Below are 138,412 nucleotides of genomic sequence, written 5' to 3' on the forward strand. Positions count from 1 at the left end.
AAAATCCTCAGAGATGAACTCAGGCAATTCAGAGACCTGTGACAAAGTGTACAAAAGCATGAGAAAGCCCCACTTGTGCAAACAGCAACATGAGGGACCTGAAGGGCCAGCTGAAACAGGGAGAGGAAGGTGTCTGAGAACTTTAACGTCAGAACCTGCTGCTGCCATAGGGCAACCCAAACAACACACCAGGTTCTGAATTAAAAAGACAATATATTTATTTAAAAAAAAATCTAAGGCCACTTTGCAAGAATGAGAACAGAGGCAGGAAAGCAGATGATGTTAAAGAGGCAGTCATGCCAACCCTTAAACTAGTACCCAAGCAAGTTAAAAAAACCTCCCAGGCAAGATCTTCTGGACCAAAAACCTTGAAAATCAACCTGAAATTGTTTGAAAGCAGTTATGGGTAATATAAAATGCTCAGAATTTTCAGGTGGTAAAATGCTTATCCTACAGGTTCATTATGCAACAGAAGAGTTTGATCACCCAACTGCACGTGGTCAGTTCATGTTTCCCAGTCCTTTGTGTTCAGTACTTTGTGTATGTATATGTCAAGTGCAGCCATTTATAATTTCATCAGGCATAAGTCTTATAAACCTTCCTCTGGTGCAGCACAGGTCAGCTCTCTGACAGAATTAGCATTAGTCCTTAAAAAAGAAAACTAGCTAATGATATACAATCTCTTTTTATCACACTGTTTTCTGACAAGTTTTCAGTTAAATTAATCTCTTGGCGAGAAATAACCATTTACTGGACAAAATTTCATGTTTTGCAAAAAGCGATTACCAGAAATCCAAATAATCTTTTTCTTTTTTTTTCCTTAAAAATCCAAACCGTTTTGGGATTATCCCTGTGGTGGGTCATGAACATTGTAGCTGTCTTCAGTCCCCTCTGTTTCCCAGATTTTCTAGCTGGACTGGATATCATATAACGAGTCCTGCAGCCAGGAACACATACAGCAGGTCAAGGGAGGAGCAGTTTGTTTAAGAAGCCCACACAGCTGAAGATTTTGGACTATGAAGCATGCAGGCTACTGCTCCCATGAGATGCTTGAGGTATCAAAACAAAACCATTTTCAATTGAAAACATGAGCTTCATTTTTCATTCTTAAGGCATAATTTTCATTAAGAAAAATAATTTCTGAGCAGCTCCAAAAACAACAGTCCAGTGGCATACACAGTTCAATGGCTTATTAAAATTGAAAAGTGGAATTTGCATGTTATGAAATTGGGGCATGGCCAGGATATTCTCGGAAAAAAAGAATTAGAGGACCTTTGCTAATCATTAACAGTCATGGATGCCAGTGGTAACACCTCGTCCAAAACCTGTTACCTCCAAAGTGCTGCACCTCCCTAGGACCCTGTAAAGGAGGTAATCAAGAAGGATTTGGGGGAAACTTAGCAACTAATAAATGCCTGTTTTTTCCAAAGCTGAGTAAAACCCCTTTCTTTTTCCAACAAGCAAATGATTCAACATGTGTACCTCTTTCTCTGTCTGTATTAAGATGGAACAGTCTCTCCTACGTTTGATTGCTGGTATTATTAGAAATACTGAATCAACAGACAAGATACATATTAGCAAGAAAAGCATCCGACTTTTTCAGCAGCTTCCATAAGTGTATGTTTGAAAACCCAACCAAGTGCAGCACAGCAACTCAAAGTACTTTAGGATTACTAAAAAGCTCTTTGTTCCCTCAACATCAGGCAGCCGGGGTTGTTTACCACTGTGGGATTTATTGGCGGCCGTGAACTTGTAAAGGCTCTCAGAAAGTGGGCACTACCTTAGGGTCATATTGCAGCATCTTAATGAAGTTTTCCCAGCAAAATATTTGCCTCCCAGTGGCTCTAACAGTTGGGACCTTTCTTTTCTCTCAATGATTTTTCAGCTCTCTCAGAGAGTACGTGAGAGGCAGGATAAAAGGAAACGGCACAGCCCTGAAGAGCATCACCAGAAGGTGGGTGACTGTCTCGAGAGGGATCTCCAGCCCCACAGGCTGGCTCCTTGCCCCAGCATTGACTTTAGTGGAAGGGTGCGAAGGACAGGTGACTGGGGCAGACAGGCGGACATGAAGCAGCCACCGAGTCTGACTGTAATTGCTACAACCATCCTAATGTTTCAGCAGCCCTGTGACAGAGAAAGGCTGACTGAGGCGCATTAAGGAAGGGTTAGATAACAAAGACGGTGGCTTGCCAAGAGTAGAAGGCCAAACTGAAGAGGAAAGCCTATAATAGCTTGTCAAATCTATATAATAGGTCAAAAATCTGCAGAGAAAATCCCCCATTAAAGGATTAGGGTTGCAGAGCTGTCTAAAAGAGGGGAATATTTGGGCCTTCCTACATTGCCATTCACTGCAAACTTCCTATTACTTTTTCTAGGCACATTCAAACTTTCAAGGCAGATTTGTTACACAAGTTCTATACTTACAAAAAACAAAAAAGCAAAAATCCAATGAGAAAACATGCAAAAAAAAAAAAAGGTTAGAATGACCAATGATCCATTTCCAAGCTGTCTAGTGTTTGCTGACTAGCATTTTTAAGCTGAATTTATAAAAAGATTAATATATTTATAGTGCATACTATTTAGCTCTGTCTTTCCATACTCATTCTGCCTTGGACATTAAAAGATCTGTTGCAATCAGACTCCTTTCCTAAAATCTTGATATCTTCACTGATTTACACTTTCAGTGTTCCCTCAGGTAAAAGCAAGTCCTAAAACACAACCCTCTCTTACACAAAAGCTACGCATCAAAGTATGTCTGCACACTATTCCCTAAATCCCACTTGTAAATGTTCAGTCCTTTGACTTAATTATTTGCTGACAGATGAGAAAAACATCAAACTGCACACTGGTTTTGAATTCATAAACTAGTGTTTGGCCTCTGCTTACGCTGAGATTAAGACAGGCTTGCAGACAGGCATGAGGACATTGAGCCTTACATCATGCTCTCCCCCCATGGATGGATGCTCTCCATACATATGCCTGCCAATTGGTTTCACTCAAAGCACTCATGCTTAGGGCAACCTACGAATAAGCTCTGGCTGTAGATTGGTCCAGGGACCCCGACCTCCCCAGTGCTCATCTGTTCAGGTCACCCAAGAGGGTGTAGGTACCAAGGCAGTGACCAGACCCAAGTTTTCCTCCCAAGTATGCACTGAATACCCACCTGAGCCCACAGCCAGTCACATACCTGCTCATAAACAACGTGAAGGCTGGGCTTGAGCAAGGGCTTGAAACTAAAATAGCAGGTTAGACACCTCAACGATGCTGCTTCTACACATGGTTGCAGCAGTGTATTGCAGGTTACTCGTCCATATCCACAGTTATTTCCTCAGGAAAGAGCAGGACTCGGTAAAATTCACTTTATTTGCAAATTTATACAAAGATCAGTCAGACACAGCAGAGAAAAGTATTACTTGGATGCAAACTGTACTGCTTGTATCTGCCTATGACAACAATAAAAAATAAAACACTTAGGTGAAATTGCTGACTCTCTGGTCTTTTGGCTTTAAAATATAATATTGATATTGACTTTAGATCTTGCCTGATTCACTTTAATTTGAGCCAGGCCTCTACAGAAACCTGTTGCCTAGGTAACAAATGCCGTGCACCATAATAAGGCAAATTGCTGTTGAAATAAATAGTAATTATGGCCCTGGTTTCAAAAGTATTATCTTTCTCTTTATTTTAAACTATCCTCGGGTAAGGCTGTAAGCTCTGTTCGTTCACATGGTCTCATTGCGTGGCAGCTGGGGGAAGGGAGAGCACACACTCACCTCCCCATCCTCCCTCTGCTCCCCTCACAGCCCTAAGCGTGTACGTATAGATATCTCCAAATGGTATTTAATTCCTCAAGGGTGCATCAATACAAAGTGTAAAATTCCCGTCAGGAAAGTGCAGGGGCTGACATTATTCCTGTTCAGCATCTCTTACAAGAATTGCTTACGGATGAGCGCCGTAAGCGAGCCTGGGCTTACCCGAGGTCTCACAGTCTTTTCCACGCAGCCTGCAGAGTCCTGCCCTGGCCTGGGGCTGTGCGTAGCCCTTCGCATCCATCAGGCGCAGGATTTTTTCAGCGTATGTGACTCTCCAGCTCATCATTTGGTGATTCACAGGCAAGTATGAGCTCGAAGGAGTGAATACCAACGTCATGCCTAACATTCATCTAATTGTACTCATAAAGTATTTGCACTGGAAAAACAAATGTGGAAGGCAGTTTTTGTGGCTGCTTTCACTTTTTCCCCTCTTCATCAGTTTTTTGTAGGGTATGGTAGTCTTGGCTCTCATAATGTACCACAACCAGCCATAGTCCATCTTGCTGCCCGGTGGATGCCTGGGATTGGCTGTGAGGGAGCACCGACCATGGGGAATAATCGTTCACCCACCACCTAGGGCTCCTGCCACAGCCCTACCACAGCACACAGCCTAGCCAAAGTCCCACATCCCACCTTTCTTCATAGTAATCAGGCCCCAAGCAAGGAAAACTACTGCTGAGTAGATATGTGAGGAGTAAACTGCCATAAGACCACACAAGGGACTCTGTAAACCCAACACACGTAGGAAGCATCAGCCAACATATCTGTGGGAAATGGGTATACAGCATCCCTGCTTGCACCTATCACCCACACCATGGAAGAAGGACACTCAGGTTATCACTCCACATGACAGCTCCTCAGCAATCCTCAGATGGGGACTGATGCTCCCCCTGTTCTCCTCTCCCCGGAGTGGGGTGCAGAAAACTTATTAAGCTATAGAAGGTATCTGTCTGGAAAGAGTGACAGCAAGTCCATCCCTAGATACACTTGCTAGCTTCTACTGACGCCAGATTTACAGGGTTGTAATGAGCTAAAAAAGCTAACCTGGACTCTGAGGCTGGTAGACCTCTGGAGTCATGATACTGTCTTTAAAACATTCTTCATCTTAATGATTTTCTTGTGATTTCCCTGGTGTTTTTACCTCTGTCGTATGTTTGTTTCCCAGAGCTTTCAGGCATTCTGCCTAATAAACTACCATAGATCCCAATTTAATAACACTGATGTGACAGCAGCCAGGGAAGTGAGAGGATATGAATAAAAGAAATGTTCTAAATGTCACTTTGCTCAGAAAGATTTCTTCTTTCCTTTAGGAGGAGTTAAGTCCTGAGGTGAGGGCAGACTTGGCTTCTGGCAGAAGGGGTAAGGCCAGTCCTCCTCCTGGCTTCTCCTCCAGTCTCAGGAGATGCAGCCCTTGGGGACACCCCTGCATAATCACACCCTCTCATCAGGCTTTCTCCAGCATGGCTCAGATTCGGTCAAGGCTCCTTTCAAATGGGACTGGGATTACATTGGGGATATCCTTATACGCCTATTCCTGGTAAACTTTGTACACCTTTTTGGAAATTCAATAGGAGTTTGGGAAGCAAACTGAGCTGAAGCGGCAGTCGTTGTGGTGTAAGCTCTGGGACACTGCCCAGGCAATGGGTGCTTAGTCAGGCTTTAAAAGCTCCACACTGAGAGCAGAAAGATCAGCCATGGAAAGTGAATTTTCACCTACTTTAGCTACTTTTTGAAACTTCCAAAAATGTGCAGAGCATGGATTCATTGCCCCATTGAGAAAAAAATGACATTTTCTAGAGCTATAAGCCTGCCTTATTTAATCAGCCCTGAAACCACTTAAAAAGTGCGTGTGTGTGCGTGTGTGCATGTATGCACTGGAGGGCGGGGAGGCAGAGGGAATCAGAGACACTTTATCGGAAAACATGATCTGTTCTTTACGGAGTTTGACACACACAATCTTATCTAATTATTCAGAACATTTAACATCACCTAACTCCAGATAAAAATCTCATTCCTCCTCCCCTGTCCCCTCTTTGCTGAAACTTAATACACGGAGACTAATACGGCACAAAACCATCTCATTGAGCTTTAAGATGTAAGACGACAACTCGTGACCTTTGCCATTGATTGCCAGCCAAGTTACATATGTCTCAGAGTCTCAGTGGGCCACCATTTGTCACCGCGCTGACAGTGAAATACAGCTCAGCCTATTGTTCTGCAGAAGTAACCTCAGCACGGGCCAGTGGCGATGGGGGGCAGTTTGTAGGACTGCCCATCTGCTTGTAGGACGTTCCCCGGGAGACCCTGTTGTGCTGTGTACCCTGGATAATCTGTGGGGTTTGAGAGAGGCCACAGCCATCGAGGCAATGAGAGAACTATTCCTTGGAACAGCTTTGGAGACCAGGAGTGCCAGCATCGCCAGCCCAGAAAGGGTGAACGAACATCATGTTTTGGGAAAGATCATTATAGCTTGGATGAAAAAAGGCTTCCTCACCAGCACAGAGTATTTCTGCAGTAAGCTGCTGTTTGTGAATCCTGTGCTCTCCAAACTGGGGGTTGCACATTTCATCTAAGCAAAGGAAAGAAACTCTGAATCAGACTGTTTACTTGGGTGTAGCTCTTCCACTGTGCTGGCCAGATTTGCCTTGTAGGCTTAGAAATACAGCTAAAGGCCAAGCAGGCTGTCAGACAGCTATTCTTTATCACTTGGTGCCCATGACTGAACGGGTACAATTGCGAGGATGCTTTGCATTATGTGAAACAGGCGTGCACACAATCCAAGCAACCAAGTGCTTAATCTGACTTCTGCTGTGTGGGAAAGCTCTTTACCTCCAACCACTCTCTGAGGGACTGAGTTTTCCTAACTGACTCCTGAAGTCCCAAATGAACATCCTTCAAGCCTACAGGTAATACTAGAGATACACACACAAAAAACTCCTGGCTTTATACTTTTCTGCAGATGAGTATACCAGAACCACCTACATTTTGGCAACACTGAACTGTTTGAACACACATCTTTCATTTAAATCCTAGTAGCACTCCGTCACACCTAGCATCATAATATTGTGGTCCTTGCTCATCCTTTGAGAATTGACTTCGTAACTAGGAATGCATTTAATCCCATAGAAAACATGCTGTGATGAAGATGCTGGTATACCAGTTAATGTTCTGATTAAGTACTTATTTGCAATTGTTTGGGATGGCAGAGGTGCTTTCCTGTCATATGCAGCCAGATCAATGGTCCAGTGCCACCAGTATCTCTAGCAGTGACAGCCTCTGACCTTCCAACTCTTTCAACTGGACTCCTGGATCATCTAAATAAAGGCACTCTCAGTTATTCCCAACTGAGGATGCTTCTGATCACATGCATAAAATATTCAGAGGAGGTATACACTGCCTGTCCTACAGCCCATGTGAAAGCTCTAATTGCTGCTCTTACAATGCTCAATATTTATGCAACACCAAACAGAAGCAAAAGCACAAGAGAGAATGTCGAGAAACACCTCGGAAATAGGAGATCTGGATCCCATCCCACCAGGCAGTGGAAGGACTTGAGTGCTGATCCCCCTCACTTCAGATGAGTTCCCAGATGGACAAGTTACCAAACAAAAAGAGAAGGAAAGTTCTCCAGAACGGTTATAAGAAATGAGATGGGGGGACCCCAGCTCCAAACTTAGACAAGGTTTCCAGGCTCCCGGCCCACAGGGTAGTACCCTGGACATGGTACCTCCCCATCTTTTAGCATCCTAGGCTGCCAAGTTTATCTCACATGGTGATTCTATATTTAAAAATGGACAAACGCATACGCTTTGGTAAAAGAATAAAAGCCTTAATTCTAAGTGCAAATATTTGTACTTCTGCTTCTAAGCACCATGGTATCTGACACTGCTCAAATTAAAGCCCCAAATGTTAATCCGAGGCTCTAGCAGCAGCAGCATGAATACAGGCTTTCTTCTTTGTTTTCCCAGTGACCTTAACCATCTTCTCGAGAAACAGAAATTCTTCCCTATGATGCCTCCATGATTTCTGGCTCATCAAAGGAGTATTCCTGTGATAAGTCCAGTAGGAACTCTCTTGTCACATGTGAAAAGACTGACCATTTCTTTTTCTTGTGTTCAACCATATATCATTGCAGAGTAAGGGGGAAGGGAGTCCAGTGGGTTTTTTTCTTGTTTTGGTCATTGTTCTTTTACTGGGAAAAAACACCCCATAATTATTAATTATGCTGGGGTTTTTTATTCATGCTAATATTTTCAAACTCTAAGATTAGCTCATGATATTAGTCTTCCTAAGAGAGTATTCAAATAATTTAATAGTAGAGTAGCAATCAGAAGAACATAATAAAGGCTGTACCATGTCAGACGGATAGGTCCACCCAGCCCAGTATTCTACCTAACAGCAAGCTAACCTCAGAGGCCTATGAAAGAGTATTAAAACAGGGTCAGCACGCAGTAATACCCTCTCAGCCTTCAACAATTTGCAGATGTTGAGCTTCAGTTTGCATGTAATAGACTTCAGTGGGTTTTTCTTCCTTGGGTTTTTCAGGAGAGAAAAGTCATGTGTAAGACGGGAAAATACACTGAGGAAAAGAGATAAATATCAGAACTCTGCTGAAGTCAATTGATTTACATTTGAATAGAGCTGGTAGTAGAGAAAAAAAGGTACATTTAGAAATAGACTACAGACAGGCAGAAGACATTGTCTTGACTGAAATGAACAGGAATATGTCATGGCATTGTTTTATCCATCTTCAAGCCAACTCCCAGCTTCAGAATGTAAAGTCAAAGTACTCTATAGTTCTCCTACATACAGTTAAACATCTGTACTCTTCCATTTGATTTCATTTCAGCACATTTGGGGTGGTTTTATCACATAAACAGTAAGATCTACAGCAGTACAATTTGCGTTTTCATTTCTGCTTGAAATCAAGCTAATACTTCTTGGATAGAAAGCATGTCCTAAAAATAAATAAGTAAATAGATACTGCCATTCATGTGAATTTTACATAGAGGTTGTAGTGGAAAAGTCAAATCGTCTCAAAGAAGGTAGTCACTCACTTCTGCCTCCTCTATGATTGGTGGACCAGTGGTGTGCAACACCTCTACTCAGGTATGCTGGCCACTTCTGAAGAGCAGGTGCAATGGCCCTACCATCTCCACCCTCCATTCCCTGCTCCCAGAAAGTAGGGAAGCAGTGAGTGTGCGTAGCTTGTAACAAGAAGCCTGGCAGCCAGGGATGGGATAATTTGGAAAGTGGCCATACAATACTGGCTAGGTCTCTGCCAGCTCCTGTGCTAGGTGTCTCTGGAGGATTATCCATGGTCCGTCTCCTTCTAGGTTATTGTCTTACCCTTTCCCTTGAGAGCTATCCAAAGCAGAGCTATACCAGTAAGAACAAAGGATCATGTTATGATGGATATAACACAGAAATGTATATTTTCACTGTCACAGTACAAAATCAATCCTCCTAAAAATCCTTGGATTTGCATGTGATCAAGCCAAAAAAACATCCTCAGAAAGGAGCAGCTTTGAATTCTGAATGTCATGGGGACGCTATAATCACAGAATACATCTCCACTACACTCACTGTGAGTGTTTCCAAGCTAGTTTTAGCTTTGTTGTGCTACTGACAACAACAGAGCATGGACTATATAACAGGTCAAAATACTTGAGGCTCCTGGCAATTTTACAGTTCATAATGAAGCTCATTACCAGAAGGGCAGTTCCTTATTGCTGAGAAGAACACTGATCATTAAGTTGTGTTGTGTAAAACATGAAGAAGCGGTTCAATCCTGGGTATAACCATCCATCAACTTCTGCCTTCTGAAACCATTTCAAGAGTCTTAGCCCAGTTTCAAGTTAACATGTTCATACCACAGAAACACTGTCACTCCTTGTACCTTCTCACATCTCCCTTGAGCAGTTCCAGAGGAGCTCCTCTGCCTTTTGCTCTGAAAAATAGTTCCTCTGTCAGGCCACCGCTGTTCATTGGTGCAGGAGCATGAGGGAGCAATTATGTTCTTCAGAAAGAACGAAAAATTCAGACTTACAGTGACATTGCTTCAGGGAGTAAAATTTTAAACAACCGCTCCCTGTTTCAAGACTATAAATAACTCAAATCTCTAAACTTGTTATGCTATGACTGCCTGAAATAATATGTGTTCACGTCCCGTCTTTCTAAAAGTAACAAGAGCAATGCTTCTGTGAAAAGCAAGACAGGATAGCCAGTAGCAGACAAAGTCTTATCCATGAACTTAATTGCATCCTCACAGCTGAAATGTAATCAGAACTTTAGCTATACAGAAAGCCAACAAATAATAATGGCAGGGTTAGATTATATACCTATATAACATAGGAGGTTCTCTAGTCTTCACATTAAAACAAAGCCAGATTACTTAAGCAGCCACCTGCTGAATACCGTTCCCTTCATTGGGAAAAAAAAGAAGTGTGTATAAATATTTATATATTTATAAATTTTTACTAAGCATAAAGGTAACTTCAAATAAAGAGACACTGGCATGTAAATGTGCTGATGACAATCCCTCTAGTCCCAAGATGTGTCTTACAACACCCTCTATGAGCCTTTTTATGGAATACCTGTGTACAGGCCTCTTGGTGCTGTTTCAGAGGAACTTAGAAAAAAAAAGAGATTCTTTTTAAACTGAGATGTCTTTCCTGTGATAAAGATCAGATTCAGTGGTGAGTATAATGGTGGCCCTTCATCCCGGCCACCTTGAAAGAGAAGACCTACAGGTAGTTCTGTCCCTTGGCGTTGTAGATTATAGCCCACTTAAAACTTATACTGAAAAATTCTATTTTGTGTGTGTTTTCCTAAGTTTTATGGAGCACAAGTTAGAATGCATCATGGAAGGTGTCAGTTATAAATGCATAATTATTACCTAGAACTTCTTTCTAAAACAGAACATCAAGGTGGCAAGATTAGAGTTGAGATGACAGTCATTTGCTGTCTTGTCCCCTTTACAGGTAAATTTGTTTTCCATCTGAGCACCAGTCCACGATGGCTCTCAGGATGGGATTCACTTAGTATCAATGCTAACTTTCTACAGTTGTTGTCTAGGCTGCTGAGGGCATCTAAAAGTGAAGTCTGAAGTAGGCAGGATGGTCGTTCTCCAGATGGATCCATCTCTCTTCATTAACTACGGATAGGATTTGACTAGTTTACATTACATACCAGGCGTTCACACTCTCAAAATTAGGTGAGGTGAATCTCATTTTCAGCAATTACAGGAGCTTGAGCTTTATGTTTTGAATTCTGAGGTGATGAGCTCTGTGAAAAGCAGCTCATCAAATGAAATTCAGTGCCCTATGTCAGCTTAACAGCTCTGGTGGGTATCAACAGGAGGCACATCCAAGCACTTGGTTTCTTCCAAGCCCCCTGCTCTGTACAGAGGTGTTGACCAGCACCTTTTGTCTTTACTCCAGGTTTTAATCCAAGTGTGCCCTGTGCAATTTCCTCACTATAACAATTTCAACAAATGCCAAGAAGAGGAAGGCTAATAATAGCAGCGTTTTCAGAAGGTTAGTAAAAATCTTTGCCAGAATAGCCTGTGAAGACAAAGCAGTACAAACCAAAGCTCTTATTCAAATTTTAACCTTAAAGTCCACCTACACACACGATCAAAAAATTTTACCCTCCTTGGAAGTGCCTTGAGAGCAAGTAAATTATCCCACTGCAAACTACAGTTAGACCCTTTTTTTTTAACCTGGTATTTTGTAGCGAAGATGCTGACTAACTCAGTTGAAAGCTGATAGTCTGCCAGTACTTTCCCATAATTTCCCTTGAGGGATAAACAGATTCTCCCTAAATTGACTGAGAAAGCACAAGAGCTAGGAATTACACAGACAGATACATGCAATAAATTGTAAAAACAATGAAGAAACAATTGTGCACATGTGGGTGTGCAGTTCACACCCAGCTTGCATTAATTTGTCTTCTGAGACCTGAGTGATGAACTCTTGGGCTAACTTTGAATGAAAATACACTCCAAAAGAAACCTGTATCCCCTCAAAATCTGAGGCATTATATTATTACTAAGGAAAGTTTATTGGTTCAGAAAAGATTTGTTTTCATGGGCTTCTGAGACTGACTCTAAAACATGGTGGAACTAAAAATAGGTTTTGAATACAGACAAGGTTGGTGTTCAAAAAAGATGTTGAATTGATTAGGATTTGCCAGCTTGGAAAAGTGACAATGAGGGGGAAATATAAGAGGTACAAAGAAATAAAAAGAGAAAAAAAATGTAAGTATATATGACGTATATCCTTCAGTATTTCTAAAAATACAGGAGAAGAGATCTAACAAAATGACAAGGGATTAAAACATACATGAGGAAATGTTGGAGTTTTTTTCCACACCGATTCTAGTTAAACAGTAGAACTCATTGGCAGAGGACACTGAAGGCCAGAAGTATATGCAGGTACAAAACGTGATAGGAAAAATGGATGGAGGAAATGTCCATCAAGAGAAACGAAATAAAAACCTGAGGAATCAGCAGCTGGCTCAGGAAGTCCTCCAGCCACAGGCTGTTGGAAACTGGGCAGGAAAACTGGGGAAAACATCCCTGTATGTTTGCCCCGGTTTTGTGGTTCTTCCCCAAACACATGCTGTAGGTGACCATCAGAAGTTTGATGGGGTTTTTGGACCTTTCTCTGGATCCAATATAGCAATTTTTATATACTGACGTAGTCGGTGTCTCTCACTGAATCTCTCCTTCATTGTTATGGTTATAAATACTTTCTGAAGTTTCCCAACTATTCCCTTGAAGTGCATTTTGTCAAAGCTGGTGAATTTTCTAATATTTCCCAGGTCCATTCTTCTCAGGTTATCTATCAGGCCTTTGTCTCCACAAATTCACTAACTTTTGTCATACTGAGGACTCTGATCTATATTTCTTGATACAAGCCTTGGGATGTAATGAGACTTCCTCTTCACATGTGTTCTTTCTTAAACCTTATCAAAACAAAATGAATAATTTTTTGTGAGAGAAAAAAGAAAAATATATTTAGTGATATTCTTGCCAATATTAAACAATCAAACTGCAGTAATGAGTAAGCATGTTATGAATACCAAGTAAGGCAAAAGCAATGATTAAAATAAATAAACAGAAAACTCCTTTCAGCAATTTGAGGACCATATTTGATGCAATGCATTTTTTTAACTAGCCAGCAGAAGTGTGAGTATGAGTAAGATGCAAGAGCTAAAACCAAAACAATAAGCCAGTGTTCAGACTTACAGAAGAAGGAAGTATGAGCAACTTAAAATGCAACTGAGGACTGGTAAATAGAGAAAATAATAAATGCAAATAAATCACAGCTGCAGAGGGAATTACAGAAAGTTAAATGTTTGATGATGTGAAATCTAAGGAGTTTAATTTTAAGTGTTAATTATTTCAAGTGCCTTTTGCAGCATGCTGAGTCTAGTGAAACAGTATGAATCACTGTCTAGCCTTAAATAAGAACCATAATGGAGTTTTTGCCAGTGATGATGTCTGTTTTCCCATTTTTGTACTAAAGCAGTCTTCAGGTATTGTTTATTTAAAGGGTTTAACACCTTTCCCCTAGCTTCTGTTTTGTCTTTGTACAGCACAACAGCTCTTCTTTCACAAATGTCTTCATAGCTGACTTTTAAATATGCAGAAGTGCTATTTTTTATTCCTCTAAAGGGATGAACTGTCTTGATACAAATATTGATATCACTGGTTTATTGCAGCTGGCAATAGTTTGGTCTCAGAATGGATTCATGCTGCCCATCAAGCTGCAGCAATGCTTTACAAGAAGCTCTGCTTCACATATTGGCTCCCACACGAATGGGATTTGGGCATCCTGGGGCGATTCTTGGTAAACTCAAAAACTAAGGACAGCACTGAAGTTGCCATAATATGAAAAATTTTTCTCATGCCTTGATTCATTAGGCAGTCAGTGATGATATGCTGGAGTAATTATTCATATCCTTGAGAAAAAAAAGACATTCCTTTGCTTTTTTTCCCTTTTTCTTGATTCATTGGGTCCAATAGAATAGACCACTTCTCAGTCCATATTATTTATACGCCAGAATATCAGAGGTGAAAGGATTCCTCAGGTGCATATGCCCCAGACTTTTTCAGAGGGGAATTATGAAATTCAGTTTATATTACAATGAGCAATTACACATGGAGAAGTCTTTTATTCCTTCTATTGCCTTCAACAATTTTTAGAAAAATTTATTCCCAGGCACAATTAGCAAGAATCACTACATTTCAATATAGCATTAGCTGTTGTGGATGGTATAGAGGACGTGAATAAGTGGCAACTTTAGACTAATATTGCTTTTAAAGCATGGCTTATGTGAGAATATGCCTCCTGACTTTCAAACAGAAAGGAAGCGCTAAGAACTTCTCGTATGCAGTTGCTTACATAAATCATAGTATGATAATAAAGTATATAATTAGAAGCCTAAATATTTAAAATAATCTGGATGCTACATTGAAAAATGCTGTGGGTAAGAAAAGAAAAGAACTATTATTTGGCCATGAAGTGTGACACACGTTTATGCCACTATGTAAATAACAATGGTAAAATATGATCTAGATATTATCTCAGAATCCACGAGGTGGCAGTGTCATAGTTTTCTTAGTATCACACCCTGAAACATTAATTTTCTTTTAAAATATCTAAATGTCATTGTGATAATTTATCACTTCAGTTTTGAAAAATTTTGGGAAGTATTTGAAACGTGTCCTTCATTTCCAAAAGAGACAATGAAAAATTATTTTCCTAAGAAAAGGCAGAAACTGTTGTGTAAAGATGAGGATCCAGCTTCCTGCGAGGTATCTGTTATGTTCCTGGGTGTTCAGTGCTGGGGTGCCTACAGAGGCTCGTGAAGGACGCTGAGTTCAGACGCGATCATATCCTGCAGAGAAATCAGAACAACTCTCCCTGAAGTCTTCAAAACCTAATTTCATTTACAGTAGGAAAAGTAAAATAAAAAATCAATGACAATTTCTCCCTATTTCAGTTTTATTTAGAAAGCCTGATCGCTCCCCGACTTTGTTATTTTGCAAAAATACTGAATATTAGGCCTATGTTAGCTTGTATCAGATCTCTTTAATAAAAAGCTCCCTCATTAAGAAAATGGAATACAAAATATGACCCTATGTTTATGAAAAAAAATTTGCATTATATTTTTAAAAGCAGTAAGAATGCAGAACCACTAAGAATATTTAAAGGGAGAGATATCCTTGTCCTATTCCAGTCTTCCCAAGGCAACACAACACCCCATTGCAAATGAAGGAAAAGGTCATGCAGAATCTAACAAGTGGTTTCATTTTAATTCCCTGGCTGCCGTTGCCTTTGCACCCACTGTAAGGCTGCTTCCGGGCTGTTTTGCTCCATCCCGAAGGCTGGGGTTGTGGCCATCACCCTGGCTGCTGGCTCTGTGCCGAGGCAGAGCCGGGTGGCCCACGCAGAGTTGCCGTCACGTTGAGAAGATTAATGCAATTGGATAGATCGCATCCATCAGGATCTGACGGATTCCCAGGAGGGTGATTAATTAATGTAATCTTATTTAAACACAGTATATCAATTCCAAACGTTTTTATATCCAATGTCAGCTTTCCTCCCTTATTGTAGCAAGCCCTTCAATAAACGCCAAGGGTGTGAGGCCATGAATACACAAATGGAGTTGTCCTCAGCAGAGCCACCGCTGGGATTCCCTAGCCACCTCTTGGAGCAAGAACTGCACCACTGGCTGGCTCGACCTGTAACCTCCTTCCGAAATGACTAGCTAGGGTCCAAGTCCTCCTCTTGAAAACTCACATCTGTGATTGTACCTCTTTGTTCTCTCCTGACCACTCCTCAGTGTGATCTTCTCCTCTTTTCTTTTCCAGCTCTCCACATGGCTCTGCTTCTTAATCCCCTTCTCTGGTGTCTCTCCCAGAGTAATCTCGCCCACACGTAACATCTCAGCTGCATTCCCAGCTCTCTTGCTGTTCCAGGTCCTGCAGGTAGAGCTCAGCTCAGTGATGAAGGCACTCACCTGGAGGTGCCCACTTGCAGGTGTCCGCATGTGAGCTGGATGCTCAGGCCACACTGCACAGAGGTGTATTGATACCATCAGCTATTTCAGGAAACCCGCAGACATCTAAAATGAGTCTTAGCATCCGCAAGACATACTTCACCCCTCTGTCCAAGTCAGCCTTTCAGCTTCTCTGTGAACATCTCCCACCTCCAGCAGCTCAGGTCAAATCTGGTTGAGACACAGTTTTCAGCCTTCCTCAAAGCTTTGTCACCTGTGTCCTGCTGCAAGCACACTGCCACCTCAGACCTACTTCCAGATGTTCACACACAGCCTGTCTCTAAATTGCAAGATCTCTGCAGCCTTTCAAACCCACCCGTAGGTATTTAGAGCAGTGGTGCTCAGCTCTAAGACCGGGCAGGGGTATCAGAACAGGCAGAACCAGCTCTGAGTGCCTGCAAAAGGCATGGAGGCTGCTTCCCATCCAGGAAAGAGGTATGTGAGGTTTACACTCAAGCTGGTGAAAAAGGTCAAGGTTTGGTTAGGAAATCTCTTACTGGAAACATTTAAATTTAGAAATGGCGACCTGATCCATGTAAAGTAAATGTTGATCAGACTGTTGGACCTGCCAGGATATGAACAGCAGAAGAGAAACAGCATGGTCCGTGAGCCAAAATCTCTGCCGTCTCTTCGTGCCCATTTAAGAACTATCTCTAAAACTACTGTGGCAGAAGTAGATCCGTAGTCCAAGTTTACCTCATTAGCCATGCCTTTAATGAAACTTTACTGAAACTGTTAATTATCACAACTAGTGAATTTATCCCTGTGTACTTTGCTGCCTCTTTGGTCTTAAAAAAAGAGATAGAAGTCCACAGTGAGGTATAATGTTACCTTTAATAATGAGTTAAAACATCAGCAGTCTTGAGCCAAGAAGTTTAGGAGAAATCTGGGAGCTGTGTAAGTGTTGGGTTTTTATGTTTTCATCTGTGAATTTTGTCTGCTTTCTCCCACAAAACAAAGATGACCTGTTTCAAAATCCCTTATACGACACTAGAGATCACAAAACTTAGCTGGAATATTTCCTCTGAGACTTGATCTAAATTAATTGGTTTTAAAACTTCCATCTCTTGCATTTGCCTCAGTGCTTCCCTGGTAGCACGCAGGCAGAAAGGCTGGGTCCTTCTTGTCTGACTGTCCTTCTGTAACTGAGACCCAGAGAGGAAGCATTAGATATCCTGCATCTTGTACCTAGTGTATGAAGGAAAATAAAGTGATTTGTATTTTAGATGCACTGAATTAAACTCTCAGGCATTTTTCTCTGCGCTGCTATTTACTATAAGAGGAGACCAGACTGACAAGATCCCTACCTTGGCCATCTCAAAAGGCATGGGAAGTGATCTGGGTCTTGCCCAGGTGAGGGGGGGAGTGGGGAGCAGAGGCGAACCCACCCCTGACACAGAGGTCACACCACAGTGGGGTGGTGGGACTGGAGACCTTCCTTTCCTTCCTAGAAAGAAGCAGCCTTTCCTTTTTATCTCCAGCCACACCTCCACCTCAGCCACTCCCCTGGCATGTTTGGATTGAGATTAGGCCTCTTCCCTGATTAATGCCAAAAGGATGTGTGCAATGAGACACAGCGCAGCCTTCTAAGATAATGTTAACAGTTATTACATCATTATTGTCATTAAAGAGCACTAACACATACCAGCAAAACATTTGCAATACATTTTAGCTCTGAGAAAAGCAGTAAAAACTACTTCAAGAGGTAAAAGATCTGTCTAGGCTTGCACATTCAGAGGAAATTGAAAACCCCCAACGAATGGCCAATCTCCCTGTGTTGCCTTCAGCCTAACTTTTGAGAGTTTTGCAGAGCTGATCCTTTATTTCTCAGGGGACTGAGCGGACAGGCTGAAGTGACCTAGATGCTTCAAAGTGGCCAGCTGACCTCACAGGCTGACTTGACCAAGGCAACCGAGGTGACCTCCTTTGTCTGGTGACCAGGATGCTCAAGGCAGATGATCCAAACAACTCTGATTTCTTCCCTGTTTCTCAAGAAATGGCTGCAGACAAGAATTCCTGGATTTCACAAACAAGCAGTTATGTGAGCAGCTGGCTAAGCAAATAAGTTACTAATGTATAAATTAACAACACAACCTTGGCAAAAGGAATATTTTCAGAATTAGCTTCATAACTCAAGGTCTCAATTTCAAAGCTGTCTTTTTAATTTTATTTTCACATGAGGCTCACTTCCCTGACCTGTTTAGGCATCAAAAAAAATGTTTCCTTTAGGATTTTTGGGCCTTCAGAAAGATAATTCTATATTAGACCTACTTTCCTCCCTGTGCTTCTCTAGAGGTTTGCTTCCTGTCTTACCTTAGACAAGACAGTGGTTTTCTCTGTTCCTCAGTCCCTTGTCAGTAAAATGAAGGTAATAGCACTTCTCAGCAGTGGTTCTTGGGGAGAACTAAGACAGGAGGAGTTTGAGATGTTCTTCAGTATGTTAGCATGGGAGACAGCTATAAGGGGGAAGAGCACATGTAAGAAAGAAGAAAGAAAGGGTAAAATCTTTCTTGTCTCTTAGTTGGGAGTCAAACTTTGGGAGCTAACGTGGGAGTCAATCAGAGCTGGATTTGTCCTGATGGTAATTGCAGCTTTTATAGGATCATTTAAATTGTCTGTCAAATGAAAATATTTCTGTATAATGAGCATGCTATTAAAAACACCCCTACCAAACCGAGGGCAAGACACAGTCACCATATCTATGAGGGCCTGGCACAGATACGCAGCTACCACCAAGCCAGGTGAAGAGCAGTGCACGATGCCTGAGCCTCCCCTGGCCCTCCACAGCGGGCTGGGCAGGTAAGCAGGGCCAGTACCTTGATATAATTTGGAAAAAAGCATTGCCTTCCAGTTCCTCATTTCTGATGTACTCATTATACGGATAAATCTCCTGAGCTGGATGGGTTTTGTCCTGCTGGTCCCCTCTTTCCTGCTGCCCAGTTCTTGGTGGGATGCTTTTGTTCCTTCTTAGAGATAAAATTAAACCTGTGAAAGTGACCGAAATCAGGAAAGTGTTCTTACAAAGTCCACGTTTTAACTTTGAATTTTGCCTTGAGACCATGTATTAAAAAATGCTTTGATAACAGACAGAGGAAAGTGAAACATAAAATTGCAATGCTGAAGTAATCACTTCTGGTTTGGCTCAGTATTGCCTAGAAACTCCTTGTTTCATTTGATTTGAAAACGTTCCCAAACTCAAAGTTAAACTTTAAACTCACCTGTGTCCCTGCTGGTATGTTAAACACGCCTTCTCTCTGGATGTTATGCAGCAGCATTACTAGCTCCCAAAAGAGTAAAAAAGGTAATGTTTTAATAATAGTACAAGGACATTCTGATTTTTGCCTTTTTTTTTTTTTTTTTTTTTTGTGAAGAAACATGTTGCTATCAGTATAGATGTACTGTTAAGGGCACAAATATTTCCTGGCTACACATTATGGGTGTGCTCCTGCCTAATTTAAAATAATGGGATTTTAACGTTGACTTCATTCTCTATAGTATTAGATTCATAATCAGCACATGTGTCTAATTAAATTAGGAAAGTTATTGAAAGGAATAATCTCCTATCAAGATTCTTATGAGTTGGGTTGTATCCTAAACCAGCCTTATGAAATACAGCTTTTGGCAAATACCATATACTTACATCATTACAGAATCAACAATGTTATTCTAAAGTTAACTTAAAAATGAAGATTCTTTAATGATAATGAACCAAATCCAGGCCTGACTTACAATATATTGGCTTGGCCACAGAATACATTTCTTTATCTTTAAAAATGTATCAGAATAGGTATTGTACATAAAATGCAACACATTCTAAACCCCTTCTGGGAAAGAGCTCATATTTAATGACATTAAATAAAAAGCCACTACGAGTTTTTAGAACTGTGTTCTTCTTCTTCATGGCCATGTAGAAGACAAATTTGTTACAGTCATATGTGCAGAAAGGACCCGGTTTTCCAAATCAACAAACAATTCTGTGTATAAGTCCCTAGGGGTGACGAAAAGATGATGATGATGAAACCTAGACGCAGTTCTCCAAAACTAAGGAAAATTCCCACTATAAAGTACCTCTGAGGTTTTGCCAAAGACCTCCACTTTGGTAGTTATGGAGAGCTACGATGCAAGCTCCCAAGTCTGCAAACACTTATGTATGCAGCTCATTTCATTACCAAACGTGTTCTGTAATGTATCACCTTTATTTCCACTTGATGCCTGGTCAACATTACGCCAAAGAAATATAGGTCGATGTAGGATCTATTTTTTCCTGTAATTCTTGGTGTTTTGTGGAAGTTTTACAATGATAATTTCTGGGTTTAAAATGCTTTCCTCTCTCTCATATGTTGAAAAAACTATTGAGGAAAAATCTTTGAGTTAATATGATAACAGGCAAAGTGCTATAAATGCAAGGAGTAAGTAAGCAAAAGATAAAGGGATTTCTTTTTTTCTCGAATCTCTCTGTTTCACTCCTCTGAGATAGTGCTTACAGCAGCATTACCTTAGGCAGTAGCATTCTGAGATGCTTTCAGACAAAGGAGAAATCTGAAAGTGACGGTTCTCTTTCAACTTGCAGGAGCTCACCGATGGTAATACTTGTGGAAGTGGCACGCTGCCGCCTTGCATTGTAACCTACGTGTGATGAGCACAGGCCCAGAAACCAGGCTGCAAACACCCATGGCTCTCGGCATCTCCAGACTTAGGTATGCACTTAACTTTAGGCATCGGATTATCTCTAGTGAAGCTTATGTCCTGCAAAGGGAGGCTGAATCAGGACTGTTCACGCGTGCTCACACGTGTGTTAGCACAGTCACACCCTGCCCCTGCTCACCAGGTGCACACATAGCTGGAGGCAGATTCTCTCCCGTGCTTTCAAATAGGCAGATTTTCTGTTTCCAATGATCTGGCTGCTATGACCTTTATAAACACAAACAGCAAACTGAAGGGAAGGAGAAAAAAAAAAAAAAAAGGCTGCACCTGAGTCACAGGAATCAGACTGAAAAGAGAATTCTGGAAACTTTCTAGCAGTTGGTTCAAAAATAATCCTGCAAATATCACAATCAGAGTGATTTTACTGCAAGACAAATGGCAGCAGGGTTGCAGTCAAAATAAAGTGGGGAAATGCATTTAAAATGTACTGAAAATAACATCAAGAAACAGTTACACTTATCAGACCATTTCAAGGCAACTAAACGTGAACATATGAATATAATACACAGCAAATTCCTCACTTTGTAAATATCTGACTTTTGAATATCATTGGGTTCGTTTCCAGTTATACAAACAAATCTATTGTGCCAAAGTGGCATGTAAATGGTATTAGGGTTGGGTTTTGCCCCCGTGCTTTGCCTGAAGGAGTTCATGATGAGCCATGCTAGAAAAGTTCTCTGCAGCATGTTCTGGAAAGTCTGTGCTTCTGTTGTGCGAGCTCAGTGAACACACCAAGGCTTACTGTAGTTGTATCCATTTCAGGGACGTGAGCATAACATTGTAAAGACCAATCAGCTTTCCATCCCTGAAATGATTTCTTGGTTTTGTACAATCAGAGATACTCATTCGGGGATTTAATGTATTTCAACACCATTGGGAAGGGAGGCAAGGCTAAGGTGGGAAACAGCGCTGCAGTCTACACCATCTCCTCCCAGTTCCCCTGCTGCTTCCCGGAGGGTGAGGTGCCTCCTCGGTTTAAAGTAACGTAAATCTCGGCTGCCGCGAGCCCACCCTCCTCCTCGGTCTCTGACCTCGTCCTTTGGCAGGCACCAGCACTCATGTTACTGTGTAGCAGATGGATTCAAAGAGCTGATCTGTCTGTAAACTAATCTTTGTTCTTTTGAGTGATTAGTTTTTGCTGGATTCCTGAACTTGATGTACCAGCTTCCCATGTGGTCACTGAGGCACTGGGGCTGGCACAACAGGGACACAGACCCATGGCAATCCAGACTTCAGATACACCGACCCCATCTATGTTTTCCTCTGTTCTCAAGCAACCCAGTTAGTTGGTGCCTGCACCATTCAGATTTTGGAGTTGCTCAGTTGCACTGTTCAGTTACGACCAGAAAGACAAATAAGGAGAAAACCACCATCAGGTTAAACAAAGGACTTCCCTTTGCTTAGTCAATAAATAGAGAAAATAAAGCACCTGTGGTACACAGCGAAATCAGCAGAAACATTATGACCTGTGTTTCCATACAAATGGAGAGCTGCCCAGGGTAGCTTGGTGGTCAGAGATCAGGATTTCTAGCTGGGGACTTCTGTTTCTGGCTTTGCAAGGGACTTTTGCAGCCACAGGCTGAAGTTTCTGCTAGTGCCATTGTTGACTCTCTTGCAAACAAACAGAAAGGACTTATTTAGCCTGCAGAATCTATGGGGCTTAGTTAATAAATGCCTAGATAATTAATAAATAGCCATAAAGCACAGTGATGATCAAATCTTTGGAGCCTACAGTTCTGAGTAGCATTTATGATACTTAGCCTGGCATCAAGAGAGGCAGAACAACCATCATGGGTGTGCTTTCTCCAGAGCCCAATCCCCCAGTCAACACCACCTGTCCCTGCCCACCAGGTGCTTTTTGTGCCCAGGGAAGACAGAAGTGAAAGAAGGATTGTGTGGAGTGACTTCAAGGGACAGAAGAGTCACAGGGAACTGTGCCTCAGGCACAACCCGTTCCCCCAGCTGCCCCTGGCACTTGTGGCCAGGCTGCCTTCCAGTAAACAAGGGGCTACAGGAATTGCAGTTACACATTACCCCAGTAAGCTGTTGCACTGGTATTTAACATTTGGATCACTGGTCTGTAAGATGGTTGGGTTGGGTGGAGTTCATCCAAGGCTCTTTTTTTGGATAACACCCCCCAGGGAGACTCAGACTGAGCTACTGCCAGTCTGCGTTGCAGGATACCACAGCAGAAGGGTACCCGATACCCACCACTGCCAAGCTCAGGTCTAGGGAACTTCGTCTTGTATCTTCTTAAGCATTAAATTCATTCCTTTCCACTGTCTTGCTCCTTGTGAAATCATTTACTCATGAGTAAGCCCCACTAAGTCAGAAGTCTCTGGAGTTTCACAATGACATTTGCATTTTATATCCGCTCCCAAAGGTGTGAATGAGTGCAGCAGAAGACAAAGACCAAATCCCCTGATGGCACCATATAGCTGTGGTGCCATATAGTATAGCCTGGTCCTACAGAGATGCATAGTAGACCCATTTTTGATTATGCAGGTTTAAAAAAAATGTGCTTAGATCCAGATTCACAGAGATATTTAAATATCTTCACCTTATTGAAATTAAATAGGACTTGGGCACCTAGGTGAATCTGGTCTGTAGTTATGATGAAGCATTTCTTAGGCTCTGAACACAAGTCGCAGTCAAATCCATAGGACTGAACTGGGCCCCTTAGTGTGCTGGGGATGCACTACTGTCAATGCACAGAAATATAAATCACCCTGTGTTTTCTTTCCTCATCTTTACATTTGAAAGCTCAGCTTAAACATAGCCTTGCAATTCATTTTTTAACTATGTGTTTGTATTCTTGGACAAGTGATAGTGTTTGCTCATCAGCTCCCTATCTTGAAACACGTCAGGGCTGGGAAGCATGTGCCAATACTCTCCCCAGTGCGTTCCAGTTCTCTTGATGAATAGATCACCCCGACAGACTCTCCTTTACACTTTTGAATTGTTTTTTCCAGTGCCGTCAGCTTTCTAAAATGTGCCACACCATACTTATGCCAGACGCCTTAACAGAGTGTGGTGGACCAGCTCCTTTTGGACAGGAGAGAGAAGTGAGGAAAAGTTGTAAGAAAAACAGCACGATAAATAAGAAAGTCATAGTTTCATTTTCACCAGTTCCTGCACCTTAAAGGTCCTACAAGCCTCCGAGAAGCTGTTCATACTGCATACACATCATTGCAAGCACAGTGAAGGGAGTATCCGAGGATTATCAAAGCCTGGCTGCAGTGTAGTTGTCTCATACAGCTGACCTAAAATAATATGGCATCGACATGGTCAAAATGGAAAGGAAACATCTGTTTCTCCTTTTTATGTTAGTGACAATCCATTTGTTAGCTTTAGAATAGCACAGGCTGTCCCACTGATAACAGCTCGGGCGCTGGCTGTTCAGCCCAAGCAGGTGCACGGGGAACTGTGGAGCGGACTAAGAGCAGGTAACACATGGGGCAATCCTTAAGAGGATGAACACATCTTTCCCTTTATCACTTTCTTTCAAAACTTATGAGGACGATTCTTCCAAATCTGGTGCAACTTTATGGATGACCACCGATTAAATGATCACTAATTGAAGCCCTGCGAGTAGTACCATCTAACTGTAACCACGCTTTTCCCTCTAGGGGCTGGCACTGCGTGTGCTGCTTCTCAGTCTTCCTTTTCTAACAACTGATTTCCAGTGGCTTCAAACAAGTCAGACCGGGTCAGTCGGAACATCTGTATCACTGCTTAATTTTTAGCAATTTCATCTTCCAGGGAGCAGGAGAAGGGACTGGTTTTATTTTCACTTGGTGTAATTTTTAGTGTGTTGCTAACACACATGAAATGAGGAAGCAGCAAGTATAACCTCATCTGTAGCCATCCGACACTTTTCTTATTGAAAGGGGTCGTAGCTTTCTTGCTATCTGTTGTCATTAAAAGATACTGCAGAGTAAGAATTTCACAAGTTAAACACATGAAAGGTTACACGCTGCTTCCATCACACATTCGTTTTCGCAGGGAATTGGTTTATAGCTAGGTTAGATGTCTTTATCACTAGTGCCAAAAAGCCCATAGGAAAGAGGAGACAGATAAACAAATTGTGAAAGTGCTGCTGATGCAGATTAGTGGAAGGCTGGTGAACTGCTTTTTAAAAGCATTTTGTTCTGATGTACAGCTTTGTCTATATACACATCACAGTGACATCTCAGGCCTACACCAAATACATACAATACTTTATGTAATTTTCCTTTCAAAATGTTTTGATGTAAGATCTGACAGTTTTCCCATGGTTAATCATGAAACTGGGCAATGTTTCTTACAGTTCCTTGTACTTTACTCATGCAAAACATTCATCGGTTTAAACGGCATGATTAAGAGGAGCAGAGCTGGGGCCAAAAAGAGGAAGCATGCAAAAGGAAAATAGATGTCTCCAATAACTTCTATTGGAATATGGAGCCTTTCACTTAAAATCTGGTTTAAATCAGTAGCTGCTGAAACTCATTACCACAAAAGAGATGGGTCCTCTGGTGCAGACCCCAGTGTCAAGACTTGCAGTCTCTCAGCAGCTCCACAAGCGTACATGGCATTGCTCAGTGACTCAGTTTCCCAGCACCTCTGAAAGATGAACAGACCATCTACTTTGGAAACCCTGTGAGCGACAGACCCCAACCCGTGCCATTTAGTACCCTGTAGGAGGCACATATGTGGGGAGACAGCTATTTGATGGTCTGTACGAATTGAGGTTATTTACTCTGAATTACAGGTGGACAGAGACGTTCAGGGCACAGCCAGAGCTGACACCGTGACAGGGGCAATAATGAGCTGAATTTGTTCGCTGCTACACAGCCTGTGGGCCCCAGGGACAAGCCTGGGGGTGCCCAAGTCCTGCCCTCCCAGGGTAAGGCTTCAGCATCAGTCAGGCGCAGACACCTGATGGTACCCAGCGGCCGAGAGCGCAGAGGGAGGCAGTGCCTGCGCCCCACCGGAGCCCTGAAGCGCCCGGGTGCAGGACAAGGGCCACCAAGGGTCCCCGCGTAGCTTTGCCCGTCTGGGAAGCGACAGCCATCCCTCCTGTCCCCGAGCTGGGGGAGCCTGGCCAGGAGGGATGGGGGGGAAGGAGGGGACGGAGGGAGGGGAGAGGAAGGGAGGGAAGGAGGCGCCCCCTCCCTCCTTCCCCCCGCCGCGCACCCGGGCTTCGGCGATGTGGTGAGTCACCGGCAGGTCAGGACCGCGCCGGAGGGGCGGAGGGAGCCGAGGGGGACCGGCTGATTTACCGCTGGGAGCCGCCACCAGCGCGGCGGAGGCGCCGGAGGGAAGGAAGGGCGCGCAGAGCCGCCCCGCAGCCCAGGTGACGGGCGGGAGGCCCCTGCCCGCCGGGGCGCGCAGCCCCCCGCAGCCCCCAGGTAGGGACGGCGGACCGGGACGGGGGGCGGCTGAGCCCGCGGGGGCGGCGGGAAGGAAGCGGGCAGAGGGGCGCGGGGTCGCGGAGGTGCCGCCGGGCTGCGCCCCGCTCCGTTCCGCGCCCCGCTCCGCCCCTCTCCGCCCCGCCCGGGCTGGGCTGTGCCGTGCCGGCTGACTGGGCGAGGACGGCGGGAGCTAGCCCGCCGGCGTGCAGCGCTCGCCCCTCCGGCGGCGGTGCCGGCGCGCAGCCCACCCCGCTCCGGTAAGGACCGGCGACCGCGGGGAGGAGACGGGGCGAGCCGGGAGCGGGGGAAGGACGGACGGGGAGCGGCCCGAGGGTGCCGCGCCGTGCCCCGCCCGGGAACTTGGCGGGAGCCCGGAGCCGCCGCTGCCCTCCCCGGGGCAGGTGAGCCGCGGAGCGGGGCCGCCGGGACCCGCCCGCCCCGGCCCGGCCGGGATCCTCAGGGCAAGTCGCGGTGCGGGTCTCGGCGGGCAGCGCTCAGCGCAGGCTGAGAGCGCTGCCCGCCGCCCCTTCCCGCTCCGCGGGCGCGGAGCGGAGCCGAGCCGGTGGCGGCGGGGCTGTCCGCAAGCGCAACGGGGGAAGTTCCAACTCGGAAACGGTGGCCCCGAGGTGCGGGGTTGCGGTGGCCAGTCCGGTCGCCTTCCGTGAGGCTGAGGGCTCGGGGTGGGTGAGCGTGTGGGATTCCCCAGGCAAGGGATTTGTGCCGTGTGGTTGAACGGCGTTCACGGGCTTCCTTGCACTCCTATTGCACTTTCGGCTTTTTTATTATTATTATTATTTTTCTGCATTTTTAAATGCGGAGTTTGCTTAAAAATGGTAAATAATTCGCACCGTATAATGGCATTCCACCACTGTTCCCATGCTAGCATTAAATTAGGTGGTCTTTGGCTTTATAGATGCTAAGTGCACTCCTGACAAATTGGAAGTTTCACACATATATCTTAAAATAGGGATTAATAACCGAGTAACAGGGATGTTTAACAAACTGTGCGTTTGTAACCTGTAGGAGGTTATTCAAGCTGCAGTGCATGCTTTTCCCATAGAACCTATACCATGTGTGGTACTTCATTTGCTTTCATCCTACAGGTGCTTTTTGCATTGTCCACCAGCAAAAAGAGGATGGTGTCTTTTTTTTTTTTTCCTTTTTTTTTTTTTTTTAAGATCTGAGAGGTTTGGATTCATAATCAGGCAAGATAAAGTGTCTCACATGTTTCTCTAAGAGCTGGTTAAATGTTTACAGATCATACACTGGAAGAGCAAAAAGCTAGCCTTTGGCAGGAGCTGCATGTTGAAAACTAAGTTGGAGAATGACTGTATCGCTTGTTCTTTGTGTGCTCTAATCCTTCAGCACTGTATGGTTCTTTTTCTGACTGTCTTCTAATACAATCTGAATCATCTGCAAAAAGCAATATTTTGTAAAACATTCATCTCTATTTACAGAAAAGAGAGTCAGCTACTTTGCCTTTTTGGTGGGGAGGGAATGAATTGTCTTTCTTTATTATCCTATAGGGCTTTTTTTTTTTTTTTTTTTTGGCTTTGTTTTTTCCTGCAGAGGTTAACCACTGCGCTTTACTGCTAAACTAAATTGCACGTGTTGTGGCTGGAGAGTGGTTCGTGGAGGTGTCATTTGCTTAGGGGAGGTGGCAGTGCAGCCTGTAGATGGAGGGGAGCGCAGTGAGTCAGGGCAAGCCAGCCAGAAAGCCAAAACTCAGCAGAGGTTCAATGAACTCTCCATGAATGCAAAACTGAGTGGTGAATGTCGTCCTCCCAGGACTGCCTTTGCCAGCCTGATTTCCCTGCGTTTATAGTTTTCTGGTACCTTAGCTGATGACCTGTAACCTCCTCCTGCTGGTCCGATGCAATTGAAGGGGCCAACCCACCTACTCTCATTCTTCTATGATCTACAAGTGACTGCTCGGTATTTTTCAACTCCGAGGAGAAATTCAAAGCCTGTTGCCTCCCAACTCTGGCTTCCAGGACTCCAGAGAGTAACTGGCACAGCTGGCTGCAGTGCAAGAGCCTTCCCAGCCGCAAAGGGAACCTGATGCTGGCAACCTGATGCTGGGCTGGGGTAGCCGGAGAGCCTGAGCTGCAGCAGTGGGAGTCCCAGACCTCTGGATGATCTGCTTTGTGGTGGGGATGTGTCTAGACTTTATTCACTTCAGGCAGAAAGCAAGAAGAGGTTCTGCATCTCCACGTGTGTTTGTGGAATATCTAGTGTCAGGGAAATCCTGCCTGGGCTGTCTCAGCACTACAGAAACACCCATCGTTTCTTGAACGAGAAAGCGGCAGAGAAGCTGAATAGCGTTCTCTGAAACTACAGGAACATGATACCCGGGTGGGAGTTACTGGATCTGTCTGGTGCAAAAGAGAAGGAATGAGTTGCAGCGTGATACTTCAAACAAATCTTCCTAAGATTTTGGGTGGCAACCACACCTTCATGGCTGGTTCCTGTGAAACCCTTGTGCCCAGGCTTCCCACCCCCACCTCCCAGTCACTGCTTCGCTGGCTGCCCTTCAAGCCAGTGGCACAATTTCATGTTTCATTAGGCTGTTACCACCAGCCGAGCCATCGACCTGTGCATCTTGTCCGCCATGGCCACAGCCTGTTATTTTTGCCTCCCACGCAAAGTTTGTAGCCGGTAATTAAACCCGTGGTCGCGCCACAGCGGCTGCCACAGGGTCCCAAGCAGCACGTCATCACTGAGGAGGCAGGACCACGGCTCCATGGAAGACTTCACGGGTGGCACCTCTTTGCCTGTCCCTCCCCACACAGCCAAGCCAGCAAGGTTTCTGTTGTTCTCTCCTTGTAAAAAAGGTTGCGTTTTTCTTGGCAATGGTTTTAACAAATCCATATCTCATACATAGCGACTGATGCAAGCACGTTAGCAGAAGCCATTTTTAAATCAGTTTCCTTACCCAGGGGAAATGTAGTATAGACAGGGCCTTCAGGAAACGAATAATTAGGTGACCTTTTTCCCCCCAGAATATCAGGTCTGTTTTATGTAGAGCTGTTTGAAGTCACACAAATTCTCATTACTCTCCAAATCTCTAACCTTGCCTTGTTTAAGATACCTTTTAGGAAATCAAATCAGTGTTTCAATCTAATTTCCAAAGGCATTCAAACACATGGTATGTGTGCTAACTTGTTTCCTCTAGCATTAGCAAATCTAGCAAATTGCCAAGCTATTTGCCTTCAGGAAAACTATGATGTTGTACAAGAAGATAAAGTATTTTTTCCTCCAATTTTAAACATTAGAAAAATAAAGGAGAGGTAAAGTTATCAGACTACATTGGTCTAGGATATAACACCTTTGAAGGAAACAGTGTTCCCAAGTAGATTGCCTTTTTTTTGATCTGTTCTGAGACTTTTTAGTCACCCTGTGATCTTTTTCAGTCACTTGATGTGGCTGGATGGTGACCGAGTCCCCTCAGCTCAGACGGACCTTCCTTGAATTAGTTGCGATTGAGTACAACAAGTATCAGAGTGGGAAACAGAAATGGAGATAAAGAATTTGAGGGGTTTATAAACCTCAAATTTTAAGGGTTTTATAACGCTCATATGTTAGGGAGAGGCTGTGTGTGTGACCCAGGCGCAGGGTGCATGTGGTGCAATTGGGAGGTGGTGGATGCCCCCAAGCCCCTTTCCTCCACCTCTCCTCTCAACATGCCAATCTCCAGGGAAGCAAATGCCTTGGAGCATTTAATTTTTCAAGCTGGTGTCAGTAACGGAAGAGTTTCTGCAATGCTGAGGAGATTAATAAGCTCAAAATACTTAAATGGATCCCATTTTTTTGCGCATCCTACAGCTCCATGATAGTCTCTTCTGCTTGTCCCAAGAAAATGAACATGGAATCGTGCTTTTGAATGGAAGGCCGTGGAAGGGATCTCTTTGAATTCGTGATAAATTTGATTGCAAATGCATGCGAAAGGAAAATTGCTGAATGCTTTCAGAAGATTTTCATTTTGCTCAAGTGTTCACACCATGGCCATCACCATGGTATTTGATAGCTATCCATTTTGTTGTGTGCGTTGGGGCCTTAACCTCTCTTCGAAGGGTCACATTGGCATATCTTTTTTCCTGTAGTCACAGAGAAATAACAATTTCTTTGCAAGTTGCTTTCCTCTACTGTAGCTCCTTCATTTTGACGTTTATCCAACTAAGCAGTATCAGAATCTCTTTGATGTGTCCTGGTATCATTTCTGTGACGGATCACTGACCTAGCTTGATAAATTTAAAAAATCAGCAATATAACTAAATATGTGACATTTATTGAAATTCATTCTTTGCCATGGAGCTACTTTCTTTCAAAAATATTGAGAATAGTAAGGGATTGCAGCTGCAATTTGATTAAATCTACAGTTGTAACCATTTGCCTTCTGAAAATTGATTCCCTCCCCTCCCCGTCCCCCAGCTTGACATGCTTATTGATTAAAAACTCTGCGCTGGCCTAAGCCAGCATATATTTGTGAGTGTTTGTGTGCTTCCCATGCAAGTTCGGACAGGCTTTCGACCGTGGAAGCCGTCTCTACTCTGAAGCTATTGGAAATGGTAAGGTTCCTTAGCAATTGTTTTACACTATATGATGACACATCTCTGAACCCCATTGTATGAAGGAAAAATACCTTCTGACTGGAGAGAGGTTTCCTGTTTATGTGTGTGTTTGCTGGAATTAAGCCTTCCCCTGTGTGTTGGCTGAGTTTTTTTGGGGTTTTTTTTGTAATCCAAAATGGCAACATGGCAAGTCACCTCCAGAGTTTATTTTTTGGACAGGATACAGGTCTTTTATTTTCAAAATAGCATGGCTCTGGAGTGACGATGAAGCATAGGGGCCTCTCGGTTCCACTTCTACAAGCAGACTCAGTTAATTGATGTGGCACAGTTATAAAGACAGCTAGATTTAGGCAATAAATAATTAACTTTTGTTGACAATTTTATACAATGTGAGTTGTTCACTTCCCACACAGGAAGTTTTTGGCTTCGGGCAGATGTTCTTTCAGCATAAGGATATGAAATTTGCCAAATGGATAATTTATTTTATAAAATGGCTAGAATCATAGCTTTGGTTGTGACTGAAGAGAGTCCCATAAAATCTTCTGATTCCTCTTGTAGAGCGAAGAGTAGCCCAAGAAGTGGCCTCCAGGCAAGAGCCCAACTGCAGGAGGCTTGCGTGGAGGAACCTGAAGGGCTTTCAGCTGTGTAGACATAGGCAGGTGACCAAAACCCAAAGCATATATAATACTCCTGCCTCTTGGTATCTGGGGTGCCCAGGTTTGTGACCTTGTAGGGTGCCTCTGCACCCTACGTGCCATAGCTGAACCCCCTTCAGAGGGGAGAGTTGTTGTTACAAGATTCAAAAAGGCATTTTGCCTGTAACAGTAACGAGGCTGGACCACCCTGAATTTAGGCAGTAAAGTTATAGTTATTTATTAAATGCAGTGTTAAGGTTTCTGGTTTGCTTCAAATGATGCTCGTTTTAAACAACTGTCTGGGAGTGGGAGAAACCTGGACTAATGGACTGATTACGCCGAGCGTTTGTTAGGGCTGAGAGCCACATGGCCCCGGTGCAGGATGTCTGCGCCCAGCTCCAGCTGTGCCAGCTGCTGCCCCTGCCCGCATCTGGCAGAACATGGCCCTCACCTGATTTCCGGTTCCTCTCTCACCCACCACAACGGCACAGACCTACAACACGTGCAACTTTCTTTTTACACCTCCTCTTGTGGTTGTGGTACTTGCCTGGTAGGAACCGTGAGCAAAACTGTGGCCTCATGGTTGTCCCTGGGAGTTGTGCTGCTGGCTCTTCATGGGCACTGGGTTTAGCTCTGCCTGTGTGTGTGTTTGCATAGAATTGGCAAACTGGATTTCCTCTCCTTCAATAGAAGATTGAGGTATTTTTTTCCACATGAAATTTTTCTCATTAATATTTGTACAAATTGATAATTCCTGCAGGAACTATTTATTTTTGTCTAAATTTTGTGGAAACAGAAATCCTTTCCGAGCATGTCTAATGAGCAGATGAAAACAATTACCAGCTCCAGTTAGAATTCCAAACTTACTTATTTTCCCCTTACTTTAGGTCATATTATTTCTTTCATTTCTTTTTTTATTTTTTAGTTTGTTTGAGCTGGATGCTGAGCCTCACCTTTTATTTACATTGTTTTTTCCATATTGAAAATGTTCTGGCTAGCATGGTTTCAAGCTTGGTAGAGGTCTGTTGTGCTATGTGAATGACTGGAGACATACGTGGCTTTTTATTGTTTTGTCTTTAGCTTTATCATGAATAAGAATGCTTTTTGAATTGGTTGGCCCAAACTAAATCACCAGAATTTCAGAACCATTAGAGATATTTATTAAGACATTGGGGTTTCCTTCTCCCCTCCTCACACCCACCCCATGCACGATCCTATGAGGATAAAGGTAGCAGGTTTCCGAGTAACCCCAGCCTTTGAGGATATTCGCAGATCTGTGAGTTGTCCCAAATGAATGAGTAGAAAAGAACATATTTTGCTGTGTAAAACCGAAATAACTTCTCAAGCTTCATCTATCTTCAGATGTATGCTGGGGTAACTGAGGCTTGGATTTCTCTCTAAGACTGCTATACAGCCAAAATTGTGTTAGGATTTCTGTTATGGGAATTATATACCCTTTTATCTATTATTATATGTCTCCATATCTGTTATGGGTATTATTATATCATTTTCATGTGCCTTCGTGACATGTGTCTTCTCATCCAAAAATACCAGATTCTATTGTTTAGGTCTGAGGAAGCAGAGAGAGGCAGCTTTACTGAAGACAATGAAAGGTGTTGGTAGTTAAATTCATGTCAAAAGTTGATTAATTCCTCTTTTCTAATGTCATTGAAAATGTTAAATGAATTACTGGATTTATATTCAGTTTTCCTGTCTACTTCTAGAAAGTGGGTACTAATTTTAAATTTTATATATTACTATACGGCAAAACCTTTGCTTAAACTCTTTAGGTTTATTGCCTTTGCTCTTTGGATTAGAGGCTAATATTTTTCCTGGGGAAAAATGTTTCATGTTAATACTCGGTATTTTATATCATTCTTAGAAATACCCAAAGCTGCAGTAAAAAAAAAAAAATACAATCACAATATTAATAATGCTTTAAAAAGTAGGTAGAATGCAAACAGTATTGGACTCCAGTGAAGCAGTGAGCCAATGTGAAGCTCCCCGTGTGATTAAACGCTTCTGCATCAGAGAGTATAATCCAAATTTCACCCTGAAAAATATGTTTACCATCCATTCAAATCAGTGGAAAATGTTGTCCGTGTTTGAGGATGCGATTTAGCCCACAGTAGCTGATTGAAAACTTTATCTTAACTGTTGCTTAACCCTTCTGATGAAGGAAAACTTTGGCATCCACTTTGCAGTTGCCTTCCCGTACGTGTTCAAGGACAGAGTGCCGCAATGATAATGAGTTTTATCCTTGTTGTGTTTCCAGCGCTTCCAAATAGTAACTGAGGGTGTTCCTCCTGCCAGGATGTAGGTGCCTTTAGTTAAACTTGGGGTGTCTGGATACAAGTGAATTCCATGACCTGCAATGGAAACTATGCCCGTGCTGAGAACAGGTAGAGGACACTTGCACTGTGGCTTCGTTCTGTGCTTTGCTTTGTTTTCCCCATTTCGTAGTATTTAGTGTTGATTAAGTATATTGTAGTCGGGATCTGAAACTCCAAAATGTCTGTTTTTCCTGGTATTGCAAGCATAGTCCTTGCATATGAATCACTAGAGAACATGGCAGAGTGGCAACATTACACTGTGTCCTTTTGCCTTCTCAGAGGATTAAATAGCTCCTTGTCTGGAGATGTCCTCTCCTGTGACATTCTCCAGATCTTGCCAGCTCTCCACCTTGGCTCCTCAGTCCGATTTCCACAATGGGAAAATCCAGTTGAATCTACCCAACTTGGGAACCTTATTGTAAGTTTTTGAACTACCCTGTGAAATGCAATATCAATTCTGTTTGTGCTTCAGATCTGCAATATGTTAAAACTTCATTACATTTTGTCTTCCATTAAATCCCATAGAATTCGGTTACTCTTATTTATATCAAATTCCGTTGGATTTTTGTCCTTATTATCCCGTTGTTATGTATACAAAAGAGACGGATTGCAAGGCATGTCCATTTGTGAGAAAGGGCTGATTCCCTCCCTCTCCTGGTTGTATTCAGAAAGACGTGACCAACAACGGCGCTCTTTTTTTTCCTGGATAACTATGGCAGACTGCAGGAGACGATTAGCTCTGAATGCTGAGCCTGCTAGCAGAAGGTGGGAGAGATGAGAGCCACGCAGGAGGAAGGCAAAGTCAGCACAGAGTGCACGAAATCGCAAAAAATCATTAATGACCTTCTAATTGCAGAACTGAATCCCATGTTTTTCCCGCAGGGCTAAAATGAGAAAACACCGTGCATGGTCATTATCAGTCAGGAGGACTGTTTGCCAGTTCTCTGGAGTTTTCTTTCCTTCTGAAAACACATTTACAAAAATAAGTATGTGTTTGTTCTTCTTCAGATGTAAGCTGCCATGATAAAATCAGCTTGGGGAGAGCTCAGAGACATCTTTGCTGCTTCCTGAAAATTGCTGCGTGGTTTGGTTTTTTTTTTTCTGTTTGTTTTCAAATTGAGAGGTTTTCATATAACATGCTTTGAAAGAACTCCTTTTATGCAAATAATACCACGCTTCTCTCATAAACTAAACACAAGCTGGGCCAACCTCTGCCTGCAGATAAGCGCGCATGGCTTCCAAAGTTCCCCTGACTGCAGCAGGAGGGCTTCCTGCTTATCTGAGGAGGGTACGCGCCTGAAATCCCTGCAGGGCACAAAAATAAGGTAACAACCAGTGAATTGTTTTCACAGTACAAAAAGCCTTTCAGGAAGCAGCAAGGAGCAATAAGAGGTGGCTAAGGGATAAGAAAGTACCCCTTTCCCTTCTGGAAAAGGCAAATCTGAGGGTAGGTTATTTACCGAGACCCCGATTGCATGCTATTAATAGGGGTAAAAGCCCATCAGTCAAATATTTGACTAGGCATGGTTTATAGGGATTTCAAAGACATATGAAAAGATAATGCCCGTGTCCATTAGCTAGTTACTTGGAAATGCAATGTAGGTTAATTCAGTCTTTCTTTAAAGAGTAATGATTATCTTCATTAACAATATATAAGATTTTTAAAGATTTACTCTTCTGCACCTATCATCCCTGTTAAGTTATGCCTTCTACATCTTCAGTATTTACCCTATATCATCTATTGCTCATTTTAAATGAGGTAGTATCGAGATTCTGTCATGTCAACAGATCTTCTGCCTTTCAGGCTGTTTTAAGCACCCCGTTTTCTAGTCCTTAGTCAGCTCAACTATCACAGGAATCGATGAGAATATTGTTTGCGTAAAGACTATGGAGTCGAGTCTTGGAAAAGGTGGCGGCTTCACAGTAAAGGAATGTAACTTATCCTGACAAACCTTAGGTATGAAACCAGGCTTTCCTGTGAAAATCCAGGTGTGTAAGAATATAGATCTCTCCCATCATCACCTCCAACAACTGTATCTTATTCAAATTTAAATTGCTCAAGTGTGGAATTATTAATCACAAGAGTAGTCCATTTTTTTAATGAACATGACATACATGGTGCTAATAAGCAATGCAATGTAATTTGAATTTTTTAAGTAGGAGCAGGGATGTAAAAGAAAACGTTCTTGTTAAATGACAGTGACCTTTGCTCAGTGCCTGAAGTATTGAATTCAGTGCTATCAACTACTTAACTGCTCCTCATGCTCAGGAACAATTGTTGTAATATAAAGTCCTAAATTAAAAACATACATTAACTGACGTTTCCAATTTTACCACTGCCTTTTGATTTTCCTTTTGGATAAGGAGACCAAGCTTAAAATTATGGGTGAGATCCAGAGAGGCTACTTTGGCATCTAAAATGGGGTTTAGAGTGAGTTCAGGGCATAAGTCCAAGAAAGGGATCCAGAGAGCTAACGCTTGCTGGCCACAAAGCTCTCAGGTGCTTAGATTAACTGGTGCCTGCACTTCGTGCAGAATATTCCCTGGATCTCACCTGAGCTTCAGCTCTACGGGAGAAGAAATCACATGGAGCAGTAAGAGGCCAAGCTTGTTTGCAGTCCCCAGACAGGATGGAGTCAGGCACCGCAGACAGGCCCTGACGCTGACAGGCAGCCTCCAGTCCCACACTAAATCCCAGCTGTTTCTCCTGGCCCACTCAGCTCCGAGGCGTGAGGACTGCTTTGCCTGGGAGGATTCGCATCCGTGCCTTCCACTGTCTGCATCTTCCCACTGGGACAGGAGGAGGAGAGTGAGGACCAGCTGTTGGGGTGGGATGCTGGATCTCTCACGGCAGAAGGGCAGGTGGCAGAGAGGGGCAGAGCCAAGCCCTAGTCCCAGATTTAGACCTTTGGCCAACCTGTTTGTGCAGGGATGGAGACCAGGGTTTTAAACGAGCCCCTTTTTAAGTCAGGCACTGTCCTACGGCTCAGTCTTGCTGTGCTGTGCTTGTTGAAAACACCGGCACAAAGCTCTTTATATTTTGGAGGTGTTTTGTAAGAATGAGCTAATTTATCCTCACGTCACCCCAATGAGAAAGGTAAATACCGTCTGAAGTTTGGAAACATCCTCTTTGCTTATCTCACAAACTCCTTGAATCTGGCTCCAGATTTCCACAGGAGACACTCCAGAGACTGGACAAGTCCAAAACCTGGTACCAGGCCCTGTTTAAACAAGAACACTTGAGAGCAGCGGTTGCACATTTAAGCTCCCCAGGTCTCCCCAAAATAAGGGGAGGGGACAGGCTGAAAGAAATTAAATGAAAAATCCATTCAAGAAAAAAAGCAAAGACCCCATTAGCGTGAAAAAACTTGTACTGCTCAGCCATCCCCGAACACCTTCTTCAAACTGTTGAGCTTTTCAGCATCCTGTGAAGGTCAGCACAATATTTCAGCATAAAAGCTGTGGCTGACGAACCTTTGCTGAGGGAGATCTGCCAAAAAACAGGAGCTGAGGCTGCTCCATATCAGCCACTCTACTGATTGCAGCTGTGACACTGTTTCCTCTGGTGAGAGCCGGGATGTCAGATAGGCTGGTCCCAGGCCATTTCGGGATTTATGAACACCAATACCGTAAAGTCCTTGGAAGCAGATCATGAATCACAGGTTCACAGCAAGGCAGCAGTCATGCCAATGAGCCATCATTAACTCGGTTTCTAAACCGAGTGAAAGTAGGGCATCAGTTAAAGTGCATTGCAATAACATAAACTTGCAGTGACAAAAGCGAGGTCAGCATTAAAAAGAAAAGGTCGTAACCCCCCTAACCAAACACAGATGGGAAATGAACACTCTCCTTGACATTGCTCCTGTTTGATTATCAAAAAGCTGCTATGAAGCTAAGTAGACCATCAGGTTATTAACTTTGGTATCAGATAAAGGATGTTCTGCTAAGCTAAGGCATAAATATAGACTTCATTACTTTCACCAGGTGGTTTACAAACACAGCCAATTCAGTTTTCTCTGTAGCCATTCTGAGGGTCTGCACCACATTTTTTCATGGGGCAAAGACTACCGAGTTAGTTTTCCACAGAGGCAGTTTGTGTTTGGCAGGGCTAGTTATCTCAGAACATTAAACCGTTGTGGTTATGATGCTTTTGGAGCCAGCTTGGGCACGGAAGGAGTGCAGTCTCCTTTCCAGCACTAAATATAATACATGTGGACAAATCACAGTATCAGCCCAACGAGCTGCACCAGGCCAGACCAGTTCAGCAGCCTCACAAAAGCTTCTAGATGCAAGGAGGGGGTTTGGAGGCAACCTAAAGGCAGCACAGGGCCAGAAGCAGAGCTTTTTCCCAGTTTCTCTTTTGCCTGGATAAGGCATCCCCCAGCAGTTTCATTCCAGCCCTGGGGCCCAGCTCACTCTTACGGATGTGCTGATCTCGCTAGGACCTTGCACAAAGTTTGCCCGTGACACCTCAGCGTGTCAGGCTATGTATCAAGTAAGGCGTCAGCAACCTATAGGAAATCCTTGACCCTAGGTTTTGTCACTCATTTGCCTCGTGGCTCTCGGATGCGCATTGACCGAGAAGGGTGAAGTCATGGCACCCAGTGGCATGCTTTATGTGTGCCCGCCGAGCAGAAAAGCCGCTGCCTGACACCGTCCTGCCAGCTCCTCCAGAGAAAAGAACGGAGCCAGCACAATTTCTTTTGCTTGGTATCCTAGGTATTTGTACCACACCTTAGAGGAATTCAGGGACTTGATGGGTTTAAGTTGTTACTGTTATTATACTTATTATGTTTACTATGACATCAAAAGGAAACCGAATACTTTGGTGAGCATGTAGATCCTTTGGTACAGTTTTCTTATAATGTAGTTTATCATCCCTATCTATTGATGTACAGATCTTTTTCGTTTTTTTTTAAAGAGATTAACGTTTGGCTATGAAGAGTTATTGTCTCAGGGACTCCTAAGAACCATTAGCACCAAATGACAATTAAACTGCAGGAAATGCCTTGCATCAAGATCATTCATAATTGCTGTTAGAACATTTAGATCAAATCTGTATGCTGCCTTGGTTACTCATGGCTATCTGCCTTTTAATCTCTTTCATTTTATGACCCATGCCATTCCTTTAATTATCACAGTATGGAAAGCTGTTAGCTTTACAAGACAGGAAGGGCTTCCAAAATCTGCTCTGCATTTCTGTACAAGAATTCAGGTGGATAGATGTTATAGCCATAAAGCATAAAGTAGAAAATCTAAGTAAGTGGTGAGAGTAGTAAAGGGAATTGAGCTAAAGCCAGGTTTGCCAACTTGGCTCTTTACGAAAGGAGGAACTACATTCCAAGGAAATTACACTGTCCCCGTTCTGTACAGACAACCACAAAATGCTCAGACTCATGCAAAAAGTTGATCAACAAAGTCAGAAATACAAGAAAATTGTTTTCTCCTGCTGCAAGGTGTTTTTATCACACCAAAAAAGACTTGCATCTTTACCTGAGCTTGTATGACTTCCTCGGTGAACCAGGGCACACATCTGCATTTATCTCAATGGCTAGAGTCAATAAGGGTCCTTGCTTTGCATACACAGTGAAAATACATTGAGAGATTAATTAGTCTGTCCAAACATGTGAAAAATTGGGAGTGAAACCCAAATATCTCCATATTCACTCACCTGAAACAGAAGACCGACCTTAACCTGTGTTATTGGTCGTGACATACAATAATAAGCATAATATGTTATTCTGCTCCCACCCCTGCCCAGTTCCTTTTCTACTTGGACAGAACCCTTGGATTGAATAAGCTGTTGCCAGTTGTCAGCCTGAATTATTTGCTGCAGATACCAAGCTTAAGTCTGCTAGAACTACGTTTATTTTACTACGAGTGTAGTAGAGAGCCAAAATAGCATCACAGGTATTTTCTTACTGAAGCTCCGCGATTGCTGACCTGCATATCAGATGAATGTAGTGAATCAACAGTGTTGCGTTGTTCAAAATTTACTTTCTATTTTCCTGCTATCCCTAAATAATACAATAATGAGGAAAAAAAAATCCATCCTTATGCATCCAGGTGTGGTAATCTGTCCATCTGGAAATATAAACATGAACAAACAAGGAAGGACCTACCTTATTGTGGGTATTTTCTCCCAGTTTTTCAATTATTCTGTGTATATTTTGCACTTCTTTTCTGGTTCCTGTTCTTTGTGGAATCGATTCCTCAGCTCTTAGACCGAGTACCACTTCCTCACATAAGAAATTTCCCTGAATCCCAACAAATGCCTTATACCACCTTTTAAATTAGTCTTTTTGAGCAATGTCTAGCTCTTGATCGGCTTGTTTGTAATCTATCAGTGAGTGTTTGCTGAGGTTCATTACGAAAGAACCTGTAGTGCCATCGTAGCCCATCACAACAAAAAATGATTAAATAAATCCAGTTGTGCTACAGACCCAAGATATGAGTTGGCTTTAGGATGTTGAGATCTGAAGCAAGTTTCAAAGAAAACGCTCTACTCTATTGCACTGCAGGGCACCTACAAAAAAATAATGCTAAATGAGTATAAGAATAACATTTTCTCCACTGCAAAGGATAGATTAGTGTTCTTTTATTTTAATGCCTGTTAAAAATAAACCTGGCAGAGAACAAAAATGCTTCTAGTGATAGCTGCTGTGAATTACAATCCTATATTGGACCCAGTAATGGACCATGTATATTGAAGAGTATATTTTATGCTGGAAGAATTTAGATTCTTTCTTTTTTTTTTTTTATTTGAATATTTTAAGAAAAGGCTTACAGATCAGTTGAATATGCTAATGAAAGCAATTTCTTCTGACACACACGGCTGCACTGGGTATGTAGTTAATGGTAGATCCTCCAGCAATTGCCTAGGCTGTGCTCTGCCCACCAGTTCTTCACCATCAGCCATCCGCATGCACACACACCTCTTGGAGTACCATAGTAACCTCCCAGCTCTGTTATGAATGAATTTATGACCTAAATCACCACTACTGAGTCCTGTGACTCTATGCACTAGCAAAATGCATTATGTTAGCGTACCTGTCGTGCTGCAGGAAAGTTATGTTCCCATCCTAGTCAGGATGAGTAGCCTAAATTAGAGTTAAAATAGTGCTGAATATGAGGGAACATTATTTTTAACTTGGATTAGCCATTTGAATTCTACTCAGGGATCATTTGTATGTTTTTTGCTGACTTACTCTCTCAAATTTCCTTGTTCTCTCCATTATTTTAACTCAAGGTAGCTAATTCAGGTTAGCAATTCTGACTTAAGAACATTTTTAATCTGTGGACCTAGAAAATAGGTTAACCTCAATAAGTGCTTTACGTATAACCAATCTTGTCTACCGGTGCAATCGGTTAATTGAAAAGTCTGGTGAAGACATGTCTGCTGTGGGCTTAGTCTGTTGAAGCTGATGCCAGTGCTGTGACAGATTTGCAACAACAGATTAAAGTTGGATGGATGGAGCTGTTATCATCACCCCCTCTCATTTGCCCTGTCCTGTTAAATGATGCTGCTGTCTCCATGGCAAGGCATCTGATCCACAGGGAATCAGGTCCTGAGCTGGCACAGATTTCAGTCCAGGGTAGCAAAGCAAACTGAACTCTCAGGAGCAGTAATCGCTATGGTTATCCTGTATAAATTTGCCACCACAAGTCTGTCAGAGCCCACAGTAACAAGACGTACTATCCCACTGGAAAAAAATATACAACTATACTATCAAATATTTCCTTAAAGAGGGGAAAAGGCTACCGTTTGCTGGCAATAGAGTTTCTGAAATATGAATTTATGTGTCTCTGCTGTTACCTAACCTGAAATGACCTGGCTAAGGACTAAATATATTCTTGTACAAACATGCTCTACATGGGGTACGCAGGACCCTGTCATTTCCTTTTCTGTAATAAAGCAAGGAAAGATGGGATGCACCAAACAACCTACAAAATGCTTTCGTGTCAGCATATTGTCTTAGCTTGTGCAGATCCGTGGAGTGCTTTGTGATGAGTTAAATGGGGCCCAAGTTGTTGAAATGAGGGCTAGGAAAACAAGCATGACTATTTTCTGGCTTCCTTGCATATGACAGCTTGAACATTATTCCACAATAAGGCCAGGCCTGACTTGTCAGTACGGTGGCAAACAGTGTGAAGAAGAGACATGATGTTCAATGTTTACAAATTGTCACCCAGGCCATAATTAGGGAGAATGAAACTTGTAGGAAAAAGATTGCCGTTGGGAAGCCATTAATGGTACGCAAACACTCAAGACCAAGCCTGGTAGGAAGCAACAGCCATAGCACTTGAGGTTGCCAGGCACACTAATATGACACATCATTACTAGCCACTTGCAACAGTTGACCAAAATCCATTTTCTCATCAGTTATACAAGCCAGTGTCTGCTGAGGGATGGAAAAATGAGCACATCATGACACAGGCTTTGAAAATATCCTTACAAAAGAAATAATCCATCCACAGCCTTTGCTTGCTGATAGTTATCATGGGCCAAAGCTTACAAGTCTTCTGTAGACACATGAAAGACACACTGACACACAAGTCACAGGAAGGTCACAAAAGAATGAACAGCATCCATCATTCAAACCAAGTAGAGAAACAAAGGGATTACTTGTTTTCCTTTTGCAACTGATAGGCAGCAACTGGTTCTTTGACCTGTATTCAAAAAGTGCATCTATAGCCTAAGTATTTTGCTTCTAATTCAGCAAAACTCTTTTTAAGCACAAAAAAAGAAAAAAAGTGCTAAGTTCAACTGAAATTACATTTGAGTATGTGCTAAAGAGAACTGGGGCTATTGGACCTTTGAAGAGAGGTGGGACTGAACTTCTCCAAAGTTTCCCTTCTTCTTTGGGATGTATTCAAGTGAAGTGTGTTTGCAATGATCTGGTCTGGAGGTTACAAAAAAGCAGGCTGCAGCAGTGGAATAGAGAAAGACCCTGGGTCAAATGCAGACATAAAAATGCACCAAACGTCACAGGAGTCTCACTGAGGAACAGTAGAGTTTATATCACGTGAGGACTGTGAAAAAACAAATACCTAAAAGAAAGGAGTAGCACGTTATACTCTTTGCATAACTCCTGCGTCCTCCCTAAGCTATAAACATCTCACAGGAGAGCACATGCCTTCTGATTTCAGGCACCTTGAGAGAAGATTCACAGTGTGCTGGAGATGGGCACTGTGGGGAACCATCTTCCCTAGAACTGTCCATAAATCTGAGCCTGAGCTTCCCATAGGTGGGAATCAGCAGATTTCTGTCTGGGAGGGTGCTTGAAACACCTCAAAAGCACACAAAGGAAGACACAATGATGGAGCTCAAATATGAGAGCAAAGATAACTTGGTTTTCATTTATTGCTCATATTTTCCTTCCTGTAGTGATGAAACATGGTGCCTGTTATTCCTGGCATTCTTTGCATTACACTGAATCCCGCCCTTACTCTCGCCGTTAAGCTTTTTGGTTCCAATCTCACTTGCTAAAGGAGTCTGAGGAGGAATTTTCTGTTTCCAGAGCACAGATTCAAACCAGCGCTGTTTCACCAGCTGGCTGCAGGCAGAATAACCTATCTGAGGATACTGGCCTCCCATCCCAAGATGTGGTTTGAGGGGAAGAATAAGTCAGCCAGTATTTATGGCTCTGAATGCCTCTGCAGCGCACACTGGTATTTACTATTGGAGAACTAGGGATCCTCTTTTTTGGACACTGGAAGAATGGAGAGGATTGTAAGCTGAAGACTGAGGGTCATACTGGGTGGGAAATCAATTTGGGAACATAGTAGAACAAGAAGGTAGCACATGATATACTGCAACAAAGTAGGACCCTGGCTCTCAAGTAACTCTGCATCTTTTTTCCCGTCACAGTGGTCGATCATCCTCATCTAACTGCTGTCCCATGTATTGTTTTCTCTCTCCCCTGCAGTCCCACCTTTCTTATGTGGGTTTAAACTCGTTGCTGTAAACAATATACCCGCCTCTGTGTTGTGTCAGAAATAGAGCACTTTTGGAATTTTCTGCTTAATCTAGTATTTGTCAGAACATGTTGACTTGTCAGAAGTGAATCTGCAGGAATGTATCAGTTTTTAGCAGTTTCTCGGGTGGAAGTGCTGGCTGAAAGGAGGCAGAAAGTCCTCCCATTGCTGGGACCTTCACTTGGCACTGGCGAGGCAGGGACGTGGACACGGTTGTTCTTGGATTGGGTGTGACTTCTGGGTGTTTCACACAAACTGCGAAAGCTCTTAGTTTCATCCCAGCACAGAGCAGGAAAAATTCTGTAACAGCAAGAAGTTTCAGAGGATGAGAAAACTGTTTCCTGCCCTATACAGTATATAAGTGAGCACTCTGTGTACTGAGGCTATTTTCTAATTATAGCAGTAACCCTGCTTTTTTTTCTTTTAAACTTAAACCCATGTTTGGTTTGTTACCAGGGTTCTGTTATCACTAATTAATATCAGAGAATGTTGTTGATTTGAAGGAAGATCTTCATTTCTCAATACCAGAAGTGTGACTTGTTCTTACCAGCTAATACTTGCAAATAGCCGGTGTTTCTGATTTTTATCCCCAGCTCTCAATCATGATTCTTATCAGGTAACAGAGAGGAAGAACACTTCTTTGTTTCCAAAACCTATTATTTTGTGTAATTAATGAGGCAAGCCACAGAAAGAGTCCAGTGAACGCTGAAATAAAATGCCACAAGGAATGCAGGAGATTATTGATGGATTGTTTTAACCAATCTAGTGAAAACACTGAATTTATACACAGCTGAAACAGCTCTGGTCTATAGTAATCTTTTCATTTTGCTTAAAGTTTTAATGAACTAAAAAGTCAGCACAGATTCCTATTATTAGTTTGCAATTTTCAAGGTTGTCTATATTGTATCCTTTCAGTGGTCATAAGCATTTCTCTATGAGCAACAATTGCTTAACTATAGCCAAACTATAAGTATTTTCCCAAAGTATGTTATCACATTGCTCTTAGAATGCATAGTTGTTTTCTCCATGAAGAAGCTAAATTTGGCTTAACAACTGTGTCATGACATTAGCAGAAAATGTCTGGTGTGACAAGGCATGGCGTGGACCCTGCACCGAAACGCTCATAACCACAGTTCATTTAATTGATCTTCTGAGGGGGTGAAATATCACACTAGTCATCTGCCTTTGGTTTTCCAAGCCACTTCAAACAATTGTGTGGAGAAGTGAAAAAAAAAAAAGAAAAGTGCTAGGTTTTTTGATTTCATCAGTTAATGGCTGTAGGTCACTTGATACTGCTTTGTTTACAATACAGTGATCAGCCTATATCTTGTAAAGGTTCACCAGAGTGACTTACTGTTGTGGTACAAGGCCTGAAATAAAACTTGCACATGCCAGGCACCACATGATGCATAAAATATTCTAACAATATATTGCAAAACCTTGTCAACGCTGGGGGAAATGACTATTCCAAGAAGTAGAGCTGGCTGAAAAAAAACGTTCTTTTTTCCAAACCAGGCCCTTATGAAAGACACTGATTTGGGGAGCTGGGGTGGGTGGGTGTGTATCTTCCTTTGGTCTGTTGGAGAAAAGTCTCTTCATTGGTTAATCAAAAATGTCAACAGAACAAAAGAGAAGCCCACTTGCAGCTCAAATCTTCACATTATTTCATGTCTTTCCTACTGCTCATTTTTGAGCAGCTGTGCTAAGAACCAGCTCAGCCCCTTGAGGAACTTGCCAAATACTTTATATCCACACACTGAAGCGCTGCAACTGCTTCATGTGCAGTTGTGTCCTAGGTGTCCCGAGCAGATTTGCTTTCAGCTACCTGTGCACCACCTTCTTCTAAATCATATCAGGCAGCTGGTTTGATGCCCATGTGGAAGTAGTCGTCTTTCTTCTGCTGCCGTACAACACACCGAGGGGCCTTGCAAAATCCATCAGAAGAAAATCCTCTGTGAATTGTTCTAAAAGCAGTGAAACGGGTCCCCACAAAGAACAGTAACTAGCAGTTTTTAGCATGAGACTATTAATGACACTAAGCAAGATTACGACACTTCTTACACTGAAATAGTTCAGCTAATACGTGCAGCCTAGAAACGGATTTCTGTTGACTGATAAACTGATGATTTAGTGTATGAAATATAACCACTCTTCCCTTTAAATATATTTTGACAGATTAAATCTCTGACAATGAAGCCTTTTACTGCATATCCTTCTGGGTTTATTGTATTCCTGCTTGCCTTGCTGCAGAGGAGCCATGGACAATGCAAAGAAGCAGCTAAAAAATCAGAGATGAATTTGAGTGTAAAATACGATCTTCCTAACTTCATTGCAGAAACATCGATTCAGAATGTGGTTTTATACAAGCATCATGTTTATATCGGAGCAGTCAACAAGATTTATGTACTAAATGAAACTCTCCAGAACATTTCTGTGTACAAGACTGGGCCCGTTTTGGAGAACCCTGACTGTGCGCCATGCGAAGACTGCAAAGATAAAGCCAATTTATCTAACAGCGTATGGAAGGATAATGTCAACATGGCGCTGCTCTTAGAGACTTATTATGATGATCAGCTCATCAGCTGCGGCAGTGTGTCCGGAGGCATCTGCCACCGCCACATCATTCACCCTGACAACCCTGCTGACATCGAAAGCGAGGTGCACTGCATGTATTCACCCCGGGTAGACGGAGAAGCGGATAATTGTCCTGACTGTGTCGTAAGCACTTTAGGAACCAAAGTCCTGGTGACTGAAAAGGACAGGTTTGTCAACTTCTTTGTGGGAAATACTGTGACATCTACGTTTCAGCCTCCTCACGTGCTGCATTCCATATCGGTTAGAAGGTTAAAAGAAACGCAGGACGGTTTTGAATTTCTCACAGATCAGTCTTATATAGATATCCTCCCTCAGTTCCGCGACTCGTATCCCATTAGGTACATCCATGCCTTTGAAAATGATCACTTTGTCTATTTTCTGACTGTCCAGAGAGAATCTCTCGACTCCCAGGCTTTTCATACTAGAATTATCCGCTTCTGCACTTTAGACTCAGAGATGCGTTCTTACATGGAGATGCCTCTCGAGTGTATTTTTACCGAAAAGCGGAGGAAGAGGTCCATCCGCAAGGAGGTGTTCAACATTTTGCAGGCTGCCTACGTAAGCAAGCCCGGTGCGGCTCTAGCCCACGAAATGGGCCTTGGGTTGAACGATGATATTCTCTACGGCGTTTTTGCACAAAGCAAACCAGACTCTTCCGAGCCCACCAACAGATCTGCTGTCTGCGCTGTCTCCGTGCGAACCATCAACGAGTTCTTCAACAAGATTGTCGACAAGCAGAACATGAAATGTCTGCAGCACTTTTACAGGAAAGAGAGCAAATACTGCTTGAACAGGGTAAGTGACAATTAATTTGTTACATTTCGGGACGCCGGTTCTGTCTTTGCCTACTCCATTGCCAGGTAGCCGTCCCCTCAGTTTCAGTTACAAAATGTAAGTCCCTGAACATTTCAGATTATTTGGCATTGCTGATGATTCATCTCTGTAAGGATTAGTTCCTGTAAATTGACTGTGAAAATCACTGAGGTCCGTATGGTGCTAAGAAAGTATTAGTGAAACTGGGGAAAAAAGTCCTTTTTTATTTGTATTTGCAACTATTTTTCTGTGTTCTTGAGAGACTGTGATGCAGATAAATGTAACATTTAGGCAGTTACTTCTTTCAATATCTCAAAAAAGTATTCATTAACATTCAAATCCATGTGCACTGAGGAGTCCCTGAAAATATCACTCATACTTTAAACTGTGTTAATGCTGAATCACTGCCCTCTTTAGAAAAAAATGAAAGAGCTGGTTTGGAACATGCCACGAAGAGCCAGATTGTAATACCATTACTCATGCTCAATACATAAACGGTCCCACTGAAATCAGTTTTGTTAATGAAAGAAGTGTCTATGAGAAGTGTGTCTGAATGAGGATACTGGTAGCCTCGGATGGAGGAGTTGCCCCTCTCTGCACCGTGTGTTGAGGTGGTTGCTGCTCTCCAGCCATCTGAAATACTGTGAGGGAAGGAAGCACAGAAGTTATTTCTTCCCTTCTGGAGAGTGTCTGTGCCGGTGTCAGCTCTTGTAAAGGAAATACATAATCTGGGAATTGAGTGCTTTTTTAACATTTATTTGGAAACATAAAACACTAGAGCTTTGAGTTGTACCTGTTTGCGCAGCAGGGCCTTAAATGTCCTCTCTGGGGACCTTTCTTTTCTCAAATACAAGAAAACCGGAGCTCAGAGGTGGCACAGTATCCTCTCCTGGAGGGCAGGGCCAGAGCTGTTATGGTGGGCTCTGCTCAGCCTCGCGAGCCAGCATGAGGCCTGTGTCAGGACAGAACAACAGCTCAGCCTGCATTTGGGCTGGAGGGGTTCTCTCATGTCCCATTGTTGGGATGGCTCCTGGTGAGAATGGGAACCACAGGCCTTCATCACCCCGATACCACCAGAGTCTTCCTCAGCATGGCTGCCCAGCACAGGGCATCAGGACCGGGTGCTGGCGTGTTCCTAGGTTGGAGGTGAGAGCCTCTTGCATGAGAGAGAAGGGCTGCTCTTCACTGCCAGGGGTGAGACGGGGTATTCTGGGGAGAAGGATCCATTACAGAGCTGCTGTGGCTTCTCCCCAGGAGCGGGAATGTGCTCAGCAAGGGGGTCTGACCCCATCTGGGCATCATCACAACAGCCTTGGCGCTCAGGGGACAACTGCTTATGGCAGGCACCAGGTGTTAAACTCGGATGTAGGTGTTGCCGGCAAACGCTGATACAGCAACCACAACAGACCTAGCGTTTTATTCCCTTTTTTTTTTGGCAATTTTCAGGAACTAAAAAGAAGTTAGCAAACATTCAGCACAGTAACTTCTTATCTTTCTTCACTGTGCTATTGCTGTCCTAATTTTTCATTTCAGGTCTTAATATCCTTTTTTTTTTTTTTTCATTTTTCAGTTCATTTTTAACAATGAACATTGTTCTTCTCTGAAAGTACTTTTTTTTCCTTATTCCTGGGGCATTTTATTTGTGAGTGACTGTCTTTAAAGCTTGTGGCCTTTAACTTATCTCATTCTGTTCTTGCCTATACACCTGTTTCATAAGGTGATCTTTTCATAGCAAAGTATACCATTAAAATATTGACAGAATAATTTGCCACTTTTCACATGCTGGGAAGTACTTTCCTGTTTCAAAAGCTTTTCCAGAGTCTGCTGCTGCTTTGCATATCAGAACTGAATGTCTTATACTGCAGACGGTTTATTATAGTTGCCCATTTTCAAGAAATGTCATCAGAACTCTTGATTTCTGCTACATTAAATTGATAAAGGGAAAAATGTTTCTGTGATTTCTTGTGGTTCCTTTAAATGGCATAAAGGCAGTCAGAAATTTCTGTCCTGATTGTTTGCTTAACACTGAAATATCAAGACTGTCAAGCTTTGCCATTCCATTTCCTTTGCTTTATTCCAGAGGACTCATTAAGGCTCCAATGAAAAGTGTCCCTTGAGTTTTTTCAGGTTTCAATTGGCCAAAAACATTGGCAAGAATTTGCCAGGCATCCTTTATGCACTTGTTTTTCTCAGGTGTGTAAAATAGACCTGCAAGGCTGGAAGGTGAAGGAAGGGAAGGAGCAAGCAGAAGAAGGAAAGCCTATTATGCCTTATGCTTATGCTTGTGTCAGGAGTGTCAACTCTGGTCTTCCTTGATTTTGCAGGATATAAAATAATAATTAAAAAAAAAAAAAAGAATCTTAAACCCCTCAAATCTTCTTAGTCCCTTTTTTTTTGTACATCATAAAAACGTACGTAATCCATTTTTCCCCCTTTGTAAGTCACCTTCAACTTAAATGAAAGCTTTTATAAACTGTGGGAGTTTGTCACAGTTTATTTTGGCAAAATTCAAAACCTGCTTTTAGTAATGTAGCCAAGATGATCTTTCTCTTTGATGTTGAAAGAATGAAACCACAGACCACTGATGCAAGTGAAAGGCACTGACCACTGTGAGATTAAGTCATAGGACAGTGAAAACAGTACAGCAGTGAATATGGTATAACACTGACTTCAACTTTAAAAAGAAAAATGAGCCTTTAGCAATGTTTGCAAGGGAGTGCTATCTGATAATTTACAGTTAGAGTCTGATTGATGAAGGCCATTTCATGTTATCAAAAAATGTCCCACAAGACAATTGTACATAATTTTGTTGGGCTTTGGGTAGTCCATCTTTTTAAGTGGCTGTCCCTCAGGACTGTTTAGTCTGAGGCTGCTAAGGGTAGAATTAGACCAAAATAAACCAGAATAAAACATCCAAAACACTTCCTCAATCCGTTCTTCTCAGTTTTTAAGCATTTAAAAAAAATACTTCAACTCATCGTGATGTGGTTGACAAAATTTGTTAGCTTTTAGGCTTGATTCCTCAAGGAATGAAGTTTATGTGGTCATGTCCTGACAACCTCAACAATAAGAAATCTTAGAGATGTGAATCCAGGTGTGAATACAGAGACAGATCCAATATATGCTCAGGCTGTGGAAGCTGATGAAGTGTAAGGAGCCCCTTTATAAACATCAGAAGGTCTCACAGGGACCACAGCAGGTATTGCTCACCCAGGGGAAAAGTCTCAGTCAGAGCTTAGCTGGACAGCTAAGTCAACCAACCACAAGATATAAATCCAGACACAACTGTGCTTCACTTATTCCAGTGCTCATGGAAAACTTTATAAAATAAAAATAAAGCATTTCCAGTTGTGTTTAAGTGAAATACATAATAAGCAAAGCCTGGACTCACTGAAGTCAGGGTTAGGAAAAGTGAATCCGATGGCGCATCTGATTGATATCAGATGTACCTCAGCAGAGCTGTGACCGGTTAGCACTTCCTAATAATTTCCTTCAGGGAACAGCTGGCTGTCATTTCAGTGACAGCAAGAAGGAAACAGAACTGGCTTTGAATTAAAAGAAAAACTCGGAGTCGTAGTAAAGGGATTTTATTGCCCAAGTCAGGACAAGGATATCTGAGAGGTAGCTGCTGTGGAGGGTTTTGAATCACTGTTCAGGTATCTCCTCACCCACAATGAGGAGAAACTGGATGCAGGCTTTTAGCAGAGTTTATTTGTTCACAGTTAGTCACTATCAGCCTGGTGCGGTACTTCTCAAAGCAGAGGAGTACTTAGATGAGGAGACAAATGCTGCTTACTTCATTTTCAGACATGGTCCAGTAGTGTGCATTTCTATCATGGATTAAATGTGATTCTCCAAGTGAGAAAGATGGGTTGAGTTTAAGCCTTGACAGTCTCAACTATAAATTTCAATTGTCATTAGTTAGATTATGATCTTAAGGGCTTTGTTTAGCCTTTCTGCATCTCTTATGTGCTAAACATGTCAGTTCTTCTCTGATATCCAACTTCAATCACTATTGACTTCCATGGAAAAACACCTCTAAAAATGAAATCCAAATTCAGCTCTGCAAGGTTCCTGTGGTTTTGTTTCTTCTACAGGTAAGTTCAGGTGAAAACCTAAAGTACTCCATTCACCTTACAGGAAAAGAGAAACCACAGACAGGTTTTGCTACCGTGTTCCCAACAAGTGTCTGAGAGCAAGACAAACTGGTCGCCACTCCCGTCACATGAAAGGCACAAACAGTTGGAAGAACATGAAATGAAAACAGAAGATCACCAAAACAAAAGATAAAGTGACAGTAAAATAAACACATGGTGATGCTTCTTTATTACCATTACACACATGATAGATGGGTAAAATTGGGTTATGCTTATATTGTAATGGAAGAAAATAATTGCTGCCTTCTATCAGGAAACCGCAAAGGCACTTATTGATCTGTCATCCTAAGGGTACGTCTAGGAATATTTAATAAAATAATCAGAGACAAATAACTCTTTTGAGGCCCTGTAAACATAATATCCCACACCATTTGGCTTAAAAAATTTTGGCAGGTTTAATCATAACACCACATCTCTGATTAGGAAGACTTGAGGTAGCTTATTTAGATAGTCTCACAGCATGGAGGAAATACTTTTTGTATTGCAACTAGCATGTGCCTGAATATTTTCCCTAGAAGTCAGGCAGCAGAATCTGTCGGATTGGTTCAGTCATGTATTCCTCTGGAAATGCTGTATCAAATGGCGTACAGCACTCTGCCTGGCACATAACCTGCTCCCATCCATACAGGTTTTGTGTGAGCTTCTCTACGGGTTCTGACATCTCAGAAGAATAAATGAAGGGGGACTGAGTGAGGGGCAATGTGCGCTGACACCCTTTAAAACAGGCTTAAAACACAGTAGTAAGGTGACAGACTGCTTCCACGTTCCTGTTCTGCGCTCGCTGCCTGTCTGCTGGAAGCCCAGGTAGTACCCCGAGGGTCCCTGATGTCCCCTGAACAATACAGCGCAAGGCAGGGTGTGCTCACCACCCAGCTCCCACCCACCATGAGGTACATGGCCATCTCCCCACCTGGCCATGCAAGATCTGACTGGGGAAAATAGCATGGTTTAAGGGGTTGCAGGAAGAATCTGAACTACAGTTAAGCTGCATATGAGGGAAGTATGGGTATGGGTATGGGTATGGGTACGGGTATGGGTATGGTATGGGTACGGGTATGGGTATGGGTATAGATATGGGTATGAGTGCGTAGGGGGTATGGCTTGAGCATAGGTATGGGTATGGTTACCTCAGGCTGGACCAGATCCAGCAGAGGTGTAACTGTAGAGGTCAGGGCTGTTCTATTCCTGGGACTGGCCACGTGGACACTGTCACAAGGGAGTTCCCAAGAAAAGGGAAGGCAAGGAAAAGGGCAGGTCAGGGAGTTTCTTTGGAAAGTACTGCACTGCCCTCAGTGGTAGATATCTTCGCAGACTTTTCTGAGCCCCAGGAGGGATGGAGTCTGGGTGCTGATCTGTTGGTCTCTGTTTGCCTCCCAGTGCTGCTGCTTGGTGTTTTATCATCTTCTCGATGAAAGCTGGATTCCTCTGTGAAAAAGTGGTATCCGTTAAACTACCATTTTCTGCAAAGGGCACTGCTTTATCAGCCAGAGTTACTAATAATGTTCCATTTCCAGACTTTTTAATCAAATTCTTCCACTGAAGGCAAGGTTCCCTATTGGTTATTAGTGTGGAACAGTGACTTTGCTGCTTTTCTCTGGAAGTGCACAGAAATAATTTCAGGCAGAAAGTAAAATTATTCTTTTTTTAACATGGATATCTAGATCCTCTGGTCATGTGTTTTTTTATGTCTGAGTTTCAGAAGGCCCTTAAATAACACTAAAGACTAGAACTGGACACAGAATGATTTTCTTATCCTATGTAAGTTTGCAAATTTGAAACCTTTTACAGTCTTACAAGAAGAGGTGTCTAAAATGTAGACTAACAGGTATGCAGCATTAAGGACACTCATAGAGATGTGTAATATTCAGATCTAGGCCTCTTTTCCTGGGTTCAGACCAAATTCTAAGTCTCCTTTGCCCCAGATTAAGTTCCCATCTAGTCTGCTGATGGTTATCCTGCAATGGGACTGTGCCAGCCCCTTTTGAAAGAGCTGCTTGGATATCTTTATAAGCAGTTCCATGTTCCAGAGAAAGAGAAGTTGATTCTGCAGTGCACTGCATGCAGATCTAAGTCCTGGATTCATCCCACCTGGCTTTGGTAGGTAGTTGAGACATCTAAGCAAGCAATGAATTTTCCTCAGGGTCTGCTGCCAAATGATGGAGAGACACATAAATCCTGACAAAGCAGACATCTGCCTTCCAGCTCACTCAGCACCAACCTTACCTCAGCAGTTTCTCTACTTACTCTACTTGACCTGACTCAGGACCACATATTGCCGTCATTATTGCTCACTAAAGCAACAGTAGGTAATTATTATCCAGGAGACTGTTGTATTACTTGAACTTTCTAGGTGGCATGTGGGTTTCTGATCTCAGACAGCTTTTGCATCAGAGTGGAATTACTCCCTCATTTCCAAACATACAAGTAAAACCAGAGTCAAATCCCACAGTAAATTAAGAAAAAAAAAACCACTGCTAAGGAAGAAGATCCATGGCATAAATGGTTCAGAAAGCAAGTGTAGGTCACAAAGAATTATTTCTTGCACTGTGTATGGAGTGGGTGAAAACAATGACATGTTAGAGGACAAATGATCTTGGGGAACCAATAATATACAGCCTGTGGAAATTAGGGCAAATTGCATGATTTTCTCCTGCTTTCGGGACTCCTTTCTATCCCACACATCTCTTGCACCACTGTTTTGGCTAGACATGCAGTTGTTGTGCAACGTTATCTTGGAATAAGAGTCTCCACACTCAGCATTATCTTAGGATAACTGGTCTACTTGTAATTCACAGCTTTTCTATTTCATCACAGCTTCCATGTCAATAAGGACTTCTATGAAAAATGCACCTGATGTACACTACGAATGTATAGCAAAACTGCTTTTATCAACACATCTCTGATGCATTGTTTTATTTTTTCAAAATGTGTAATTAGTCAACACCTCTCCTTTGATAATCTGTATACTGAGTTAAATGTTTAATATAAGGGAAATCAGCAAAATACAAAGATTACTTAGGTCCATTTTATCTGCTGAATCAATAGGATTTACTTAGTGCTAATGCACTAACCAGATTATGAGAACTAATGCAGCACTCTTCAATGACAAAAGCAAATAACTCTTTGAATGATCTTGACAATAGAACATGTAACCATCTTAATTTGTATTAACTAATTACATTTAACATGGATGTCTTTTTACCTATTAACCTAAGTGGAGCATCAGTACAGTAACTTCAGTACTTCCTTCCCCCCTCTCATTTTAGCAGTGAAGCAGATCGAAGCAACAAGTGTTAAGAGATAGTGGGATGATACAATGTAAAATTTTACATCAATGGAGTTCTTTAAAAAATTTCTCTTTCTCTAGGTGTCATAAAAATTTGTGTAGTCTTCCCATTGACTTCAGTGAGTTCTAGGTCAAGCCTTGAAGTTGAAAGTGTAGCTTAAAGGCAATTAATCCTTCAGTAATTCCCTCTAAATTGTTCCTTATTTTGCAACAAGTAGTATTTTGAAGGGTCGGTTTCCTGTGTAACTCAGACCGTCTCCAGGCAGTAGCAGCACATAGTAGTGGCCGCTGGGTAGTTAGGATTGCTTGATTGTTTCTGTCTGAAAGGACTGTTTCCGTTGCTTTTTCTTCAAGTCTCCTACTTTGCGGTTGAGGTGTGAAAAGTTTATTCTCAGAAAGGGAATATACTTCTGTATTTTATATAAAAAAATCCTCCTTGAATTGCTTTCAAATACATGAGTAATATTGGGAAGAGGAGGAAGGAAGAAGAGGGAAACGATTCTTTTTTTAAAACAAAAAGAGGAAGAAACTCTTTTACCTTTTAGAGTAAAGCTTCAGTGCCTCAGCAGAAGTTCTTAGAAGCAAGAGAACCCTGTCCCATGCCCCAGCCGTGTTCAATTCTCTGTGAACACTGGACTGAGTTCACAGCGACTGCACCGTCGACATGTCTTTCACTGGTCAAGAGGAAACCAGAAGCACAGTGGATCTGCTTCTATAGGAATTGTTTACCACATCTGTTTGTGTCCACTGGCAAAATAGAGCTGTTCCATTTATTATTCTGTTTTTGCCTTCCTTAGGATTTCAAGAAGTGATTGGTAACAGTGTCTGGTGCTAGTGTGCAGAAATCTGTTACACAGAGCACATAGCATTTTGAATACTGTGTTTTCAAATACTTTTCTCTTGTGATGTGTCTTCTGAGTGATTTCTGTTCCACCTTCCAAGAACATGGAGTTCTTGGGAAGAATAAGTTAGTTGTTTGACAAAATAGGGCTTGAAGAAGAAAGAGAAATTCAGCATACCTAGTTCCTATCATGGCCACATTAACATGGAAATTAGCTGTCTTTCTGTGCTGTGAGAGCAGCAGATGGAGTATGCACTGCGTATCCCCAGCAGACTGCTCTAGTCTAGCTTCCCTGTAGTCTCTATGGCAAATTATAGCTGACTCATCCATTTGGGGTACCCCTTTCTGAGGACTTACTGGCCCTATCAATATGACTACGTGCAATCGTTCAACAGGAAAGACACAATCTTTTAATTGATAATATTTGATAAAGGAAGTGAAATAGGAGAATATGAATGTAATGCAATCTTGATGCCATGAAGGAAGACTATTCATGTGCCTTTGGCCTGGTATTGAGCAGTGCCTGTGACTAGCACTGATGTATGGCCAACCCTATTTAGTTACCCACAGTTGCTTCTCTTGGAAGTGCAGCAGCAAGTTTTTGGAACTCACACTGGAGTGATGCTGACCCAGCGGGTGAGGAGTCTTGCTGTGGACTTGCAATTGATCATGTTGGCAAAAGCCAACATGCTACATCCAAAGAATTTCTGTTTCTCATGTTCCTCAGTTCTGGCTGGCTTCTCTTCTGTCTGTTGTACAGCACTGGAGTTTGTTCACAAGAGATTCTTTTCTGGTCAATTACTTCCAAAAAATAAATGTGTCCATATTTTTTCCATGTATCATCATTGAATGTGCTCATAACCGTAAAGAATTCAGAGACCTTGTGACAGTTGTGTATAGTGAGAACAGTAAATGTGACTATGATTTTTTAGAATTGCTAGTAGTAAAATCTTGTCCATTTCACAAACTTTCTGTCTTGCAAATTGCAGAGGAAAAATATTTCTTTGAGATAGTGTAGTAGAAAGCTATTTATATATTCCTCCTCTCCTCTTCTCCATTACACTTTTTTCACTCTGACCAGCTATGGCATAAACCACATGGGAAAGGAGGAGGGAGATAGTCCCTTTGCCAAGGGAACTGACAGAAGAAGGCATGAAGTGAACAGAGTCTGTTAAATGTGCCAGAAGCCAGAAAGTTTGTCCTGCTTATTTTTCTCCTCTCCCCATTTTGTCAAAGAGCTGGAAGTACAGGGATCTTAGTAGTCATCTCTGAGTCCAGAATTAGAAAGACTGGTATGTGACAGCTGGGAAGATTTGTGAGGTTTATGAAATTTAAGGAGTAAATCTTTTCAAAGATAACAATGATAGACAGGCCAAATTTATTATGTCCCTCACTTTTATTTATATGAGACTGGGAAACAGACAATACAGATTCTAACTCCAGCCCCTCTAACAGACCTCCAGCATCATGCTGATCAAGTCACTCGTCTTCTTCAGGCAACACCCTGGCTGCACTGAGGTATTGGGGCCAGAATTACCCTTCTTGTATTTCACATGGAGAGAAGCAATGACCAAATGCACTTTTCACCTGAAGAGAAATTCTGCAAACTACCCAGAAAATTCAAATGTATTACAGAACAGCAAAACTGTTGGCTAAAAATACACAAGAAAGATTAGAGTGGAAAATCTGATAAGGTTCTTTTGTGTTCCTCACAGTTACTCTTCCTGTTCAGAGCCTGCTGTTCACATAAATTCTTCACCATTATGTGCTTGATTCCAGTAGGACACACTCCTGAAAACTGTAGTTTTATTATTCATCTTAATTCACCGACCTCCACAACAGAAGAGATAAGCAGCTCATACACCGTCTCCGTTTTTAATCAGCTTGGGAATCAATTTGTTATGTAGAGTCATCTATTCATTCGCTCTACAGCAGTTTCTCTGAAAAGGATTTTTGCCATTTTCAGACACCAGGATACATTTATGAGTAGCTCATTTCCCCCTGCTCCATGCTATGCCATAGAAATGCTCAAAGGAAAAACTTTTTCAGCACTTCTGGATGTCTACTTCTCTTGAGGGAGACTCCCAGGATACATAGCAGAAAACAGAAGTTGATACTTAGGAATTTGATTCCTGACAGCCATCAAGTTAAAAGTCATATAAACAAACCAGCAGGAAATAAGACTCCTGCTTATTACTACTTTCACTTGAGTTCTCCTTCATAACCATAGTATTTTACATTTGACACTAGGAAATTTTACCTAGTTACTTTCAGACCATTTCTCCAATTTGTCAAATTAAATTTTAATTTTAATGATTTCCTCCAAATCGCTCATAAGACAGTATTAGATGTTCTGCAGTTATTAAGTCATTAATTTCTAGTTTATTCAAGACATTAAACGTAGTATCAAGACATTACACATAATATCGCTTTCTAATTGAGCACTGCACTTAACTAAGAAGAACAGGTTTTGGCCAGCTCTAGAAGGACGAGCCTGGAGGAGTGTTTCTCCAAAGTGCAGTTACTGAAAATAATAGAAAAGCTCCCCAAAAGTCTTTGGTTAAAATTCTGATTTTTTTTTTTCCCCTGAGTCTAGCTATTCAGACTAGGGACTAGACTCTGTGATCACTTCTATTCTGACACTGACCGAACTGAGTATTTTTTTGAGATTGTCATTAGGGGCTTTAAAATCTCCTCCCCACTTTGCACTTCTGGCTTCAAATGTGCAACTCTGTCCGACATATTATTTTTATGCTCACTGAATATGATGTATCAATCATCAGTTCACTGCCAAACAGCGACAGCTCGTGATAGCCCAGCTCAACAATGTTTAGAAATGTTTTTGGCACGTTCGTCTTCTGTGTACCGAGTCCAGGCTAAATTCCAAAACACCACAACTTCCCCTGTGAACAAGTAAGATAGTGTTGGTTATCTGCTACCCTTCTGGACACGGCCGAAAGGCAGGACTTGCCCACACCTCATTGCATTCCAGTGGCACACCTACACCAGCTTCACAAAGCCCTCGCTATGAATCACACGCTCACAATTGGCACCTCTCGTCCTACAGGAGAAGCAATATAGCCCAACCCAAGCACTTACCCGCTCTCTAATCGTCCATTTCAATAGTTGTGTGATTTGTCACTGGAACTTGGCATAATATCCAGAGTGCATCATCTGACATCAGTTATTTTTCCACATTGACAGCCAAATGGATACTTATGAGTACACTGAGAGAGAGAGAGGGAGGGAGAGATTCAGGCTTCAAAGAGTTAATTTAAAGCAGCTTCTTTGCCGAAGTTTTCCATGTTATCAATCTTCCTTGAGTTTTCTAAGTAGCCTTTTAATCTCTGCATTTCTACTCAAAGATCAAAGCCTTCCTATTTCTTAAACAGCTAACCTTACATTATGGTTAAACCATGAAGCGCCAGGTTTTGTAAGAGAGCCATATGTGGAGCAGGCTGCAGGTTCTTGGGCAGATACCCAAAATTACGACATCCCTGAGGAAGGCTGAGCTGACTTTGTGGCTGGGCTGACTTCGGGGAAGCTAGGAAAGGTGTTGGGGCAAGCAAGGAAATCTAGCCACTTGGTATAAAGAGCTTCAACGGGGTTTTGTGAGGCATCAGGATGTTCAGATTGTGTTAAGATGACTACACAGGAGGAGGTACTTTTTAAGGTTACCACAGAAACATCCCCAAAGTCATTTGCTTATGGAAAAATAGGAGTTACAGCAAAGAGCAGAGATCCTAAGTTGGGGGAGGGTAAATTCAGAAATCTGCCTTATTTCAAAAAGCATGAAAACTGTACATCTCTCTGCACTTGAACTATTCATACTCATTGTATGAGTAATCTTTGCACAGATGTTTCAAAAATACTTTTAGAATGGGTAGGATATGAGTGTAGAAGAATAAAGCTTTTAGCTTGTTTGGTGGCCAAAGCAAAGAAGAGCTAAATTTGTCCCTTGTTGATCAGTCAGAAATGTTTAAAGTGTATACAATGAATGTTCAGTGTGCATAGTGCAAAGTATTAGTTCAGTTCCTGCTGAGCAAAACACACAATACTTTAACAGTTAATACCAAAACTAATACAGCAAACACTTTAGCATGTGGATAACCAAACTATTAAGTCACTGCTGCATCATATCTAATCTGGAAGCCTTCTTTCTGTATGATTAGGCAGTGCACAGAGCTTTCAGTTGCTCTTGTTTGGTCTTACACAGGTTTTTACCTAAATGATACAGTAAATTGACAGCGTACCCTGAGAAAAGCTGGCATCACAGCCGACTGCAACTCCTAGGGATCATAGAAAACTTCTCCCACCAACGCTGTTGCTGTGTACAATTCAGAAGTGTTACAATTCAACAGCAGAGGACTGAGCTATTAGTTTGAACGTTTTGCTAACAGTATTTTCAATGCCTTATTTTTTTCTCCGGGTTTCACCAGAGTTAAGCCAGCAAGAAGTTCTTGCTTCATTGCTTGCTTTCTCATAGTACTTTGGTTATAGGTAGTAGAAGGAAATCTGAATCAAGAACATAAGAAAATAAAATTTTATTCCTACTTGTTTTTTAAGGCTATGATCCAGATCTATTGAATTTAGTGGAAAGACTCTGACTGTCTTTAAATGGTTTCATTCAAGCTTTTTTAAAAAAAAATTAAACATAATTGTAACAACAATGGATCAATAAAAAAATTAGGAAAAATGAAGGTCTCTATTGATTTCAACAGAGGGAACAGCCATAAAATCCTTTATCATCTCCCTACATGTTTATTCATAAAGTATGTCACAGTGGGAACTTGCTAGATGACTTCCAAATTTAAACTGGTTAGAGATCCTTTAGGGGGTTCCTGGTTATTATCTGTACGATCTCACCAAAACAGATGATGTAGTATCAATAGTAATGGCATTACCAGTTAATAGATTACTATTGAATTGGCAGGACAGCAGGTTATATTCTTCTCTGGAGATAACTTAAAGTGTATTGTTCAAGAATTTTTCCAATGAAAATTAAAAACATGTTATCTCTATTCCCAAACTGAAAGAGAAAATCCTGCAAATGCAGCAACTATTATAGTACACTCAAGACATATAGAGATTGGACAAAACAGTGCATGAGCCATAGATGATCAATACAATAGTCTAAGTAATTATAAAAAGCTGGCTTCCCCATAGTTTCATTTATATATACAATCAGAAACATATTTTTCCTGGCTTATCTCCCTTTTCTCTTTTTCCATCTTTTTCTCCCCTTTTCTGTCTTATCACTGAAAAATGTGTTGAAAAGAGAATAGAAAGAGAAGAATACAGGAAATTTTTATTTTAACACCAAAAAAAAGGCTTAAAAAATTGCAACATTTTTAGACAGTCATTTTCTAGGAACCATTGTTTTACAAACAGGTGTGTTGCTGGGCAGGCTCTGCAGTCAAGGAGTTCTGAGACCCTCGGAGAAGCAGCATTACAGAAGTCACAAGGAGAAAGCATACCTTGATACATGTGTTTATACACATATTATCTGGTTAAATGAAGACCCTATGTCTTATTCCTAACAGACAGGATAAAAAAAAAAAAGTTAAAAGAAACATTCCCGTAACATTAAGAAGTCGCTGCCTTCCTCGGGGAACATCATAACTGATGAAGCAATTAAGTTTGAAACATTTTAAAATACTTTTGGTCAAATGCTTTTGTGCTAAATGACTTCACTCTGACAAAGATCTATGCCTACTCGTAAAGACAGTACTCATCTGTACTTCATTTTCTAACAGGCTTTTTCAAGAAACGCTTCATACTGCAGAGCACAAGATGATGAATATCGCTTAGAAGTCACAACTCCTTTGCAGAGGGTTGACTTGTTCATGGGCCAGTTCAACAGTGTCCTGTTGACTTCAATATCTGTCTTCACCAAAGGGAACCTCACCGTTGCTAACCTGGGAACGTCAGAGGGCCGCTTCATGCAGGTGAGTATTACTACGACACCTTCACAATAAAAAACCATACTGGAGTTTAGCAGGATGGTGAAAAGTGAGGAGCAGTGTTACCCCAGTTTAACAGGGCATTAGAAAATTGAAATTGCTGAGTAAAATAGAGCTTCTGGAGTGTAAACATAGTGCCTAATAGAGCATTTTAAGTGTTTATGTGGGCTTTGTGGTGAGGAGCAATGGTTGTGGAGTAGACTCCACCATGATCTCCACTCAGTCCAGCTGGCTCAGTTCACGGAGCAGTTTTGGTCCATACAATTTCAAAGGAAACTAAACTGAAAGCTCTGTCTTGGATGCACATCAAATATGCTCCAACCCCAGCTGGGGCAAAGAGGTCCAAAACAGTGCTTGATTCTTCAAACAGCTTCTGATATACGCTTCATATGGTCATTTGGTCTAGAAGATGAGATTAAACCTAGTTCAAAGTAAAATTCCAAGACAGCTTATAGTGTAGAAGAAGGAGCCTCAGCATTCGTTGTTTCTATATGCTGATGCACTCCTCTGGCACCAAATTACTTGCTAATGTACCCATAGCCTATGACTCACAGCTGTAGAATTGAGATTAGCTCCTCCTCCACCTACTTTCAAGTTTCTCTGAGTGCATCTTAGATTTTCAGGCTCTTGCTCATTCTCTTCTCTGTTCTTTTGGACAGCAGCTCTTCCTGTCCTAAATCAGGTTTTCCATAAGTGGTAAATCACCCTCTTGAGAAGTCTGTTTCCCTCCACTGAGTACATAACTAATCTAGACAGGTAGATTACACTACATGACTTCTTTGTGGGTGACTAACAAAATAAATCTGACCCATAGGGCCAACAATCTTTTAAAAACATGGCAGTCAGAACCAGGCATCAGAAGACAAAATACTTTGAAAGCACCAAGGGCTTCCTTTATTCACTCATCTTATTTCAGGCACTGTCATCCTGCAATGACCACCTTGCAGAGCTTGGCTTCTCCAGCTGCCACAGGGTCCAGCCTGGATGTGCATCTCAGCCTGGATCCCTCTTCCACCCAAGGCCCTGTGTCCTTTTACTCTGCCAGTATTACTTGTCCTCTAATGGGCTTCCTGAAGTATTGGCAGTCTTTGACTCTTCTTGCTGTGCAGGCTGCAGGCTCATCACAGTTAGTAGTGTTGTCCCCTGAACATCGTTAATTGAAACCTGATGAGATTTGCCATCATGAGCTGCTGTGCCCTTCCAACTTTCACATTTCCCAAAACGTTCCATTAGAAAACACTTGGGTGCTTGCACCTTTTCATAAAAATCTTTGTGTGGTGTAGGTCATCAGACAAGATTAACTAACAAGCCTTCCCTTTCTTCTCTTCCTTCTCCTCATTCTCTGTCCTTGCCACATAGGGTAAGTAGGATTACATATGGTCCCCAGTATTTGTTAACCCACTATCAGCATGCTTTTTGGACAAAGGGAATCCTATACCTCCACTTCTGTCTTCTTCACAGACTGGACACAGAACCTGCCCCACAGTGCAAAATCTGTGATGCTCCTACAGGGAGGGAGGTCAAAGCGATTTACCACAAAGGACCGATAAAAAAACTGGAGAACATCATGTTTCTCTTTCCCCTTAAAAGACAGGAATTTAACAAAATGTTCAGTGACAACGCTGCCAGTTTTACCTGAACTTCCCATGATGACCTTGGTAACTTGAAGCTGCAGTTTGTCTTCAATGCTGAGAGCTACCCACTGAGCACAGGAGCAACCTACGCTCTGCTCTTAAGTGCAGATACTGGTTCACACAGCAAACATGAGAAATTTGTTTAACCTTTCTGGAGCCATTTCCTTATCTACAAAATACAGTTAGTAACAACTACTGTCTTACTCGTGGCATTTCTTCTGGGCTGTCACAAAGCTTTTAGGGAGGTTTGGTGGAAAGCGCAAAGCAGCATTATTTTTATTTGTAACATTCTTTAAATTATTCATTCAAGTCCTGCACCACACACTTCATTCTGACATTTGCCCAACTCAAGGAACAATTAAAATATTTCCAGAATACATTTCCCATTCCAGGTTCAGTTACAGATCAAAAGCAGGGCTATTGTGTAAACTGCACATTGCCATTAGCAGAAACATTCTCATCATTGAATTAGATTGGCTTGAGCTACAGGGGGAAGTCATCATTGGGCTTATATTGTAATAAGTAGGAACTCTTTCTTTGAGGGTTTAGGGAAATCAGTAGGAGAATAAGCATACTGACTACCTTTAATGACGCTACCTCCAAATAAAAAGGTTAGTATTTGTTTTGCCTTTAAATGATCTTGAAAGTGAGACTAGGTCTGTAGGATACAGAAGACAGCTTTTTGCAGAATTTGATGATCGCTTACATTAAATCTTTTTTTTTTCAATAGCAGTTATCTAGGAAGTGCTTTCAAACATGTTCATTAGCAAATGCCCAACTAAAGCAGATTTGCAGTGTTTCTATGGAAATATAGCTATTAAATGCAATGAGATGGAGATCATTAAAAATTGAGCTATTAAACGACCATTAGTGAAGTAAAATGGGTTAAAAAAAATCAGGATAATCTAACAATGACTTAATTAATCAAAAAGATAACCCCAAACAATTGCCCACATTTTTTAGCGAAAAAATGTAATAATGTTCTTTTTTTTTTCCATTCACAAACCTACTGGAACATATTGCAAAGAATACTCGCTTTTTCACTTATTACGCACCTCACTTTTGCACTGTCATTTGCACTCATATTTTTAGCTCTTTGTACGTGCAAATATTGAATTTTCCTGTGCAATCTCCTTGTAACTAGTAGCTATTCAGGGTTGACTATATCCCTTCAGAGATACGTATGCTTTCAGAGAAAAGTAGTTGCAAAATTCTACCTGTCGGGGAACCTGTTTTAAAACTGGTTATATTGTATTAATATCTTGCAAACATATTTTCATGCCAACTATTTCAAAGCAAAAGAAAAAAACATTCATATATAGGTTTCTAAAATTAGAAAATCAGCTCAGCCCTTCCAGTGAATCCAGTTCATCTTGTATCCTCTTTGAAATACCAAACCTTACCATATTTAGGCAATTTAGTTTGTGACATAAATTTCAGCACTAGCAATCATCCATGTGATTAAAAGAAATAGTCCTACAGTACCTCTGTCTCTGACAACCGCATTCTGAAGTGCCCAAATATGAAACAGCCTGGTGGAAGTAATGAACATTTAATTTGCAGTTTTACTGTATTAATTTAGGGTTTGTTCTAATTGTTATGAAACATTTTGGGGGGGGAATATATTAAAACATAGTGATCATGTCACCTAAATTGAATTGAAGCTTCAAGCCAGCACTAGGTGCAGCAGCAAGCTACTGATGCCCAACCCAAGAGAAATTTCTTTGAAAATGTTTCTCATATTCTCCCAATTATACTTCATATCATAGAATCATAGAATACCAGGTTGGAAGGGACCTCAAGGACCACCTGGTCCAACCTGCTTGGCAAAAGCACGGTCTAGACAAGGTGGCCCAGCACCCTATCCAGCTGAATCTTAACAGTGTCCAATGATGGAGAATCCACCACTTCCCTGGGGAGATTATTCCAATGGGAAGTGGTAGATTCTGCTTACTTATACTTGCTTATACTTGATCAGCAGCCGGCCACTTAGTTCTCCTTCTTTTCCTTGTTTACTTTTTCTTGCAGTCTTTCTATCTCCTTTTGCACTTTATTCTGCTTATCACTCTCTGCCTTCCTACTGACCCTTCATTTCTGACTCTGTGTCCATCTCCATCCATTTTTCTCTCTTTACGACACAACTACAACACAGCACTGCTGCAAAAGTCAACAGAAGGTTTAACATGTAGTTTTTCCTTCTGTAGATGATGGCTGCCTGACTCTGGGGGTTTGGTGTGTTTAAAACTGTATCACAATTAATAGTTCCTATCTTTGCAAGTGATTCCACTGAAGCTTATAGCATTACCCATCAAAACTGTGCTAATGACCCAACTCAGAATATAGCCTGTATTTTGCTTATTTTAAAAAAGTCATCTGAGGAACCAGTAATATTCAGAATGCCAAAGAAGGTGTGTTTTATCCAACCAAGGAATAGTCACCTGTTGTTTTCTGCTTATGCCTTTAGTTTGATTCAATAGAATTATTCACTTAAACAGCTCTGGAGAGCACTAATACTGGAAAGGAAATACAACCTCCTTCACTAAATGTTTATTTTTTTCAGCCAAAAACTAAAACTAAAATCAAATCAATCTGGATGGTCCAAATACAGAAGATTCATGAGTTCTTTTAAGGAGGATAATTGGGGCCAGGAGGTGAATTCCAAAGCTCTCCTGGAGAGCAATTGAAGCCCATTGACATACTGAGCATGTTTTGGCTGCATCAGAAATGTTAAATCTGTATTTGGCCATGAATAGATTGGAGTTTGTAGTTTACCAAATATTGTGGAGTTTTTGTTACAAAACAGACCAGTAATAATTTTTCTAAGACAGCTGACATGCATGAGACGGAAAAGAAAAATGGTTTTACTTCCTTCCTAAGCTGGAGCCTGACAACAAGCTTTTTTTTCCCCCTTCTTTTTTTTCTGTTGAGAAGTTGCAGCTGTTTCGGCCTTTCTTATTGTGCTTGTTTTCAGAGTGTGACTGGGAACACAGGCTGAAAGTACAGCTGTTGGGTGCAAAGTGAATCAGGTATTTCACAGTGGTTATTTGATTAGAAAACAGCACCCAGTCACACTGCTGTAGCTGGGGAATCAGATTTTCAGCTGGGGTAAAGCAGCCTTAGTCAGCTCAAGCCAAAGAAGCTACACTGAGAATACGACTCACAACTGGAAAAGACACTTTCATTACCAGCCAGGATTTTGGGGAAATTACAGCTTGTCAAAAAAACCCCACCCCATGGTATATTGAGATAAAATACCTTCTATTTTTGCTCAGTTCCAAGGTGATTTTTTTTTTTTTTTTTTTTGCCTGGAGCTTGGTATTATTTCAGAGTGACTTTTGAGTGATGAAGAAAAGTGCAAAGTTCTTCAGGAAGGGGAAATCTTTCTGATAGCTCTGGGGAGAGTGGGATATGAGAAAGTTTTACGAGATTTATTCTGAAAAGCTCACATTTGGTCTGGCCTTAACAAAGAACAAGAGGCCGATGCCCTTGACGTATGCAGAGGCTGATTTTTGGCATAAACCTGTTTTTGGAAGCAGAATACTGCATGCGCTCCCTACGCTTGAAGTTGGCTTCTCCAAGGTAAAGCCCAAGCAAATGCCCTGCTTGTTGGTGACCTTCTTGAGGAAGAGAGGCATAGAGAAGTTTTCAGTGTATGTTTTACAGCTGCTATGGGCAACCACTCTCTTTAGATGCAATTTTGGCAGCAGGGCCATCTCATCCTTCTGACTGTACCAGAGAAACTGGGTGCACAGTGGGGCAGCACTGGGGTGTGTGGAGTGAGGAGCTTCCCCATGTGCCCTCTCGTCTTCATGGGGGCAGTAGGACATCCATCCTGTTGCTTCTGGTGGTAAGGAAAGGGTCTTCCCATGGGTATACAAACACCCCGAGATGCAGTCAGCCACATGCTGGCTGCAGTCCTGTCCAATCTACCTGGTCATGAGCCAGCTCTAGCTGAGAAGCCAAGCGTTAGCAAAACATGGTCACGCACTGTCATGTCTGAACAGATTCTGGACTGAAAATGGCTTAGGGCACGCGAACCAAAGCATGATGGCACAGATAGGCCTCTTTGGAGTAGAGCACATCACACAACAGGTCACTCACCCTCCTCAGGGCCTCTCGGCACTTGTTAGACATGAAACAATACAGAATAATAATAATAATAAACCTTATTCAAGGGACCCATTATATCCCAGTATTTTTTAACCAGATTTTTAGCTAAGAAAGGATGTATGGGGTTAGAATAAAGGTTCAAGAAGCAGAGTTTCCTGTCTCTGGCAGGTGCTAAGATGGATGAGGGAGAGGTATGAGGCAAGTAAAAGCACACAGTGATACCTCTCCCATTACCCTCCAGCTTCTGGCACTCAGTGGCCCAGAGATTCCCCAACCTGGAAATTGCACCCATATCTGGCATTTAATAGTGCTTTATGGACTTCTTTTCCAGCAATTTTGCTTATTGTTTTTGGAAATTATTTGTCAATTTATCCTCCATGGTACACTGTGACAATAACTTCCATAATTTCTTTCTGCTTTGACTGATGAAGAGCTTCCTTTGGGGTTTCCTTAACCTGCTGCCTTATCATTTCATATCATTTGGTGCCCCTGATTCTGTCTGATGAGGAATAGGGACGGGGCTCTCACACATCAGTAGTTTTGGAAATTTTCACACACTCAGCACAAACCTGTTGGCTTTCACATCCAAGTAGACAGAACGCTTGAAAGTCACACTCGTTTCCCAGGAATACTTACGATTAAAAACAAATACCACCACCACCAAACTTTAACACACATCTCATTTCCCTGAAAAGAGAGAAATTAGCATGTGTCATAGCTGCTTTCATAGATTACATGCCAGGGAACTTAATGCATGCTACAGAAATTAGTATAGACAAAAATAATCACATCTGCTTTTTATTTGTAACTGCAGTCAAGGCTTGGAAAAATGTGTCCCAGAATTCAGCAAGAAGAGAGCCAAGCCTTCAGCACTGCTCTCCTCTTGCAAAAAGCAAAGTGGCAAGGCCTCGCCGCTCCAGGAATCCAGGCTCAAAGCCATGGTGCCTATCAGCAAAATGAATTGACGCAGAGCAAAAAAGTACAGAGCTTTGCATCTTTCAGCATGATCATTCAAATTGAGTTTATCTCATAGTATACTGGAAGCCATTTCCACCTTCGAATTGATTAAACTTCTTTTGATCTAGTTCCTGTCCCACTAGACAAACGCAGTCGTAGCAAAACCCACCAGTGCAAGTGGGAAGCCATGTTGGAAGCAAGGGTGAGGAGGTCAAGAAATACATGAGCATGGACCTTAAACCTTACAGGGCCAGAAGGAGGAAAGAGTGCTGGGATGCCCCTGGAATCATTTCAAAGGTAGTCCTCAGTGCCCACTGCTGTGCTGTCTCCATGGTCCAGCAATTCAATACTGGCAGTCTGACCTATTTAAATGCAAACTATGCACATGTGCATTTGTAGCAATGTGAATAGTTGCAATCCTTCCCACTTTATCATTTTTAAACCAACAGAAAACTGCAGCAAACTCTTGATAAGTAATATTTTCATATCTGCAGCTCAACTTTTAACAGTTTTATAATAGCAGTCCTTCCTGTGGTAAAGAACGTATCTTGATGCTCCCAGAAAAAAAAAAACAAATATTGGATAATGCAAAATCCGTAGAGTCAAATTAAAATTAACACCTGGTGCCAAATAACTGTTTTGAGAGCACACATGTTTTAATATTCAGTTGAAGTAGAAAAGCTTACACCCTTCAGAGGAGATCCATTATACTCTCCATGGATTACAATGATATACAGCATTTAGAGAGCTACATATGTGCCCTTTGCAAGGCTACACTTCATATCCCAGGGCATTTGAGGCGTTACACAATAAAGTTAACCCTGAGCCTATCTCTGCTGGGTAATGGCCTACACCTGCCAGACATCTAGGGAAAAAATAACAATATGATACTTAGATGGGATTGCTTTTAGAAGGCCTCTCATTTTTGCAGAAGATATTTCAACATGCAGACAGTAACATTTGTAATTCAATCCTGATGACTAGCAGAACGAGCATCAGAATGATTTTTAAAAGAAGCTGTTGCATGTTGGTTTCAACTTAAGTTATTACAGCCTTAATTTGCCATATTATGCATAAATGAACCGAGAGTCAAATCTTCTTACTTAACATTAATACTAGCTGATGGCAATGGAAGAATATTTAACTGAATTATTTTAATGTTCATGGACCTCAGTAATCACTGACTTCCAGTATAATGGATATATTAATTAATATATTCATTCATTAATTAACTATTGGCTGTTATCGTCATGGAAGTACTTTGAGCTCTGCTGAAAGACTGCATAGTTTTTTTGTTTTTCTTGTAAATAGAGGGACATAAATATTGTGTTTGCTTTCAGAAGGATGTCTGGGGTTGTAGTTACTGATAATGAATGTGATTCTCGGAAGGGTTATTCGTAAGAACATCAGAAGATCTAAGCAGGCCTAAATGGAGGGTCCATCTAGTTCAGTGCTCTATCTCCAGCAGTGGTGGCAAGTGGAGGCCTAGGGACCCAGGCAACATCTGTAATACCTTCTGCTTCACGCCTCCAACTATTTTCCATTCTGGGGATTTCCTGAGCTATTGGGTTTTGTCCGTTTAGCTCTTTCTATGTACATGTGGAATCCCTTTGAATGTGTATTCCTCTTGCATTTGCATCCTTTGGCAAGGAGTCCCATAGGTCATTACATATTGCTAGGAAGTCTTATTCCTGTGTTTGCTTTGAACCTGACTCTTGCATTTGTCTTTTGATGGTGTTTAGTATTTTTATTGTAGGAGCCTAAATGGTTGGTCTCTACCCACTATGCCTTTTTCATAGTGTGTGCACACCTACCCTACTCAGTCATTGTTCATTACAGCCTTTTGATCATCTTTGTTACTCTTCTCTGAATGTTTTCCCATTTTAATATACTCTTTTTGTCGTGAGACAACCAGAACTGCATGGAGAATTCAAGGTTCAGGCAAGCCATGAATTTGTATGACATCAAGATGTTTTCTGATTTGTTCTCTAATCCTTTTCTAAAAAATTCCTAAGTTTTTATTTGTTTTTTTTTGTTTGTTTGACTGCTGCTGAGCAGTGAGGTGATGCTTTCATGGAACTATCTATCATATACCGCTTTAAATTCATCATCTTTGTTGTATTTCACCTGCCATTTTATTGCCTTGACATGCTGTCTTGTAAAGTCCTTCTGCCATCCTTCATAGTCTGTCCTCATCCTTATCACCTTGAATACCTTCAGATCATCAGCAAACTTTGTCACTGGACTGCTCAACCACTTTTCCAACTCCTTTACGGGTATGTTGAACAGTGTGGATCCCAGCACAGGCACCTTGCAGAACGCCTCTGGTGACTTCTCACTATTGCAAGGACTGACCATTTACTGCTAACCTCTGTTCGTTCTCTTTTAGTTAATTATTTATCAGTGCAAGACCTCCCCTCTCTCCTAACTGCTTGAGTGCAGGCATATAGATAAACTTTCATTTCTCCTATGCTCTGGAGAGATGAAATTAATTATTATTTATTTCTTATTTAAATTAATTGTTTAATTATATAATCTGGCTATTAAATTAATTATTAAAATGTAAAAAACCACCACCACCCCCCAAAAAAAAAAAACAACCCAAAAAAATCCTCAAACCAGTGCTTTAGTCTTTATAAAGAGAAACCCTTCTGTAGTAGTGAACCATTTCCATGGTAGAAGTAGCCCCTGTGTGGTGGTGTGTTCACGGTAGATTAAAGCCACACTGTATGCATACCAGCCCAGTCCCAAGCAATAAAAATCGGAGTTTTCTGAGAACAACACTGGAGTCCTAAGCAGCTTCTTCTTCCTGCTGTAGATGCTGTCTTCAAATCGCCTTTTTCTTCAGGATTATGTTGGATAAGGGTAAGATAGAATTTCAAGGACTGGGCTGATGCGTGCAAAAACCACAGTTATATAGACCAAAAAGAGCATTTTTTGCATCAAGTATCTGTTACGGCAGCACCATAGGCTGGTAGATTAGTTCCAAGCAAGCTCCAAACCTTTATTCCCCAGTCCCAAATGAGTTAGGAAGTGTAACTTGAGCTCCCTGTATGTCATGAGGTCAAAGTCTATTCACTTGGGCTTTGAGCAGGTGATTTGACAATCAGCCTCAGTAAAATAAAGGTCGGTCAGTGTTTAAAGTACCGAATAGTTTTTCCAAGATAGTAGAGATGGGATCCAAATTTTCGTGTATTGCTCTGAGGTTGCAACGCAGATGTGTTTAAAGGGTTAACACTGTGGCTTAATCAGAAAGAATGCTTGGCAATAAGAGGAAGCCTGGATTAATGATAGAAAAGAATTCTTAGCATTTTATAGCAGTGGGTATTCGAGATGAGACATGGCTAATGATCAACTAAAAAGGTATTTGCAGCTGTGGTGCTACCTCTCCCCATAATGCCAACATTAATCAAGCTTTTTCATGCAGCTTTGCAGTCCATTCTATTTTTCATTGTCCTGAATATAAAAACAGAGCTCATGCCCTAATATACTGAGTTTGAGACCATACTTCTGTGTCACCGAAAATGATCAGACCTTATTGATTTCTAAAAGCTGCACTTTCTGTGCTGTGAAACAAACCCATAGCAAAGTCTTTAACAAAGCTGGTTTCATTTTAAAGAAAAAAAAAGCCTCTTGTAACTCCAAACTGTAAATGCCTCTGAGATGTGATGCACTTATCGGCATATAAACTGCTCATATATTTTATTTTAGTCTTGAATTACAACAAAACATCAGCTGTAATTACAGCATCTCTAAGTCTAGTTTTGGAGTCAGCCATCTTGTTGAAAGACCTTGGCAGTGCGAAAAGCTAGTGAAATCGTGTAAGTCAATGTCCTAGCTGTTCCGATGCTGCCTTCGGAGTCAGAAGAAAAGCTTCATTATGGTGAAAAATTAAACATTTGACATACAAGTTATTTCCAGAATGGCTTCGATCTTTTTAAATAATGAACCCCATTGAATCTCGACTTCTCAGCAAATGTTGATTATCTAAATTCCTTAAGTAAACTACACATGATGCAGCTTTTGAAACATGAACATGATCTTCCCTCATGTAAACAATCCTCTGCCTTTGTTGCCTGATGCTATCACATTTGGGCGCGCATCCCTCTGGATTGCAGGCCCAAGCCTATAAAATCTCGCTATCGAATATCCACCCCAATCTGCAGATGCTTTATGCCTGTGCTTAACAGCCATGACTCATCCCATTAAAGTCAACAGAGTTACAGTAGTAAAGTTAAGCGTGCGTTCGCAGGAATAGGCCCAAATTCTCAGAAGTATTTAGGTAACTCAAGATGCAGAGAGATGACTAGAGGGGGAATTTCATACTGGTGTGACTAATCTCCCTAAGATCTCCTAAAATCGAGAGAGAGAGAGAGAGAGGAGGGCTCTTGCAAAGGGGCATCAGGACAACTAAATTAGGATCCTGTTTTGGACCGTCTTCCGAAGCAGCTCTATCCCGGACACCCGGCTCCCGCAGAAATGATAAGGAGCCAGACCTCGAGGTGCTCAGCCACATCTTGCAAGGAACTTGTTTGCAGCAGTAGCCACCTCCCCAGCGCTGGGCATCCAGCTCCGTGTTCCTGTGGCTCTGTTGCACTGCTCACAGCCATAGCGCTGCGCTCCAATGGCCCCACGTGCTTCTGCGCCAGATACTGTTGACACAGGGTAAAGTCTACTTTTCAAACTGAAGGACCGAAGTGAAAATAAATGGAAATATCTTTGACTTTTGAAGGCCTGGAGTTTTAAGATTTTTTTCAATAGATGCTGAGGATGATAACATTCTCCTTTCTTAAATGGCTGACTAAATGACCCATCTTCATTTTTTACATTTGTTTTATAAATACCTGAAATTAAAGGACTAGAAACCATGCAATGACTCCTTCATATTTTAATAAATATGAAGTATTTTGAGGATCCTCCAACAGCCATGATTTTGCTGTGTTAAATAAAGTAGATTTTATAGCGCCTTAATCAGATCATGATGGAACATTATGCAAAATATTATGCAATGTAATGCAGAGTAATTAATGCAAGCAGAGAAGTGGTAGGAACGTGAGACCACTGAGCAGCATGAATTTGTGTCACACACCGCCTGCTGATTTTCCCAATTTTTTCTTTCTTTCTTAGATAGTGGTTTCCCGTTCAGAACCCACAGCTCCACATGTCAGCTTTCAGCTAGACTCCCACCCCGTCTCTCCCCAAGTTGTTGTCGAGAATTCATTAGCAGATGATGGCTATACCCTGGTAGTGACTGGGAAAAAGGTGAGTAGTTCATAAATCTGATCCTTCTGTACACTCTGTAAACCTGACTTCAGAGCAGCAACTTCCAGTAGGAGCAACTATTCACATTGCTGCTTTATACTTTGCATCCTCCCAGCCTTACCATTCCCTTGGGAACGCTGGAAGGGCAAGTTTCCTCCAAGACTTTTTTTTCCCCCTACTAAACAAACCAACAGCCTAATATTGAGAAATGTTTAAATAATGTGAGAGCTGTGACATAAACCAACAAAAGCCAGGAAATGCAAATTTTAAGGCTGAAACCCTGTCCTTAATTCAAGTGCTTGCAAAGAAAAAACACACAATGGCTTAAGGAAAGAATGGTGTTCACAGTTTCCTGGCTTATGTTGGTTTGTGTCATAACATTATAACTTTTTAAGGAGCGGTGTGTGTGCAAGTGTTACGTGGGTGTGTTTAAAATTGGGAGTCAGTGTTCATAGCAAGGTTTGAAGATTGCTTTAGCATGTAGTCTACAAAGGGTTAATAAAAGATGAAGAGCTATCGTAAATATACTATTGTCATAAGTAGATATGCATTGTAGAATGGCTTTAAAACATCAGCAGATAATATTACAGATAATCCTAAACCATAATCGTAAGCAATAATTTGACTACTTGAGTTCTACAGGAATTTACAGAAATACATCCACCATTAGTAAAGAAGACAGTTATTAATCATTTACTAGAAATGTATGAGATATTTATAAGAGTAGTCTTCAAGAAAATGTCCAAAATAAGTTTAAGGAAGGTAGTGAAGTGTAAAGAAGTATGATGTACTTGAATAGTAATGTAATTATATACTAATTTTAATATTTTGACTAAAAAGAATCTATTTAGAGTGACTATTATCATTACTATCCTGATATTTTAAACAATATAAATTTTAACTCATATTTGAAGTATAGTATAGGTTTTTTTGATGATAGGTGTTAGACAGCAAGTACATGGGCAGTCCTGTGCTCTAAGTGTGTCACAGATATTAATACAGCCTTGCCAAAGTTGAAATAGCCATCATGCCTATTTTTACAAATGTATGAACTAAGGCATACTAAGATACACTGCTTTTTCCAAGATCTAGTGCAGAGTTGGGAGGAGCACACTTGCTGTTTTCTCTTTCCATCAGCAAAAACTGCTATCTTGCTGTAAACACCAGATGCTGGTAGTAACTGTATATAACATTAAGATGCCTTTAGGGTTTCTCCCAAGCGAGTTTAAAATCATGTCAGTTAAATTACTTATAAGATCCTATAATTACTGAGCTAAAGAGATGTCGAACCGCAGCTTGCACATCTGAAACCTGAGCAGCACTGCGACGCGCTGCATAAATAGAGTCTCTCCTTGCCGCCTTGGCACCCTGGATTAAAAGCCTCCGTGCACCCTGTCTTTCCGTCGGCAGATAACGAGGATCCCGCTGAGGGGGCCAGGCTGCCATCACTTCGGGTCCTGCAGCCAGTGCCTGCTGGCACCTCCCTTCATGCAGTGTGGCTGGTGCGGCCGGCGGTGCCTCAGGTCCCCCGAGTGCCCCGACGGAACCTGGACCCAGGAAACCTGCTTGCCGAGGGTTTACGAGGTAAAACGGTGGATTTCTCATGTTTTTCTCTGAGGGAAGAATGCCGTCTGCTCTCTGCGGACATTTTCTGTTTATTTTTGTGCAGTTATGATAAATGAAGTGTCCGCTCTCCTTGATGTCCCCTCGGCCTCAGCGTCCGTAAAGCCTCTGGCTGGATGCGCGTACTCTCCGTGAACGCTGCAGGCTCAGGGGCTCATGGTGAACGGGTCAGTCTGACCATCCCAGGGAGAGCCCTGGACCTGGGAGCACTCATGGTGGGGAAACAACACGGGTCTGAGCCAGCCCGGCGGGGGTCTGATAGGAAAGGCCAGTCACAAGAAGGAAGACCCTTCCCCTCAGACCCTCTCAAAGAAAGGAGGTGGAGGAAGGCACCCATAAGTGCCACAGCCCGGCCCAACGCAGGAGGTCTCTGGTCCCCGTTCCTCATCCATCCCCACACCGGCTCCAGCCTTGGTGTTACCCTGTGGGAAAAAGTCCCTCTCTCCCCTTCCTCAGCTCTGCAACAGAGCTGCCACCCCAAATGCCACCCTGAAGGAGATGTTTTTCCCTAACATCCCTCCCCAGCTCCTTGTTCCCATGGATCTGTTCACCATGGACGGCGATGAGCCTGTAGCTGCGGCTCTTCTCCCTGGGATGGAGACAGCCGGAGGCGGCTGCCAGCCGGCCAAGGGCCATAAAGGCTGTGCGAGAACGAAACAGTGTGGAGGAGCAGAGCAGAGAGCCGCACCGGCACATTCTGGTTCAGTTTAGCTATGGTTAATGCAGGGTCTGTACCAGCCGGCTGTACGTGTAACCGGATCATCCCGTGTGAAGTGTGACATAGCTGTGAAGGCGGAGGTTTACAGGGCAGTTAACAGAGTAGGAAACCGAGGGAAGGACAAGCGGAAGGCTTTCTGGTAGCACTTACACCTGTCTACTTTGATTACTGCATTTAAACTACAGCGTGTAGTCAAAAATAGATTTTTCTTTATACAGCTTATAAACAGAGATGAAAATTTGACATGCTAAACTCTCAGAGAGAAAGGGAGTCAAAAGGCGCTTTTAAATAAATAATGTTTCTTTCAGCCAGGCAGATGATTTCAGGTACAACAACTTTTTAAAGAGTAGACAGGCAAAACTGCTAATAATCTAGAAACAAATCTAGAAACACGTGTTTACAGTTACAGGTGTTTTTCTTTTCCATGTTCACCTTTCAGATACAATATTTAGGACTAACACAGGCAAAATTCAATGAACGGTGAAGCATTGTAGGAATCAAACCCAAAATGGATAGAAAGGGGGGGGGGTGTTCGCCTTGCCTTCTCTTGCCTTTGGGCAAAGGAGATGTAAAAAAATTGCTAATGCAGAATGTGAATAGTTTACTTTCCCTTTATATAAGAACACATTTATTTCAAAAAGGCTGTATTAGGTGATCAAATAGTCCTTTCTGCCCTTAGTTTGTATTGCTAATTCAAAGGGATACCCTGAGAATTAGTCCTGATACATTTTTATATACCTTTGCAGGACCAAGCTACTCACACCGATACTACACAGCTTGTCTTGTCTTTCCTAGAGCTCAAGCACAAGTAGCATCCCCTAATACCTTTTTCTTGGCAAAACTTCCCAGCAGTGGCTATACATTGCCATACCTCCGAAAAGATTTCTAAGGCTCTAAACTGCTTAGTTTCTGATTTTTGGAGGTGCTGAGCTCATATAGCCCTCTTTAATTTCAATTATGAGGGTGCGTGCGCAGCAGTTTCAAGAAGCAAGCGCCTGGAGCCCGTGAAGAGGTGCTTAGACTGAGAGGGGTGTCCCCAAGGCCACCTCTGCACTGTGTCCATCGCAGGGAGGACTCAGCCAGGGGAGCCCACCACGGACATGGGGTGCTGGGAGCAGGCGTGGGGCTGGCTCCCCTTCGCCGTGGGGCTCAGCCCTGCCTGCTCAGCACAAGCCCAGTCTACCCCTGTAATGAATATGGATCTGTGGCACTGATGGATCTTAAAGTGAATCTCGAGTTACAGCATGCCCACATTGGTAGAAGTTGCTTCTAGAAGGCTTGTAAGGAAAAAAATGCAGCTGAGTACTTAAATCCCTTTGGATTGCTAGCTGTTAAGACAGATTTCATGCTCTACTGGACCATGACATTTAACATTATTGCTGAAAAAAATATAAAACAGATTATTCATCATCTTCTGATCTGTCTTTAAACCCATATGCATAAAATATGAGAAACAAGCTTGTTTTGTTCCTAACAAACAGAGGATGACCTGCTTTGCATAGTGTCTGAAATTCAGCCCAAACCCCCCCTAATACTTTGCAGCTTTCAGAGGGACAGATTGCCTGAGATATGTCATATGATCACTTTAACCTGAGGGGAACACAGAGCTTCTCCAAGGGTCTGGTCCAATGGACAATAGCTAAGTTTTCAACAGAGTTTTCCCAGGTTATTACACAGAGCGGTGCATAGTGGGGGAAGAAAATGAGATTTTCTCCTCATGAGGGATGGCAGAGGAGAAACCTAGCGTTTTCCCGTGGCATCCTGAAGATCCTTCATCTCCCTGCCCTGCTTTACGCACTTTTCCTTGGAGCTGTGGGTGGCGGGGAGCATCCCCTTGCCCTGTGGGGAGCACAGAGCTCCAGCTCTGCCTGAGCATCCCCCCTGCTACAGACAGCGCAGCAGCGCTGGTGCCAGGACACGTCCCCACCATAACCCGGCTCCCACCCGGTTCCTCAGCTCCAAACGCCGCTCCCATCCATCGCCTCTGCCAGCAACGGGGCATGTGTTTGTCAGCCCGGACAGGCGGTGCTCGAAGGAAAGCCGGGGGACTCGGAGGAGGTTCCTGGGAGATCACTTGGGGCTGGAACAAATTGCAGGCGTTCGGGGCTCAGGTCGCGCTGAAAGGTGAACGGCGTAAAAGAAGAAATAAATTGGTCTCCCTTTTGATTCTTTGTTGTGGTTAATAAACCTGATCTGGTTTGTTGTTGTTTTTACAGTGAGTCATTTTATCTGGCTTTTATCTCAGATGTATCAAGAGCATCAGGCCTTCTGCTGCCTGTTTAGGTTGGAGGTTTTGCTGGAAATTTCACATGTGGCCTGTACATGTTCTTGCCTCTTCATTAAAATGAATGGGCCGTTAAAACTTTAATAAATAGATACTTTCTTCCCACAATTTATAAGGTATGTGAGTGGATATTAGCATAATGACTGTCAACATAAACAAAAGAAAAACACAATACTTCAAATTTTTCTAAAAAGAAAAAGTTAACTTTCTCTCCCTTAACCCAAAGTCCATAGAGCAGCAGGGAGAAGCAGAACATCAGGCCTCGCAGCAGGACTTGCTCCATCTTATCAGTGGAGTTTCCTTCCTGTAGAGAACTCTTGAATCCTAAATTTCTTAGCATTTATAACTGACTTTCTGTTATTACCTGCGCAATGTAAGCACACAGAAGGTGCCTACATATGCCTCAGCTGAAAATCCAGGAGGTTCACTATTCGTTCCTGTTTACTCTCCCAAGAAAGAGTCTTCAAAATCATGTTTGACTTTCAGTGGTTTCATTGTACAGAACAAGTGAAATAAAAATAAGGAAATGAACACAAACACTCCGGGGGAATTTCTGAAGAACTTAAAGTATAAGATTTAGGTTATTTTTTGCTATCTACATAGAAGTCTTGCCTCCTAAATTTGCTGGCAGAATGTAGTAAATACTTTCACTCTCTCTCAATTAAGGCACATGGGTTGTTATCACAAGTCTCTTTTGGCACATAAGATCACTCAGAACTGGTTAAGTGTCTTTAGTTTTTATTCTGTATGGGTTTTTGAAGCCTGATTTTAACGCCCTTATTTTGCTAACTTATGGATTACATTTCAGACTCTTCAAATGCCACATGTCAATGCATTATTGTACAAAACATGAGACATCCTGTACCCCCACAGAGCAATTCCAGTTTCTGCTAGGGTTTTGTTACTCCAAAAATAGATAGTGTGCTGAGATATTAAGTAGAGTGGAAAACTAGGATCTGAAGTCAATCCAGATTTCAAAGAAAAAACCCCAAAGAAATAAGGGAAAGTTAAACTTGGGAATAGCACAGACTCCACGGGGGTCTCCACGGCACTGCTCCATGCTCTTAGCTGCAGTGTTGCATCTCAGGGGACTGTGCGAGGATCACTCCTTTTTTATGAGATTCGTGCAAATGTACTGTTCCTGCATAGGTTCCCTCTTCTTTGCTCATTGAGAGCTGATTCCAACTTAATTAAAATGGGAAAGATTCCTACTGGCTTCAGTGCATTTTAGATCAGACTCTTTGTCTGGTTTCTAATGGGGGCAGTAAATTTCCCCATATAGAATACATGGTATAATTCTTTTGAAGTACTCTTCAGCTGCCTTTCTAGCTACAATAGTTCATTTGTGAGAGTCTTGAAGTATAGCTACAAGAGAGTTGAAAAGAAATGTGCTGTCTTACTGGATTTCCAGATGAAATAATAGCCAAGTATCTCTCAAACACTTTCCTTTCAGCTTGAAAATGAAGGCGGGTCCTTTGAAAGGCACAGCTGTATTGCATTTTAGGGGCAAAATTGCTATCACTAAAGCATTAAGTCCAAGACATTTAGGCACTATGACAAGTATAAATTCAGTCTTTCATTCTCTGTTTGTCCAGTGGTACTGGTATGTTTGCAAAATTATGCAGCATTGTTAAAAGTCGCCATAAACCCTGAACCAATGTCTTTTTGATTTTTAAAATTTTTTTATTTTTTTTTACTGGCAGTACTGGCTAGTACTTTAACTGAGTTTTGTAAGACTTCTATAGTGCTCCTACATTTTTCCCACCATTGTTATATTTTACAGGACAATTTACAATGTGTAGAAAAAAAAGCATTTCCTTTGTAGATTGTCTGTGTGTTTCTGAGGGGTAGGTTTTTTTTAACTCGGAATTAGAGGTGACCAAATGTAAAAGATTTAAGGAAAGAATAGCAGAAGTCACATTAACTTTATCACAGCCAACGCGATATCGGATTTTGGTGTCTTTGAAGCTACTTCACTCTGAACCTGACTTTCATCAAGCTGACAAAAAACTGGTCATTTTGGGGCTCTTTTGTGTTCAGCATTCAGCTTCTAACAAAATAAGTACATTGTATGTTTAACATGCCAGAAATAAGATGTGCAAGACAAGAACGGCAGGATTTAAGAGACTATTACAATGCACAGCTTGTTCAGTGCCCCTAAACACTATCCTTCAAAGCTTTCTAGTATAGGTTTTGTTATTTATTGCTACTGTCAGAGAAAGCTCATAATGTGACAAATGAAAGGTGAAGAACAATTAAGATGAATGGTAGGACATAGTCTACCAGAAGAAATGCTTTTCTAAAATTATACCTTTGCACATTCTTTTAACTTCATTTGAAGTTCAAGAAAACCTGATGTAACTAACACAATATTCTTTTAACAGATTCTCCCAAACAGCGCTCCCTTAGAAGGCGGGACAAAACTGACACTGTGTGGATGGGACTTTGGATTCAGCAAAAATCATAGATTTGAATTAAAAAATACAGTAGTCCATATTGGAGCACAAATTTGTGCTCTGGAAGCACGATCTAGCAATAAAAACAAGTAAGAAACCTAAAATATCAATTTCCTGTTATACAGATGTTCTTTATGTGGTCTGGATTTTTTTATGATATAAACACTCAGTCTGTAAGCGTCATCTCCGATTCTGAAATTTCAAACAGGAAGCAATCCCTTGGTTTGATAAGATCCCCAAGAAAAAAGTGCTTGAAATGAAATGGAGATCAAATAAATGTTAATGCCGACAGCTCCTGCAGCAGCTTTTTCTGGTTTGTCTGTGAAATGCTGTTCAACATCTGTGGGAGCTGGCAGGAACGAAACTATTCAAAGGTTTGAAAAGGGGGCAGGTTCCTTTGGCCAGGATCCTGCTGGGCTCAGTTATGTCACCTCCGTCTTCCTGATCTGTGAAGCTGCTGGAGAGAAATGTGAGAAGATGCAGGTATTTCGTCATCCGGAGGCTTATGACCCTCAGCTGCACTTCTCCTCCTCCTCAAAAATATGTCTTTGAGACAGTGGGATAATGGGTTAAGTTTAAGACAGAGGTTATTCTGGTTGTTATCCTGAAGAAATAGGAAGTTCAGTGAATATCCTCTCTCAGTTCAAAGCTTATGACTATCTACTACCAAAGCAATGTGCAAATCATGGCATGGCTTCCCTATTTATATATACAGCAGCAAAAAAGTCACCTTCCAGAAGTATTGAGCACTCTCCTAACTGCTACTCTGAAGAGTCTTAACACAAACAAAATTAGAGACTACCTCATATGTGAGACTGTAAATATAATGTAATACGTTGGCATATGCTGCCACAAAAGTTCAAGTTTAATTTTTGGTAATATTTAAATTGATACAACAAACTTGTGTATATGATGCATTTTTTCTAATCCTGTTGTCTGCCAAAATTTGGCCCTGAAGAAAAATTCCAAAAACCAACTCAGCCATTGAATGGGAGGTATTTGTTTTCTCCAGCATGCTTCTTTTTTTCTGAAATTTGTCTAGTATATCAAAATCATTTTCTCTGGCCAAGTATGAACACCACAGTGTTTGTGTTTAGTATTGAAGAAGACGACCACAATTCTTTTAGCTGTTGTTGCCGAAATGTCCCTGGCGCACATAGATTGATGATTTGTTTAGTATGGGTCCTCCATTATTGTGAATTTGAGTTGGTTCTATTTTAATACAAAAAATCAAAGCCAGAAAAAAAAATGTAATCTCATCTTTTTCCTTGTTTTCCAAAGGCTGGAATGCACAGTCCCTGCTGCAAAAAATCCAGGTTTTAATGTATCCAGTAGTGTTTCTGTTGGACATGGCAAAACACTATTCAATACGTTTTCGTATGTGGTAAGCACTATGATTAGAACTTTACTGTGAAAATTAGCTTCAATATTAGCTGGAAGGAGACTCCTCATGAGTCCATTCCAGTATGGTAATTCCTGTTTGCTTTGTTATTACTTCATGGAAATGCTAATAAATGTTTTAAGTTTCTTCCTCTTCACGTTTTGAAAATCATTAAACAATCCACTGTTCTTATTTTTACTCCCCTCTCAGAATCCTGTAATAACAAGTATCTCTCCCACCTATGGCCCCAAATCTGGAGGAACATTGCTAACTGTGGCTGGAAAATACCTAAACAGTGGAAAATCCAGAAGGATTTTTGTTGGTGAGAAACCATGCACCTTGAAAAGGTAATGTACTTACTAAAATGTGATGCATTTAATATTTAAATGGCTTGATTAAAATGTCTTGGAGTAAAAATAAAAACTGCAGACTTGCATTGCTGTCCTCTCCTTGTGTTACATATCGGAGAATTGATACTGCAATAAGCATTCAGTTCTGGATTACAACCGAAATTCAGGATGTCTGAAAGGTCCCTAGAAGGGACTACGGTTCCCTAGAAGACTTGTTTATTCTGTAATGCCTTCATTAACCTCAATAAAAGGTTGCATAGAGAAGTAGCAAATCAGCTTCTAATGGACTAGAAACTGCCAGTTTCCCGTAATTTTTGTCACCCTGACTTGCACACACTCAGCCCTCTCTCTTGTATTAGCAAGAGCTGTTCTTCATGCGGCAGCTCCCAGCGGGCGTCCAGTGGGTGCAGGTTACCATTTCCTACTGGTTTGTTTGGTGGAAACCTAACCAGTGTGGGAATGTGTATCCCGTGCAGAGCAGCTATTTCTGTGCCACTATCAGGGAACAGCCTCCAAACCAGAGGCAGCATCCGTTTGGGACTTTTCCTGGTATAAATAAAATTGTTTTGAGGATTAAGCCAGAATTTCTTGTGGCTCTGTAATGGATCCAGTAGGAACTCAGTCAAGAATCTTCAACATGCTCTGTGTGGAAATGCCTTCAATCCCAGCTGAATATAAATGTTAAATACCAAGCACAGATTCTCTGCTATGGGCAGACAAGCATTCTGAATTCGGCAGCCATTCTGCCATCAAATCCAGTGCAAATCCTGCTTGGTCCTGTTTTCAGAATTGTCACCTCTGCGACCAAGGGCAGAATCTGTCCCACTGTGTCCCAGAAACATGATGTCCAGCAATTACCCTAAATTTTGAGTCTCTCCTAGTGATTATGGAAAGTCATAGTGGTGAAACACCACACTTGTGGAAAACATGGGGAAGCAATAGCCCATTAGTTAATGTCAGACTCAAAGTCAGGAGAGCTAAATGTTATTCTTTGCTGCTAAATGATTTATTGTATGCTTTTGATCAAATCAGCTAAGTTTGACTAAATCAAGAAAGGGATTTAGGTATTCAAGTCTGATATTTAATCACTACCAAGATCTTCAACACTTCTGTTCAGTGGCTAATTTATAGTTTAGAGTGGCATTTATTGATGTTGTCATCTCAGCTGGTCAACTAAGGGACAGATACATAAACCTTTTGGGAATGATTTGTTAGATCCATTTGAGACACCTGCTGTGGGGTTGAGATGACAGCCTGCCCAGAGGCAGATATCTTCTTTGGTCAGGCGGACTTCTAGGCATCAAACAAACCATAGTTGGGGCTTATCCAGTAAGCATCCCCAGAGTCTCTCTTTCTCACCAGCCAAGTTGTCTGGAGACTTCTACCCAGATCTTAGCCAGTTTCCCATTTCTCTACCTAAACCAACAGCTTTCCCCAGTTCTGAGGGCAGCTAGATCAAGGGTTTATTTTTTCCTTGAGAAGGTGGTAAAAAGCTTCCAGATACATATGAACGAATCACTAACCCCTACAGATGGTGAACTCCATCTTCCTGGAAAGCTTCAGAAGTGGCAACAAATGGCCTTTTGTCTAATTTGGAGACAATCTCTAACATCCTTTGGGAATGGCCTCACTTGGAGGGCTCCTGGTTGGGCCCGAATCACTGAAAACAGCTGGTAGAATTACGTTTGCTTCTCCAGTCAGCTGTTACCCTTGCTTCTGATGTGCCCTGCTCCCCGCAGCCACACTTCATGTGCTTCAAGCATAAGGATCCTTCACCCCTCCGCTGCCTGCCCACCCACTGAGCCCAGTGTAGGAGAAGGACTTCCAAGATCAAGCATGAGAGAGCAAGAGAAAGGTGAATATCCCAGACACTCTGCTGCTGTGCTGAAATCAGCCTGCTCTTCCTGGAATTTCACCTTGTTCTTGCCCTCTGCCTGTCCCTCAGCAGCACCTGGAGTCAGCAGGTGCCCCCAGGGCAGGAAATCTCTGACATCCCACACCAGCAACTTTTCTTGAGGTTTTTAACACAGAGTAAATCCTGTGGATTTGAAAGAGAAAGGCATTATCTCTTGTTTACAGCAGAACAAGTCAGTCTCCTTAAACTTGGAGTTGCTGTTGTTTTCCAGGCTGGAAGCTGCCTTTACAGGGTGCAGGGGCTGATGTGGCTGTCGCCAGCACTGGGGAAACACCTTCCAGCAGGCAAGGTGCAAGTCAACCAAACTGAGATGAATCCTGAGCCTAAGCGGTGGTGACGCTGTTTCTACCTCACGCCATGCTTATTTGTTGCAATGTGATCATCCAGTGGGGGAATCAATGACTTTTTCTACAAGCGGATCCTTCGGTGGGGTTGGGTCTCACTGAAGGAAAGTGTTTTAAGCCGAGTACATGTTTTCTAATGCTGACAAACAAGCCCTTTTCTGCCCTTCCAGCATATCGGCGAGCACTGTGGAGTGCTACACTCCGGCACAACGAATTCCCCAGGAATATCGCGTGAGGGTGGGAATCGACCAAGCTGTTCGAGACGCGAGCGGTCATTTCACATACAGAGAAGACCCCGTTGTTTTAAAAATTCATCCAGCCAAATCTTTTCTTAGGTGAGTAAAAGTTTCTTATAGAAATAAGAAAAGTAATGAATGAAAGAAGAATGGCTATGCTGTGCAGCAATCTATCAAAAGAAATTGCATTTTTATCTCTATCTGCCATGCCAATTGCTTCTATTGTGGTGCAGTTGCAGAGGGCAGATCATTTCCTTTCAGAGGTGAAGGAGAAGGGGGAAGGGTGCCTCTTTCCTTTATGTGATTTAACTCCTAGCTGCTGCTGAGCATACCTGTGATGTCCTGCTGAGATACCTACTCTACAGCTAAGTGTGTCTCCTATACTGCGTCTGGACATTACACTGATTAGTGAGGAAAATCATTTAATGTGACAAGTCAGTGGTACTCAGGAGAGCAAATGGATTTTAAAATAGTCTAAATCCAGTGCTACATAAATATTATGAATATATATGTATGGTAGTATGTGTGTTTTTAAGTGACATATTTATGGTCTCAGTAGCTCTAATCCAAGCCATCTGCCTTTGCCAAAAAAATGTCAGCAGTAAAAAAGACACCTTTTTCAGCAGCACTGAAAGCAATAAGATAAGTAAGTTAGCAAATGCTAAGTACAAGTATACACCCTCCTTTGAAATGTACACATTTGTTTTATACCATGGCATACCACAATTTTTAAAATTATTTTTCTTTTCTTGTATTTGATTAGTTGTTATAGCAAGTGTAGAATTTGTTTCCCAGAAAAATAATCTTGCCGCTCAGAGCTATGTATTTGCATTCACCCCATATATCCCTAATTCTGGTCTTATGTTGTCATTTACTCTAAAATATAATTTGTAATTAAGATTATCATAGCAGATGTATCATTATCCTACTCATCTTCTTTTTTTTTTTTCATTTAATTTTTCCTAGTGGTGGAAGTACAATCACAGCTCAGGGAATCAACTTGAACTCAGTGTGCTTTCCTCAGATGGTGATTACTGTACCTAAACTAGGAATGAACTTCTCTGTGGTGAGTCAGTCTTGGAGAAGACAATCTGTTATCTTGTCATCTTCGTGTGGTGAATGGCACAGAGTTTTCAGTCCAAATACTTTGATTTTTGCCTTGAAACTTCAGGGCTTCCACCAACATTTTGGTGGGCTTCCACCAGCATTTTGGTGTTCTCTGCACAGACTGTTTCCACTGCATAGACAAAACTCAACAACAAATTTGAAATTAAGCCGGGGGTAGAACAACAGTTTCCAAGGAACCTCTTCCAAAGAAATAAGGCTTTTACCGTATCTGATTGATAACAAGATTTTTATGTTGCAATTTAACAATGCAGATTCAGTGACTAAACACAGAACAATGCAATACAGGTATGTCAGATTACCTGGCAAGTTCAAGTACTAGTGTGATAGATAGGAAATATATTCAAATGGTGACTGTGGATATAATAGGAAAATGGAACAAGCATCAAAGAAAAAGTCTATGTGTGAAATCAAAAGTAAGTATTATTTTGAAGAATTTCTGATTCTGCCCCAAATTACCTATTGGGGCAAAGATTTCCTAACTTACCAAAGATCATCAACTAAGCTTTAAGAGACGTTTGGGCTTTTGCAGTTGGGTATCTTTGCGTGAACAGAGTCAGTCAGGGATCTGAGCCTTCTTTTGTTACCTCAGTTGATAATACACAGTGTCTAAATCTAAATAAGGTGTTCGGATATGACCGTGTGTTCTACTTCAATTTTTATAAGGCAGAGATGTCATTTCTTGGCTAGTTGTACTGGAACTGTTTCCTGTAAAATTTTGCCTACACATTTATCTTGCACCTCCAACATTTTCTCATCCTGTAAGGTCTGTTTATTCTAACTGAAGCTAAATTGACCTGCACTCTTTATGACATGCTACGCTACTGCTCATATTCTCATCTTATTTCTAATGATCATCATACACTATTTCCTGTACTGAATTCTAAGTATTAGACCTAGGTTTGCTCAAAGCATTTTAAATGGTATGTCTGCAAATTTGCAGTCTTTTATAGCTTCAAGGTCATAATAGTCTTCATGATCCTAATTTGTATAATATTATGAGTGTCGGGACCTGAATTTCAGCTGGATGTAATCATGGCTTGTAATTTAATGGGTTCAGATTTTAATCTGAAAATCAGTGCCCCTGCAGTGAAACACGGTGTTCAATGTTATCAAAAAGACACTTTACCTATGAGTTGGAAAGCAAAACATTTCAGTGAAATCAACCAAATTCCAAATTTATTAGGTTTTGAGTAATGTGGCATGATTGTTTCTAAGTACAAAAGATTTCCAAAGAAAAGCTCATTGCTGAAATCAGCTCTTTAGATTTTGCTTTGTGTGGATTTGAGCAGCCTTTCTTTTGAAGTAAAGATCATTCACTTGCTTTCTCTGTTCCCCTGTGAGAACATGCAATATTGCTTCTCTTCAGGCCCTGATTCTGCAGACCTTGTTTGTCAAATATTTGGGACTTCCTCAGAATTTGAACAGATTTGAAAGGGTCTGAAGCTTTAAAGAACGAAATCCACTGTCCAAAAGTGACTAGCAACTCCAGGCAATGAACACTGTAGAGTTTACTCTCTCCCCCAGATATTGGGGAGCAACCTTTCATTTGAGCAGTGGTATGCTGCCATCTTTCCTTTTAATCTGCTGTTGAAAAAAGACATGTACATAGACAGTCAGAATTATCTCACTTTTTCTTTTCATACCTTGTGGTATGCATATTTGCCAAGAGGCAGGTCTGACCCTCCTTTTCCATAAGGATATCTGTCCCCTACCACTGCCAATCCCTAAGAATCTGCCCCAGTGTAAACGCAGCTGTACACAAGTTTATTATCCCTGCATAAAGGGTGGAATATAACCTCAAACAGATTATAATCCAGAGTTTTTTATACTTCTATGCTGCCCAAGCAATATATTTTTCTCTATTGAAATTAAATGCTTCTGGCACTCGGTGGCTTTGCCTGCCTCTGTGACAGCCCAGCTCTGCTTGCCATTTGTTCTGGCATTAGTCTTTACCTCCAGCTTATTTCTCCAGGAAGAATATTAGTTCTCAGGGAGAAGTGGAAGATTTCTAAGTGGCAAAACAAGATTGCACTGCGTAACTGAGGAAACTGCTGGCAGAGGATGCCTATGGCTGCAGCCTGCCCCATCCTGCACTGGAGATTCTGGGCCCTATGCGTGAGCAATATGCCAAAAAAGCAAGCTTCCATCCAGTCATTACAAAAATAAACAATGATGAGGAACTATTTCCAGCAGGGATCCAGAGCACTGAAATGACCAGCTATCCCATAAAGGAGAAAACAAGTTGTGGTCCTGCATAGATCAAACTCAGACAAACAGTACAGTACAAACCAAAATGATCTAGAAGCCCTATAGCTGAGGTTATATATCTTTTTGCTCCCTTAGTTTGGGAGAGAAGAGCTAACCGAGTCATTTTTTTCTAATTGTTATTTAAGTCCTTTTTCTTTTCAGTTTTCTCTCACCAGCCTCCTCCAAGAAGCTGCTTTTGTCAGCATTCAGAAACTCTGGCTCTTGGGAAAACCAAAGCCAGCACTGAAACACATCCCAAAGCATCAAAGGAAAGTACAGCTGGGAGGGACCACAAAGATCTAGCCTGGCCCGCTTTCCTGCGGCAGGAGCAAATGTACGCAGACCACTGCCTGATGGATATTTGTCTAAGCTGTTATTAAAGCTCCTTGTGAAAGAAATTTCACAACCTTGCTTAAACAAGCTTTAGAGAGAGCTGCTCTACCTGCTTACCTAGTGGTTTGGAAAGACTTCTTTCTAATAATTAACCCAAATCCTAGCTGCTAATTAGCTATCTTCTTGCTTAACCCTCAGTGGACACAAACAACAGATTAACAGTCTCTCCTGCTAATTTTATATATTTGCACTACATTATGATTCAGCCTCTCTCTTTTCCAGTTGAAACAAACCAAACCGCTCCAGATTTTCCTGATGAGTGTTGTTTCCTAGAGCTCTGCTCATTCTTTCTGCCACCTCCCAGACCTTCTCCTGTTTGCCTAAAACTAGTGGTGCCCGATTTAAAAGAGGTCTCACCTTTCCCTGTAAGCTAGCTCTCCCCAGACCCTTAAGTCACTCCCTCAGGCTTAATTGTGGCCCTGATGGAGTCACAGTGTGAGTGGAGGGTCACTTTTGTAAGCAGCAGGAGCTGTTGAGGGTGCTCTGCTTCCCAAAGCCTCGGGGAGCAGAGCCAGCTGACACACCGTTGGCTGTTTGCTCTTCTCTGCCCATTTCTTTCCATCCTGGTGGAAAAGATGAGCGGTACAACTGGTAAAAGAGTTTTTCGGGAACAACTCCCCATAAGAAAGGCAGTTCCCATGAGACTGAAAAGTTTTGGGAGCAATATGCCAGCCCCCTATAGAAGAAGCACTTAAGTTGAGCTTTTCAGCTTTCATGTTTGAAGTTCAGTATTTCTTCTATAGGGCAAGAATATCTTACTTCAACTTTATAATTTTCATTTCAGATTTATTTAAATTGTCTTAAAAATATTCAATGCTGCGTTCATACTAGTTGTGTTTATATTAGATTCTGTGGTAACACTATCAAAATAATACTTTTTGCCTTCTTCAAATTTGGTATTTCAATGAGTGAAAAAATCTTCTGGAGCTATTGAACCATATATTTCAATACTTGCAATGTGTTTCTTTTTAATTTCTGTTTCATGAGTTCTTTTGACCATTTGTTCTGACTAGGAACAAAAAAGTATGAATTTAGGCAGTTCTGCATAAATTCCTGACAGCTCTAGACAATTCATAAGGATACCCGAACCCTCTCCTCTCTGCTCACACATCCAGTTCCTGTGTGAGGTGCATAAGGAGGGAAGCAGCTCATTCCTTCCTTTCACTTTGCATTATGGCTGTAAAAAAGTTTTGCACAGTTTGGAATGGTGTTTGATTAGGAACCAGTTTATAAAATAAGTGTCTTCTAACCTCTGCTATAAGTCATGGTAGATGATTCTTCTTCTTCTGAAGCACTTGAGGCCAATATATTCTCTTTGAAAGCCTGTACTTTGCATTGATTCCGCAATAGTGAACAAGTGGTCATTCGAGGATCCTTTGCTATAGCATTTTTAATATCCCATCCATTAACTAATTTGGAAATATATTCCCACTGTTTAATCTCCTCTAACCATGAATGTCCCAAGCTATGCATGGTTGCAAAATTAGGGAGAAGAACCTTTTAATGCATGACCTTCAACAACTGACCCTGTAGCTATGCAAGATCATCTCTTTCCACAGACTTTTAATTATCTCTTCAGTAAGTAGTCTCTTGAATGATCTATAGTATTTCTTAATTGCACCCTGCTAGATGCCATTTCCTGCTGTATTACAGGAGAATTTTAAAATACCCTAAAGTTCCTTCAATGTTTACATGTGAACAATCCATACTCAAAATGCTCACCAAAATGCCTAGAATTCACCTGTGAGTGTCTACCTTGGATTTATTAAATAATAAATTCCCTGGAAACTGTGTGGGGTGAGCATGATTCCTGAAGATGTTCCTGACTACCTATCTGAAGACACTCAGTGTTAGATCCTCTATCTGTGTTGACTCTGTGGCACAAAGCTGCCACAGAAGGTCAGAAAAGAGTTTCCCCCATGAAGGGGAACCATTGGCCTTTCTTTCTGTGCCAAATCTGTATTTCATACACATCTTCTGCCAAGGAAAGAGCGCAGCAGGGGGTGCCAGGGAAAAGCCCATCCTGTGAAATCGCTGGGGTGCCAGGGATGTGGTGCTAGCAGGTACATTGACCATCCCAATCCCAGGGAGGAATTTAGACTCCCAGACAGTATTGGTCATGTTGTGCAAAAGGCTGGCTCTCAGGCCCTGGAGCAAGAGCGGTTTTACTCTACCTTCTGGTCCAATGATCTGATAGACTAGAAATATCATCTCCCATGCCCTCATCCAAGAAGACAACTAGAATAAAAATGTTACAGATCCATTAGGACCATTCATTGCACTACCTGAAATGGCAGCAAAAGCCAATGGGTTCTCTGAAAAATCTTCAAGATACCCTACTTGTGTGTCACTACCCAGTTTCTCGCCTACACAGAAAAGCCTTCTGAATGGTCTCTCCTGAAGTTGAACCTGAATTTTCATCTCTTTCTATTAAGAAATCATCTTTTGGCAAAGATGGTTGGAGAGCCTCCCAGTGTGTCTTTAACCTCATTCATCTTTCATTCCTCACTGGAACTCCAAAATTTTACTTTTTATGAAAGGAAAAATTGGCCCTTTTCTCCTTTCTGACTGCTACAGATCCTGTAATACACATCCGACTGCCCTTCTCTTATCTGGGTCAGCTGCTGGGAGACCTCTGGAGCTCAGAGATCCTCCCTAATACTTTTCCTGTTGTTCTATCAGTTGAAAAAAAATTGAATTGGGCACCGAAGTTCAGATTCTGTAGGTCAGGTTTGAATTAATTGCCTCAAGGGTCATATTTTACAAATGAAACAAGAATACATACCTTTAAGTGATGAGTCATATGCATTGTGCAATGGATTATTATTCCCTTGGGGTATAGTATTTACTTATGCTTGTGAAATGCTCCATAATTTTTACATCTTTTCTTCCTTATTGTCTTCAGATGTAGATTATAGTCACAAGAAGAATGTAGGCTTAGCTTTTAAAGTGAATGTACTTTAAAGCCTAATTAAATAAAAGTTAAAGGTGCTGGGTGATAGGCAGTATCTTAATTGAGAAGGCAATAGATTGAATTAGGGTTTTTTTCTTATAGATCCTCAATCCAATATTTCTTGAAAACTAAACCGTCATATTCTTCAATTGCTAAAACCAATTTCAAGGTAGAAATGTCATGTCAAATCATGTACCAATAAGGGCATTGCAAATAAGATTTTTCTTGACCTTACCAATCAGTCACATTGCATCCCCTCCAAAGAGTATTATTAGATTTTTATCATTTTCTGAAAGCTTCCTCTTCAGAGACCAGCCTGATAAAGTAAAGTATCTGATTCTAATAGATAGCCACAAACAAAGTTATGAATACCACTGCTATTCATTTAAGGGACATCACTACTCTACAGTAGATAAAAAGTCTAATGAATTTACATTAATCAAATAAATATAATGATTACCTGGGACATATTTGGTTTTATAATTATATATATTTTCGTAATCCCTTTTTAGAATTGACACAATATGATAGATTTCTTTACGAATATTCATATATCATGGAAATGTATGGCCTGATCATCCGTTATACTAATGATGCATCTTACTATTGCCATACTGATTCAAATTAATTTCTAGATCCATGTGATAGAACAAAGCCTGAGCTACGGTCAATGGTGTATAAAAACGTATTCAAAAGAGGAAGAACAGTCTAATACTTTAAGCAAATGGAGCGGACCTCTTCCCCATCTTGTGTCCCACAGATTACCTTGTTGTCATGTGAGATGCACAAATATTTCTGAATTTGTGCTAGGAATCTAAATGGACTGTTAGTTGCGTGGGTGCAAGTCCCATTAGCATCACTGAGAACTGCACCGAGTTATTTAACTGAGTGCTGAACTCACAGCCCACAGACATGTAATCCTTGTAGCAGAGCTCTAAAACCCTAGTGCTCAGTTTCAGAGCCTTGAAAATGTTTCCCATCGCAGATTCAAGATTTGCCAATATTATGCACAGAAACATGAATTGCTGTGGTGATAAGAAAAAGTGCTGATTTGTAGATAGCTAATTGAATACTACTTTTCAAGCTGATGTGGGTATATAACTGATATAGCTCGAATGGTTATGTCACTGATTTGAAACAGCAAAATTACATTGCATTAATTTAGCATATTAGAGACAAATGTAAACTAATTTCACAGCTCCTTCAGGCAGCATTTTATAATGAGAACCAATTTAATTTGAAAAACAAAGCAGAAAAAAATACATTTTTGGGCCTTCTTTAGATGCGCAAAGGTATTCAACAGCACAGGTATTCAACAGTTAGTTTTCTAGGGAAATTTCTTGTGAAACAAATGTAAGATTTATGATGACTAGGAGTTAAACCCCATTCTTACTGGGGCATATGTCAACCACTCTATTTATATCTTAAAAAAAAAAAAAGTGTCATCACTGTCGTGGCACAGTGGACAGGGAACTACTTACAGAAGGTTTATGCAGTTGGAAGAGAAATACTTCTGTGGACTGAAGCAACTCTGTTTGTGCCAGAAGTCCTTCAACCATATCCACAGTAGGCAGGATGAAAGGGAGGCACAGAGAAGGGAGTACCCGATACAGTCACAAACAAGGCACTCTGCAGTTTGTGTTATGCTGCCCAGCACCCACTGTGCCTCCCATCAATGCTTGCAGATGAGCTGTTGACATTATAATCAGATTAGTCATGTAGAAACCTTCAGAATCAAGAGGGAGAAGTCGACCCTTCTAGAGCACCGTTAATCTAATTAAAGCTGTTGTTTTAAACAGATCAGATGAATCCCACTCTAGGTGACCTGTTTCCCTCTGTTGAGTGTAAAGGCAGTTTAGACAACTAACTTCGGTGCAGGTGTCTGGATGCAGGCTGGATGAATCTCATCTGCAAGGATTCACATTATCCCTGCAAACAGCCTAAACACAGCTTCTGGGCAGGCTGCCTGCAAAACCCTGCTCCCTTGCTTGCAACACAGCAGTCCTTTTAGAAAGGACCTGGATCTGTCTTGTCTGTCCCACCAGTTCTGTGTCAAGGCAGCGTGTGGTGAGGGGAAGAACCCTAGCCAGATATTTCACACTGGATTGCACCACTCCCCCCAGCACAAAGCATGCCCTGGCAGGTCTTCTGGAGTGTTGGGTGCGTTAGCAGCTTTTCCCCAGGAAGCACCTGTAGAGCAGGCCCTCACGAGGAGTAACGGCAGAGTGAGGGGCAAGCGTGGCTTCACGCCTGTGGTCAGACAGCTTCTGCGCAGCAGTGAGGGACAAACGTCTCAACCCCACTGGTCCAAGGAGGTGCAGTGTGAGATAAAGCATGTCTTACAGCCAAGGTGGGGGGCACTTTGGATGCCCCATCCCTGGAAGTGTTAAAGGCCAGGCTGGATGGGGCTTTGAGCAACCTGGTCTAGTGGGAGGTCTCCCTGCCCATGGCAGTGGGGGTGGAACTCGATGATCTTTAAGGTCCCTTCCAACCCTAACCATTCTATGATTCTGTGATTCTATGACTTGAATGACACCAGCTTACCTAAGCACTGAATACCACATGTCTGGGGCCCTATACATCCATGTTTTGAAAGAAGATACACTTTGCTGGGCTTTCATGGACCAGAATCCCGTGGTGGTTTAGGCTTAAAGGCACTTCCTCTCAGCATCCATAGTGTCTTTCTGGAAACATAGCAGCTTAGCCACACTCTGGGTAAACAGTGTTTTACTTCTCAGTCAGATTCAGTCAGATTTTTACCTTCTCCTCTGGTCCCTTGCTATTGCTTTGGTGGTGTGAAGGAAAGACAAATCCATGTGGCAGTCATTTTGATATAGGCTGGGTAAGCTGAATTATGGCTGCTTTGTGTCCCAGTACAGCTCAGTACATCAGGATAGCCTCCTGATGGTCCTTGGCTTTGGAAATCATTTTCCATTAATTATCTGCAAAATATTTACTTTAAAAGTGCTGTGAACAATCGGGCCAGGAAGCTTGTTTACTTGAACATTTCCTCAACAAGAGTGCAAACACCATTGACATGAAGTTTTTATACTTTTCTCCCAGCTCTAAATAAACGCTGTATTGCACTGATCAGGATTTTGCTTTGGTTAAAGAAGAACAAGACCTCTGGTGTTTATTTTTTCAATATATGTGTATTGTTAAAGAACAGTTACGTTCATCAGTGACTTCCTATGCACGTACTTACTCAATTACCTCTTTCTCTCTTTTTCATAGGCGTGTAGCCACCGCTCTAGCTCAGAGATAATCTGCTGTACAACTCCTTCACTGAAAGCCTTCAATCTCCAACCACCCTTTGTAACCAAAGTGTTCTTTATTTTTGATGGTGTCAGCTCTTTGTACTTTGATTTTGATTATGTAAATAATCCTGTATTTAAGCATTTTGAAAAGCCAGTGTTCATCTCAAGAGGCAACCAAAACATTCTGGAAATTAAGGTAAGAAATGTTGAAATACGTTTTTTCAATTATTTGCAAGCGCACATCAGGAGTGTAGTGTGGAACAGACGTTTTGATGAAACAGAGGAAGCCCCAAGGAAGCGCGGGCAGAGAGAGACAGAGAGCAGTGTGTTCAGTACTGCATTCATCCGAGCCCCCAGCTGTCACAACTTAAAAGATGCAGAGCTGAAACCAAAGATACACCAGGGTGGCGTCAGGTGGGTTGGGAGAGGGGCTTGCCTCGTCCCTATGGGAGGACCACACTGTGTTGCTTCTGATTGCGATGAGCTGCGTCACCAGTTGAGTACTAAACACGGCCAGCATCCCAGAACCTGATGTGTGTGGTCTGCGTGGCCAGTCCCAACTCTTACTGTCACAGGGTTTTTTGTGTCCTTCCTCGCAGAAGACATGGAGTTGCCTTTAGAAAGTGGCCTTGCAGCTTTGGCTTTCTAGAGCTGAGGGAAGCTCTGGCCTGTGCACAAAGGCACTCGTGAGAATCAGTCACCACTGTAGCCTAAATATTTACGGATCCATGAAAAATGCAAAGTTGATGCTGAGAGCCTGTTAAAGGAGCACTGAGAATAGACTACACAGCACTGAGAAACATCTCTTAGGAATGTGGGGCCCTCGCAGGCACAGCCTGCTCTCTAGTAGAGTACTGCAGAGAAAGTTAAATCCATTTTTGCAAGAATCCGATTTCCTGAAATCTAGTGCTTTTCTGAGTTAGAGTATCAAATTGGAACAGTATAAATACAGGTATTTCTAATTTACAATGAATGTTTATGAAAATGTATGATTATGTACATTAATTTTATATAGAATATCTATAATTTATATATAATGTAATCTATGAAAATGCTTTACAGAAGTGAATCAGCCTTAATGCTGGGGTCATCTCTTTGTGTAGCTGCTCCATAGCTCTCTACAGCCAAACTCTTTTCCCCTATGACAGCCATGAAATCTTGAAGCCCTGAGGTCTTTGACTTCAAGAGGGACTTCAAGAGCTGACTCCTGAGCTCCAGGAAATCAGAGAGAGTTACCTCAGAGCCTCTGTCAGCCATGCCGAGTTTCAGTCAAACTGTCTTAATATTGATTTGTCTCCACAAAGTGTTTTGGGAAAATTACAAAGAATGATCAGTCTGGTTTTTACTTTTTTGGTTTGTTCTTCTACTTGGAATTTGTGGCCGTACAATCACTCCTTCCTCAATGCAGAGCAATTCTCCTGCTCAGCTATGTAGAAACACTAGAAAGAGTTCTGGTGTGTGGTGAACGGAGAGCTGGGAATATATAACCGCTGCATGGCTCAGTGCCTCTGTGCAGTGACAGCGGCATTTTCCAGTATTTTCCAGGTCATGCATATCAACCAATTGGAAAGAAGTCTAATTTGAGAAGAATCGTAGAATAACTTAGATTGGAAAGAACCTCTGGAGGTCTTTGTAGTGTAACATCCTTGCTCAAAACAGGGCTAAGTTAAAAATTAGGTCAGGTTGCCTGTGGCCTTGTCTAGATGAGTTTTAAAGATCTCCAAGAATGGAGATTTGCAGCTTTAGAAAACCACAAGTCCTTTTCTGTAGAGTGTCTTTCTACCCTGCTGTCCCTATCCTGGTGCACGGGGTTATTCTACCCCCGGTGCAGAACTTTACATCTGTCTTTGTTGAATTTACGGGCTTCCTGCTGGCCGACTCCTCCAGCTTGCCACAGTCACTCTAAGCAGTGGTCCTGTCTTCCAATATTTTAGTCATTTTCCTGAATTTGATGTCATCTGAAAGTGCAAGGACGGCACACCCTGTTCCTTTGTCCAGGTTGCTGATAAAAATTTTAAGCAGTATTGGTCCCAGTATCAGCCATTGAGGAATGCCACTTGTTAGACTTCTAGCCTTTGAGCTGATGGCCAGTCAGTTTTTCACCCACCTTACAGTTCATCCATCCGGTCCATATCATCCCGATTTCTGTTCAACACTAGGAGAGACTGTGTTGCAAACCTTGCTAAAATCAAGATAAATGTCCAGTGCTCACCCGTCATCTACAGAGCCAGTCCACCACATAGAAGGCCATCAGGCTGCTCAGGCAAAATCCATCCTTAGGAACCTGTGCTGGCTGTTCCCAGTTGTGTTCTTGTCCTTCCTCTCCCTAGAAAAACTTCCATGAGGACTTGCTCCAAATTCTTCCCAGGGACTGAGGTTAAAAATAAGGTGTTTTTTAACTCTCTTCTTTCTTTTACTCTTGAACCTTTTATTCTCCCTTAAGGAGAAGTCCCTAGTGCTCTTTATTGCTGGGAAGGAGCCATTCAGATGAGAAAGGCTGGCTGAAGACTGTCCCATTGACAGCTGACCAATGTCACAATTTTGTACCATTGATGTCACCTGTAGTCATGGCACCCAAGGCAGATGCCTACCTAAGCCTAATGCCCTGATTATTTCCTGGCAGCCAACTGGGGAATAACATTATTGAAAGCTGGTCTCCTAGAACAAAGTATGAACAAGCACCAATTTAACATCTTTCTCTAAATAACATTAGTTATAGTGGGATGCTTCTATCAAAACAGTGAGGCGACTTTCAGAGATTATAGTTGGGAGCCAAAAGATCATTACAAGCCACATTGGCAACACTTTTCCCTCGTCCCTTACCCGCATTCAAAAATACACACAAGTTTACATGCCTCATGGTCATATTTTGTGCAGTAATTAAGCAAGCTCAGCATGAAATTAAATGGCAGCTTGCTTCAGTGAACAGTCTGTTCTACCAAACCAAAGTTCTTTTATCTTTTCCTTAATTAGTTTCAGAGGGGCGGAGGGAGCTTTATCACAAGTTTTTCAGTCCAACTAATCTAGTGTGACATATTTGGCTTTCATCAAATGACAGTAGGTACTGATTGAAGGGTTCTGTTTGGTTTCTCCTGATGACCATAAGATGTTTTTGTAAGAAAATGTTACACACAAGAAAACTTTAAGTCTTCTAAAACACAGTCAGGGCACTGTGTGCCACAAATGGCAGCCCTTCTTTTCTTTGGTGCCAGTCCTTTTGTCTTCCACACTCCTGAGCTTCTCAGGGTCTCACATCATCACTGTCTTCCTCTGCCAAGTATGTGGCTCTTTGAAGTCTCTCAGTGCCCACCATGCCCCAGTCAGAGGGGTCATGGCAGAGTGGCTTGAAGGACTTCTCTGCTTTAACACTGTGAAGACAGCACTTCAGAAGTGCTCCCATCTCCTGCCAACATGGGAAGCTCTCAGGGCAGGAGAAATTCTGGTGTTTCGCTGTTGGTGACAACCAAAGACCTGAGTCTGCTGAAGAGAACAGAGTCTACTTGCTGCTTTCCACAAGAGCCACTGACCCGGACCTGCAAGCTGGCCTGCTGACAGCCCAGTGTGTCCTAGCTGTGAAAAAATAACCCAAATAAATAAGGAAAGAAACAGCTTCTTACGTCAGTCTGCCCAGAGATCTGGCCTGGTCTGGAGTTGTGCTTGCGCACCAAGCCAGTGCAGGGTCTCTGCATGCTTCCAGAGAAGGCCTAGGAATGGGCCACTGGATGACTAAGTTTTATTTATAAATATAAATCTTCCACTAAAGAAATAAGTAGCACAGTTGTCATTTCACGTTACACATCACATCTGAGATCTTGGCGGTCTAAGAGTAGGACAAGACTTACTAAATTGCCCACTCTATTCCTAAGCCAGTACAACACATTCTTTATGAGACAATCTTAAGGAACTCTTCTTGTCTATTTATAGGTCACTATATTTTTAATCTTCTTCTACAGTTTCTCTCAATGTGTGGTCCAAGAGAGTGCAGTATGGAAACCCTGGTAGTTCTGAGCAAGCTGAAGTGGAATCTCTGCAGCTGCAGTAACTCCTCATTCTACCCAAGTCAGCCAACTCTGCTTAGGGACCTCAAAAATTCTTCTGAAACCAATTTCAAAATTTCCACACCTTGGTCTGTGGTCCTTCTACTGCTTATAGACTTTCACCTGGATTATTCCCATCTCTCTAAAGTTGTGCAGTACTTGGTTCTATCACATTGGTTTGTAGCAGCTACTCAGTCCAGTAACTAGTTTCTCCAGCTTGCGTGCAAAGGCATTGCTCAGCAAAAAGGGGGTAATACACATTTTAAAATAGAAAATATTGTTTCCTGGTTCTCAGAGAAGTCGTTTCCTCCTTTTCTTAAAATCATAGGCAAATTCTGTGGTTCTTGGAAGAGCAAAACCACTGCTGAAAGAGTTTTGAAACTCTTAATCTATTGACATACTATACTGAATATATTTGAAACTATATTATATGAAAGGTAATACAATGGTTATGGCTATAAGTAAAAACTACTATCTTCATTATAACTGGCTAAGGACCACCTTAGGAAACATCAATATGATTTTTTTTCCTTTGGGTAACTGTGAGTTTGGTGGAGAAAAAAATCTTAAGATTTGCTGTAGAAGAAGGGATGCCACTCACCCACACTCTCCAGGATAGTACATTTAGCCTGGAGATGGAGGACTCACATTCAAGTCTTTTGAGGTACATCACTCAAAGGAAAGATTTGAACACGAATTGCTCACAATCTGCAGCAAGCCTCCATACCAGTAAGCAATAAATGTTGAATTTTTACTTAATTAACATCAAACAGAATGGCTTCAAGTAGACAGAATATAGAGTGCCAAATGGACTTTTCTGGCCAGCAATTAAAAAGAACTCACCTGGGGTGTGGCTTGGCCAGTCAAAAGAGGACGTTAGACTGGCTCTCCTATATTTTTATTAACATTTTCCCGGGGCTCAGTCTGATTCTGCAGCAGACCCAAAACGTATTTCAAAGTAAGATATTTTTGCCCCTCAGAATGGGATTCTTCTTTTCTTACCAATATACGAGGAGGCCTCATAGCAGTGTCAGCCATGATGCTTTCCTCCCTTCTTGTGAGAAACTCCCAGATCCAGACCACATAAATAGCCTGTATTAGTGCTACTCCCCACCCTCCCTTCTCCTCTTCTACTCCCCTTAATATGCCTGTTCTTTCATCTTAAGCTGGGCTGTACATGGGGTAGGGCAGCTTTTTAAATATTGATCCGCTCCTGAGCACACGAGAGCCTCAACTTGGCCTTTGGACACTGTCACGATACCAGAAAGAATAATATTTTATCCAAGCAGGATAAACCAAGCAGGTTTTCTGAGCAAGGAGTGCACTTTTCACGCTGTCATTTCTACCAGGGTTTGTTCCTCTTTGGTCTGTGGAATGTGATTTTAACAGATTTGTGCATTTTTATGATTATAATTACTTAGTTCTTTTTGAAAGTTTCACTCCTGCTAGAACAACCACTTGAAAAAAAAAATGTTTGAGATGCCTTTAGTTTGTGGATAATATAATGCCAGTTTTGTATAAACAACAGGGTCACATAATGCTTCCTTTCTTGTGCAAATTATGCAAAAATCTAAACAGGACCAACAGAATTTATCACTCAGACATTTACATTTTTAGAAGTCTGTATGGGCTGTATGAGTATTAGTGACAACAGATTTTAACCATAAACTTTATCATCCCCCTCTGGCCTGTCTGTCAAACTCCCACTTACATGAAAAAAACTGATACATGTGTATTGACAGGGCGATGTAAATTTGCATTAGTCTTTTATTTCACAATTGTTTTTCCATTAAAAAAAAATTCCAGTGTAATGAAAGGACTTCTCCTTAACTTTTATGCGATGGTTATCTAATATGAAATTGATTTCTTTTTTTTCCAAGGGAAATTATATTGATTCAGAAGCCGTTAAAGGAGAGGTGCTAAAAGTTGGAAATAAAAGCTGTGAAAACCTCCTCCTGCAGTCGGAATCAATTCTGTGTACGGTTCCTAGTGATCTCCTGAAATCCAACAGCGAGCTAAATATAGAGGTGAGGCAGCTACACCACACATGAGATATTAATGCCATTTTTATTATTATTCCCAATGTCACTGTTGAGCGTACAAACTTTAAATTTAAGCATAAGCCTTTGTTTACAGAGGTATCTCTATCCCTGTTTGTTTGGGATGGAAATTCAAATAATATTGACTATTTTAAAAGAATTGTTATCAGCATTGTTGTTATTACCTGTTTGTACAGAGACTTTATGGAGCCTTAGGCACAAAGAAGGACCTAGGCTAAGCACAGAAATAAAATGATAGCTATTAATCCAAACACAAGAAGAAACATATGGGAAAAATTGGGAATCTGTAATGGACTAGGTTTACTTTGGCGCTCACGAGTCCTTTTCTCAGCAAAAAATTCTGCTGCAGTCAAGACGATCAGATCCTTTCTGAAAGAATTTTTTGTCTGCTTTTTATAAGTTCATTTCAGTTCTTTTTGTAAGATGCAGACACTTAGGACAAATGATTGAGTTCTAAAATTATTGTTCTATATGTGGTCTCACTAGAGTCATTCAAAGTACTACTGCAAATTTAAATTGTCGACAGTTTTGACCTATGGATTCATAGAATAAGGCACAAGTCTTTCAGCATCTTTGTATTTTGTAAAAAATATAAAAAAGGAAATTCACAGCAGAAGGGGATTACCTTTAAACTGAAATTTCATGATCATGGACTCTGATTCATTGAAAACAATGGAAACTTTGCCAGTCATGTAAGTGTGACTAGGGTGAAACTCTATGCAAGCTCTTTGGAGCAGGGACCATCTATTTTTAGTGTGTTTTTATGGTGTTCATCACAATAGGATCCTAGGCCGTGAATGGTATTCCTATGTGCTACTGCAATCTAAGCACATAGTAATAACTAATTTGCTTTATTAATACAGTAAATATTATTTTTAATATTAATTTACTTTGAAAAGTTCGAATTAAATTTATTTGATGTATCAGGCAAACTATAAAATTAGATGCAGCTCTCCTTTTGGCAAATCTGTTTCCCAGACCTGTAAATGCCTAGTTTCATATAATACTTGTGCGTATGTTGCATTCTGTACCTGTTTGTGGTTTTACATATGCAACCAGGACTAGGACTACATCCAATCAGCTCTACTACCTGATATTTCCTTAATCTCTCAGAAACAGATATGCATGACATGTATTTCGTATATAGAAAAGAACACAACCTAAAGGGGTTAAATAAGGTTTCTGCTTGTTTACTGGCAAGGAGCCTCAGAAATTGCAGTCTACCCAACGAAGAAGAAAATTTGCTCTTTTGACGGGCAAATCCATCATTACAGTACCCAGAGGAATGAATTCCACAGGAGGAAGAGAAAAGACGGCCAAACGCATTCCAACTGACTGAGCTAGTTCTGTGTGACCTAAAACAGTTTTTTTCCCTGTTAGCTGCTTGGTGATTGTTCGGTTGTTGATTTTTGGGATTGTGTTTTTGTTTTGTTTTGTTTCTTTAAACTGTTGACAAGCTAGAAGCTGGCAAGGGACAGGCTCACGTGACCTTGGGAACTAAAAAGCAGGCACGCTGTCAACAGAGAGTTTGATGTTACGGTGTATTTACGCCAGAAGGACACATATTAAAGACATTTGGACTAGTTTTTTTAATATAGGTCTCAGCCCATATATCCATAGACCCATACATTTCCCTGCACCATTAGAGTAAAAGTATGGGTTCAGCATTTTGAATTAACATCTGGCAGCAGTGTGGCCCTGTTATCCAGAGTGCGTGTGTGAGTGCGTGACGTGTGTATGGTGTGGCACATACGTAGCTGTGTCACTACCAGAGCTCTTGAAGGCATGTAATGAATCATAAAAATGCAGATCTGCTTTCGCATACACCAATTTAATGATTTCTCCACTCCCAGTCTCTTATCACAGTACAGCATCAAAAAATGGAGATTTAATACATATGGGACATATCAGCTCATACTTTAGTACTAGTAATCTACTCTTACTTGTCTTTTTAAATCATCATGCTATTTTTTTCCTCTTTTTTTCAGTGGAAGCAAGAAGTTTTGTCAACAGTTATTGGAAAAGTGCTGATCCGGCAAGATCAGAATTTCACGGGACTAATTGCTGGAGTTGTTTCAACATCAGTTTTAATTTTGATCTTTTTGGGTTTTTTCCTCTGGAGAAGGAAGAAGAAACAAATTAAAGGTCCATCATAGTCAATTCCATCAAATAATTCCATAACTGTATCTTAGATTTTAAAAACTGACATCAGTCTCTGCTTTACTTAACTGCCATGCAATGCCCTGTTGTAACCTGTCAGCAGACATTTCACAATCAATTCCAATGTTTATTTGCATTTCAGCCCTTGGCTCTTGCCTGAGCTGGGTGAAGGGCCACACTATGCCTAAAGTAGAAGGAACTCAGAGCTACTGAGAAAAATTAGTAACTTCTCTTCCCCCAATCAGCCTTGGAAGAGAGGACAAGTAAATGACGTGCATGGAATCACGGGTATTTCAGCTTCATCCAGTTGCCTTGTAGTCCTCCAGGCTGTGCCCAGGTTGTGCAAGACAGAGCACTGCGGTGGCCTGGTCTCCTGTTCACCCAAATCAAGAACTTGGTCAGAGTGTGCCTCCTCTCTGGCCCCCGCGCCTGGGTTTCCTTCCAAGTGGGAACCACTGCACTACGCAAGGGGGAAGGAGGAGGGGAGCTAGTATATAAGCAGGTCTTGTTCTGATGTGATATCACAGTCAGATCTGGCCCCAGAGGCTTCAAAGCTCTCTTGGCCAAGAACACTCTCTCCACTGTGGCCAAGAGCAGCGCTTTAACACAAGTTACAGCAATTCTTGTGCTGTTCAAGTATCTTAAGTTCGGGTCCGTCACATGTCTGCCTCAGCAACAACCTGACCCTCTTCTCAGCAGAGCAGAACATCTTAAATAAATACCTAAATGAATGTTGGCAGACAGTAAACATGAGGGTTTTCTAATATGTCTTTCTCCTCCCTTTTCAGATCTGGGAAGCGACCTGGTGCGCTATGACGGCAGAGTGCACACTCCTCACCTGGACAGGCTAGTGAGCGCGAGGAGCGTCAGTCCAACGACAGAGATGGTTTCAAGCGAATCTGTAGATTACAGGTCAACTTTTCTAGAAGGTACACCTCTACTATGAATCTGTATGGATGATACCGTTTTGTACTTCTTGCTTTTCATGTCTTCAGATGATGGCTATTTTGATCAATATCTTAATTTCACTTTTTCATCTGGTTTGTCTGTGTCTCCATTGTTCAGGAATTCCATGTGTTCACAGGTTTGCTATTTGAACTGAGCTTCTCAGGTGCTTCCCAAGATTAATATGCAAAGGATTTTTATTTTGATTCTGATTGGAGGAGTATATAAAAAACCTGTTAGTAAAAAATCACTCTAAGTCTGCTCCACAATTAACTAGGAGCTGGTGGATATAATGATTTTGAGTTATCATGGGGTTCATCACACCATGCGCAAATTCACTCTGAAGAAGTGATTTTAAGGATAGCATCAAGTGGCTGAGGGCTTAGTAGGTTTCATTGACTTCGTGCGGTCATTATAAAGCAGTTCTATCAGCCCAACATGGGACATGAAGTTTTTTAAACTGATATTCTTTTGTTTGCTCATGCATTTCCAATAAAATGGCATGTTGTATGATGCAGAAATGTTCATTTTTAAAATTATGCTAAAGGGATGAGAACACTGTGACAAATCGAGTGGAGGTCTGCGTGTGCTGGGATGCCAGGCTCAGAAAACACACTGTTCACTTTCAGGGCTGTGGGAATGAGGGAAGAATAACCAACTCTATGCTGAATACATTTTTGTGCCTTATGACACCATTTTAGAGTGGGTATCCTCCAAAAGAGCACTCTGCTGCACTTGTCATACCACTTTAGGCTGAACATGTCCTTTAAGACCTGTGGAGCCCACGTTCTGTCATTACCATTGGAGAGTCTTTAACTACAGGAGTTACCATGCTATGATATCTGAGATATCACAGGTATTTGTTAGTCTTCATGTAGACATAGTCTTGTACTATTTCAGGTGCTGCCATATACAACTCAATAGAAATCACTCCAAATCCTTATTCCACCTTTGTAATCCCCAATTGCAGCGCTGTTTGGGAGCCAGGCCCATTCCCAGCTTCCTTAATGATTCTTTAATTGCTGCTGCCAGCTCGCACAGGAAGTTTCTTGATTGAAAGATTCACAAAGGAAAAGGAAAGCCTGTGCCACTGGTTAGATTGGAAAGTGGTACACAAGGCAAAACTATGCAAAGATCCTTGGTGGAAGGTAAATCTGTAGTGGTCCCAGGGCCACTGTGCTCTGGCAAAGCACAGCAGGGAGCGCACCAAAGAAGGAGGCGTGTTCTGTTAATGTTCCTGTAGGAATGTTCAATTACCATCAAAGAATAAAATGACAGGAGCAGTAGGAAACATGCAGGCTTACATGTAGCACCTGTAAAAATTATTTTGCATCCATGACTGGAGTATTTTTTACCATGATTATTAAACAGATATTCGCCCTTGGTAGCATTAATGTGGAAGAGTTAGTATTTTTGCTTTTAGATGGAGCAGCACTGAGTTTTTCTTGGCATGTAGAGTGATAGCAGCACTAAATGGAAACTTCCCAGATTTTATACATAAATATATGAAGCATGTCTGTGCAACACCTTTTACTCTTTGTGATAAAACATCTGATAATTTCTTTTGTTAAATTTATTCCCTTTTTTTGTTTGTTTTTTTTTTTTAGCCTTGGGCTAAATTCTGCTCATTCATTCCACTGGGATCATTCCAGATTGAAACTGGTGTAAATAAATTCCTTGATTCTATTACACCATATACTAGAAAAAAAAATCTTTTAAACAACAGCAATTTAAAATACCTGAACAACGTGCTGTTGACAAAAATAATTTTCGCAGATAAATACTCCTGGCTTGACTGAAACATTTTAATTTCTGCTATTTTAAATCAGCTGGCTCATGTTATTTTTATGAGTAGCACCAACTGTATTATCTTCAGCAGTTACAGGATATGAATCACCTCTAGGCATTTCCCTGGTTGAATATTTACCATTGGATAAATATAGCTAGTCACCAGCAGTTTGAAAACCTTCATGAAATGTAAAGTTCCCTACCAAATTAGAACATGGCAATAATAAAAGGTTTCATGTTTTTAATTGTTCCCTACGTCCTCCACCCATATCACTGTAATTTTTCCATTTTACTCTTGTTACTCCCAATTACTAGAAATGCTATAACCTACACTTGGCAAAATGTGACAAGGCTTCATTCCATCCACTCAGAAAAGTGGAAGTTTTGCCATTTACTTTCAAAAAAGTAGAGCTGATACAAGCATAAGTTTCTAGTGACACAGTTTTCCTGGAGTTTGGCAGATTAGCAATGCATATTTTCATTTTCCCTTTGTGACCAAAACTTCTGCAAAGCCAAGCCACTTCCCAACTGATAAACTCAAACCCTTGCTCACCAATGAAATAAAGCTCTTCATTTTCCAAGGGAGAAGTCTGAAAGGATTATAACGGTTTCTGTTCATCTTGCAGATCAGTTTCCAAGCATGTCTCAGAACGGATCGTGCAGACCTGCCCAGTATCCTCACTCTGACCTCTCCCCGATTCTGTCCAGCGGAGACTCTGATTTAGCCAGTCCGCTTCTCCAAACTAACGTCCACATTGACATCAGTGCCTTAAACCCCGACCTGGTCAAAGAAGTCCAGCACGTGGTTATTGGTGCTGACAGCCTGATTGTGCATTTCAGCGAAGTAATAGGAAGAGGTGGGTACTGCGACTCTTACCTTCGCACTGCTGTTCTTTTGGCGCACCCATTCATTACAAACCATTCCGAATAAGGTGTCTACACCGAGGTTTTTCAAGCTTTTTGCCTCATACAGCACTGCAATCCCATGCACCAAATCAAGGGGAGAACCAAGGAGCTCTCCTTTAAAGTCACATGAAGGGTTGTGCATTTGATCAGTTGGAGGACACCAGAGGAAGGAAAAAATCTGCCAATTAATGGGGCTCCTTTGAACTCAGAGACTTGCTGGTTCCCCCTTAGCTGCCTCACTCTCACCCTTTTCCAGGCTATGGAAAAGCTCATCCAGGACTTCCGATCCATGAGGCTGCGATGCCAGAGTGAAACTGCTGCAGAATATTGCATGAGCCTGAGGCACACACCTAAATGACAGGGGATGCTGAGGTGGGGGCACCAGAGACCTTAAACTCGGACCCTGAGAGGTGGCAGGATCACTACACAGGACAGAAAACTCCTGCAGTCACTACTGTATTGAGTAAAAGTCTCTGTGGGCCAGCTGAAACGCCCACACCCCTTTTGCCTCCACAAGTTTCCCCCAGCTCTGAGGAATTAGCTGTTTGTTTCCTTCTGCCAATGGCTCTCCATTCCACCTCATTCCTCTCTCATCCCAGCTGCAGTGATGTGTAGCTCCTGATTCACTTCCCCTTATTTTTGTCCCTGATACAGCAAGTCCCCTATTTTTCTGAATTCCTCCCATCATTCCAGTTCCTGTACATCTCTATAAGCAGGTTCCCTCCTCCTTTCATAGCCAAGCCAGTATTTCTGTTAGGGGAATTTATTAAACTCTGTACTATTGAGTACCTACTAGTAACCCAAGCAAAAACTGGATTTTCAGCTCTCCTACAGATCATGCATGAGAGGTCTCTTGTTGAGTATCAGAATACTGATAAAAATTTGGCTGTAAATTATATTCCTAATGCCTCTTCTGCAGGAAAATAGCCACAAATCAAACAAACAGGCAGTGTGTTTCCCTTCCATGTATTGCACTTCATCATCCCCAAAGCAAGGGCAGGCCTTTTTCTTTTCTTTCTTGTTTCAGAAAAGGCCAAGTAATTTCCCATTTTTTAAATGTTGAAAAATACCGGGAATGACACCGATATAATTAACGTTTTTTAATTTTCTCCTCCATAACTAGAAATAGGCCAAGCCCAAAAATATTTCAGACACACCCGATCCAAGCTTTAGGATTTGTGCCCAGTCTCCAAACAATCTGGTCTGATGGGATTTTAGTTGCTTTTATAAAACAAACTTTGTATTAATTTTACCCCAAGCCAAAATCAAAGCCAACTGGGCTCTGACCAGCGCTTATGACTGGAACCTAGTAGAATTAATCAGATAGTATTGCTCTCTGCAGAATGCACACTTGACAAAAAAACTATTTTGCTTTCTAACTGCAAATATTCATATTTTTAAAGTGCCCAGTAAATACTAAATATGTGAAGGAAAGCCACCTTTACATGTACATAATTTGGTTTGGATAAATTAATGCAGGTGTCTGGAGCCCAAAAGTTCTCTGTGTGTCCCAAACAGGTCAAGGTGACTTCTCGCAGTTGGTTTCCGCGCTCTGCAGACTACCCCATTTGCTTGACAAGAAAGCATAGGATGAGAAAGGATTTCTGTGTCCCTGGCAGTTTATTTCACTGCTTAGACCATCAGCAAGAAGGCAAATTTCACTCGTCATCTTTTAGTGATATTTTGCACTAGTGATGTGGTCAGTCTACGATTGGTAGAGCTACTCCCAAACCTTTCATGGCCAACACACCACTTTTAACACTCAGCATTTTCCATGGAATAGCAAGACCTGAGAGACTAAGCCCACAGTGACCCTCCTTATGCAACTTTCCAATGAAGAGGCACCAAGGCTGTAGAATCCAGTGGACCATTTAGCATGGGCTTACAGACCACGGAGAACCACCAATCCAGTGGTCACATCAGCTCCTTCTAACTGCTGTCTTGTGCCTCCCAGTGCCCTCCTTTGACAAGTATCTAACAGGAGAGCATGGTGGGAAGGGGCTGACATGGGTTTTGTGTGTATAGTCATTACATGAAGCAATTGTGGCACCAGCCTTGTCATTATTTATACTCTCCATCTAGGTCAAGAAATCTCAATTATGCTGCAAATAGAGTTTTCATTTTATGTAATGATGGTTTTATGTAATGGTGGTTTTATGTGTTAGTTATGAAGTATACATTACAAGTGTTGGGAATTGGACAGAAATGGAGTGTGATCACTTTCTTAAAGCATAATTGCTACCCAGTGGAAAATACCAGAAAGATAATTTTACTTATTAAAGCTAATCTTCCTCTTTTTTCACACAGGACATTTTGGGTGTGTGTACCATGGGACACTGCTGGATAACGATGGCAGGAAAATTCATTGTGCTGTGAAGTCACTGAATAGTGAGTTACATGTTTAATAGTGAGACATTATCATAATTCCAAAGATAACCTGGGTGAACTAATTAATTACAGTGAAGTGTACTTTCACAAGTAAAGATTCTTAGTTGCAGCTGGATCAGATTTATCTCTGGAGCAATTCCAAAAATGAGGGAAAGGCAGTGTCATTTTTTGTTCTACTGACTACTGAAGATTTGTTTTTGGAAGCTAAATTGCTAGAGAGCAGGCAAAGCTGCTGGAAAAACAGGAAGAGACTATAACAACATTTATTAAAGGCTTTACTCAAGTGTTGTTATTCAATTCTAAATAATTCATAATAAGAAAAGGAGAAACGGAATCAAAATCACCAACAAACTGTATTTGCTCATTGTCAGAAAACCGATGCACATAACCTAGTTGTAATGTGGGAGACGGGGAGTATGTTTGTAGCTTCTCATTATCACTTTGTTGTGCAATGACATGCTGTACAGAAATGAATTGTAGTTTGCTTGGGTTTTTTTAAAATTAATTCATTTTACTACTGTATTTCTCAGGGATTACAGACCTGGAAGAAGTAGCTCAGTTTCTGAAAGAAGGAATAATCATGAAAGATTTCACTCATCCCAATGTTCTGTCGCTCCTGGGAATCTGTTTGCCCAATGAAGGATCCCCCTTAGTCGTTCTTCCATACATGAAACACGGAGATCTTCGAAACTTCATTAGGAATGAGACTCATGTAAGTACCTGGTGAGGTCTACAAAACAGTAATGCAAGTCTAGCCACGCCCTGCTCCAACACCACAGGTTATGAGCTCCGATAATTACGTTACGTCTATAACTCGCTGCTGTTACTACACCTTAACCTTTAGCACTTGCCTAGGCTGGCACCGAGCCCGACCACAGCACTGCCACTCCTTCCCTTCCCCCTCAAATTCCTCTCCAGAATGTTTCCCAGAAATTATCAGCAATAAGTATTTCTCATTTCCCATCCATAAGCCTCTTTGTAAACAAATGTGTTTATGAGTTCTAAGTCAAGGGGCCCAACCATCTGCTGGTTTAAACTGGCATATCTCTGTTGACTTCAGCACAGCTGTGCCAGTCGTCACCATCTGCTGTCCCAGCTCCTAGGTAAGGGATCCTCATGTCCAGCTAGAGACACAGTTCCATTGTCACCAATATTTTTTCATCTTATTTTAAGAGAGAAAACCAGCAATTGTTATACAAACTATGAGTACTCTCTTATCAGAGATTTTCCCCATTTTCATTGAAAGACTGCAGATTTCTCAAACATGCCTCACTGCTTTCTCTCAAGTATGAGACCACAGACCTCGCATCAGGTAGCATAAGCCCACTTTATGCTGTAGTATTTCACCCGTTTCCCACTGCTAGGACAATATAAAGAGACTTCTGAGCCACTGGGATTTCACCCCTGACTCTATGGCAATCAACAATAGCCAGGAAAATTTAAAAAAAAAAAAAGTGCATCTTGATAAATTATGAATAAGTGCATCGTGATAAATTGGGGAGTTAAGCTTTCTGAGGTAGGGATCTCTTCCCTTTTGAGCTTGTTTCATTCTACAAGCACCAGGGACCTTGTGTGTGAACAGTGCCATGGTCCTTTCTGAAATAAATAGAATAACGTCACAGCTGAACAGGATTGTTCCACAGAAGAATGTGATACTGAGCAATGTCAACAACACAACAATCTGCGGGACCTCACTATTACATAACAAGTTGTGCTGTTGGATAAAAGAATTACAGGTTACCATTATTTATATATTTAACCTTTTCCTTAAGGTCTAATCCACGCACTGCAGACCAGGAGAAAGAGTTGCCAAGCTTTGCAGAAATCTTCCTCTGGTAACTGCTAAGGGTCTCATTTGCCTTTTCCATGGCACCATCTGATAATAGCTTGTACTTATTTTGCTGCAAATAGGACTCCTTCTCTCTAGTCATTTCCAGCTGATGAACTCCAAGTTCATAGTTATCATCTTCTACAGAGTTACATGCTGCTACTTTAAGTTCACAAATGTGAATTTTGTGTCTGAGCTGTGATGGCAGGGTTTCAGCACACTCTTCCATTTCCCAGCCCAGGTCATGCTACTTATGCTGCAAACTCCACTCTTCTGGAGTCTGTCTGTTTTTTAATTTCTTAAAGTGTGTTTCCTCACTGGAGGTAAGAACTTGACCTAAACTTACGCCAGTTTTACTGCAAGCCCCAACCTGCCTTGATCATTCTGGAGGCGAGATAGGTGTGTCAAAACCTGAGTCACAGCAAAAAACAGTCTGCTCCCTGGGCTTCTGCATTCATTGTATCACGAATGTTTGTATTTTACAGAACCCAACAGTAAAAGATTTAATTGGATTTGGCCTTCAGGTCGCGAAAGGGATGAAATACCTTGCAAGCAAAAAGTTTGTCCATAGAGACTTGGCAGCAAGAAACTGTATGTAAGTACAAACATCTCCTTCCAGCCACGTTATCACACTCTTCTGTGTGACAGTGAGATGAGATAAAAGAAAGTTTCCAGGATCTGCTTTTTTAGTCAAAATAGGGTGTTTTTTACATTGTTCCATAATTATACTGATGTTTGTCTTGCATACTGATGAGCTGCTACTCAGCTTGCTAAGGCCTCACTTCTTACACATAAGCTTTTTTTGAGTGTGGGAAATATGAAAAGCTGAGGTGAAAGCGTAGTCTCTCAAAATCATTGGTTAGAGAGTTTAAAAGGCATCTCCTAAGGGAAGTTAAACTGCTGTTGTCTCAACTTGCTGTGCTTCCACCCAGCCTCTTCAAAATCATCACATCTCTGCTGCCGCACCTAGCAGGAGGGAGAGGAGCACGGGGAAACTTTGTGAGAAAAACAGGAACACAAAGAAACACCAGTGAGACCTCTTGACAGTAATCTTTCATTACATGAGTATGAGCTTACTTTGGCTCAATTGCCCACACGAATTAACATTAAAAAAATCAGACCATGCAAAGAATCTTACTAGTGTCTGAGTAGCCAGACAGTTCAGTTTACACAAAGACTAACTGATACAGGAGCTGCTGATACTATTATGCTGATTCGACACCTGTGTTGTGAATTAATGAGGTACAGGATTAAACGTTAGAGTGTATTTTTAGCATGCCATAATCTGAAACTCTGGCTGCAAAAAGGTTATTCACCTGTGACTTCTTGTTCTTTTTCAAAGGGTGCACACTCGTGCAGCTGAACAGCCTCTGAGAAAGAACATTTTCTTACAGCTGCTGTTTTTTAAGAGCCGGGGGGGGAGAAGCCACAAGCAACGTGATTTTCAGGTTTCCCAAGAAGGAAGAAATAGGGTTATTGGATAGAAGTCCTGGTTCATCTAATCAAAATCCAAATAATGGCAACAGGACATTCCCTCTGTGTATTCCATGTGTATAAATACTTGATATGATGGAGTAAAGAAGATGATTCTTATTAGTGGTGCCCAGGGACAGGCCAAGAGGCAGTGGGCACAAATTGGAGTAGAGAAGATTGCATTTAAACACAGGAAGAAAAGCTTTTATTGTAAGGATGACTGAACACTGGCACAGGTTGTCCAGAGAGGTTGTGGAGTCTCCATCCTTGGAGATATTCAAAACCCAACTGGTCATGGTCCTGGGCAACCTGCAGGAGTCGACCCTGGTAGATTATCTTCAGAGGTCCCTTCCAACCTCACCCATTCTCTGTGTGGTACTGAAAAGTACCACAAAGCAGGTGTTTGCTGTAGCTAGGTCTGCACAGATAATGAAAGACAGGCTTAAGCATGCCAACACCCATCCTGTGTCCATCTTCTGACAATGATACCACTTACCAGGACAAACAGCAAGCTTAGGAGGACCAAAGCTAGGGAGATCTTCTGGTATGGCTGAGCTGTAACCCCAGCAAAACTTTCCTTATACCATCATTCTTTCCCAGTACTGTCACCAAACACACCCTTAGTCACATTATTATATATGGGCAATCACTGAAATAATGATGGGTCCTTCCTTACCCAAACTGAGAGTGAATAAGAAAGGTGATGCCTTGACTTGAAAATAAAAATGAGAGGTTTCTCAGGATATGGAAGAAGAAACAGCTGTGGAAGAAATGATGTAGCACTCAATCAGGATGTATTAGCAAAGATCTCTTTATACAGAGCAATTGTTTTAAAAGAACTGTAATTCAAATTATATTATCAAAACAGTATCAGAAATTTCCTGAGTTCATTCACTGTGTTAAATGGGTGTCAAATATACTTTGCTGCGCTTTTTGTTTCACCGTTACATGAGTTAATAGACCCAAGAGAAAGTACTGCCTTCCAAAGTCACAGTTTCAAAAATGCAAGACACTCAATATAATCCACCATCACTGTAAATCTCACCTGCTCAGTTGCAGATAATACTTATTGTCATTTCTCTAGGTTGGATGAAAAATTCACTGTCAAGGTTGCTGATTTTGGTCTTGCTAGAGATGTCTATGATAAAGAATACTACAGTGTGCACAATAAAACAGGAGCTAAACTGCCAGTGAAATGGATGGCTTTAGAAAGTTTACAAACTCAGAAGTTCACAACAAAGTCAGATGTGGTAATGTACAAGCATATTTGTATCACCTATTAATTTATCTTAAACTGCTTGAGGCATCTCTCTAGTATTTAATGAATGGACTAACTCCAAACCAAAACTCGTATTTGAATCTAACTTTAGTTCTCATAAGAGATGGTTTCTAAATCCAAACAGGGTATTTGTACCAATCACAAAGCAACAAGATGTTGGCCTGATTATCTGTCACTGGTCAAGAAAGAGTTAGGAGTTTAATTCCACTCCAAGGGAAACTAAGGACATTCCGAGAAGCCAAGTTGGAGCTGAACCCTGCTATAGGAGGGGCTCTGGAAAGCTTGACAAAACAGGTTAACTTTGACACTTGTAAAATTTAATAGTTCTCAAAAAGACTTTATTTGCTTTATAAACACTTACTGCCTGCCTACAGCAATCTCAAGTATTACCTGGCTATTTATGAAGAAAAAATTATAAGATGAAGTCATTAGTTGGCTGGATCACTTTGTATTTTAGCTCTCCTTTCAATCCAGATTCAAATTAGCCTGTGATGCATAGATTTTTCACCACGTATATTCTCTTCAGTATGTATTTGCACAGGGTTAGTCAGATCATCAGCTCATGTAAATTGGCAGAGCTCCATTAACCTCAAAAGAGGTCTGCCAAATTATACCAGCTAAGTAGCAGGCCTATAGGCTTTTATTTTCTTTCATTTACTTAGCTGAGTTTCTTTGGCTCTAATTTAAGTGGCTCCTCAAGTCCCTACAGCATTTATTAGCCCACTTAAAAGAAAGCTGAATGCAGTAAAATAACTTTTCAAAGGGAAAATCTATGCAGTTGAATGCTTCAATCTGTCAAACCATCTTCTAAAACTGGAATGTAAAGCCCTCCAACCCTATCACTTACTATTTATTTCTTTGTTTTCTTAGTGGTCCTTTGGTGTGTTGTTATGGGAACTTATGACAAGAGGGGCACCACCTTATCCTGATGTAAATTCTTTTGATATAACTGTTTACCTATTACAAGGAAGAAGGCTGCTACAACCTGAGTACTGCCCCGATCCACTGTAAGTAAATAGTTTGCAAAGCCTTCTGCAAATGCTGCTGATTCTGATACTATAGTACGTGAGACTGTGGGAGGAAAGAGGGGATTTCTTCCTCTTTTACAAGATTTCATAATGGAACACTTCTTTTATTTGAATGGCAGGTATGAAGTCATGCTGAAGTGCTGGCATCCAAAACCTGAGATGCGTCCAGCATTTTCTGAACTTGTTTCAAAAATATCAACAATCTTCTCCACTTTTATTGGGGAACACTACGTTCATGTCAATGCTACTTACGTCAACGTGAAGTGCATTGCTCCCTATCCTTCTCTTTTATCATCACAAGACAACACAGACATGGATGTTGACACATGACGGGTATGTCTGAAATAGAGGAAAATCCATTCTTAGTTGTATGAACAGAAAGCAAAACATTTTGTCCACTAGTTTTTACTGCCCAGTCTTTGTGAGAACACTGTTGCACATGTTTATGTTGTTGCCCAAGTTGCACTAGTACAAGGATGTGATATCGTATTGTTTAAGGCTATGGGATTCTATAAAAACATCACAGTAATTTCCGAGTATTTGGACAACTGCATCAATTTACCAAATGGAAACGTTGTGTGCTACCATCCAGAGCTAGTTCCCACTAGCTCTCATTAATGTGTGCTCAGAACCAAGAACAAAGATCCATCATTAATGCCATGAAGGAGAAAGCAGAATACCAATCAGTATGGCTGGAAGGACTGTTACTGTTGCATGTACTTTAGGATAATGAGCAGTGCAGAAATGGTTTTCACACAAAAGGCAAAGACAAACAAGGAGAGTTACAAGAGTTGAAAACATATTTTCCTCCCGCACAGTCCGAACTTTGGATTTTTGCACTACATCAACCAGGTTTCTTAGAAAATAGACAGCCAAGAGAGCCAGCCTCGTGGTAAATGTCTTAACAGACATCGACATCAAAAGACGGTGTGTGGTAAAATAAGTATGTCAGCCTTGCCAGTCCTCTGGTGTCGTCAGACGGTACATAAAATGAAGGGAAAATCATCTAGCTTAAAGCATTTCTAGTGTCAACTTTATTCCAACATTCAACCACTTCTTTGAGTAACGAAGCCTATATCGACAAAATCTCTTGCTGAAAAATGCAAAGCCTCCATTTCTTTCAATAAAGAATTTAACCACTCTCTGAGAATGAGAACCTGAAGGCATCCACATGAAATGCCAGGCTAATCCCTGGGCTGTAGGGCTGCATTATTCTAGCGAGGAAGAGGAGACAGGCCAGGCCGGCCGGCAGCCTTACGGAGCTGCCATCTGGTGAGTCACACAGCGAGGAGCCGAAGCCCTGCCACCTCCCCTCGGGTGGAGCTGCCGCCAAAAGTGAGTAAGGAGCAAGGAGCGGAGGCGTCGCAGCCAGCCCTGACTTAAAAGACTGTGCCATAGCAGGAACGTCCATAACTGAGAAGATCCATCAAAAGAAGAAACAGCTCTAGCTCCACCCCCCAGCCTCGTCTTGGATCGCACAACCCAGTGAATTGTGATACCTACTTTTATTTCTAAATTATGACCAATTTTGAAAAGAGATAGTAAATAAAACTTGCATTCATTAGGGAAGAGTACTATAGCTTTAGGGCAAGCATCACATGTCATTTCTGTTCCTGTGGAATTCTGTGCATACTACTGTATAGCTTGTTTAGTATAGGATAGAACTGGGTTTGTTGGTGTAAACACATAAAGTATTCTATTTTTATATTAAAAAAAAAGTTTATTTTTAATGACATTTACAAAGTTTGGTTAGGCCACAAAATACTGCACTGTGAACATTTCAGAAAATGTATGTCAACTTACACGATTCATAAATTGTAGCAACCTTACAAAAAATACTGTGTAAATATTACAAAGGAAGAGAACTGACTGTAAACACACTCCACCCTGGGTAAAATATCTCCGTTGCTGCAAGCCAAGCATTTTAAGATCTTCAAAGAGAGGTAGTGCAGATAAAGAACCGATATGAGGGAGATATATTGTTCTTGGGAGACAGTGTTATAACTGCAAGATTTATAATGAGGGCAGAGCGTGTAGGCAAACTACGAGCAGATAATATTGTATTGTGTTTCATCACCACTTTCATTTCAGAAACGAACTTTCATGTCTGCTGAGAGCAATACTAATTGTAGATTGCTCAAGGACAAAAGGCTTTGCTGCAGGCAAAAAAAAAAAAAAAATCATCTCTCTGGTTGTTAAAACAGCTAAGGAAGTTTATGACACACAGATTTGGAGAAGATACTCCAAACTTGTACATACATGCTTGAGGAACGCTGCAATGTGAAACAGAGGACATTTTTACTATTTATGAACTTTTGCTTAATAAAGTTAATGTTGTGTCTGGGACACCTGTAAGAATACGTGATTCTGGTAAAGATTTGATGTTAGTAAGTTCATATATCTGCAAAAGAGCTGAATGGTACTTATGTTTATAGTTGTTGTTATGACCTAATAAACGTGTTATTAAAATGAATTATTGTAATACTTTACGCTCCGAGTTCTGTAATTACTGTTAACATTTGACTGTTAAGCTGATAGAAGTCTGTACACTTTTTCTGACTAACATGGGAGAAGCAGCCTGTGGGACTGTGCAAGGGAACGACTCGGAAACAGAAAAATATGGAGAGTGCCCCTGTAAATCAAACACGCAGTTCATCAGCCTCCTACCCATTAATAGATGCCTCAGAGAAAAGTGCAGAATATTCTGTCATGAGCAATCATGGCATAGTCCCTTTGGTTAGAGAGTCTCTTCCCCAACCACAGGCCTGAAAATTCATCATGCATTTAGTGCCGGGGGTGACATTTGAAGCTCGGAATCCAGGCATCGTGAAGAGTAGCTGCTTGGCCCAACAAGGATGCCAGCGCCTGCATTGGGCATCCAAGCTCCCTAATCAGTCATGATCCACAAGAAACTTCAAGCACCTGAAGCCATCGGGCATTTCGCCTCTGCGAGGTGCTTTGTAGCTGTGACACCTGGAGAGAGAAGGCGGCATTGCAGTTCCCAGGGGTCTTCTGGGAGAAAAGGAGCCAGCCCCACTCTTCTCCCACGTGTGTCCTCCCAGTCACATTAGATGCCTGCCACTGAATTCACAAGTTCACTTCTGTGAAGTGCATTTTAAGCAGGTACCCCACAAACACTGCAACACGCGCTGTCCTGTGCCACTCGTAAACCAGACGACACCATGAGCTCGTTTCTCCAGCAGCTTACCTCGGGGGGGACCTTTTACACTTAACTCAGAAATATTTTAATGCGCAAAGTCTCAGCTGATTAAAGCGAGCATTTATATGCTCCTGTAATTTCAAAATATCAAGCAAACCAACATCAAAACACATTTTCTCCAGAGACATTTGCTTCTTAACAGAAAATGCATTTGCTCAGTTTCAACTCAAAGTGTATTTTGGGGAAAAAAGGCATTGAAAATAGCAGGTAAGCATGAAAACATTCTTCTGTTGTGTCACAAGCCCGACCCAGCTAAAAGGTTTGACATATTTTTATTCTAATTATTTACATCTAATTTATTTTCCAATACATTTTCAGATTTTCTGTGAAAAGTCAATAAAAGATCTCCAAGGTTTTACTGCAGCCCGCTATTAATACCAGGGTCTTTAATCTCAGCCAGCATCATACACAGCCAAATGATGGCCTGAACGTAAATACCAGATTTGTAACACATTCCTCTGATTGCTTCTCATGATTTCTAAGGGACGCTATATATCGCATTTTTGAAAGGGTCAACAGAATCACAAGCTTCCCATGCTCAGTTTTTCATCCTGGTAACTTTGTTTACAGCAGGTACACCCTGCAGCAGATCTTCAGCTGACTTAACGCTGGCAGCCTTCCCCCAGCGGGGACGTTAACAGTGGACGTGGCCCGTGACCAAAACATTGCATAACGGATAACCCTACACAAAAGCCAAGAGATTAAAAAAATAGGGAGGAATATCCTCACCTTACAGAAATTTTCCTGTTGATTTCACGCAAACTTTTCTCGGTGCGCTATTAACCACTTTAAACAATTTGCCAATATTAAGGAAGATTTTTAATACACCCAACAATATTAAAGGTCTCTAAAAAGCAAGGAAAAGAGCCCGCTGGACCATTGGGTTGCTAAGGATTTGCGTATTGCTGATTTTCTGTCTCTCGTGTTAAATTCAATTAGGAAGAATGGATTTAAATGCCTTATGTAACTAAACAAAGAGGAAAAGCACATTGCAATCTTTGTTACAGCAGCAGGAGCAGTACAGGTGAGCAACTGCAAGCTGGCATTAAAATAATTTTAAACCTAAAAATGAAATTCTCCCGTCAGAAATTTCATTTCTGGAAGTCAGCCGTAACACTATATCACAAGGAAAGGTCATAGCAGATAAATGAAATACAAATCCTAATGGGTTTTTTTACTCACTAAACAAAACATCCAGTCCTCAGAAATCCCAATTTCCATTATTTTTAACAAATAGGTCATGAACTGAGTATTCCGAGCATCGAAGAAAGACACAGGAAATCTTAGGATTTTGCCAGACGGATTAGTAAAAACATTTACAAGAAACTGTGATCTCACAGACAGCAGGGAGAATTCAGAGCAGACACCAACCCAGAGGAGTTCAGTCTCACCCTGGAGCTGGAGCTCTGTGCTCTGATGTTAAACCTGAATTTGCCTTTCGAAATCCCCACCCACCTGCTAACGCTCAAGGTGTCATCGCTTCCAATGAGGATGCCGACAGGCTCCTTTTCTGACTAAGGTCAAGCACTTACAGCCACTCCATGACCTCCCGGGGGACGGGGAGAAAAGATTTGTTTTGTACAGAACACTTCCCTGGCTGGTGTTACTATTAACTTGGGGGCTTTCCTTTCCAGAGCTGGCAGCCTCCTCTTTCCTAGGCAGGGACCCTCAGCCGAGGGTAAATCCCTGCCGGGATCAGCCCAGGGAGACCCTCCCGGATGAAGGGCAAGCAGGTGCCATCCAGCCGATTCAGGCTTAAATGTGAGGATCTGACATGCAGACCATGCTGGGTTTTTTGTTTTTCAGTTGTTAGTTTATTTGGAGGGTTAGGGGGAGGAGGAGAGGCACGTTCAGATTTCTTTTCCCCCTGCCATCACCTCATCCCTTCCTCCCTGGGTCTGGAGTTGGCACAGGAAGCCTCGGGGCAGCAGAGTGACCCCCCAGGTCTGTGGCCTTACAGGGGTCCTGAGTTCAACAAAGGAGCACGGTTGTAGTTAGGGATTTAAGTGAATATTGCCAGAAACTGTGGGTCGGGCTCGATAGGATTCTGCTTGCACAATCCAAGCTGGAACAGCAGAGAAGGGCGATTTATTTAATCTGGTTTCCATGCGCTTTTCTCTCTCGGTAGTAAGTCCTTTGCCCCAGCCTGGTGCCATTAGGAGGTTCATTGGTATCTGCCAAACGACTTCCCACATTCATTCCGACAATTTAACAGGGAAGACACCCTCGCTCGGGCCTCCGAGGCCCTGTGCGTCTCTACGAACCCTATGTATTAACACGCGCCAGAGTTCTAATTACCGAGCGCACGTTGAGCCCCTCTGTGGTACAAACGACAGCTGAATACCCTCCTTTAGGATGTGAAAAGGGTTATTGCCAAAAACTTTAGGGTGCATGACCAAACATGGACACCTCAGCTGCCACGGGGTTGCAGCTCACTGGGGCAGTTGGCACGCTTTGCAAGTGCGACAAAACTGAACACAAACGCTAAAAATACAGTCTGAGTTTTAATTAGGAAGGGAAAAAAAATAAAGGCTTTCAGACAACAGTGGTATATTCTCTATCTTTTGCGCGGCTCAGGAAAAAATAAAGGCAATTTAAGAAAGGTGGCAGAGCTGCAGCCTGTTGGAGCTCATGGTGCAGAATTCATGGCAAACACATGAGACGATGTGACAACCCGTATACCCTCGTCAGCAAGTGGGACGTCACAAGGAGCGAGTCACAACCAACTCCATTTGTATGCTAAGGGTTTTCTCAAGAAAAGGTCTTTCTTAGAAGAGGTTACTGCTACAGGAAGGACAACCATCTTCAGAAGTCAAAAACACTCTCACCTGGTAACTTTTGCATTTTGTAGAGAAAAGTCATTATCTAAATAGCTTCTTCATTAATTTTCAGTTACCAGAAACGTATCTATTGAATTCTTGGCCCAGGTGGCCAACAGCATCCTGGCCTGTATCAGGAACAGTGTGGCGAGTAGGACTCAGGAGGTGATCATTCCCCTGTACTCAGCACTGGTGAGGCCCCACCTCAAGTGCTGTGTCCAGTTTTGGGCCCCTTACCACAAAAAAGACATCGAGGTGCTGGAGCAGGTCCAGAGAAGAGCAACAAGGCTGGTGAGGGGTCTGGAGCACAAGTCTTATGAAGAGAAGCTGAGGGAGCTGGGGTTGTTCAGCCTGGAGAAAAGGAGGCTGAGGGGAAACCATATTGCTCTCTACAACTACCTGAAAGGAGGGTGTAGAGAGGTGGAGGTCGGTCTCTTCTCCCAAGTCACGGGCGACAGGACTAGAGGAAATGGCCTCAAGTTGCACCAGGCGAGGTTCAGGCTGGATATTAGGAAAATTTTTTTCACTGAAAGGGTTATCAGACATAGGAATGGGCTGCCCAGGGAAGTGGTTGAGGCACCATCCCTGGAAGCGTTCAAAAGACAGGTTGACATGGTGCTGGGAGACATGGTTTAGTGATGGTGTTGCATTTTGTTGTTTTGTGGGTGTTTGTCAGTTAGGTTGATGGTTGGACAAGATGATCTTGAAGGTCCCTTCTAACCTAGAAGATTCTGTGATTCTGTGAAATTGGCTTGTCTATTGAATTACTGGCCATGCCCAAGTAATATACCTGCCACCTGGCCACAAGAGCCATAACAGCTTTCAAAGTATTTCCCTCAAAGGTCAATGGCTCAATAATTATAAAAATGTTCCAGCATTGCTTGTGTCCTCCCTACCTCTGAGCACCAAACTGCTGCAGCTATTGGCAGAACTTTTGAACAGCAGCTCTGAATCAGGTGGGAAAAGGGTGAAAGTTTGTCAGGTCCACGCAGCCCCCATGAGCATTGAATCACGTCACTGAAGTGATGAAAACAAACTCACCTCCTTGACAAGTGTAAACCTGGGCTGCTGTATGAAATGCAGGTAAATAAATAGCATCTATGTAAGGACTATTTCTACTCTTTTTTTGTGAATATTACGTTTACTCAAAAATATCCTGGAAAAATACTTGTACATCTGCAAAAACAATGATAAAATATATTTGCTAGGTATCTTGATATTAATTTACAGCAGCAGGGTTTTCTTAAGACCATCACAAAAATACAAAGTAAATTACTTTAAAATATGTTTAAGTCATATGTCTAGGAGAGTGAACGCCTTCAAAATATATCTGCCAGCCTATTTGGATAAATGAATGGAACTCTCTTTTATTAGCCATTCTGGGCATCTTGAAATAGGTTTTTAGGTTCTTCTAAAGAACCTTCTCTGAAATCGATTCTCCTCTGCTCTGAAATAGGTTCTTCTCAAAGCTGAGTTGGTTAGAGAGAGTCCAAGGAAACTGATTTTGGATTATTTGGCAGAAACTGGAGTTCTCTGCAGTACTTGAAGGTTCTTTTGTCCACGAGAACTGATTTACCAAATACTTTGTCCTTTTTCTTGTCTCTAGTATCTTCACACTACCAGAAGGCATCACGATACGAAGGTTCTCTGTGCAAATATCTACCCAATATTATTTTCTGCAGACAATCCTGAATAGGAGGATAATGTCTGGACGGTGGTGATCAATATAAACAAATCTTTATTGCTGTGCTGAACAAATCATTATCAACATAGCACTTTTCCCATGCACCCCCTTCCAAAGTCCCTATAGTACTTACCATGACTGCATTAAAATTTATATAGGCCTATATTTTAATGCATAAAACCTTGAATGGTGTTAAAATAGTAACTTCGTTGCAAGGAAATTGGTGTCCATGAAGGTAAACAGCCCATACTGAAAGACAATAACAAACGTCCTCCCTTAATGAAATGTTTGGTTTAGATAATATTTCTCATACTCTGCTTACGTACTAGTCTGTAAAGCAGATATTATAAAACAGATTCATTCACATAAAGTACAACATACAGGAGCAACACTCTGGTATTTTCAATCTCAATTCAGACTAACAAGGTCTCATTTCAGTAAAAACTTAAAAAAAAAAAAAAACACTTCCTTTACCACCTGAATGAGAATATAGAAACTTTGTCCATCGTTCATACATTCAGCCACAATCAGGAAATTAGAGATTGCAAAGAGATCAAAGGATTTCACTGCTCAAGGTACCCACCACTATTTTCTACAAGTTTAATATCACTCTTCCCCACCCCCCTTACTTAGTCATATACTACCCCTAACAGCTAGGTCAAATTTTATGAGGAGCGTTTCTGAAAGCTGGAAGAGCTTTCTCTGGAAAGAAGCCATCTGTTTGAAGCGTTCAACTCCTTCAAGATCTGAAATGCTTCCCAGTGTGTTGTTTGTTTTTTTTCGCTTCCCAGATGTATTGCAAGTTCCAAATATCTAGGCATAAAGTGACAGACTTGCACAGTTGCAAGGGATCTTCTGTTTAGCGGTAAAGCACAACCGAGAGGTAAGCTGTGTCAGTCAGATAGAGGGGATCCGAATGAGGAGCGCTGCGGCTTTGGCTTATCTATGTTTTGCAATGCCAGTGTTGTATTTTTCACGTATGTGAAAGGTATCCACAACTTCAGACGCTGATGTTGTGAAGTAGGTTTTCTTTAGATACAGATTGCATATATAATACATCTTCCCACAGAGCCAAGCTACACTTAGAGCATATGAGAGATATTCCTCAGCCTACAATAATTTATACTTCAAGACGACGGAAAACTGATAAAAGGCTGTGGAAAAAAGAGGCAAATCCATCCTACCTCTATGATCAGCTGAGATAACATCACTACATTGTCCAACACAAAGGTATTATTCAGTAACAGGGACCACAGCAGACAGCTCAAAAATCAATCACTCTGAGGAGTGCTTAATCAATCACTGCTTAAGGAAATTAATACCAAAATTACTCACCATTAGGAAATACTGAAACATTGGGAGAATTCTCTAATAGAAATGTCATCATAAAAGCCTCCTCGTTTCCTTTCTTGATGCTTCTAATCAAACACTGCTCTGTTTAAACAGCTAGTGACAATTTCAGCCTGCTGTGACAATGCCTAGCGCCAAGGCCTGAGGAGGAAAGCTGACCAGAGAATGAGCAGAAAGAACCAATTTTGGAGATAAGAGTTTCCTTTGTAACTACGCTAAGAAGTAGTACAACGAACAGGCCTACCCAGTTTGGGGAGAGTGCTTTTCATCAATAAGTTTCAAAGCAGTTGCACAGAAATATAGGGCTGGAAGAAATGTCAGGAGCTCATTTGGTTCATCCCACGTCACTAAGAAAGGGTGAATGCACCTAAGCTGCCTTGGCAAACATTTGTGTTCCATGTACGAAAACTGTAAAAACTACAAGGATTTTAGGGCTTCATTATCTGTATAATGCTAGAGTTCTCCTGCATTTCTTTTCTAAATATTCCTTGCTGCAACATGAGACCCCCTCCCCTTCTTTTTTGCCCTAACACTGGCTACACAGCCAACAAATGACTGTCACCTCATTTATAGAAAACTTTTAACCAAAGATGTCCTGTCTCTTTTCTAAGCTATGAAGTTTTCTTCAACCTTTACTCAGGTCCTTTATTTTGTAAACAGCTTTCTTCTTGCTGGTTCTTCCTAGTCTATCCACATTTCTTAAGTGTGGTGCAAAGGATGAACTAGGTACTACTTTATAGAGTGACTAGGTCAGCAGCTCTGTTGCTCATGACTAAAGAAAGCCACCAGTGATATAATTCAAGTTGTCTGGAAAAGCAAGGGACTACAGCACATTATGTACTTAGAGGTTTTGTCCACAAACAGAGGTAGATTGAGAACTATGGCTCCAGGTGCTAACAAGGCAAAGTAACAACTTGCTTGAGGATCCTTCTGGTTATACAAGTTAGATGGGTCTGCAGTTCTTTGACTCCTCTCTTTTTCCAAGTATATAGCCTACATTTGTCTCAGGACAATGTCCCTTCCCAAACGGATTCTTTTGTGATTACCTTAGCTGAACCACTGCAGTCAGGAAAGCTCCATCACTAGTAGGACAGCTTCCACCCAAAGAGCTACAGCAAAGCCAGGAGCAGGAACTCATTTAGTTGGAACCCAAATCCTTCAATCCCTTAGCTCACGTTATCCAATGAAATTCACTCAAAAGAATGATAACTTTTCATATTTTTGAATGCATATGTATTCTGATGTTTCACTTTGTCTTTTTGCTTACTTTGTCACTATTTTAACTAACAACTAACTTTGATCGATTAATTTCAAATAACTTGCATAATCCAGCCAGGCAGCGCCAGAGAGCTCGAGATCTCCGGCTTCTAAACAAGAGTGCTATAAAGCAAAGAATTTCTTGAGCACTTATTCATGAGATGTGTCAGGCAGAAACTAGGCCAAACACGGGGAGCAGCGCTAAGCTAAGAGCACAAGAGAGACATTGTTTGCGGTGTAATAGGAAGTTATGATATTTGGAAAGATGGAAACATCAGACTCGGGTAGGTAAGGGAGGAGGTGCGCTGAGGCTCCTGTTTGCAATGTTACACCAACACTACTGCCAGTCTCTCCCTCCTGACAAGCCTGACACGTGGAAACATGCCCGGGGCCCCCAGGAGGTGCCTCCTTCTACCAAGTGCTCTCTGAGGCCACTTGCCCTGCCAGAGAGCTCCGTCATGACTGCAGCCAGCAGGCGAGGGATGCAGAGGTATCCCCCTCAAACTGATGAGAGAAGATGACAATTCTTCAGCAGTGCTTACACACGTGCTGGTGATGGCTCATACTGTACAAAGTCTGGCACGGCAGTAAAAACTCACGCACACACTCACTGAACATCAGCTCCCTCTACTGTAAATACATTGATATATGTTACTCCGCCACCCCATCACCTCCCAAAATGATCAGTTTTGATAAAAATACTACTCTGAAGCGCTGTGACTAAGTACAATCACCGGAAAAATGCATCTTGCGGAACCGGCAGACAGAAAGACAGCATGGATTTTTCTTTTCAGTTCTTGTGGTTATGATAATCAGGTTTTCAATCTTCTTGTATGCTGCAAATATCCATATCTAGTTTGTCTCAAAACTAGAATAAATTTCACGATCTTAATCTAATATCTTACAAACAACTGTAGACTACAGTCTACAGAGCAGTCTGCTGCAGTAACTGCAGTCTTGCCTTTATTAGTCACAATATTCATTTCTGACAGAAAATGTAATGGCGTAGACCCTAACCTCTGGTGATCATTATCCTACTTATGATGTTTTGTCTTCCTGAAAAGGTTAAAAATCTGACAAGACTCAAAAGCCGATGGCTGTGCTCATCCACACTGAGGGCTATTCTTGGTTCCAGCAGAAATCAGAGCCGTTTGTAGCACAGCTCAGTAACACAGTCCCATTAACTGATAAGATTTACTCAAAAGTATGACTCAAAAAGACGACATAAATTGTTCTTCAGTCCAGACTGAATTCAATTAATAGTTTAAGCCCCAAAATAAAAGAGGCTGGCTATTTTCAGGGAAATATTTTTGGTTTTGAAATTGACCTTATTTTTTTAATGTTAGACTAAACAAAAGTTTAATTTCAGATTAAACCAGTGCTCATGATTTTACTTGGCATGAAATCCAATTAAATGATCAAAGTATCAAAAGTCGGCCAAGAGATCAAGGAAGATGAGGACAGCAGAGAAGCTCTGAGACTTGTCCAAGAATGGATAGCCAGAGCCTGTAGTGGAATTTTAATGTAATGGAAAGCACAGACACTAGATCAGAAAGAATCCAGACACCTGGAGAAGGGATCGATAGCCTATCCATGAAAATGGCCCGTTTATTGATTGTAAAAAAGGAGCAGGAAGAAGATGTTAAAGTCATAAGACAGAGATGGAGAGGTGAGTGTTGAGATTCTAATTTGTTTGAAAGTTGAAGAACAGAGGCAAGGAAGAAGGTGAAAGAGAGAGAATGGATGAAAATATGATCAAGAAAGGTCAGCTCAGAGGACAGGGGAGCATCAAGGGGATGGACTGAAAGCACTGGAAGTATTGAGCTAGCAAGTATCTCTGAGTAAGGACCCCGAGATACAGCCAGAGCTGCCCTAGACCGCAGGAGAAAGGTAAGGGATGCCAGGACACCAGTGTGCCCCACAAGCATGGGTTGGAGAAACTGAAAAGTCCCCCAGCTTCTTATAGTATCCTATCTGCTGCTGTATGGAAGGTCACATCTCATCCTTAGACGTGGGCCCTCTAGAGTCCCTGAAGACAGATAATGAGAGAAAAAGTATAAAAAGCAGAAAGTGAGTTTGAGCAATTTTATGTTGACTTTGTACTATTCTTTGATAGGAACAGAATAGTCAAAGCAAATAAAGCCACTTTGAAATAGGAATTGACAGGACAAAATATAGCAAGTACATGAGAGGAACTTTATCACAATTATGCCACAACTCATTAATCTGTATCACAGTAATAATGTTACTTTAAAGTTAACACCAGTATTTCAAAGCAGAAGGTCTTCTGGATCTCTAGTAACTCGGTGCAAACCCTTTACAGCTAATCAGTATCATTGCTTCAAAAGAAATTAAACTGTCTCCACCCAGTAATTCTACTGGCATTTGATCTACAATTGGCTTGAAGTTAAAAATTAATTACCCTTCCAACATATTGATTACATGACTATAAACATAAAAGCAGCAGCCCAGAACAATGTACACTGACCCACTGTTGAAACAGCATGTTTGTTTTCAAAAGGAAGCTAATTAAGACAAGTTCCCTAGAAAAGGAAGACAGCAGTAAAACTAAAACCAACAGTGCCATCTAGTGCATCACTGTGTTCAAAGAGCTCCGTGCAGAGCCATGGGTGTCATTCTTTATTTCAGCTATTTCCTAATGCTAACAAAAAAAGACTGATCAATCACTATCACTCTCCATATGCCTGAAGTCCCAAGTCTTACCATTGGGGAATACATAACTTCCAGAAGAAGAAAGGCTTACATTATATTTACATTTCTAAAATTAATGAAATTATAAAGATAACTCTACTTGATTATAGATTTAACTACTAACTGTGAATTAACTGAAATTTAAAAAAAAAAAAAAGTTTTACATTCACAGAAACTCTCAGGCTTCTACTGTTCCGTTTCAAAGCAGCTACACTGGAACATCTCTGTTGTCTTTAGATGGTATCTTTATAATATGCACTAAAATACATTAGATAAGAATCTCTGGATATCTTTCACGGCTTTTTATTAGATGTATATGTATACACAACAGTGAGCAAAACGAGACAGCAAAAAAGGAAAGTACCATTTTCTTTTTTTTTTTTTACTGTAGGATCTGTTTAGGATCTGCTCAATATACCCCTTGCTAATGGACATTGATCATGTTTACCAGAAAAATGTAAGCCATTAACTGTTTTTTGCCCATGTCACTGACAAAGCAGGTAGGGCTTGCTTCTAAACCCTCTTCCCTAGAAGAGCCAGGGCCCAACCCACGTGAGAAGTCCTCACAGAAGCCACGATTCCACAGAATTGCTCTCCCATTTTGTTGCCACCCAATTTTATCTTTCTCTCTGGCTGCTTTAATGCCCCCTATTATTAAATGTTCCCTTTCAGGAACACTGAATACTGAGTTGGCTTCCTTTTCCCAAAACCCTGTAGAGTCCTCCCATTGCCTCTAGCATCATACTTGGCCCTCTACACTACATTAATGTACATCCATTGTCAGCTCTTAACAAAGATTGCCTTAAACTACAAAAGGGAGCCTAAAATAAAGGCTGTATATCCTGCAGCAGGAAAAGAAAGATTACAATCTCTATGCCAACTGCCTCAGATTCCTTTCTACTCCAAGGACTCGTATTTCACTGGGGTTTTTTGCACCCATAGCCTCGTATCGCTAATCTTTAATCCATATGAGATAGTGTCGGGCACGTCTCAGATGACATTGGGCGCACAGACGTGTGCGGCAGGCACCCATCAGATTTTGCAGCTTAGGCAAGACTGAAATTCGTCATTGTCTTCTTCATCAGCTGCTCCCCTGACATCAGGAGAACTAGTCCCTCCCCACCCACCAAAACCACTTCACTATTTGTTTTGGTTTCCCTTTTGTTTTGTTTTTCTTGGCTAACAGAAATTCCTGTAAATGTTAAAACACAGAACAAAACACTCAGGCTGACATAGACCTGGCCCATTTTAGCACCATGGGCAGGAGCAGGCCCTCGCCACCGTCCCTCCCAGCCTCGGCCATTTGCAGGCCTGGTCACCAGCTGGTTGTCACCTGGCACCACATCCTCCACTGCACACACGACAAAGCCCCAACTTTGCCAAGTTTAGAGGGGCCGCAACAGACTTTTATGACTAGAGAGAGGGTTCATTTGAAAAATCCTTCCCTGGAATATAGCCCATGACGAGCTTGCACGGAAACGGTGAAGGGCAACATGTTGTAAGGAAAAAAGATGACATGAGATCTGCTTCCCTCTCCTCCCCACCCTCCCATTTTTCTAATCCTTCCCTAGGTCTTCTCTTTCTTCCCTGACTCGCAGAAGCCCCAGCACACAAGGCAGGGAGCAATGGTGGCAGCAGCAACTTGGAGTGACTCAGAGTAAAGAAAAGACTGTGACTTAAAGGAATGTAAGGCCAAACCCAGAAACAACTAAGTAGCAATGAAGAGTAAAAACAACCAGAAATGAACACATACAGGTCCAACCATCACGTGCTACACAAGGGAACAGCCAGAAAACAACATCCAGCGCTGTGCAAGGACGCAGGTCACATGAGGAAGCTGGGCTCAGTCACAACAGGTCTGCAAATAGGGTCAACTAGGGTTAGAAACTTCGCTTTTCATGTCATCATGTCAGCAAGCAGCACAGGGAAACAATGGTCCACCTGTCTCTTACCACCTCCTGCCTATTATCATTCCTTCTAGGTCTTTCATAGGTTATTAGTCTCACATCCTGCCATCATTAAATTTTCAAGAAAATTCTTTGCCTTCTCCTATGTTGCACTTGAAACATCTACAAAGGCTCCTTGCTGCTCTCCTTTGCCTCTTTCTCTAAAAATTACTTTTGACTAGAGCGCCACAAAAATTTGGAAAAGAATAGTGAGAACAGAGACCCCCGTCCATCACTCTAGATGGTGTTACAAACAGAAGTGGGATATATGTAAGGTATCTCTTCATCACCTCATCCTACTCATCACAACAGGGATAAGACTCCTTTTTTTGCTGTATATCCTGATCCGACAGGAGAGACTAAATCCAGAAGTTCAAAATCTTCTGGTGAGGAAGGAAGTGGAGCACAGTATTGCAAAAGCCTGAGTTTACCAACTGGAAAGAAAGTACATGAGACTTTCTGTCAGACTAACAATCTGTATCAGCCAGAGATATCGTTATAACAGCAGCAACAGGAGTTAAAACAGGCACAGATACACAGCAAACGCATTCTGAATTCTAAAAATTAGAAAACTCGTTAAAGCACACGTGGAATAAAACTTTGTTCCCTTTCCAGGATCAAAAACATTTTCTTTGGTTCAAAATAGTTTATCTAGATCTTGAAATCCTTTAGTGAGTTATTAATTACTATCAAAATACAGTTCTGGTTTTAATATTTTTCCACTCCCAATTAGTTCACACAAAATACTTGCTAAAGGGCCACAAAGAGGAAGATAGCAGCATTTTTTTCAGAGTAAGCATCATGTTTTACTTCTCTGTGTATTTCTTTAACACGGAGAAATGAAAGTAGTATAATCTGACCTTTAATCTTTGTGTTACTTTTGTTCTGAGTTGCTCTTAACCAAAAGATTACTTGGGGGAGGGAGGGGTAGGGGTTATGGTGGGATGTATTTCCTCTGGTTTTGCATTAGTCTTTCGCATTAGACTTTTGTTAGTTGTCTTTTGCATTAGACTTTTGTCAGTTGTCTTTCATGCCAGTTGAGGGAGAATTTGACCAACTATCCCTATATCTCAATTTACTGAAAAAAAAAAAAAAATAGACACTTTTTTCCCTTTTTACAAACTCCTCAGGAATAGACAGAATTATTAACCTAATCAAAATCCCTATTCCCATTGAGAAAATCAATAGTGGTAATGCTTGGGGGAGGGGGTGGGAATTCTCTACTTGTAAACCATGGAACAAAGGGGTGTCAATATGAACCCTATGAAGCTGATGGCAGCCAAGTACAAAACAAGCATGAAATACAATGATGGATAATTCCTGCATTGAGCTTTGTTAGGCTTCTGATATTAATTTTGCTCCTTGCAACAGGCCTCTGCACCATTATACAACCCAATTAAGTGTAAAATTGAGGCCTCAGAATATGGGAGGGGAGTTAAGATAAATACTATGTTGAGACAATGTATAGACATGTAAAACTTGGCATTCCCTCCCACAGACACACTGCCCAGTTGTCTGTAACCTCCTCCCTTGATTCCTGATTGTTTAATCTTACCTGAAGAAGCCCATGGTCATCATCAACTTCAGAATCCAGGTGGTGAAATCCTGGCTTTCTTGTAGTCAAAGACCTGGTAATTTCTACAGTACCAGAAGATTGAGAACAATGCAATTATTACAGTCATATATAGGATTAGTTTTGCTAAAGGAGAATGGTGAGATAAATTCTTCGGTTTCTTTAACATTTAAGGTGGTTTTACCGCATCCCTGTGCAGGTAAGAAATGACAGATATCCCCAGGAAGCAGATCTCAGGCTCTAAGGCCACAGATGAGTTGTGCAGGACAAGGTTTACATGACTGCTATAGGCAAATTGCACCACCATCTGCTCCAGTCTCCTATTAATCAGTGTAAAATGAAATAATAAAAAAAAACACCCACAAAATTCTTTTAATATATTAATGTGATTTTATCAATACACAACATGGCAACTGTTTCAAAAGTAGATGACTGAAGTTATGTTCAACATGCAGACACTGGCATAATTTTTAGCATTCAGGACTTTTATTAAGGTCAGGAGTACTCAAGTACTAATATCGTGCATCATTCAGGGGCCACAATTAAAAATAAAATTACATTGCCTTACTTCAAAATCCTAACTCCATTTCCTACTATTTCTTCTAATATGTGACAGAAAATAAAAAAATTAAGCACCCACTCCACTGCTAAGCAGCCTGAAATACCACCATCTCTGAGGCATTCTTCTCCACACAGGCACAGAAATTCTCAGCCCTTCAGTCACATCTGTTTGCATGGTTTACCTTTATTGAGATTTTATCTTCATAAGACATTCAGTTCTACAGATGGCAAAAGAAAAAGGAATTTGGACTTCTCCAGTGAATCTCAACTTCATTAAACAAATCAACACATTTGCCATTTCCTGTTGAAAAATAAAATTGCCAAACAATGTCTCCTTTAAAATGAAAGTAAATAAATCCAGCTAGAAGACTACACTTTCCTTTTTCATAAGGGAATAACTAAATATATAAACAGGAACAAGGCTCAGTGAGAGGGAAGGAAAGGAAGTTTTGTGTTTTCACATAGAGTTTTTCAGAATTAGGTGGCTGATCTATTCCTGTAACAAGTTAATGACTGGGGAGAGCAGTGCTCCCATTCCTTTGCTTTCCTCAGTTTTATTTGCTTTCTCCTAACACCATTGCTGCTTTCTCCTGGTCCTCCCTTCTCTTCCCAAGCTATCCTGATACAGAGCAAAGGCAAACAAATGATATACATCAAAGGAGAGCTCGACTGATTCAGTTCAGAGATATTTTAAGGTACACAGTTATCTTAAAGACCCTCTTTAGCCATTATGGGGTGCAGAACCCTTACACTTTGATTCTCCCCCACTTCCTAATCCCCAGCCTGCCCTCTTCCTTTTGTTAATCCTAATCCTGCTCCATCTTTGTATTATCAATAGCTACTGATACAGCATTCCTGGTGTCCAAGCAGGACCTGCAATAAAGGCAGTACAGAAATACAGCCCTCTTGGTACAAAGTCCTTTGTGTCCTGTGTGTGTGATTTGGCGCCCTGAGTACAGGTTCCCTGAGGAGCACAGAGCAATGCTGAATTACAAGTGTAGTCCTTTCCCCTCTTCTCTTAGCCTTGTAACTTCAGCGGTCCTTTGTGGTTTTCCCTTAGCTGTTGTCTGCCTTCGTTGGTCCATCACCTTCTTGCCCTTTGATCTTCTAATACTGAAAGGGGATTTGGTTGTCATAACACATGCATCTAATATTTAGACAGCTGGGTCTGAACTAGCCACCTAATTACAGCCAATAATCTCATCCCTCACCCTCGGAGTCCTTATTTCTCTCTGTTGATGTAATGGGAGCTGAGGGTCACCTGCTCAGACTCAGGTGTTTATAACTTAAGTATCAAAAATACTCCCCAAATAATCCTGTTTCAAATACTCTATTAAACCTTTTTACTGACCTTCTCTTTGACTCTGGTACTGCCTGTCTTTCTGTTTCATTAATACCCACACTAACCTCAGCCATTTCCCTGGTACTTCTTCTTTGCTCCCTTTTAAAAGCCAGGTCCTCTTCTGTACTCCATCCTCACTGGATCCAGTTCATTACACTCTAATTATACTCTCTCTTCTTTGGCTCTTCCATGGAGCCGCTTCCATTCTCACTTGAGTTTCTCTCCATCAGTTGCCAAACAGGAGAAGGACTCAGAGATTCATGCCACGCAATGTCAATCTTTACTTTAAAACTGCTAGTCCCCTTGTTGCCTGGGTTAAATTGTTCCAGTAGTCATCTACTCTGACAATTAATACTAAGTTTATTTATTGATACTAAGTTTATTTAGTCTGAATTTGTCCTGTTTTAACTTCTGGCCATGAATCCTGTAATATTCTAATACATCAAAACATCCTAATAACAACTTTCCAATCTCCCAATAAGTACTCTCAAACCTAGAAGCTTTTTGCTGATAACTAACCAGATTGGATTGCTCACATTTTCCAGGCCCTGATTATTCTTTGAGCCCTTTGCAATTCATAAATGTTCTCCTTGAAACCCCTCTAGCTGTACCTGTCTATAGTTAATTTATTTATCTTTGAAAAACAGGCTGTAAAATAGACATGCTAATACTGTTCTTTCCAAAGCACTGTCATAGCCTGTGGCTATGATATAATTTATTAATAAAATATTTATCACTGTAGCACAAACTAATGTTTAAGTTAGCAATTTTTCCACAGACATGGTAAACAATGTTAAAGAAAACTTTTCTAGTTGTTCTATTTTTCCTGAAAATTCCCATGCTGTAATTTAAATCCCTAGAATGGCTCAATACCGGCAATCCATCATGCACTGCTAACTTCAAGAATACTTTTAGAATGGACTTTTACTACGCTGCTGCTCCTTACATTGCATCAGAATTAAATAAATTAGCATTGAGAGAAAATATTCTGTAACAACAGATGTTTTATAAACAGTCACTGATCTTTGTACTTTACATTTCAGAAGGAAATCAGGATTTTTTTCGTCAGAGAATTTTGGATGAAGCTCTTCTGCAAGTACACTCAAGAAGTCAAAGGGCAGGGGAAGAAAAGAAGTTGGCAGGTAGAGACAACATTTTAAAAGCTAATGCTGCAGTTTTTAAATAGTTAACGTATTAAGATAGGAAATATAACAAAGATGTCAGGAGAAACCCACCAACACATACCCCACGTATGAAGACTACAGGCTTCAGAATCAGTAGAACAAGAAATTTTTTGGCACCTCTGAAAATCTGTACATAATTTGGATTATGTAAGTATTGCTCCTTCCAAAAGATAGTTTGGGTCTGACTAAAACCAAAAGTAGATGTTTCAGTACCCAGCACTTCCTCTTTATCATCTTCTTGTTGCCTTCAGCTCTTTGCAGATGCTGCTGCACTATTGCCCATTGCCTTCAAAGACCTGCAACCTCCTTATCTCTGCTGGAGCAGGAGCAGCACCCAACAAGACTTAGGTGTATTTCCTTCCTCTGGTTGCCTTCCTCTGAAGTGCTCAACACTTGCTCTTTTTTACCCTCCTTTTGTGCATTCCCATCTCTGAATAAAAATTCTGTATCACAAATAAATAATCCCACTCTTAATTCTTAAGAGTATGTCTGCTTAGAAACACCTCGATTTATGGGAGAACCAAATGTTGTTGTCAACAGTAAACTACCAGCCTGCATTTTAAGATAAATCTAAGAAACAACATAGGTATCTAATTCCTAAAATATAGGTACGTGTCAAAAGAAAGGCAAATGCAAGACTCTGAATTTGAATTATATAAGGCAAGATATATAGCTGTCTATTCTTGGAGGGGACGAGGGCAGAGAAAGAAGCGGACAAAACTCCCAAGAATAGAAACAGAGTAGGAAGTCACAGAGCAAGCCTGGATAAGATCTGAATGCAATCCTAAGAGGAACCTAAAAAGTGTGGTAATGAAGGCCTCTAAAACTGACCAAAAAAATCCACTCTAAATATTGAGTTTGTCATCTAAATAATTATGACATGCATAGTCTCCACAAAAAACATAGCATATGATGCAAAATTAATAAAACTTATAGAAATATTATGGTTGTGAAGCATAAGGAACGTTGTGACAATCTTAAAAATGCCACAGTAAGCAAGATCATGAACTTGATGATCAAAGCTAAGTTATCAACAAAAATTTTGATATAAGAAAGACATTTACAGTGACAACGATCATTAACTGCAGCAGCCTCCCAGAAAAGCGGTAGAGTCCCCATCACTGGAGGTTCTCCAGATGCAGTTGGGCCGGGCCCTAGATAATCACACCTATGCTCCCTTTCCCATGAAATGTTGGTCCAGATGATCTTTTAAGCCCTTCCAACCTGGGCTGTTGTATGACTCTCAATGGTCACATCAGGTGAAAGACTACTGAGTCATTCTCTTAAATCTGTTGTGGCCAAAAAGATACTAAGCGTTATCTAAGATGGAAGCTCAGTCTCAGGTTTGCTCTACAGTTGCACTTTACTATAGTTTTCTTCCTGTCACAGCTAACTTTCCAACACTGCTGTAAGGATTTAGCATTCAGCTTCTCTTTGCGCTCACCACTAAGGTTCTATAAGGTAAAAAGAGCAAATTGTGAGGTTTGTGAACGCCAACTCCCCCAAAATAGACCCAAATTGGTAGGCAATTCCCAAGGCCCTAAGATCTGATACATATTTGGGAATCTGAGGAATTTGAGTATGCCTCCCACCGACGTGCCAGAATGTGAGGATTTACAGCAACAGGTATCAGGATGCTGGGAGAGGCTTCCCACAGAAAGGAGCAGGCAGCAGGGACACCACCGCCTACCACACCTTTCTGGGCACTCCTCCTGTCCCACTCCCAGGAGCGTCATCTGAGCGGGGCTCAGAGCTTGGCTGGAGTCCACCTCCACCTTTTTCCTAGGAAACAGAGTGTAGTACATCCTCCAGATTAAACAAGTAGGCACCAACTATACCTCTCATCAATCTGTCCTCTGAACAGATGCAATAGGTCAAATGTCAGTCACCTGCCTTGAATAAGAATGAAAATGTAATTTATTTTTTTTCTGCATGGTTTATCTCAACCTTTGGGGCCAGTGTGGAAGGACAGAGGGAGGGTGCTGTGCTCCCCTATGTCCCATTGCCTCCTCACCAGTCTTTAGGATGGCTTTTGCACCTCTCTCAAGCCATCTTGACAGCCCTGCAGGGAGACCTTGCAGGAAGGACTGCTGCACCCTCCCTCCCAGTGGTACTCAGGGGCCAGGGGTCTGGCCCTACAGAGTCAATACAGAAAGAAAAGAGAGCAGCACAGCAAAATAGCAATGTCCTTGATTGGTAGCTCTATGGTGTCCAATTAGATCAAGCAGAACTCAATAGCTGCCTTTTTTTTTTTTTCTTTTTAAGTCATTTGTTTTTCTCTCATCACATCACTAAACCACACGCTGCTCATCAGACAGATCAGCTAGCCCACGGTGAGCTTTATGTAGTAGGACCAGGTATCTACTGAGACATGAGCTACCTAGTTAGCAATAGAATGGTTTGCTGTTCTGCATGTGACTGTAGCGCAAACTCACCTTTGATCAATGTGTAGAGACACTGGCACATGAAAAAGATTGCTAATGTGGGTGAATTTTATAGCATGAGATGTACTGGGTGGAAATTGGCTGTATTCAATTTAAAACAGCAGGTAAAGATGTATGACTCCAGATAAGATGCATATAAATTCCAAACTAACTCAGGTATCACTGCTATTCCCTAAATCACTTCTTAATCTTGACATCCTTAAGCCTCACATCCTGAAATATGTTCTGCATCTTCACGATTATTTTCAGTCCTCCTTTAGTTCCCTCTGAAATTTCCATATTCTTCCTGAAAATATATGCAAGCACTCCAAAACACTGACTCACAAAGCAAGAACGGTACTTACTTCTGTGTGATTATTCGTTCCCCATTAAGTCCTAAGGTCACAGTAAAGCACCTGCCAGGGTACTACACAGAAGGTTCCCATTAGTATCTACGATGACTACACAGTGCTCCTCTGAATCATTCGCTTCATCATGCTAATTTCAAGAAAAAATGTAGTATAAACATAGCACATCCAACAGATTGGCGTATTAACTTATGAGAAAACTATTCATGTTTATCTCGTAAGATCTACCTTTTTGAACTACCCTCTTATTACATATTAAATAAAGCAACATCCTTGTCAACATCACCTGGCTGGCAAATCCCAAGGTGTGTTAATTTTTAACAGAAGCATTTCACAGATCTCCTCAGCTAGTTACTCTTAAGAAACCTGGGTGGAATTTATAAAGTCCTGTTGTGCAGAACTGATTGTTGCGTGATGCCTTCCCCTGCTACAGACCATTACCTTTTATTATTGTGACCAAATAATATATGTGAGATATTCCAAAATCAAACATCCTTTTCTCCTCTACACCTTACTGCTCTACATCTAGCAATGGCCTTATCAAACACTGGGTTTGGTTGTCCTTTATTTCACTCCTGACATGAATAAACTACTGTCCATTATCTTTACCCTCCATGGCTACAGTTATTTTAAATCTCTCTTCAACTTTCCCAAATCAGTCACGTTTTCCAACTTGTACATTCATTATTTTGACTCTTTTTTCATTTTCATCCTTTGTTTATGTATTGATTTTCGTTGCCATTGTAATTTCCACGTACCCGTTTGACTATAACAACTTTTCATCCAATGTCACGTTCCTTCATTTCCATGCAACAGTCCTGTTAGGGCATCTAGAATGACAGCCTTGAGAAATTCTACAGATATTGGCAATATTTTGCTATACTGCATGTGACAGCATTAATCATTGCTGACAAATACTCATGCAAGACAGGCAGATGTGGAAGAACTGTACAGTATAACAAGATCCTTTGGCTAGAAGCTGGCTACACTCACACCACTAACAATGACTGACTCAGAAGCATCTTGACACTAGTGATTTTCCAGTCAATGATCAGCGTTTCCTTGTCCTTCATAACTGGGGTGAAGTACACTGTGCTGGACATTAAGAAAATGTATTTTTTAAATGTTACCAAAGAGTTATCACTGGACATATACTTCCTCCACCATATTTCCTTCAATTTGAAATAATGGTAAAAACTTTATTCTTCCCACACATTAGGAATAGACGGTTAAGAAGTTTAACATATTCTCTAGCAAGATCAGGTAGTCCATGGCATGGCAGACCATATTTTGTTTAAAGAATTAAAACTTTAATGTATAAATGATTCTTATTCTTCTGAAAGTTCTCTGACTTTGAAGCAGCTAATGGACACTTGCATAATACACCAGCCTTTTTACCTTTTCCATCCTGAAGAACAAGGTCTAACCATCAGTTTCAACATCATAAAAGACTGTATCCACTAACTTTGTTATACTAATCATATAATCTTTCTCAAGCTCCAAATTGTCTTACATCCTTGAGTTTCCTAACATTAATACGCAATAAACTGAAAGATGTACCCCTTACATACAGTGCAACATTTGGATTTACTTCCTAATGCTTTAGGGTTGTCCTTTTTAGAATGTGGAATGAAGACACATTGTTCTCTGAGCTGCCCTTGCTCTTGTATCATCCAGGAA

The 138,412-nt window shown here is 41.5% G+C and overlaps 1 protein-coding gene across 1 annotated transcript; it reads left to right on the plus strand.

The window, feature by feature from the left end:
* The first annotated feature begins 45,676 nt into the window (after positions 1 to 45,676).
* Positions 45,677 to 114,623, plus strand: MET (MET proto-oncogene, receptor tyrosine kinase). The gene is made up of 20 exons (XM_074167885.1): positions 45,677 to 46,888; positions 60,947 to 61,138; positions 72,982 to 73,116; positions 74,527 to 74,700; positions 80,126 to 80,286; positions 81,479 to 81,581; positions 81,789 to 81,925; positions 84,358 to 84,522; positions 85,390 to 85,489; positions 94,379 to 94,597; positions 100,319 to 100,465; positions 102,487 to 102,643; positions 103,447 to 103,587; positions 106,018 to 106,248; positions 108,605 to 108,685; positions 109,216 to 109,397; positions 110,999 to 111,108; positions 113,071 to 113,236; positions 114,136 to 114,272; positions 114,413 to 114,623. Exons 1-20 carry the CDS (start codon positions 45,689 to 45,691, stop codon positions 114,621 to 114,623), a joined length of 4,149 nt encoding a protein of 1,382 aa, XP_074023986.1. The 5' UTR covers positions 45,677 to 45,688.
* The last annotated feature ends 23,789 nt before the right edge of the window (positions 114,624 to 138,412 follow it).

Source organism: Numenius arquata, chromosome 2 (genome assembly GCF_964106895.1).
Source record: "Numenius arquata chromosome 2, bNumArq3.hap1.1, whole genome shotgun sequence".
NCBI lineage: Eukaryota > Metazoa > Chordata > Aves > Charadriiformes > Scolopacidae > Numenius > Numenius arquata.

Excerpts from the sequence above, each read along its gene's own strand:
- MET (XM_074167885.1), top strand. The coding sequence starts at position 45,689 with ATGAAGCCTTTTACTGCATATCCTTCTGGGTTTATTGTATTCCTGCTT. Across the intron at positions 113,237-114,135 it reads TCACAACAAAGTCAGATGTG|TGGTCCTTTGGTGTGTTGTT; the intron begins GTAATGTACAAG and ends TTGTTTTCTTAG. Across the intron at positions 114,273-114,412 it reads GAGTACTGCCCCGATCCACT|GTATGAAGTCATGCTGAAGT; the intron begins GTAAGTAAATAG and ends TTTGAATGGCAG.